The sequence below is a fragment of the Hydra vulgaris genome, chromosome 04 (assembly GCF_038396675.1).
Source record: "Hydra vulgaris chromosome 04, alternate assembly HydraT2T_AEP".
Classification (NCBI taxonomy): domain Eukaryota; kingdom Metazoa; phylum Cnidaria; class Hydrozoa; order Anthoathecata; family Hydridae; genus Hydra; species Hydra vulgaris.
In genome coordinates this window covers 30256624-30400802 of record NC_088923.1, presented here as the reverse complement: position 1 = coordinate 30400802, position 144179 = coordinate 30256624, and the positions used below count along the sequence as shown (strand labels likewise).

At 27.6% G+C, this 144179-nt stretch overlaps 7 protein-coding genes and 1 long non-coding RNA gene across 11 annotated transcripts; 6 read left to right on the top strand and 2 right to left on the bottom strand.

Moving 5' to 3' along the window:
- Positions 1-3386: 3386 nt before the first annotated feature.
- On the bottom strand, positions 3387-33800 carry LOC100210725 (uncharacterized). Of its 2 annotated transcripts, XM_065796041.1 has the most exons (12): positions 33647-33729; positions 33512-33557; positions 33267-33435; positions 23002-23492; positions 22022-22378; positions 19659-19806; positions 19069-19231; positions 18623-18799; positions 14489-14631; positions 6961-7149; positions 4202-4340; positions 3387-3798 (listed from the first exon to the last, which is right to left on the bottom strand). In XM_065796041.1, the coding sequence occupies exons 3-12, from the start codon at positions 33396-33398 to the stop codon at positions 3470-3472; spliced, it is 2268 nt and encodes a 755-aa protein (XP_065652113.1). In that variant the 5' UTR covers positions 33399-33435; positions 33512-33557; positions 33647-33729; the 3' UTR covers positions 3387-3469. The 2 variants fall into 2 exon arrangements, with proteins under 2 accessions (XP_065652113.1, XP_065652112.1); XM_065796040.1 differs by having other exon boundaries at positions 33512-33800.
- Positions 33801-43402: 9602 nt separating this feature from the next.
- Positions 43403-47131, top strand: LOC136079747 (uncharacterized). Of its 3 annotated transcripts, XM_065796038.1 has the most exons (8): positions 43403-43638; positions 43980-44136; positions 44218-44376; positions 44584-44650; positions 44730-44795; positions 45486-45545; positions 46392-46433; positions 46768-47131. In XM_065796038.1, the coding sequence occupies exons 2-8, from the start codon at positions 43993-43995 to the stop codon at positions 46818-46820; spliced, it is 591 nt and encodes a 196-aa protein (XP_065652110.1). In that variant the 5' UTR covers positions 43403-43638; positions 43980-43992; the 3' UTR covers positions 46821-47131. The 3 variants fall into 3 exon arrangements, with proteins under 3 accessions (XP_065652110.1, XP_065652111.1, XP_065652109.1); XM_065796039.1 differs by lacking the exon at positions 46392-46433; XM_065796037.1 differs by lacking the exon at positions 46768-47131 and having other exon boundaries at positions 46392-46637.
- Positions 47132-51574: 4443 nt separating this feature from the next.
- LOC136079339 (zinc finger MYM-type protein 1-like) lies at positions 51575-52883 on the top strand. The gene is made up of 2 exons (XM_065795072.1): positions 51575-51620; positions 51709-52883. The coding sequence occupies exons 1-2, from the start codon at positions 51575-51577 to the stop codon at positions 52881-52883; spliced, it is 1221 nt and encodes a 406-aa protein (XP_065651144.1).
- Positions 52884-58292: 5409 nt separating this feature from the next.
- Positions 58293-60682, top strand: LOC136079058 (uncharacterized). Its single transcript, XR_010637908.1, has 3 exons — positions 58293-58507; positions 58622-60332; positions 60457-60682. It is a non-coding gene; the product is annotated as an uncharacterized LOC136079058 (long non-coding RNA).
- Positions 60683-60734: 52 nt separating this feature from the next.
- Positions 60735-62775, top strand: LOC136079746 (uncharacterized). Its single transcript, XM_065796036.1, has 4 exons — positions 60735-61035; positions 61138-61847; positions 62083-62549; positions 62647-62775. Exons 2-4 carry the CDS (start codon positions 61655-61657, stop codon positions 62743-62745), a joined length of 759 nt encoding a protein of 252 aa, XP_065652108.1. The 5' UTR covers positions 60735-61035; positions 61138-61654; the 3' UTR covers positions 62746-62775.
- A 5183-nt stretch (positions 62776-67958) lies between these two features.
- Positions 67959-115496, top strand: LOC105848289 (uncharacterized). The gene is made up of 11 exons (XM_065796035.1): positions 67959-69047; positions 69214-69292; positions 70015-70060; positions 73309-73347; positions 76669-76691; positions 77320-77419; positions 86717-86755; positions 86838-86885; positions 88303-88394; positions 105693-105763; positions 115069-115496. The coding sequence occupies exons 2-11, from the start codon at positions 69222-69224 to the stop codon at positions 115368-115370; spliced, it is 831 nt and encodes a 276-aa protein (XP_065652107.1). The 5' UTR covers positions 67959-69047; positions 69214-69221; the 3' UTR covers positions 115371-115496.
- A 2163-nt stretch (positions 115497-117659) lies between these two features.
- LOC100203125 (splicing factor 1) lies at positions 117660-136631 on the bottom strand. Its single transcript, XM_065796034.1, has 14 exons — positions 136370-136631; positions 134759-134960; positions 133758-133880; positions 123188-123263; positions 122526-122678; positions 122332-122421; positions 121977-122007; positions 120021-120292; positions 119784-119912; positions 119654-119711; positions 119504-119572; positions 119156-119411; positions 118392-118591; positions 117660-118312 (listed from the first exon to the last, which is right to left on the bottom strand). The coding sequence occupies exons 1-14, from the start codon at positions 136529-136531 to the stop codon at positions 118265-118267; spliced, it is 1869 nt and encodes a 622-aa protein (XP_065652106.1). The 5' UTR covers positions 136532-136631; the 3' UTR covers positions 117660-118264.
- On the top strand, positions 125911-130826 carry LOC136079745 (uncharacterized). Its single transcript, XM_065796033.1, has 5 exons — positions 125911-126977; positions 127096-127210; positions 127330-130089; positions 130198-130334; positions 130516-130826. The coding sequence occupies exons 1-5, from the start codon at positions 126780-126782 to the stop codon at positions 130732-130734; spliced, it is 3429 nt and encodes a 1142-aa protein (XP_065652105.1). The 5' UTR covers positions 125911-126779; the 3' UTR covers positions 130735-130826.
- Positions 136632-144179: the final 7548 nt, after the last annotated feature.

Sequence of the window (144179 nt, the reverse complement as noted above, 5' to 3'; positions counted from 1 at the left end):
TAAAAAACCAACCGACTCTTATTTGTTCCATTTTTAATCCAATTATTAATTATTTCAATTATTTTGCTAATAGATACTCAAAATAGATTGAAAGAATGTTTATGCTATATATGCTATTATTTTTAAAAGTAATTGCACGTATATGCTATATGGGGCTATTCAAATAATACGAAACACTTTTTTGCTAGGCTCTCTTCTTTGTATATGTCACATTTTAAACAATCTCTCCCCGCCCTATTTGTGACGTGACATTGTTTTTAAACAAATATATCTTTGAGTTTGTACTTTTATGCTAAAGGTTTACTATTCCGCTGTGATTAGAATTTAGTCTTTGCCTAAGTTTTTGCCCAAGTTTTGCGTAACTCATGCGCAACCTTAACTTTACCTTACGCAAAAAATATTTTGTGTAAGTTTTTTGTAACTTTTGCTCAGCTACGCAAGAGTTACGCAAAAATTGTGAATCTGCATCAAGGGCCGTCCCGAAGTGGTCTCTCATGGGGAGGGGGGGGGGGAATTGTATGTATTTTTTGCCAACTAAAGACACACACACAAAAAAAGGTCCTTAATATTTGCAATTATCCAACTATAGTTCAAAACTTGCTAAATGTGTCAACATAAATGCTTATATGACAGCTTTGGGAGTGGTGGGACACCCCTACACTCCCCGTTCGGGACGGCCCTACTGCTAGATGATTATTAATAATTTTTTCAAATATTTAATTTAAATGAAACAACCTTTTTTCAAAATAAATTAATAATCAAAACATTAAATTTTTCTAACATTAAAAAGTAATTATTAGGGTGGCCACATAAAATTTTCATAAGAAAAATAGGATTTTAGAGGAGATTTTGCACCTAATATAGAGGATTTTTTTTGTTTTAATTTAGGTTTAACGTCCATGTTTTTACACTTATAGGGCTTGGACAGAGGTCAATAATGTTATTTTTCATGTTAAATAGCATGCATTTGCTACAGCAATTTTTAATAATCCCTTGCACTTTCAGGGAAAAATATATATATAAAAAATCTTTTTACTTGCAACTAGGTACCTATTTATGAGTTCTTGAGATCCGCCATACACCCGGGCATATGGGGAGGGGATATAAACATTTGAACATGTTTAAAGGTGTATTGTGGTATAAGCATATAAACATCAGGGTGTGGTGAGTTTTCATTTTTTGTAGAATTCATTTTGCCTGGATTTGCAGAGGTTGTCCATTTACATCAGAATTATTTTTAAAAAATATCAATGCTCTAGCAAACTATCTAAAAAAAAAGTTTTTCAAAATTATGTTATGTTGGTTCTCAAATGCCAAATTATAAAAAGTTTCAAAAATAAAAGTCATTTTATAAAAAACAAATAAAAAAAGTATTTAATAAAAATAAAAACAATATTTAATAAAAATAAAACATAAAAAACAAATAAAAAAAAATATTTAATAAAAATAAGCACATTTTTTCATTTTTAGTTAAAAGATCTCATTTTTAATGTAGTAAATCAAAAGTAATAGTTTTTATTTTTAATAAGTCTTTTTTGCACGCCCAGGCTAAATGACTTTTTTAAAAAATTAAGATTCACCGCACCCTAATAAACATTTCAACACGTTTAAATGTATATTGTGATATAAAATAATATTTTATAGTATATATAAAGTATAAGAAAAAAAAAAAATTCAATAAAAAATTGATTTTTTTTTTTTAAATGACGTATATTTTGAATATATTAAAGGGTGTTATAGACGCCCTTCTAACGCCCTGCATACCTCTTTTATGTATCCTTATTCTCCTTTTTAAGACCTTTCTTTTGATACCAAGTTTTTATTAGTTTTTTCTATTTTAATAGTTTTTTCACCTTTAAAATAGTGTAATGAAGCTCTTTCCAATGATATATAACAATCTAGCATTTGACTAATTTAAAAATTTCATGTCACTTACCTATATATATATTATATATATATATATATATATATATATATATATATATATATATATATATATATATATATATATATATATATATATATATATATATATATATATATATATATACTCACATATATTCAAATTTATTTATTTAGTCAAGATAATAAGATAATAAAGATGTTATAGTCAAAAGTTTTCAAATGAATATGTCAGATTTCAAAAAAGGATTGTATTAAGGTTCTCACTGCTTTGCAACACTAACTATGAGAAGTATTGTTACTAACGAATTACCACAAGAAGTAAAGAAGCGCCATGTTTTACTAATGGCTTGTGAGCACTAGTCCATTATAGATACTTTAAATTCAGATCAAATGCATGTAATTGTGGATTACATAGACCATAACGCAAGTTTTATGGATTACATAGACCATAAAGCAAGTTTTTTTTAAAAAAATTACAGTAATTAATAGCCATGTGATAACCTTTATCTTATTAGCCAAATTGGCAAATAAGATAAACTCTAATTAAGCTAAACTTTTAAAAATAAGGTTAGCTTTAGCAAATATAAAATGTAGCTGTTTTAAAATGCACTTCTTGTGTTTGATATCGAATCTCCTTGAGCTGTTTTAAAATGCACTTCTTACTGTTTGATATCGAATCTCCTAAGTATTTATATTTGTGTCATCATTTAAAATGTATATATATTTTATATGACGACATCTCATATGAGAGTTGAATTGACTTGTTATACAAACATCAATAAATACGAGTTCTCTCAATACTAATTTTGTTATTAAATCTAAGAAATTTTCGCCAGATTTTTGATACTAGCATCTTCAGCGTTAGTTAAAACTTTATTTTATAACTAAAGCTGACTTTAGTTTGTAACTAAATGGCAGGATCATTTATTTCACTCTGTTTTAAAACCGGCCGTTTAGAGTTTTTTTCTTAAAAGACAAATTCTCCGTTTTAACGTAGAGAAGTGAATACGGCTGCAGGCTGGTCATTTTTTACAGTACGATTTCAATAACAAAACAAAAAAAGAATAAAAAATTAAAACCATGATTACTATTATTATTTTTTATTTTTTGTAAATTAAAATTTAAAAATTAAAAAACTTTTGTAAATTAAAACTTTTTGACCAAAAACATCGTGAAAAAGGTTTACCAAAAAAGTAACAATACAAAAAATTTGTAGATGAAAAATTTTTTTACACAATTATTTTTTTGTTTGTTTGCTTTAATTTGAGTTAATTTTTATTTCAATTATTAAATTATTTGTTATTTCATTAAATAAATATTAAAAATTTTTTGTTAAAATTTATCCTTTCCACGTTGTCTGCTCAGTTTTCTAAAAAAAATATATGATATAGGATTAAAAAACAATGGAGCTCAGTGGAAATTTCCTCTAACATCTGAGTCTAGTCCAGTAGCCCGTAATTTTCCACAAGGAAGAAAATTAGTTTTAATTAAATAAGATTATTCATAAAAAATCAATTTAGCTAATAAATTTAAAATTTCAAAAATCCAATAATTCTAAATATTGTTAATGATGTTTCTTTTTCTTGAATAAACGAAATAGTGCTTTAATATCTTTTAATTTTTTTTTACGTTTAATATCAACAAATTGGAATGAAGGTTTTGGTGGATTTAAGATAACATTGCAATCTGATAGGCTAGATTTGTCTAATTTGCATTTTACGTAAGAAGCCATGTAGCTTAAAATGAAATGAAAGGGAGATTGGCCTTGTTTTAGCAATTGGTAATGAAACTCTTTTATATCAAATTTATCGCCAAGCTGTTTCTCAATACTGCTTCGTAGGTCAATTATTGTTTGCTGACCAATCATATAAGAAGTTGCTTGACCTGGTGTACCTAGAAAAATAAACATAAAATTAATTTTTTTAAGAAGAGTTAAGTAAGTTTATAAAGTGGAAAAATTTTAACGAAGGTAATGTTTTTAAATGAAGGACTTAGAAAAAGATTTAGAAAAGACACTTAAAAAGAACTTATGGGGTAGAGCGGAACTTTTCCAATCAATTTTTCTTGGTAAAAAAAACTAATTGGAAAACAAATTTATCTGAATCGCAATTCGTTCCCAAAACAAAATAAGTTTCCGAGGTTTCTTCATTTTTGACGTGTTCTAATACTAGTAAAACTTTTTACAAAAATACCTTGTTCTCAGAAAAGCGAAATAATAACGAGAAAATTATTTTAAATATTTCAAAAATTACTTTGTCTTAATTATTATGCCTTTAATTTCTGTAACTATACTAACCTTGGTAACGAGTTATTTCCTTAATAACTGTGTCAGACTCGTCCCATGTATATTTTGAAAACAATTTTGTAACGTCATCTCGTGTTAGGTTTCCTTCATGGAAACCGACATCCGCTATTAAACGTAGAGCTCGCCAAATCTAAGAAAGAAAAAAAATAATACTTTCCTTTTATCAGCAGAAGTAAGTTGACGAAGAGCATTTTTTTTTTTTTGTTTAATGTGGTATTTAAGGTGCTCTAAGAAGTCCCGACAGTCTTATCGCAGAGCACCACAGAAGAGCATTTAACTAGGAAGTTCACGCCTCCATGAAGTACTCTGCACTTGTCCTTGCTTACCTCAACTTAACTTAACATAATCTCATTTTAGAGCCCTACACCGAAATCGCCAGATATTACTTAAACTTGTTAATTAACCATTTAATCCTTAACTAAAGTATTATAAGGGTTCGCGCACGCGCATCGAAGATATTCGGATTTATGGTTTTTTTTGGATAAAAACGTAACTTTTGAAGCACCACTTCTATTTTACTTTACAAAAAAAACAGTAAGTCATATAAGAAAGTTATTGTATAATAATGCCAATTTGTACTTATGCCAATGTTTGCAAGTTTATTTGGTGCACTTATGCCAATTCGCACTTATGCCGATTTGCACCTATGTCAGTTTTTACAACTGCTTCCCAAATATGCCAGTTTGGAATTAAGTCTACAGTTACGTCAATTTTTGCAAATTCTTTTGGGGCACTTATGCAAGTTTGCACTTATGCCAATTTTTACAGCTGCTTCGCACTTTTGCCAGTTCGCACTTATTCCAATGTTTGCCAACTCTTTTGGTACATTTATGCCAGTTAGTTACTAATGCAAGTTTGCACTTATACCAGTTTTTGCAACTGCTTCGCATTTATGCAAGTTCGTACTTATGAAATTCCCACTTATTCAGTCTCTAGTTATCAAGATCTATAGACTGTTTATTGAAAAGGGGTTTGTAGTAAGTTGGCAAATTTTTCACGGGGGTAGTTACCTCATAGAATTTATGGAAAATTTTATATGGAAAATTTTTAGAAAAAATTTTAAGAATATTAAGAAAATTTATATTTTACAAAAAAATTTAAAAAAAAATTTGTTGGGACTTATTTACCTAGAAAAAAGTGGGTTTTGCCTTAGTATACAAACTTATCAAATCTAAAAGTATACAAATCTTAAAATAATATAAAATTTTTGGCTCAGAATTATTACCAAAACCAATTAGTAAAACAATTTATATATATTTTGCACATAATAATACATTAATAATCATTTTTATAATTTTGCGTTAACTTACTCTGTGGTGGGGTTGGCACGTTGAGTTTGAGGCAACTAGCTCCGGTCTCCCCTATTAACTTTTTGTGAATAAAATAGTATTACGGTGAGATAAAATATACCAAGGTGGGTTTCTGCCCATCGTGATATATTTTAGAATAATTACATATTTTACAAGTATGACAAAATTTTTACATTTTTCAGATTTTTTTTATGACAAACATTCTGGCAATAAGAAATGGATAGAAATTTACTACATCTATATATTTAATACATATAGTATATATAATATACGAGAATATGCTTTTAATAAAATTAATTTATATCATGCTGTAGTAACATATGGTATACCATAATTGATTTGACGTTCCAATGAACAAGCCAGTCAGACTCGAGAGTACCAACATGATAATTTACACAATAGTTTGTGTGTATGTGTGTGTGAAAATGAAGCCCAAATTTTAGTTTTAACAAATTACCCATTATCAAGATTACTTCCGCAGTTTGAAGGGAAAGATTAATGTCTCTATATTTCAAGGCCCATTTAATTGAATTTCTATGTCTACATTAAAATTTTCAACCTTCCCCCTTCCTCCATTTCATTTTTTTCGTGCAAAGTTTAAAACGTGTGACTATGGAAAACTGATAGTGTTTCCTTCGTTTAAGATTTTTAGATGTTGTTGAGTTCAGGTTTTAATTTGTACTTTGTTTCTCCAACGTGTTGCCTACGTTGCTTAAAAAGCAGCGTAGGCAAAACGTTGGCGAAATGAAGTACATATATATATGCTTATAGTTAAATAAGTCCCAGGTTGCACCTGGATTTTATACACAATAGCCAACCGGTTGGCTATTGTGTTGCAATTTGTTTTTAGATTTTATTAATTTTCTTAAACTAGAATTTGATTTGAAAACGACTTAATATATTTTCTTGTTTTTTTCTTAATTTGGGAGATAATGTTGGTGTCCACGGATGTAATACTGTATGGAGAAGTAAGAATCGAATTGAATTTTATTGAACTTCATGAACCGTTTTATTCTGATTCGCTTTGCAATACTTTGCAATACTAAGTATTGCAATGCTTTGCAATACTTAGTATTGCAAAGCATTGCAATACTTAGTAAGCGAATCAGAATAATAATTAAGGAATTTAATTTCATTTTGAAACAATGAGTTACTGCATATAGAGCGCTTTAAACGTTGTCTTTAAATATTTAAAAGTTTGGTGATTTGAGCAAGGTTTATTAAACCAATAAAGTTCAGAGTTTTGTAAACTGGGAAAAGGTTAAAATTCTTAAAGTGGAAATTAAAGAATTCCATTGAAAGTGAAGATAAATAAGTTCTATTGAAAGGTCCATGACGCTTTTAAAACACAAAAGCACCAATATTTCCTTTCAATTGGCTTAATACATATACAAGAGAAAACATAAACTTAACTTTTTTTTTTTGTAAAATAAGCGTTACCTGCCACTTCAGAGTACCGTATCGAGCAAGAGGATTATCTTTGATTATCTTTGTATCATGCAGAAGTAAAGGATTTTCTGCATATAAGCCCCAACCTTCAGAAAAAGATGGATAGTAATCTACCACGTCGTTAATCCAACCTGAAATTCCACCACAAGCATCTTGAAAATTCTCAAGAAATCCTTGAATCTATTGTTATAAAAATTAAAAATTAACTAAATAATTACTCCAAATAACATATTTTATTATAGTAACGTATAAGGCTTTGAAAAGTTGAAAGCTCTAAATAACATTTAAGATTTTTAATTCACAAGTTGTCAACAACATTTTATAATTATATTTTATAACATTTTATAATTGTATAACTTTTTATAATTTATAATTTTATAATTATAATACAAACTTTTTATAATTTGATAAATTTTATAAATTATAATATAAGTTATAATTTATAATTACTGGATCATTTATGTATTATTTCATACGGTTTGTGCAAACTGTTTTATTTTGTACTTGAGCTTCATCTCCGATTCCGTCTTCGGTTCCCACTCCGACTCAGGTAAATTAAGTTTAAAAACTCCGGCTCCAATTGTCACAAGTTGACGCGTTAGCTCGTAGTAATAAAAATATAACCTAATATTTAAAATAGTAGGAAATAGACTAGCGATGTTTGTAACAATATAAACAGCAAAATTGTGACTCAGACCAAAATTTGTCTAAGAACAAAGCTGAAAATTTTTTTTTTACTTCTTGATCATATTTAAATTATGAAAAGATATCGTCTAACGTATCTTATAAAGAGATATCAAAGATAATAAAAGATATCGGAGTCTAACGTATATTTAAACATAATTAAAAGAAGATTGTAAACATTTTATTAAGAATACTCTTTTCAATTAGAAGGTTTGTATAAGCAAAGCGATCTTTAAATTTGATTAGACGTACAAAATGCTTCTGTTACCGATAGAGAGGTTCTAACTTGCTTTTTTTTTTAACATTACACAAACAATGTTTGCATAGTTTATACCTTAGACCATTAAAAATGATAGACGCAGCTTTTTCATTACTTCATCATTTTTTAGGAAAATTCCTTTTATTAAAAATATATAGAATATATTTTTTTTGGATAAATTCTAATAAATTCTAAGTATAGTAATTATTATATTATTTCTTTAAAACTATTTATTTATTACTATTGTAATATTATATTGTAAAAGTATAAACTTGTATCCGTGAAATGACATATCTGTACCAGTTTTATATCTTTTGTGCAATTGTATGCTCCATGATTAAAATTAATCAAAAATAAATGCAAAAAAATAAATGCAAGAGCCAGCTGGACGTAAAAAAGTTCTTTTGCCACAATCTGAGGTCACTGCGCAAAATTTTTTTTGGCTTCATTTTTAGATTAGCGTTATATAGTTAAGGCCGCGTCTTTAGCTTTTAATGGTCTAAAGTTTATACCAGTGCTGTGGGTGACTTTTTGGCGCTGGAAACATGCATACTTGCATATTGTCTTTATATAGAGTGAGAATTAAGGCCATCAAAATCCTTCAAATATATTTGGATACATCAAAACAAAAATACTGACCTCTTTAACAATAATTGCTTGTTAATCCGATTGTTACTTTCTTTTTACTCTTTATTGGTTTTAAGTCAGTTATTTTAGTAAGGAAAGTATTTTCCTTACTAGGGTTTACGAACATATAATGAGTTAAAATGTTTTTCTTATATTTTTTTATATTGTTTTTATATTCTACACCTTTTCAAGATGTAATTGAGGACTTGAAAGTTGTAAATAAGAAAAGTAAAATGTAATTGAGAAATACAGCATGTAATTTAGAAGTCGCAATATGTAATTAAGAAACACAACATGTAATTAAGAAATTTTAAAATTTAATTGAGAAACCCAACATGTAAATAAGAAACTGCAACATGTAATTAGAAAAACAAAAGTTGTAATTAAGAAATTGAAATATTTAAATGAGAATATATTATTTGTATTTGTGAATTTACAATGTAAACTTAAAGGTCATTATAAAAGATCTTCTTGGTCATGCATTTTAATAAGTTGATAATATCAAATTTTGCATTTGTATGCACCAGAAATATAGTAATTCAGTAATGGAATTGAAAGATTGTTGTGTTATTTGTTAATACACTATGAACAGAAAGTCTGTTATTAAATTCAAACCGTGCTAACGTTAATTTCATCAAATTTGCTTAGGGTAACCTGGGGCAAAACAAGATACTTTTTGGGAGAATGTTCATAACTTGAGAGGAATCACGTTTCACAATAAGAAATTTTTCTAGCCACTAGAACATTATGTGTCAAATGATCTCTTAAATATTTGTGGTGATAGGTTGTTGGATTGGTACAAAATTAAATTTAAAATGACAACAACTACCCTGTCTTACTTTCCCCAAAACCTGGGGCAAAATGAGCCAGATATCATTTGAAAAAAAAATATAATTTTCAATAAAATTAAAGCAGACTTTTGATCAGTTTGATCTGATCATATATAAGAATGCAAATAAAAACACAAAGGTATCATTTTATAATATTAAAACAAAAAAGCAATTTTCCTTTTAAATCAAAAAACATGATACGAATTAAAAAATTAATATCAATAAAAAAAATGCATGTGCAAAGTTTCATGTTAGTCAAAAAATTTGAATAAAATCTATTCACATAAAAAGCAAACATTATTTAATGTGCAGTTTTCATGTACCCAAACAGTACGTACAAAACAAGCTATCCAGTCAATTTTGGTACCATTGCACCATTTCCCTTAACAAACTGGATAAAACCATTCCTCCTCATTGTTTACATCTTTTTCAATAAAGCATTTCTTCAATTTTCTTTTCTTTTTGTTTTTTTTTATATTTTTTTGTTTAATTTATTGTAATTGTTCTTTTCCAGTAAAAAAAATTTGCCTATAAAAAAAATATATGGTGAACTAGTTGTAATCTGAGATTTTTCAGCTAATTTTTTTTTGGAGGATAAAGTTTTGGAACTTGAAGTATATCTTCAAAAAAATTTGATGAAGTAACAGTGGTCTCTTAAAAGCTTACAATTAACTTAAATTTATCATGACTCGTTAATTCTAATGTAGTCAACTATGGCTGCTATAAAATTTTACTTTCTTTTTTGTTATCGCGTTCAAAGTGAATTTCATGAGGTATGGATAACCTGATTCTATTATTATTATCACTCAAAGATGTTCTTGGATATTCATTTTCTAACAAATACCGATTAAATGGGACAATTCCAGTTGCTCTAAAACTTGAAATAGCATTTTCCTTATTAGCAGCTCTTAAATATGCTTCATTAAATGTTTCTCCAAGATTTTCAGTTTGTATTCGTTTTCCTGAATGATTTCGCATCCATCTCATACATGCTTAATTAAAAAAGGTTTTCAAAGACTTAAAAAATCCACGGTCCAATGGTTGAAGTTTATGAGTTGTGTGTAGTGGTAGTGATAGCAAAAAACAATCCATTGTTACGAGGATAGTCTATAAGTTTTAAGCTTTTGGTATGAGAACGATGACCGTTAAATATAAGTAAAACTTTGTTGATCAAGGTGCATCGTGCATGTTTAACAAAATATTGTATATATTCAAGAAATAAATCAGTATTAACCCAATCATTTTCTGAGCATTAATGTTAAAATTGGAACTATTCAAGGAATAGTTCCTTGAAATTATTACTCACAAATAAAGCTGGAGCATTATTTGTGAGTAATAATTTCTTTTTTTTGCGCTTAAATATCATCATGGGTGGCACATAACGACTAACAGAATTACATGCACATAAAATTGTTGTTGTGACTCTTTTTTCCCCACTTGTCACTGATGAAACACACCGTTTTCCTGAAGATGAGATAACTTTTAATGGCTCAGAATAGCGTTTTAAAAAGCCTTGCGCAAAGTCTTCTCCTGCTAATTTACTATATTTGTTAAAAGGATTTGGAATTTGATTTTTTTGCAGAACTCAAATACTATCAATCTAATATCCATCATTGAGAGACCATAAAATGAATTGTCCATATCTTTAATATACTTATTTAGATCTTATTCTTGGTTATTAGGAAGCACTTTTCTAAATCTCCTTAGTAAATTAGTATGTAAACTACTTTCAACTTGAAATTCAAGTGAAGCCTTTATAACACGCCGATGTTAGTGAATCTTTTGAGACACAAAATTTTTTACAAGCTTTTCTTAAAGACGTCTGCATCAACTTTACTGCTATTATAGCATTATCATGTCATCTTCGTTCCAGTTAGCTTGATTAGTTTTTCTCTTGTAGTTTTTCGTTTAAAAATTTTTGGTTACTAAATGACAACAAAGTTATGTTATATTCTTTTAAAGTTTCTAATAAAATTATGTTTTACTTTTACATAAAATTCATTCATAAAATGCTGATATCAAGTTTATAAACTTGCTATCGTAAACGTTTACTTTGACGACTTTTTCAGTAACTAGCGCTGTCGCACTTTCCCCGTAAATGTGAAGTTATGTATTTCTTAAACATCTTTGAAACAAAATAATCTGACATAAAAAGAAAAATGGCAGCTGAAAGATAACAAATAAATGATTACAAACTCAATACTATGTTTGTTCTGTTGTAAAAAATGGCAGCATACGTGGATTTTTTCCACAAAAAAAAAATAATAATAATTTTGATTTTTTAATCAAATTGACGCATCTCGTAAGCTTTAAACCAACTTTTAAATGTCATATTGTAGCAAAAAACTGATGGAAACTACTTTAAAACATAAAAAAAAATATGAAACTTTTATTATAATAGAAAAAAGTTACTGTATCATTTCAAAAAAATTCTGTACAAAGCTAGAAAACCTAAATGTCTCACTTTGTCCCGTGTCTCGCTTTGCCCCAGGATACCCTACATCCACTTCTGGAACAACCAGAATCACCTTGTCCAATTTTTAGACATGAAATACATACAACTGAACAAATTGAAAGAAAACATTATGTTTTATCTTCATTGAATGATAGAAGAAGAGTAATTGAATGTGCTGAACAAAACGACAATTGGGTGACTCTGACGCAAACTTTAGGTGTTAAATATAAGACAGCATGCAATTGGGTCCGCAGCGGAAATTTAAATTTTATTGGAAGAGTTGGTTTTAAACCTAAAAAATTAACCGATAATCAAATCGAAGAAACACTAACATGGATTGAAAGTGATTATCAGTTTACATTGTGGCCATTAAAACAAGGATATTAAGACAATTTAATATTAGCGTCAGCACAACCACAATTGCCAATTACCTCAAAGGCAGACTATTTTCATTTTAAAAAATTGCACAAGGAGCCTACTACAATGAGTAGTAATGAGAACAAATAAAAAAGAGCTTAATATGTTAGGAACGTTAACGGACACAACACAAATGGTCATCAAATAACTTGGTTGGACGAAACAAATTTTAACCTTTTTTTGTAGAAAAACGCAAGACTTGCCAAACAGGGGAAAAGAGAAATTATGGAAATACCTTTTTCAAAAGGTGCAAACATACATTTTATTACAGCTGTATCAACAACAATTATCGTCGTGATGGAAACTTGCAGAGGATCATTTAAAGCAGATTCTTGTAGCGAGTGGATGTTGTAACAGACAATGTTGGTCGTTGTAACAGACAATGCTCCATGTTACGCTCGTTTGGAAAGGGCGTTTGAAAATTCACCGGCTTAGTTGTTACGAAACTACAGTCCAATGTCCAATTACGAAAATACAGTCCAAGACATTCTTAGGGATGTCTGGCATAAAGTTTACTTTGATAACTGGTTCACCACCATTCCTTTGCAAGTAACTTTGCACAAACAAGGAATCTTCTATACTCTGTGAGAAATGCAATGTGCAATTATGTCTGTCAAAAGCATCAAACTGTTTTAAAAACTTTCATGCCCCATAATTTTGTAACTATTTTTTTGTTTGATGTTGAATAAAAATATCTTAGTATAAAACTATTTAATATATTTTAAACTTCTTGTTTTTCTTTGTGAGTGTTCTTTTTTTCTACACGACAATATTTGGTTTGTAAATACTTAGTGCATTTTTGGCCATTAAAAAATCTAATACATATATATATATATATATATATATATATATATATATATATATATATATATATATATATATATATATATATATATATATATATATATATATATATATATATATATATATATATATATATATAATATATATACCTTGTTTTTCAAAAACTTTGTTTCAATAAAATCAAAAACAAAAGTCTTCAAAATGTTTTTATTATTGTTATTCAATGTAACTGTTGTCATTGTTTTTGTAAGCTTGTGTAATTATTACATTAATATATATATTTAGCATTATGTTCATTTTATAAAAAACTATTGCTTGGTTGTGCATAGTTGCAAAAATGCAACGACCAACATCAAGACTGAATTATTAGTTTTATAAATTGCAATATTTTCAAAATTATTTCTATATCAAATTGAAGTAGAAGTTATACTCAAAACCTAAATTCATTCAATATAGGGTTAAATATATATAAAATATATAGAATATATTAAATATATACAAATATATTAAGTGTATATAAAATATATCAGTTATCTATAAAATACCTAAATTAGTAAAGTTTAATTTTGTACCAAGGACAACTTTATTAATCTTCCCCCTAAAAAAAGGACGTATGAAGTAAAGAAAGGAAAAAAAAAGAGTAAAAAAAAATTATGAAAATAAAGAATTTTTTTTTTTAGTATATTGGTTTCGTTTTGAGGAACTTATTTCTTAACAACTTTTTTATAGAATTTGTTCATGAAATCCGAAAACTGGTTTTGAAATTTTACTTTTATAAAAGTATTAAAAGTTTCAAATGATCATTTGAACATTTAAATTAAGTCAAGTTATAGTTTATTATTTATTTCGTTCAGTCGTATAAACAGGTTTCTTTAAAATGTTCCTTTAAAATGTTATACAACTTTATGAACTTTGTTATAATTTGAATGAATTTTATGCTCTAAAAGTACCAAGAAGCACAATTTAGTTAGTCCAATATTGGATCAACGCATTTGCTATTTGTTAAGTAACAACAATGTGTTATGCATATGATCAACTTATAACACATTGTTCTCATGTTTTTCAAGGGTGGTGGTTACTTTAGTCTGCTCTTTAGTCTTTGCTAACTAGGTATTGCAGTTAATACTCCACAAACCTTACAGTGTTTTTTGCTCACCCATCAAAAAAATCATATGCATATTAAAATTGTTTCACAAACTAATGCACTATGTGCACCTAACTTCAAATTGAAAGTAGTTTTACTTTCTACCGTCTAATTTTGATTGACCCAACTGATAATTCAATACAGATAAATTTTATGTAAATAAGAAACGAAATAAACTTTTTATTCTGAGTTTATCTGTAATTTCTGCCTCTCAGTTTTTTTACTTTGAAAAATTAGAACAGTATTTGTTGTCAGAATAATTCTTAAGCTATATTTTAGACGTTTTTATAATAAATAACCTGCAAGTGATGTCCTGGCCGTGACTCGTGAAAGTTTGTATTGTAATCTTCGTAAGAAGGTCCCATCTCAGCTTTAAAAAACGGTACAAAATAGTTAGCTGGTTCTATGCAATCTGGATCACTTTCCAGATAACTTGGGACACCTAAAATAAATTGTTTTTGTTTTTTAAAATACAAAAATATTATTAAAGTTAAAAGAACAACCAGCCCAATTATAAATAATAAAACTGATAATAAAGGTCCATAAGTAAACTATAATATTAAATCGTATAAAAAAAATTGTAATAAAAATAATAAAAAAATGTTTTCAAACTTAAAATTATTTCAAAAATTTATTAGTCTATTTAAAATAAAAAGTAAAATTATATAGTTATAGGAAACTATATAAAAAATTTTATGTTTTTATTATTTTTTATGTTTTTATTATTTTTTATTATTATTTTCTTTTAAACACCCAGTAATACAATTAAATACAGGTAAAGTAACTTATATTATTACAGTTTATAGTAAAATTACGTCAAGAGAGCACGGCTCTCTCAATCATTAGCCTTTAATGCTAATAACTAGACGGTTAGTTCTATTTTAGGAATATTCACCACAATCAAAGTTTTAAATGTTTCTCTTTTTTCTTTTTAATTCGATAACTGGAACGATTCTTTTAATATTACTATAATCTCAGCTTGCTTCTTGAGGTAGTGTAAAATTATTTTTTTCCCTTCTATCATGTATTGAAGGAAGTTTAAACCAAGAGTTTTACATATAGAAATCACTTCATTTGTAAATGATTTTTTATTTTGTGTTGACTGTAATTGATTAATTATCAGTGAGTAATAAGTTTGATTTTTCATCAGCCTGATAAACAGATTAGCTTTATTTCGAATTAGAATAGTTGAAATATCCTCTATTTTAAAAAAAGAATGCAGGTAATTTTTACTATATTTTGAAATACCAAAAAATGATTTTAAAACTGCTCTTCCAACGGCGTCTATGTTTCGAAGGAAACTGATATCAAAGTTGCATAGTTCAAGGCCATATGCTTTGGCACTGCTAAAGTGTTGTATAAATAAACTATTGTTGACGGCTGGCAGTAACAAATTCCACTGTCAATTAGAGCTATTGAAACTGAGTTATACGTTCATTTAGATTTGTTTTTTGAAGTGTTGCAATTTTCATGTTGTTTTTACCATTATCCCATTGGAAACCCAGATGTTTTAATTTATTTTAGAGACATATATAGCTTCCGTTAATTTGAACAACGTTGTTCGGAATCGAACTTTTACCAGAAATCAGAAATTCCGTTTTTTCAGTGTTTACTTTAACAAAGTTTGATATTCCATATGTTTGAAACCTGTCAATCAGTTCTTGCAGACCAGAGATTGTTGGACATAGCAAAATTACATCATCTGCGTATGCAATTACACCAGTATAGATACCATTTATTATTGAACCTACTTGACATTCTGAGACGATTTCATTTAGGATATTTTCAGTATAAATGCTATTTAAATGTGGCGATAGAATAGACCCTTGACGCACCATTTGTGACAGACTGAAAAGATTTGAGGTAATTCCATGATAGGATACGTTAGCAGTACCAGAGAGATATGGCGATTAGATTGTGTGTACTACAGATAGAGGTAATTTTTTTTGGAAGTAGAGCTTCTCAAATAGCAAATCCCAGTTGCAAGTATCAAACGCTTTATTTGTTTCTAAACTGCACATATATAATGGCGTACTATTATTACTATAGTGCTTAATGGTTTCGCTCAATAAAAATTCTGCGTGGAGTGTAGAACTGTTTTTTTTTAAAACATATCTGATGGGAGTGGCTAACTATTAAATTAGGACATAAATGCAAGATTAAATATTCTAGAAGTTTGGTAAGATAGGTAAAATGCTAACTTCACGGTAATTATCCGGATTATTAAGAGATTTTTTATATGACTTAACAAGTGGAATAATTGTTGAAGTTGATAAATATTTTGGAACCTTAACATACGTTAAAATGCCATTATAAAAATTAGCGAGCCACGAAAAAAAGATTGTTATTATGAGAGTGTTTAAGGTGTTCAGCACTTACCCCACAGCTATCTGTGGACTCCTTACTATTTAGTTGTGATTTGTGAGTTGTGACTTATTACTATTTTTTATGCTTTTATTATTTGTTATGTTTTTTATTGTTTTTTATGTTTTTATTATTTTTTATGTTTTTATGTTTTTATTATTTTTTATGTTTTTATTATTTTTTATGTTTTATTATTTTTTATGTTATTACTATTTTTTATGTTATTATTATTTTTATATTTATTACTATTTAGTTTATGTTATAAACTAAATAGTAATTACTATTTAGTTTATGTTAATAACTATTTATTATTATTACTATTTAGTTTATGTTATTATTATTTTCATGTTTTTATTATTTTTATGTTTTTATTATTTTTTATGTTTTTATTATTTTTTATGTTATTATTATTTTTTATGTTATTATTAATTTTTATGTTATTATTAATTTTTATATTATTATTATTTGTTATGCTATTATTATTTTTTATATTACTTTTATTTTTTTATGTTATTATTATTTTTTTTGTAATTATTACATTTTATGTTTTTATTATTTTTTGTGTTATTATTGTTTTTTATATTATTATTATTTGTTATGCTATTATTATTTTTTATGTTATTATTGTTTTTTATGCTATTAAGTTGACAAAGTCTAAATATAAAGCGACTAAAGATTTTGATTCGAATTTGTTGAAATCAGATATAATAATATATAATATAAAAAAAAAAAAGAATTAAATATATACTTAATAAATAAAAGCATTTCTTAAATATGTGTATTTAAGAGATGTTTGAAGCCCCAAACATCATGGTTTTCCAAAAATATTTTAGGCGTGCACAGTTAAATTTTTGGTTCACGTTTTACAAAGTATTAGAATACTCAGCGTTTCATTGGCATATGAGTGATCTTCAAATCAACGTTTACATTGTACGTGCTTTACTAAGTTAGTAAATATGCAGTTCTGTCAACAACTGTCAAAATAATTTCAATGTTGGTTGATCATTGGTCTGGCATTTTAATTTATACATGACAATCATAGGGAGCTTTTTACTTTAACAGCAAAAATGAAATTGTTATTAAAAATGCTTTCATTCTAATATTTAAAGAATAGTAGTAGTCAAGAGTACTAAAATGTTTTGGCTACTTTGACTACTTGGCTACTTTGACTACTTGGCTAATTATTTTGTTTAACTCTTTGTCAAACTTTCATATATTTATATTTAAACCATATAGCGTTTTCAGTATTATAACTAGGTTGCTAAACACACTCAAGGTTACTTGTACAATATTTTAAGAACAATAGGTTGACCATAATATCATACCATAAGTTTGTCACTTATATGCCAACGTAAAGCCAGCCGTATCACTTCATTAGACCAATTTTGCACAAAAATGTGATTGACAAAACTGCATACTTAATGCTGCTGAGCCAGTAACGTAAAATGTGATTAATCCAAATACAGTTCTGGTGTAATTGCACCAGCCAACTAAAAAACGCAGTTGGCCTAACTGCAAATACAAAGCATTTGTACCATTTTTTCAAATATTTATCCAGTATTGACATAACCTCCTAATTGATTAAGAAGACTTCTTTAAACATTGTAGTAACCAATATAAAGATTGGATTATTAAAATGCAAAGATATTTGGTGTAAAATTTGTTCGGTGAAAATGCTATCATCAAAAAGTAGATAAGTTTGACACAATTTAGGAAATAAATAGCCATATTACATATAACAACATATATGTAATATGGCTATTTATTATAAAAAAGCAACACATACTGATAAAAATAATATTTCGTAAAAAACGGATATAATTCTAATTGCAGAGCTGACCTTTCAACTGACAAATTAATACAATGGTTGTTCTGCCACGATATGATTTTTATAATTATTTTGCCAATCCAAGATAACCCACCCCAAAAAAGTACAGCCCTATAAGTCCCAAAACGTTTTCAAAACCTTTTTTAAAACTTTTAAAAAAAAAAAGATAATGTTAAATTCAATTTTTTAATATCAATAATAGAAAAAAACTCTTAAAACAATAAAGTATCTAAAATCTTACCATTGGAAGGATTATATTCTGCAGTTAACTTGACCAAACAATCAGGTGTTGTTTTATTTTCACCATTTGTGTAAAACAGTTCTTGAATGCATGATTTTGCAGATTGCATGATGTTTACGTTGTGCTCGAACCAACTCTTAATTGCCTTCCATCGAGTTGGGCAAAGTTCTGCAGCATCTTAAAAAACAAGATAAGATTCGTATATAATTTGAACAAAAATAAAGTATATAATAACTAATTTGAAAAAAAATAAAGTATATAATAACTAATTAAAAAAAATAATAAAGTATATAATAACTAACTTAAACAAAGATTAGAGAAAAAAGATTTTAAATTTAGAATTAAATTTCAAAAGAATTGAAAATAAAATTGTAGATAAAATATTTTACACAATCATTTATATTTATACAATTTTTTTTTTTTTAATTGTTTTTTTTTATTGTTACCTTTATCGTTTACACACTTTTCGTGTGCAATATCATCTGATTCGTTATCTGGAAATTTAAATGCGTTAAAATATAAAGATTTTTTATTCAACTTCTTCTTGAACTCTTCAATTATTTCTTCTTCGTTTTCTTTACCAGTCACATTTTTGCCTAGCGCTAATACCTAAATAAAAATATTAAATGCAATAACAACATACTAAATACAATAATGTTAATTTAAAACATTTATCAATTATTTAAAAATTATCTTCTTTTTATGAAGAACATTCAATACTGATTTTATTTATTTTTATGTGTGATATTTCAGGAATATATGCGCAGTCCCATTATTATGACTATATCGACAGTCCCATTATCAGGGCTATATAGAGAGTCCCATCACCAGATAATTACAATAAAATATTTTTACTAAATCTCTATAAAAAGAAGATAATTACTAAAATACATTTACTCATTCATACAATATGTTTTTTAAACATTGCTCAATTATACTTTAACAATGTTAATTTTATAAAAAAATAATTTCAATACAACTTTGCGAAACAATATAAAATAAAAAAATATTTTTATATTTACGTTCAAAAAATCACCTCGTTGTAAAACTGGTGTAATCTTTTGTAACCTAACTCTGTCGCCATTTTCCCGGTAATATTAGAGGTTGTATAGTATTTCATTAACTTTTGATAACCTTCCTTAACATTAATCGTTTCTCCTGTAGGAAGTTTGTGAGTTGTAACTCTGAAAGTTAACAATAGTTAAAGCTTTTTAAGTACACTTGAAAAATAAAAAACAATTAAAACTCTTGCTTATAAGATTTAAATCGATTACGTTTGATTTTTCCAAATCGATTACGTTTGATTTTTTTCAATTTTGTTTAGTAGAAAACTAACATGATCTAGAAAAAACTTACTCAAAAGTGTTTCCAGGTCGAAAAATGAAAGACAAGTGTCTGAAGATAAATAAATAGCCTTAGGCATGCCAATGCTATATGCAGTGGCAGTCATAGCTTTCTTGATGAACAAAATTTTTCCGGCCGTTCCTGACAATTTTATGTTTTTTAAGTTTGCGACGCATTGAAATAATCAAATAACAAAGCCAAAAATAATACATTTCAATCAAATGATTATAAATAAAACATAAAAAAGTTTAATTTAATTCTTTTTTTTTCATTATTATTAAACATTTAGCTACAATAAGTTTGCAATGTTTTTTTATTTTTTTATTTTAGGTGTCCCAAGAAGTCTAAATTTTATCACAGCGCATCGCGGAAGAGCATTTATAAGAAAGCTCGCGCCTTCTTACTGTTGTTATAAAACTTGCCAACCTTACCGATGATACAAATCTTGCCCAGAGGTGGAGTTGAACCAAGGATCTTTAGCTTCTGAGGCAAGCGCGCTGACCAATGCGCTTCGGCTGTTCTAATGTTAGGCGTATGTTTGCAATATGTTTGTAATATTTGCAATTATAACATTACAATAGTTTCAATAATATAAAATGTTTTAAATCATTATTATTTTAATACTAAAAAGATATTTAAAAATTATCCAAAGTCGCCAAAACTAAAATAATTACCCATAGTTGCTAAAACTAAAAATAAATGGCCCTAATGACTAAAATTAAACAAAAAAAATAACCCATAGTCGCTCAAACTAAACATAAAATAAATGATCCATGGTTGCTAAAACTAAAGTAAAAAAAAATGACCCATAGTCGTTAAAACTAAGCTAAAAATAAATGACCAATAAGGAAGAATAGAGTAATGGCGAACGCGGGGTAACTACAAACACGATCAAAACGACTTAATAGAAAAAGATATTTGACAATTTATTTTTACCTGCTGAGAAGGGGTCCCATGCTTAGTTCCAGACGAGCAGTAGTGTAATGAAGTTGCAATTGTTGTTTGCCATAAATTGATCCTAACCTTTTCTGATTATTTCATGCGACTTTTTCTTGAGAAGCATTCCTATTGTACTATTCTGCCAATATAACACCACTACTTTCGTTGTTATTGTTGCATACTATCATAACAAAGGAGTTTTTAACACGTATTATATTTAGGTGTGTTGATATAACCTTAATAGATTAATTGCTTTTGAATTTCGAAATTACCCCACTAAGATTGTTTGTTATTTCCCCAAGAACACAAACAATGTTTTTTTTTGTTTTTTTAATTTTATTTAGGTGCCCCAAGAAGTTCTTACGGTCTTATCACAGAGCACCGCGGATGAGCATTTAATTTGAAGTTCACGCCTCCTTTCTATCCGATAAAATTAAAAAAAAAACAAAAAAAACATTGTTTGTGTTTTTGGGGAAATAATAAACCATCTTAGTGGGGTAATTTCGAACGTCTAAAGTGTCAACACATCGACATCAAGGCGGCCAGAACACATGGATGTCAGGTGGCCAGAACATTAATGTTTCTAACTTTTTCACATTTCATTTTAACAGATAAATTGTTAAAATATTATCTCTGTATCTAATTTACCCAAATAAGAAAAACTGAGAGTGTTTAAGAAAGGAAAACGTCACCGTTATTATTAGTTCGCCAATTAGAAATATTTTATAGCAAAAGAAATAGGAAGAAGTAAAAAATACTTCTTCTAAGATTTTATAGCAAAAGAGATAGGAAAAAGTAAAAAATACTTTTTCTAAGATTTTATCTATGATTTTTGCACTTAATTATTACAATTAGCATTTTATTTGTTATTATACATCACTTTTTGTGATTGGATGTGTTTGGAATTACCCCATGTAAGTAACACTAATAGTTTTATTATAAACTATAAAAAAATGACTAAAAAAACTATTTAAATTAAACTATAAAAAAATGACCCATAGTCACTAAAAAAAGTATTTTTAAAGTATTGTTTAATCCATATATACATATTTATAATATTGTTACAAAGGTATTTTAATATGAACAGAAAAAAAATCAAAAATAAATACTACTTACTGTGTTTGTTTCTCGGCATCTTTGAATTTATATTTTAAAGGTAATCCTCCTAAACCACTAGATACATTACTTGGTGAGCAATACTTGAAGTGCTCATTTTTAAAGTAATCAATCATATCTTTGAGCGGTTTGCCAAAATCATCAATGATTGCTTGTTTCACAAGTTCTACGTACTCTTTCCCGTTATTTTTGTTTCTAAATGCTACAAGATGAGAATTTGTAATAAATTCATAATATGGTAACTTTAAGATATTTCCATCTCCAAGCAAAAGAGTAGCAAAATCGAAATTGAGAGCGTCTTCTGGTCCGCCATTATGAACTTGTCTGTAAAGTGTTGAAAGTGTCCGAGATGCCGATCTAAAAATATATTTAATTTTATAAACTATTATGTTCATATATATATATATATATATATATATATTCAAAGAAACCATAATAATTTTTTAAAAACAATTATTAATAGTTTATAAAAATCTGAATAAAAAAAGTTTAACAGAAGCATTTAATAAAACAAACAAACAAATCTATTATTTGATATTGATTATCATATAAAAAATTATAATAATGGAAAAATAATAATAATAGAAAAAAAAAATAATAATAGAAAAAATAATAATGGAAAAATAATAATAATAGAAAAAAAAATAATAATAGAAAAATAATAATAACGTACTAAGAAATAATACATTAAGTATTAACATAAAAAATTAAAAAAAAAAAAAGAAAACAGCCAATGGAAATAATTAAATGAAATATAAAGTGGTTTCCAGTTATTTCCAGTTTGAAACGTAATAGCTTCTCGGTGATACCGCTCAATTTATATAATTTGTGAAGCAGCTGATCATAGTACAAATTTTAAAGTGAAATGTGACATATTTATTTTTATACATTCTTTACCGTAGTGTTTCCACCTTCCTTAAGGAAGAAATTTTTAACAAATATAATTTAAAAAATTGCGAAAAATAAAATTTTCAACATACTTGCAAACTTCAACGGGTTGAACCATTCCTAATTCAATGCCCTGTTTTGCGTTTTCAGTGTATTGCGTAAATGTCTTTCTATGTTCTCGAATCCAATAAATAATTAGTTCCAAATCTTTTACGCTTCTAACAGTTATTCTCTTAAGGGCAGCATACAAGTGATTACTAATAACGCAAATTGGCTGCTCACAAAAGTAATCCGGTCCTAGCATCCAGACTCCATCGTAATAACTGCCATAAATATTATCAAAGCTTGATTCAAGAAAGTATTGAAACTGACTTAAAAGTCTTTCTTCTCTTGGCTTTAAAAGTGTTTTGTTTATTGGTAAATGATGTAATATACTTAATTGATGTCTTGCAGCATCAGCATTTTTTTTAATATTGTCGTATGTTGGAATATATGGATGAAACTGCTTTTTGACTTCAAAGCACGTTATGTCATCATTTGTGGATGCCATGTGTCTATTGTTTTTGTAGTATTCCTCTTTTATCTTAACAAAGGATTTATATTGACAATTGCTTTCAGCAAGCATGCTAAAGTTTTCTACCAGAATGCATTATTTTAGCAAGCGTGCTATATTTTCCTAGGATGCATGAAATTAACAAGCATGCTAAAATTTTTTAAATATGCAATTTTAGCATGCACGAGGATGTACATTTTTAACAAACATGAATTACTTTAACAAGCATGTTGAAACTTTACCAAGGGTACATGGTTTTTCAGGCATGGTAAAAATGTGTTTGCATTTAAATGTTATGGTTTACATTTTTTTACGTTCAAAGATAAAATCTGAAGTTTTGTTTTAAACTTTAAAAACAATTATTCAACAATTTAAAAAGTTATATTAACCACCCCCTCCCCAATTCCGCCCTCCCCCTCCCTTTCCCTACGTCACGATACGAATAACATATTTGTGTTTAACATACAAGTATTGCACATATCAGATACATAAACTCATAAAATAGCTTATAAAATATAAACATATGTTAAAAAATAGAAAAGACCGATAAAATACTTCATTAGTACAAAATGTTACGTACGATTCTAGAAATTAAAAAAAAAATTTATTAATTATTTAGGTGCTCCAAGAAGTCCTCACCAGTGAGATGAATCCAAGGATTTTGGGAGGGAAGAGGGGGTCGGATGTTGAAATTTTGTATCATATTTGCGTCTCCTAAAAAAAAAAAAAAAAAACGGTCCTCCATTTCTAAGATATTTTAGGACTTTCAGATTCTGGTGGGGGGATTCATACCCCCAAACCCCCTGGATTCGTCACTGGTTCTAACGGTCTTATCATAGGGCACCGTGGAATAGCATTTAAACATGAAGTTCACGCCTCTATACAAATGATGCATATATGGTCAAAGCCGGCATCGAACCACAGAACTTTAGCTCTTAGACCACAACTCTAACCACGGTTGCATCAGACCTTAAGACTTTTATGTATTTTATTTACTAAAACCAGACCTTAAGACTTTTAAGTATGAGTGTAAATTGTATGTTGTGGAGAATTTTACTCCTTCATGAAAGCCTTTAATAAAAAAGTAAAATCTTGTGTAATGGAGTGAAGTAAAAAAAAATTAAAGATGACTCATACAATGTGTTTTGCTGCTAGAATCTTCTTAAAAAGAAAATTTTTTTGTATTATTTGATGGGTTTTTTAAAACTTTTTTTAGTTATTTAGGTGCTCCAAGAAAACCTGATCACAGAGCACTGTGGAAGAGCATTTAACCAGTAAGTTCACGCTTCTTTTTTTACCTGGGTTGCTTATCTGGCAAGAGTCGGCATCAAACCTCTTGATTCTGAGCCAGAACTTTAACCACTGAACCACAGTTACCTAAATTTCAAATCGCTTGATTCAAACTGTCTTGATCTCAAAATTGTTAGTTTTGTCCTCTGAAAATGTTTATTTGTATATTTATCATCTGAAAATATTTACTTACATATTTTTAACAATACAAGAAAAAACGCAAACATTTTACCACATTGTAAAATGTTCATAATTTCGTAAAAAATAATGGATTTCTTTTGTGTGTATTTTTTTTCCTAAATTTAATTATCAAGAGCGTTAAAACAGAGAGATTGGTTAAACAATGCTTTATTTAAGATTAGAAAAAAAAAAATTTCCTCGCGAAAAGTAAAAAAAAATCTTAAATAAAAAAAATTTCAACTGACAAAGCAACAATTTTTTTGTCAATCTTTATCAAATTAACACCTGACTAGACAACGTTATTAAAACATTTATCAAATAAACACGTTTTCTAGTTTTTATATCTTAGAGAAGTTTTAAAACTTAGAAAAGAGAGATAAATGCTAAGAGATAAAAACTTTATTTTTTGCAGGGTAATAATCCAAAGTTATATAAATGGACCAATTTTCAATTTTCAAAAATCAATTTTTAAAAATTTTCATGCCTGTTCGTAGTATGAATATCTCCGAAGAAAAATAATACCAAATAACAACTTTTCTTTTCTTTTTTTTTTTTTTTGTTTGTTTGTTAAATTTTAAATATGCGCCAAGAGTTATTACCAAGAGTAATTTTATTTTTTAAATTTGTATTTGCGTAAAACTATATTTCTTTTAACATTGAAAAAAAGTGGCTTTACGTATTAGTTTTCTTAATAAAATTTTATACATTGAGGTAAACCTGTTTCATAGAGGTAAACCTGTTTCATAGAGGTAAACCTGTTTTGACGTATTCAAGTGCTAACTTTACATATTTTTAAAATACAATTTGTGTTGACGAATTTAAATTTAGTTTAAGCTTGTTTTTATTTCATTTGTACTTTAATTTATCCTTTTAATTTATACTTAGACCTCCATAGTCAGTTGAAGGTTAGAAAACTTTAAATTTAATCAATTTTAATCAAAGTTGTTTGCGCTTTGTATTTAGTGGAAGTTTTTAAACATTTAAACCACGTAATCTGTTTTTATTAAGCTACGTATACATCTGATTTTATATTGATTCGTTATGAAAGGAGAGCTTTAAAAATTACTAAAAATAACCTACCATACTAAATAGCAAGCAAATTATATAACTCGAATGTATCTAAATTTGTTAGATGTTTTAAAACACTTCAACTTTCAAGAAATCAATACTATTATCAGTATTGATTTCTTTTAAAATTTTAAAAAGGCTGAAATTTTATCGGTTAGTTGTTGGAAAGATCAGTAATAATGAAATGTAAAAAGAAAGCCTTTGAAACATTAAGAGTAATCATGTTATGAGAGATTTTACCAAACAGTATCAAACGCACAATAAAACAATTAAACTCAAGATAAGAAATTAAGAGAAATAAACAAAAGGGAAGCGTTAAATGGTTTTTTTTTTGTGCAAAAATAATTTCTTGCGATCACTTAAAATTTTACTTGGTTAAAATTCTATAATTATAAATTTACATTTACATAATAGTCATTAATATCATAGACCAATAAAAAAATATTTCTGTTACATGAGATACTTAAACAATTTTTTTAATGTTGAATTTAAATCTAAGCTCAGTTTTTAAGCTCTAGTTTTTTTTGCAAAAAGTAAATTATTAATTTATATGTTTTTTTTAGAAGAATTTTCATCCTACGATTATGAAAAAAATTATTCGTATATATATATTTTTTTTAAATCAAATATATGATAATTATAATTTCTTCAGATCGTGTGCAAACAATCTTAACTCTGTTATTTTTATGCAATACTTCCGACAAAAAACGAAAGAAATACATCCGACAATAAACGAAAGAAATACATCCGACAAAAAACGAAAGAAATACATCCAACAAAAAACGAAACATTACTAATTTTGCAAAATTAGCATATTTTAAAATTCAACTTGATGACCAAAAATGTGTAAATTTTATTGCAATCATTTTTAACATCTTGTTCTCGAATGGTATATTCCTAGAAAATCTGAAAAAAGCTAAAGTTGTATCTATATTTAAAACTTTTAGTGAAAAATAACAAACCAGATAAATCCCTACTCTCAAATTGTGATAAAATACTTAAAAGACTTTGAAAAAAGTTGTTTATATGACTTCTTTAACATTATACATAACTTCGTTAACATAAATACACTTCTTTTTTTGACATAAATACACTTCTTTTTTTGAAATACACCTCTTTAACATAAATTTGGATTTTGAACTAACTGCTCAACATCACTTGTATTATTATTTGTATTATTACATTTGACTGAAAATATTAGGAAAGCTCTAGATGGATGAATTTTTTGGATGTTGGTATCTTTATCGACCTTCAATATGTTTTTGACACAGTTGATACTGAAATCTGATTTTAAAAATATATTACTGTCGCATCAGAGTTGTGTCAAATTGATGGTTTAGATCATTTCTTAGGGGTAGGAAATAATTTGAATCTGTTAATTGGTAAAAATTTAAACCTAAATAATATACTAGTAGGTGTTCCTCTGGGATCTATTTTTAGCCCGCTACTGTTTCTTTTTTGTATCAATAATTTTTCTAAAGCTTTAAAATTCTGCAGAGTACAACACTTTGCTGACAATACTTCTTCACTTGAGCAATTCTGTCAAAAAAACGACCTTAAAAAACTTTGCAACTAGTTAAACGCCAACAACATTTCTCTTAATACAAAAAGACTTAATATTATTTAGAAGCAAGAACAAAAAGACATAAAATGAAAAAATAAAAAGGCATAAAAATAAATTAAATGGAAAAAAGCTTATAATCATTTTTTAAATTATTTAGGTGTAAGAATGAATTAGAATTTAACTTTGGATTAACATTTTTTTCAATTAAGTTAAACTGTAGTGTTTTATCTAAAGTTAATAAACTTAATAAATGCATTTATTAAAATCTATTTACTTTGCCTCATTTTATTCTCATCAAACAAAGGCTTTAAAATTTATCAATAGTAAAACATCTATAGATTCTTTACAAAAAGTCCATTAGAATAATTAAAATTCTGCTATATAAATCTTATACAGCTACATGCTTTAAACAACTCCAAGTTAATTCCATCTTTGATATATTAAAAATTGAAAAGTGTCTTTTTATGCACATATGCCTAAATAAAAAAACTTCCGAAAATATTTAATGATTATTTTACTCTGCATAGTGGTGTAAGCAACCGCTAAACATGAAACTCTAATATTTGCCAGTTAAACATCCAAATATATAATACAATATTTTATGGGAAATGTTTCTTCATAAACGTAGCAATTAAAGACTGAAACTATCTGCAAAACCCATTTAAATACTACTCCTTCTTGTGATCTCCGAACACATATGTTTAAACTCAAACTAAAATGTTATTTAATATTATTTACTAAACTCTGGAGGATGTAAACAATAACTAAGTTATGAAAAATGTATGAAAGATATATGATATAGATATATATGGGTTTTATCAAAAACTGTTTTGTTTTTTTCTATATCTTTTTTTACTCTGTTTGTTCGTCTATGGTCATATAGTTTCCGTATAGTGTGAGAGTGAACCAAACAAAACCAATTTACACAAACGAAACCAATGTATTATATCTATACTTTTGTTAAATATATTGTTGCTGTTGTTGTTATTTTTGTTGTTGTTGTTGTTGCAAAAAATATCCCCACATTATTAGATTAATATCCCCAAGAATGTGAGAAAAAATATCCCAACATTGTTTATTCTTTTGTTATTAGACCTATTTAACATTTGGTTCCTGTTGCATTTTTTAAAGGTTTATTTTTCCTACAAGACAAACTTTTTGATACAGAAATTGAAGAACTAGTTATCAGATTTTGAAAACTTTTTCTCAGAAAATTTAAAATTGTCTCTGTATTTAAGTCAGGTAGAACGGAATAACTTTGGACTTAATTATAATTACTTTAGGATTATCTAAGCAAGCAGCAGATTTATATCTCAAATAAAGGATGATATTGATAACAAAACAAAAATACTCTTGCATTAGGGCATTATTATTGTACAAGTGCATTTTTTTAAAAAAAGTTTTTTTCAACGCTCTCAATCTTAAACTTGGTTTAATAAAATTTTGTAAAGTACTTTAAACTGGTAGTGTTTGCTTACAGTCCATAGCTACAGCATTTCCCGATCATTAGAGACACTCACTATCTTATAAGTAATAAAAGATTTGATTAAAAAATGGGTAGCAAGAAGAAAACAGTTTTGTTGTTGTTTGTGGCTGTAATAAATAACTTTTTTGGGCACAAAAAAGCAAAGAAAGTTATGCAGATCTATTTGTTAAAATATAAGGAGTCTTTGTATTCTTGAATGCAAAATTCATGTAAAACTTCATTTTGTAAATAATAATCTCTTCGGTTTCCTGAAAATCTTGAAGATGAAGGGGAAAAGCAAGGAGAGCGTTTTTACCAAGTTCTTAAGAAAATTGTAGATTGTTACTGAGGACGTTGAGATAAGCACAGGATGACAAACACTGTTAAAGCATAAATTAAGATTTAAGAGTTTACAAACGAAGTGATATAAAAAAAGGTTTCTTCTCGTTTTTTGTATTTATGAGTAAACAATATTGCTTGCAATTCTTTTCAAAACTCAAGTTTACACTATTTTTAATCTATATTTAAATCTATAAAAAGTTTGAGGCCTAAGAAAGATGATATTTATGCTATAAAATGTTCGTTGTAAACATTAAATTAATGACCCTCAAGATAGGATTGAACACAAGAAGTGCAGTTGAGATGTGCATCAAGCCCATTGTAGTTTAAAAACCCATAATAAAAAAGTTCAAAGAATTTTTGTGCAAACAGTTATATAGTAATTCAATTTTTATTGGATATGAGTTATTTGCAAGCAAATATTTTTTATTTCCTAATAAGAAAATCTGTGTTTAAAAAACTTATAAATAACTCTAATTTTCTCACTTTGTATTAGAACTATATATATATATATATATATATATATATATATATATATATATATATATATATATATATATATATATATATATATATATATATATATATATATATATATATATATATATATATATATATATATATATATATATATAATTTAAGCGACATCTTTACGGTTTTATTAGTTTCATAATGGCTCTCACTATATGAGCCGAAATATTACTTAAAAAAGAAATAAATAGTATGATACCGTAGACGATGTTTTAATGCTTATAATATATATATATATATATATATATATATATATATATATATATATATATATATATATATATATATATATATATATTTATATCTCAAATAAAGGATGATATTGATAACAAAACAAAAATACTCTTGCATTAGGGCATTATTATTGTACAAGTGCATTTTTTAAAAAAAAGTTTTTTTCAACGCTCTCAATCTTAAACTTGGTTTAATAAAATTTTGTAAAGTACTTTAAACTGGTTTCATAATGGCTCTCACTATATGAGCCGAAATATTACTTAAAAAAGAAATAAATAGTATGATACCGTAGACGATGTTTTAATGCTTATAATATATATATATATATATATATATATATATATATATATATATATATATATATATATATATATATATATATATATATCTTTATATATATATATATATATATATATATATATATATATATATATATATATATATATAAATGATTTTTTGACAAGATTAGATAAAAATAACTATGTAATTTATGTAAATAAGTTACTTTTATTTAATCTCGTCAAAAAATCAATTATATAGCTCTGATATCATTCATCAAGCACTCTTGCTAAATATATGCACACAGCAAAATTAAATATATATATATATATATATATATATATATATATATATATATATATATATATATATATATATATGTATATATATATATATATATATATAAATATATACATATATATATATATATACATATATATATATATATATATATATATATATATATATATATATATATATATATATATATATATATATATATATATATATATATATATATATATATATATATATATATATATATATATAAGGGGCGGTTCCACAATTTTTTGGTGTTTTGAGCTAACTTTCCGACATAGACCGAACATCAAACATTTATATCAAATAAAGATACTTTGCAAAAAAAAGGACGTCAAATAAAGATGCTTTTCATAAAAAAAAATGATTGGAGCCTGGGAATCAAAAAGGTTCTTAAATTTTGGCTACAACTGCCCCAAACGTGAGAGCAACAAGTTGACAAAATATTTTCTTTTTACTATTCTTAATTTAAGTTATATTAATTGATAAACTTTAAATTTCATACAAAAATCTTTTATCATTCAAAAGTTGCGACCATATAAAATTTGTAACCCCTCAAATTGAGAAAGACCTAAATTTTATATGGTCATAATTTTTGAACACTAAGAGAGTATACTATGTATATGATATATATATATATATATATATATATATATATATATATATATATATATATATATATATATATATATATATATATATATATATATACATATAAACGCAAAAATAGTCCTAACAATGAAACAAATAGAAAATCCAGTAAATCTTTTTTCTCAAAATGTTTTTATTAAAAAAAATATAATTATAACAAAAAAAAATTACTTATACAAAATATTTTTTCATATATTAAAACTATTACCACTAGAGGCCTTTCAAATAATCATCAGTAGTGCTGTTTTTGGTATTATTGGAAGATATTTGTATTAAAAACAAAAATAATTTAATTTTCATATTGTTGCAATGGGTAACTATCGATTGTGAAGGTTGAATTGTAATTATAGACAGGAAATATCAATTAAATGTATCATGTTTTTGTTTGTGCAAATGCTTTTCATATGATAACAAAAAACTTTCATTGTTAAGCTCAAAAAAGACGAAAAGTTCAATTACACTTTTATGGGTACGTTGACAAGTGCAAACATGATTGTCAACTCGATCAGTTGATAAGCGAGTTCTGCAACTTTTTAAAAATGTTTTTTCTAATATTCACCCGGTATTACCTTTTAAACAACCTCCTAACTTACTAAGAAGACTTGCTTCTTCAAATATTAAGTAACTTGTAAGAAGATTGGCATATTCAAATGCGAAGATGTTCGACGAAAAATTTGCATACTATACCCTCAAGAAGTAGATAAGTTTAAAACATCTAACGGTACTATTTGGAAAGTGAAAAGTCACATCACATGCAACAGCAAAAATGTAATCTATTACCTAAATTGTTTAACATGCAAAAAATAAACATATACTGGTAAAACTAATAATTTAAGATTACGTATAAACGGACAATTTCCAGTTGCATTTCCTGTCTATAATTACAATTTAATCCTTCACAATCAATAGTTACCCATAACAAAAATATGAAAATTAAATTATTTTTGTTTTTAATACAAATATCTTGCAATAATACCAAAAACAGCACTACTGATAATTATTTTTAAGGCCTCTAGTGCTAATAGTTTTAATATATGAAAAAATATTTTGTATTAGTAATTTTTTTTTTGGTAATTATATTGTTTTTAATAAAAAACATTTTGAGAAAAAAGATTTACTGGATTTTCTATTTGTTTTGGTGTTCTGACTATTTTTGAATTTTTATATATATATATATATATATATATATATATATATATATATATATATATATATATCTATATATATATATATATATATATATATATATATATATATATATATATATATATATATATATATATATATATATATATATATATATATATATAAGTATATTAGGAATTTTGTCGAAGGTGTAATGGAAGTTTATAGTTTACGGTATCGCAGTAGAATCATATTATAGCAAAATTCATATGTAACAAAGATGTTACGGAGCTTCGAATGCTGCTCCGAAGGGTCGTATCGTAAAGTTTCAATTGATTTTTTCCGGCTCCAATATTTATAACAAAAATCTTGATTTAAAACCCAGCGCATTCTAACGAACCTGAGAGTGATGGTTAAAGATAATTTTGTTTTAGTATTATAAAATTAAATTTAAACATTCATTAAAACTTGCGTTTTGAAAATCTTAACAACTTAGTTTAAACCTCCTAATCTTAGTTTAAACTTCAGACTTCGATAAATCTCCGTTACACCTACATTTAAATCTAATATATATGTATATATATATATATATATATATATATATATATATATATATATATATATATATATATATATATATATATATATATATATATATATATATATATATATATATATATGTAAATATATATATATATATATATATATATATATATATACATTTTTAAATTTAAATTGTTAAAAGTTAAAACGTTCATACATTTTTAAAAATTTGAAACAAATCATTTTGCGTGGCTTCCTTTGACAGCGTACACTCATCTTCTTCAAATCCGTTGATATTTATAAATAATCCAAAGTTGAATATCAGAAAGCATAAATTATGTTGGATCATTTTTTTTTTTAAATGATAAGCGAAGATTTATTTTTAACTAAACAAACAAAATGTTAAAATGTATTAGAGTTTGTCAAATATGTTATTACAATAGGTTGTTGCAGATATCCTACCTCAGTAAAACGTTACCAGCTCTATACTTTCGTCTTAGCAGATGTGCTGGAAAATCGATTAAGAATTCAAAAATGCCATTTTTATTATTTAAAAACATTTGAAAAACTTCAAATGAAAACCATCTAAAAATTTACCAGTTAAGTTTGTTTATAAAAGGTCATTGTTCAATACCCCTTTAGCATTTTTAGACGTAATCGTTTATTTTTTTTTAAAATCATCTACACCTTAGTATTTTATGCACGCTCGATTGAACAAATGAGCTCTAATACAGAAGTTAACAGTAGTTTCTATTTTCAGAAGAAAAAAAAAATTATTCCAACTTAAAATTGAAAACAATGTTCTTAGTATTTTTTTAGTTTAGTATTTTTTTAAGTTACTAGTTTAGTATTTTTTTTAAGTTTTCCTGTACAGACACGTTACAAATAAAGCGGAGAAAAGAAAAGTTTAAATCAACCTAATAAAATAAAAATAGCATCTCTCTACTCTCTAAGTAGAATTTTTATCTTCGATTTCCCCAGCTACTTAGTCTGTTTGATGAAAACAATAAAGAATCTTTCTTTTTAAAAAACAAAACAAACAAACTGCATGTTCGGTACATTTACGTCATTCAATTATATGTATGACGTAAAGATTCTTCAAAAAAGAATATTACTGTGATAGGAGAATGGGAACAAGACACCCTAAAATCTTAGCCCCCCCTTGCCCCAAACGTGAGAGCAACAAGTTGATAAAATATTTTTGTACTATCTTCAACTAGACTTGTATTCATCGATAAATTTTAAATTTCATAGTAAAATATTTCAGTGTTCAAAAATTATGATCATATAAAGTTTAAACCCCCCTCAATTTGAGGGGGTTACAAGTTTATATGGCCAGTTTTTGAACACTAAAACATCTTACTATGAAATTTAAAATTTATCGATGAATATAAGTCTAGTTGAAAATAGTACATAAAAATTTTTATCAACTTGTTGCTCTCACGTTTGGGGCAAGGGGGGCTAAGATTTTAGGGTGTTTGGAATATTGTTTTTGTTTTTAAGTTCGTTATTTCAAACATTTAAAAACCTTCCTACGCCACTGCCTACGTACATCAATGACACAAAAACGATTGATGTTGCTTACAATATTCTCTCATTGAAAACAAATTGGAAAAAAAAATAAACCTTGGAAAATTATTAAACAATTTTCCGAAGGAAAATCTCGAAGAATGCCTTCATAAATTTACCTATTTGTTAGTTATTTAAATTTTCATTTAGAATCGCATTGTTTAAACTATTTGATTTCTTTAACTTATTAAAATTCTTGAATCGAATGTGTATATACTTATCTTTATTTAACTCTTATTAATAGTTAAAATAGAGCTACATAATAAAATCATCATAAATTTAAATTAAAAACTCTAACAAATGTCAAAATTTATATCTGAATGTGTAACTAATGGATAAAAGTAAAATATTTGTACTTATCAGCAAAACGGTTATATTAAAAGGTGAAGGAAAGATTGAGTTTAAATGTTTAATTTAAAGGTAAAAAATCGTTTGAGAATAAAAAAATTATAAATTGCGTCATATTATACTAATGCGACTAAACATTTACATGAAATATAATTATAAATACTTAGATAAGACTTACGGGAAACTTTTACGATTCAAAAACACGCGGTATACAGTCGGTTAATGGTAGCACGGAATGCCAACAGTTAGCCAACTATAGCCCATACTGGCCCGTCAGTTGGACCAACTAAAGCGTGTTTACGGGGAAAATTTAGATCTTATTACCGACCTTATCCATTTTATCTTGTTTTTCAAAATTAGGTGAGCGGATAATGTATAACAGATTGTACAATCACTTAAATGAAAACAATATGTTTTACAGCAAACAATTTAGTTGAAAAAATAAAGTTTAATTTAAAAAATCATTCAACCGACCATGCCGTAGTTGACTTAGTAATACATTTTACTAATGAATGCAATGATGATTGTTTTACATCATATATATATATATATATATATATATATATATATATATATATATATATATATATATATATATATATATATATATATATATAAATATATATATATATATATATGTATATATATATATATATATATATATATATATATATATATATATTTACATATGTATATATATATATATATATATATATATATTATATATATATATATATATATATATATATATATTATATATATATATATATATATAAAATATATATATATATATAAATATATATATATATATATATATATATACAACATGCATACATAAAGCCTTTATGTATGCATGTTTATATGCATGCATAAAGGCTTTATGCATACATAATAACCTTTATCAAAGGTTATTATATTCTAATATATAAATATATATATGTTAAAATATAGGTATGTTACATGAAATTTTTAAATTCATCAAATTCTGGGCTGTTATATATCATTAAAAAGAGCTTCATTTCAATACTCCAAAAGTGAAAAAATTTTCAAAATCGAACCACTCTACAAAAAGTTATGACGTTTTAAGTACCGATTTTTTGATATTAGAATTTGTTGAAGAAACTGTGGTCAAAATAAAGTTTTTATAAACTAAAACTATTATAACTTAATCAATTCTTATCCAAAAGTTTATATCTTGGTATCAAAAGATAGATACAAGAGTTATCTACAAATTTATAAAGGTTTCTAGATTACAGGCCCATCCGGGGGCAAGAGGGGGCACAAAACCACCATTCATACCGGCAATAAAGACTACCTATATTATATATAAAAGTGTTTTGTAATTAGCTATCAGACCACAGTCAAATATAGAAGTTTCATCATTGTCTTTGGGTGGATGTAAGGGTGATGGTTTCAAACACCCTATTATCAAAAATGACTCTTTTTTTTTTAAAAATTTATCTTTATAATTAAAAAGAAATCTAGTATCAAATCAAAAATTATATTTTACTGCTTTACAACATCACTAGCAGCGCACCCTTTGTTTCAAGTGGTATAGATGGGAAAGGGGGCGTGTCATCACCCCCCCCCCCTCCTCTTTTACAACCTAAAAAAATTTTTTTTAATGAGATTCGAAAAAATATTTAAATGTAATTAAAATAATAAACTTTAATATAAAAACATCTTTTACCAAAATTCAAAATACATCACATAATGCTTAGTTTTAGTTATAGATGGTTCCCCCTCTGACCTGAAAAAAAATTTTAAAAATAAAAAATGTTTTATAATATTATTTTAATTAGTTTACATCTTGGCTTTTAGTTAATGATTAAGATATTAAATTTCTTTAATGAAACTATTTATTATTCGTTGTTAACAATAGACACAACATGAAAAAAATATTGCAAGTTCCACTACTCGCTTTATATTTTTGCAAGTTCCACTACTCGCTGTACATATTTTTTGCAAGTTCCACTACTCGCAGTAATTTTTTTTTGCAAGTTCCACAACTCGCTGTAAATTTTTTTTGCAATTTCCACTACTCGCTGTACATATTTTTTGCAAGTTCCATAACTCGCTGTAAATTTTGTTTGCAAGTTCCACAACTCGCTATACATTTTTTTGCAAGTTCCACTACTCTCTGTACATTTTTTTTGCAAGTTCCACTACTCTCTGTACATTTTTTTTGCAAGTTCCACTACTTGCTGCACATTATATAATATATATATATATATATATATATATATATATATATATATATATATATACATATACATATATATATATATATATATATATATATATATATATATATATATATTTACATATATATATATATATATATATATATATATATATATATATATATATATATATATATAGTCAAAAAATAGTAAAATCATGTAGTATGATAATAAAATGCATGTCCAATTATCAAAAAATAATTGGCAACATTCACGTCGTGTCTATTGTTAACAATGATTAATATATAGTTTCATTAATGGAATTTAGATGTAAACTAATTAAAATAATATTATAAAACATTTTTTGTTTTTAAAACTTTTTTTCACGTCAGAGGGGGAACCATCTATAACTAAACTAAGCATTATGTGATGTATTTTGAGTTTTGGTAAAAGATGTTTTTATATTAAAGTTTATTATTTTAATTACATTTAAATATTCACATTAGGAAAACATCAGCTCACAGGATTCAATGTCAGCAACTAGCTGGAACTTTTTCATATAATAATCAACAGCTTCAGAATCTTTTCTAGTCCAGTAAGAAATAGTAATAGCCTTTCTGTGTTTTTTTTAAGTTTTTCTACTCTGCTATTGTGCAAGACTGTCATTGCTGTATCGGAATCATATCATTCATAATTATTATTGATATAGTATGTATTAAGTATATATTATATTATAGTATATATTTAATATATACTATAATATATTATATGTTATAGTATATATTAAATATATAATATACTATAAATATAATATACTATAAATTGTATATTAAATTTAATATACTATAAATATATTATATATGTCTATATATTTTTAGACAAATATTAGTATATTACTAATATATGATATACTCTAAATACATAAAAAAACAGTATATTATATTATTATATGATATAAAGCTTTTTAAAAATGTAATATGATTGGACTGAGCAAAAAACATGTATTATTGAATTTATAATATAAAACCAATTTTAATCTTATTAACTGCATATTAAAAAAAATTTAAACAAAAATTGGTTAAAGAACTATTTAAAATTGCAAATTAACTGTTTTAATTGAAAAATTATTAATTAAAAGCAAATTATAAAAGAAATGAAAACATATAATGAAAAAAATTTTTTTTTTAACTGCAATCATAAAGAAATGAATCAAATAAACTTTTCAAGTTTAAATAAATGAAACCAAAGTCATAACTGAATAATAGATAAGCATTGTAACTTTTTTTAATCATTTTAACAGTGCCTTCTGTCATATTTCTGTAGTAATATTAACTTTTATTAAGTTAAAAAAACTTTGTGCTAATAATAAAGTTAATTATACTTCTTTGTTAATTTTAAGAGCTTTATCTACAGTTGAACTGTAATTAAAAATATTAGAGTATTATAATTGAACTGTCTTAATACTAAATAAAAAAAAAAAAAAAATTTATTATGCTAAATAAAAACTTATAAAAATTGAAACTAGCTCAATCATTTATTTGAATCATGCTTAATATGATTCAAATAATTTACCATTCATTGAATGGTAATTTATTTGAATCATATTAAGTATGATTCAAATAAATGATTTGGAATTTAGAATGATTCAACAAAAAGTAGTGGTAATATCATTTATTAAAATGATTTTACCACTACTTTGATTGCCATAAGAGGATTATTGAGGAGAACGTTTGATTAACACAAAAATTTTTATTTTTTTGTTTCTATTCATTTTTCTTTTTAGTTAAATCTGAACTAATTATTATGATTTTAAAAGCAGATTGAAGTTCCTCTTCATCCGCCCCTCCCCCTCCCCATGTCTCAAAATAAAAGCGGAAAATAAAAATTTAAGTACCAAAAGTGCTGCACAAAATAGAGTATGTGCTGCATGAAATAAATCAATGAAATTTGGCAGGTGCAAAGAAACTGTATAAACTTAACATCGAGAATAATATTGCAAAAAAAACAAGCATTTCTTCAACATTTACTGAATGCACAAAGTATAACTAAGTTTTTGTCATTTAAAAATTTACTTTAAAAAGTTTTTATTGTAATCAAAAGGTACAAATTTATAAAGTTTAATTACTCTAGTTTTTAAAAAATATCTATACTAATATATAACTCTAAATAAAAATTCTCAAAATACATTTCTCCCTCGATAGCGAAAAGCAAACTTCAAAAAACGTGGCACAGAATTTTAGCCCAAATATCGGTTCCGTAAAACGCGTAATTCTACGTACCTATATAATATAATAGGTTGGCCCTAGAGAAGATGCATCAAAAGTAGGTTTAGATTTTTTGAAAAAACGCCGACCTAGAAAGCGCGTCACAAGTTTAGCGCATGCGTTGTTGCTTAAATGTTCCGTCGTAAAAACCTCGTGGATTACATAATTTAAAGTAACTTTTTTTTGTATTTAAAGCAAGTTTACTTTTTATTTTGGAGATCAAAATGATTGAAAATAATGTTCACCAAGATTTGGAGGATTTAACGAGTAAGATTTTTTATTATTACTTTATTATTTATCTATTTTCAGTTTCTATTCAAGTATTGAGTAAAATTTTCATTTATTTCAAAAATAAATGTAAGTGTAAACACATACATATATGTTACAAATGATTAGCCCTAGAGAAGATGCATCAAAAGTAGGTTTAGATTTTTTGAAAAAACGCAGACTTAGAATGCGCGTCACAAGTTTAGCGCATGCGTTATTGCTTAAATGTTCCGTCGTAAAAACCTCGTGGATACATTATTTTCAATCATTTTGATCTCCAAAATAAAAAGTAAACTTGCTTTAAATACAAAAAAAAGTTACTTTAAATTATGTAATCCACAAGGTTTTTACGACGGAACATTTAAGCAAAAACGCATGCGCTAAACTTGTGACGCGCTTTCTAGGTCGGCGTTTTTTCAAAAAATCTAAACCTACTTTTGATGCATCTTCTCTAGGGCCAACCCAAATTTATATTTAAAAGAGAAATTAAGAATCGTGCTTTTTTAACAATTTTGTTGTAAAAATTTCATTTTCATTTGTTATAACAAGGTATATCCTGTTTAATCTATAAAAACATTTTCATTTTGTTTGTTTTAGCTTTTCTGTTTGATAGTCGTTTTGTTTTAAAAAGCTTATGATCGTTTTTATTAGGCTTATATTTTTGTTTTGTTTTTATGAGGCTTATATTTCATTGTTTAAAATAAGGCAATACATTATCTATCAAGTATCTTACAGAGTATGGCATCTGCACGCAGATCAATAAAGCGCTCTTATAGACATATCGATGAATATAACGAGACTGATAATGAAAGTGATGAAGAATGCAGAATTTTGGATGAAGAAGTAGACCAATCCCGAAATCTTTGGAAACCAGTGTCTGCGTTGGGGATGACAATGCAGAAAAAGATGTCAGTAATGATTTAAATAACATTTGTGCCTCTCAAAAGTTAGAAATAACAAGCATGACAAGAGCTCTTTTTATTGCCTCAATTGCACTTCATGCAGTTCAGTCTGGCATTAGCAACAGTTCAATTGAAGGAGTGATTAAATTGTTTCAGGTTTACAAACCCTGTTGATTATTTAAATAGTATGTTTTATATTTTTATAAATTGTAGTGCTGGTAGTCTACCAGCACTACGATTACCAGGTAGACCAGTTAGTGGTTGTTTTTGAAGTTCCAATATATAATAACAAAATATATACAAAATGTATAGGTAACAATGTAAGGATGTAACAATGAGAATTGTAAGAATATAATAATTATGTAAACATAATTATTATATTCTTACAATTCTCTTCTGCTTTGTTGACTCAAGAATTTAGTGTACAAATAACATTTGTTTATTTACATGTTATGATAACATTTAAATAAATAAATGTTATTTTTCACTGAGTTCTTGAGTCTACAAAGCAGAAGAGCATTATTATGGCTATCAGACTAAAAACCACAGCCTGTGTTGATGGTTTTAATTCAAACGATAGAAACAATGACCATATTTGTACCCTTTAAATTTAGATGTAATGTAATAAATCAATAACACATGTCAATTGATTCCATAAATAATTCAAATTGCTAAATGTTTACATTTAATATAAATTCATTAGTGTAAGAATTTTTAAAAGCGTACTGTAAGAGAAGGTGTAGCTATATGGTAGGGAGGAAAATTATTTATCTATCTAAACATGTTGACAATTTCTTATAGGTATTATAAAAAATGCTACAAAGTGCACATTTATGAATTATTGAAATATATGATGGTGTTTATAGTTACAAAATTAAAGAAGATTCTCATATAAAATATATTTGAAATTAACTTCTATGCTATTTTCAATCAAGAAAAGTATTGATCAACTTGTAGTGTGCTTGATCAACTTGTAGTATGCATTTAAATATTTGATCAACATATAGCATATATTTTATATTCCTTTTTTTAGATTGCATTCTTTATTGAGAATATTCCTACGTCATGGAAGTCTATTACAAGTTTTATTCAAAAAAATGTGTATGATTATTCTTCAATGTTTGATCTACCAATGCCTACAGAACCTAACAGTACAGATGAGTTTGTGGTGTTTAATCTACATATACAGTTAGATTTAATTTTAAGCCTATGATTACTCAATACCGACAAGAACTAGTTAGTGCTGGAGATGTTATAAGTTTGGCTCCAACATTAACATCTGATATTTTAAATTTACATTTACTTATATCTGCAGATGGAGCAAACCCTTATTTTAAAAAGAAATCGTCATTTTGGCCATTGCAGGCAACTCTACTAGACTTGCCAAACAATGTTAGGTCCCGTATAGAAAATTTTTTGTTTTTAGTCATTTGCAGATGCACTGGTAAACCTAATTGGGATTCTTTGATGCCCTCTATTTTTAAAAAGTTCAGATTTAGACAAGAAGTTAATCTTCCTGGGTTGACTGTGATCATCCATCCCTATGCTGCTGTATTTGATTTACCTGCTCAAGCACATTTTTTGAATGTTATGCAGTTCAATGGAGAGTTTGGATGCCTGTTTTGTAAACATCCTGGAAGGCGCATCGAATCTGGTAGAGGCAAAGCACAGGTGTACCCGTATGAGCCTGCAGTTCTTATTACATCAATTGAATTTAGTAGTATTGCATTATTAGCTAGTAAATCAAACTCTATTAGACAGGTTAAGAAACCTATTTTTGGAATTAAAGGTCAGTGCTCACTGACAGATTATATTTCAGTGCCAGATAATATTTTAATAGATGGCATGCATTTGTTGTATGAAAATATAACTTCAACTTTATTATTTTTCGACCCTAAATACCGTGCTAAACCCTTTTTTTTAGGTCGCAGACTTAATACACACATTTTTAAAACATGCTTGCAAACTGTATCATTACCACATGATTTTTCAAGGTCTCCACCTTTAACTGATTTGAAAATGTGGAAAGCACATGACTTCAAAAATATGCTTGCTTATTATTCTGTTCCCTTACTTTTATTTCCTTTGCCTCAAGGTCATTGCATTCATTTTATGTCTCTAATTATGTTGTGTCATTTTGCTAACAATGTAAATTCACGAAATTTGATCGATAAGTTGGAAATCTGTGTTCAGTATTTTTATTCACATATGAGTTTTTTTTATCCTTCTAATTTTGCGACAATAAATGTACATTTATTATCGCATATTCCTAGGCAAGTTTCAAAGTTTGGTGCTCTTTCTTATTCTTCCATGTTTAGTTTTGAGTCAAAAAATCATTTAATGAAAACTTATATGAAAGGTACTAAAGGTCACTTATTACAAATTTGTTCAAAGATTGCATTAGTAAAATCAATATCATCCTACATAAATAATGCAAATCTTTCTCCAACTCTTTTAACTAAGTTAAAGAATGTAATAAACTTGACTTCTGTGTCATACAATCAAACTCAGATTTTAGATCCACATTCATTACAGTATAACAAAAGATGCTCGTCAGTTTTTTGTTTTTTTTTGTTTTTTTTTTGTTTTTTTGTTTTGTTATTCACCTCCTCAAGGCCGAGAAGGCCACTACAGATGAGGAGGCTACTTAATAGTGGTTATAACCCTCTCTCAACTCTATAACTCCAAAACACGAACCTTGAGGAACATGGCCGCTGCGCGGAGAAACAAGTTGAGCGCGGTACTACCAGGGACGTGGTGGGGATCGAACTCGGTTAGTTAGCTATATTATGCAGTATTGTGAACATAGTTATTTTAAGTATGGCAAAATTTTGTCATTTTTACATGGTGAAGTAAGTATTGCTAATGTTTCTGTCTTGAAACCCATAAATACTGTAATTGATTTTTTCAATTTTGTTGATCTATCACCTGCAGAAACGATAATTTGTTCTTATATTTCTGAGTCTTTTATTAGTGTAATGGAAACAGAGGAGGTTCATTCAATTCCTATTGCATCATTTATCACTAGATGCCTGTTATTCTCTGTACCTAATAAGGTTAATTTACATATTGTTGTTCCTATTATATCTTTATTTGAACACGATTAATTTGTACCTTATTTGAATATATAAATTTTAATTTGGAACTTGTAACGCCTATTTGTACACGATTAATTTAGCATTTGAACACAATTAATTTGTACTTTAATTAAATATATACATTTTAATATTGTTTTATAATTCGAGTTTGTTTGTCATCGTAATAAATATTTGTTTAAATGTTTACTAATGACAATTTAGACTGGTTGGTTTTTGTAAGGTTATAACATAAATATATGTTCATGTAAGTATCTGTGACAAGATCATTTGTTAAACAATTTTTTTATTGTAATTTTTAGCAAAAAAACAATTATGAATGTGTACCTAGGTCAAGAAGGGTCAACCGACTTTTTCCTTTTTTGGTTCTTAGGGCTGAAAGAGTTCCTAGAGCCTGTTTACTTTAGCTCTACAGTTATGAGATCAATATCTCTTCATAAGAGAATATGGCTGAAGAAAGTATGCTTGTTTTTCTACTTTTTCTTATTTTTTGTTGCACAAAAGCAATCATAATAACTTTGTTCTATTTCTTCATTTAAGGGCGATGTTGTAACTTTAAAAACCAATAACATCAACTATGAAGTCAAGCTTTATGCTAGGGGATCTGAAAAGGATTTAAAAACCAAAATGAAAGATTTGGAGAAGTATGCTAGTGATGGTATTTCTACTGACACCATATTTAAAGATGACAGTGCTAAGGTATTTTTTTCATGACAATTTTTAGTCTTATGGATATTGTTTATTTGAGTTCTTTCTAAAAGTTTTGGTTTTTATATTTTCAGTTAGAACTACTTTTTATAAATAAACTTACATTATAAACTACCAATTTTTAATATTGGTATTTGTTTTCTATAATATTCCTATTAAATGAACAATAATTTCATAAAAGGAGACATTTAATTATAGCTTATTACTGAGCAATCATCTGCTGATTCTGATGAATATCAAGATTGGGGCTTATCTGCAGACTCCTGTATGTTACTTTAAACTATCTAGTTTCATATTTTTTTTAAATAAATCTATGGTTACATTAATAGCTCATTTCATTTTAGTTGCTAGAGTCAATAAAGAAAATGCACTTCTTGCAGATTTGGAAATGCAATTTGGTTTAGCCACAGGTATGTTATTAATTGCTAAAGTATATTTTATATAACTTTTAGTAATCTTAATTCTATTATCTTATCAAATGTTTTCTTTTTGTACAATCAACACCAAGAAAAGAAATCTTGATGCTGAAGATGTCATTCCAAAAAGTTAGTTTATGCTTTTAAGCATATATTATGCAAATATGCATTAGTAGATTAAAATCACTATTTAATTTTGGAACAGCATAATTTAACTTAAGACATTTTTTAATTGTATTTTCTTTGATAGTTATTGTTAATAATTTATTGTGTTAATTTATTTAAATTAAATGATATAGAAGATATACGGGTCAAATAAAAGTGTGAAGAATCAGAGATGGTGACCCAAAGATCATTGGTTGAACTATAATGATTTGACCCATGTACAAAGTTGCTAATTATGCATTAATTGATTTATAGTTATTGAAAACATACTATATTTCACTTAACTTGGTAAAATACATTGCATAGTTTAATTCTAAGTTTGCTTATGCAAAGTATGTTGAAATAGATTAAGTTGACCAATTAATCTAGGTATAAGATATTTTCCATGTTTAAGTCCTTAATTCAAGTTTCCACCTGGCTAATTTTGTATTGGCAGATAAATCTGTTCAATAATTGATGGTTAAATTTTTTCGTAAATTTTGTTCTACTTTAACCTTTTTAATTTTGTTTCTATTTCAGAAAAGCTTAAACATACTAGTGCTCCACTTCAATCACTTCATTGCTTATGCAAAAAAACAGGTTAGTGTTTATAAAAACTAACCTACAGGTATATATACACATACACACACACACACATATATATATATATATATATATATATATATATATATATATATATATATATATATATATATATATATATATATATATGTATATATATATATATATATATATATATATATATATATATATATATATATATATTTATATATATTTATATATATGTATATATGTATATATATATATATATATATATATATATATTATATATATATATATATATATATATATTAAAGCCACAAGTAATAAAATAGTTGTATATATACATCTATTTTATTACTTGTGGCTTGTGCTAGTACATCATTTAGCTTCTCACCCATCACATACAAAAGATATGTTTTAAGATCCTTGTATGTGCTGGGTGAAAAGTTAAATGATCTACTTGCACAATCTATAGATGACAGCAGGTGAAGTAATCAGGTTACTTTTTGCTATTTAAGTGGAAACCCCCAAACGAGCTGGTTCTCAAATTAACACAATGATTTTTTAAATACTACAAATTTAAATAGTAAATTTTAAATACATTGATAATCCAAAAATTTGGAATACTTTTAATGGGATGCCCAATTTTGAACTACCATACAAATAAATTAATTTATAAAGGAGTTCCTGTGTGTGCATGCACAAATGATTTGGATATATTATTATATGATTTAATTTAGTAGATTGTTTTGATATTTCATGGTTTCATCATTTTAAATAATAATGTGCCAGCCTAATCTTACGCATGTATGTGATTTTAACAAACAATATCTTACAATAAAATTAGATTTATTATCAATGCATGTTTTTTTATTATTACAGAACATGTTGTGCCTCTATCAGCTTCGTCATCTTCAGATATTAGTACGTTATTAGCCTTAATAATTAGCATTGTTATTTTTGTTTACATTTACTGTATGGTTTAAATAAAGTTACAATCTACCATGTTAACACCATGTTACTATTGTTAATCAACCTTAAGGTTGATTAACAATAGTATTTTTACCCATGAATGAGCTGGCATTAATTAACCTTGTCTTAATTAATCATGTGCAACGCACCCTAAGATTAATGCTATGTTATGCTCTAGCTTCATAGGTAATATCATATTCTTACAATTGATCAATTTCAACTTTTTTGTTTTTGTTGTCTATTTAATTCATAAGTATTTGCATACGTTTTTCTGCATTTGTTTCAGTTGCAGCTATAAATAACCAAACAACGGTGTTGCAAGAGTCTAACAGTATGTAATTTTTGTGATTTTATTGAATAATTGTGATGATAATGCTGATAGTTTTTACCAGCATGATCATCACATTTATTTAAATTGTAACTTACAAGAGCAACTTACAAGAGTTTTCGCCAATTACTCATGGGCGTGTGTCAGACGAAGTCTGAATCAGAGCGGCCTAGATATGAAGAAAAAACGAAAGTCGTCAGTCATGCCATTGTAATTGTATGCAATGTAATTGTACTTAAAAAAAACAATATCTGCTATACTTAGTTTTTAATATGTACAAAATTTATTTTATATAGAATGAAATTCTATTTTAATAAGAAAATGTTAATTCCAACTTAAACTTACCTGTTACCTATACGAATCTGAAATTAGCCTACAGCATCCTATAAGAATCCTATTGTGATCCTTCAAGATCTTTTAAAATATTATTTTAGATCTTACCTTATCCTGTAAGAATTCCTTAAAATCCTACAAGATCCTTCATAAAGATTCTTATAGGTCTTGCAGGGACTTGTGCAACTCTGCCTATAGGATTCTTGTAGGATCTGTAAGATCAGTCGTCTAGGGGAAGTTACTACAAGTTTATTCTAAACTACAAGTTTATTCTAAAGCACTATTTTAATTGAATAAGATTTTATTTTTATCATCATCCTTGTGCTTGTCGCACACCAACGCAACAAAAAGGAGGTTGTTAGGGTGCCCACAACCTGTAGTGGAAGATTAAACAGCTTTCCTTACCATCTTTTTTCAAATAGATTGTTTATGATAAAACGCAATAAAAGATCATATCTGATAAACACTCCTTTAATCATATAAATTATATCAGATAGTTTAAATGACTTATAGTTTTTTGAAAACTGTTTTAGCAGTCGATGTCCTTGCGGATATCAAAAATATTATATTGCGTCATACTATTATAACAAAATACTTGATTGAAAAGGCAAATACAAAGAAAAAAACTGGAGAAAAAGCGCGCTCTAACGAACAGTGACTATGTCAAGGTTTACACATGCATGAATTACCCATAGCTTTGAAATTAAGCCCCCCCCCCCCCCCCCCCCCATTCCTTTCTCCGTCAAAGTTTCATTATGGTCACTAACCTATTTCTGTTCAACAAAAAAAAAAAAGAAATAAAAAATCAATGATTATTTAGCAGCCCCTATTGGCACTCATAGCACAGAATAGCATATTTGTAATTTTGACCAGGAAATCAATTGCATTTCAATATTAGGTTTTATCTTGTTTAATTACCTGACATGTTAAAAATGCCCCAATGTCTATAGGAAAACAGCTATCATCTTTTGTCGTGGGTATTGAATCTTTTTTATTAATTTCTGCGTTAGTTTTACTTGTAAAATTAGCAGCTTTCATACCTAATCCAGGTCCTGGAGAAAAAGGACTAAGTTTCATTGTAATTTGATTATTTTCAATCCCGCCAATAAATGTACAATTAAATTGTTAAGATAATGACACCAAACATAAAGGCAAAACGATGGGACCAGTATGGTCCTGTATTGATAGAATTTTAAATCTTTTGACAAAATATTCATCTAAAGAGCTTCTCCTCTTTACCCTGTTGATCATTGTAGCTAATAAAAATATTTCATTAAAAATAGTAAAAATCATTTGTCATTTATTTAATTAAAATAGTATTAAACACACTTTTGTTTTCTAAATAAGAAACTAATTTATAAGAAATTCATTCAGTTACTATTTAAAAAAAAATTCTTCGCATCTCACTTATATACAAATAGAAGTATACATAAGTGTAATATAAATTGAAGTGTTACAACTTCAATTGTTGAAAAATAAATACTTTTTTGTTGAAATTTTAACTATTAAAAACGGCATCGCGTATATAAACTATACTACAAATTAAATTAATAAAAAAAAAATGTACCATTAAAACCAAATCTATATATATTTTTTCGTAAGTTTTAAAAAACAGCTTTGAAAATTTTTAAAAATAGAACAACGGTAATTTTACTGTTTTTTACTGTTATCTAATTATATAATAGAATGAATTAAGGTGATAACATTAAAATGTTTCGAAACTTTCATCGTTTTTCTTCGATATCGTAAAAGTGTTAAAAATGCAACAATTTTTTTGTAATGTTATGAAATGGTTTTAGTTTTGCTTTAGTTTTAGTTTTTGTCTTAATTTAAAAAAAGTAATTTGTTAGCTACAGAAAAATTTTTCGTATTTTTTTTTCTTTTACAAATTTTTCAATAATATTTTGAAGTTTGACATTTCTAAGGGGATGGGGGGGGATGTAGTTACCCTAACCCCCTCCTTTGTACCCGCCACTGACAAACACTGCCCACATACATCAGAGTATTACCTGAAGTGTTACCCAGAAGTGCCTTCAAACAGGCAATGGATTTGAATACGCTACCTATCTCAAAATTTATGTTAAATCAACATGAAATGACTGTTCTTTGGGAAAGTAAATAATATAACTTACATTTTACTTAGGGGCTGTCCATTAATTACGTCAACAAAATAGGGGGAAGGGGGGTCTGAACTTTTTTGACATTTGTTGACAAGGGAAGGTCAAGTAAAGTTAACGTCAATAATTTTTTATTTTTTTAATTCTATTACTCCCAAAGCAAAAAATTAGGCTGCGTTTGTAACGTAGTTTCTTCACATAATGTGAAAGAAGATTTTGAAGATCTTGTAAAAAATTCCAATAGTTACGATTTGTTTATCATAATAAGAATTTCTGAAAACATCGAACATAACGTTCTGAAAGTTTTGAAACCCACTTATTATTCTTTACGTTAAACTACAATGTTTTCCTTTGCATAAATCAGAACTCTTCCGACTCGTTTATAAGCTAGTCTCTTGAACAATTTCTCTTAAAACCTGGAAGATGGAAAACATAATTATCTGAAAGGTCATTCAAAGAAATCCAATTTTCAGTTTATGCAAATTATATATCAAAGGTTTAAAATTCTTCTTAAAAAGGTATTTTATTTTTCGAAAAAAAAAAACATTTTCATTAACATTACCAGTGGACATGTTAGTTTTTCTCAACCGTATTGGGACTTGTGAATAAGAAAACTTAAAACAAAATAAAGTGTTGATATAAGTAAAGAAGAACAACTTTAAACCAATAACATCATTAAAATCTATGTCCCGATTACGGTTAAGAAAAACTAACATGTCGACTGTTAATGTTAATGAAAATTTGGGGGAAAATAAATTTTATATAGAAGTTGTATCCAGCGGCGGTTTTAAGCACAGGCAAAGCAGGCATTTGCCGGTGGCCTCGCATTTTTTTTTCTTAGTACAAGTAATATAAAAAAATTTTCTTAGTACAATAAATATAAACAACGAAACTCATTTATTAAAATTCAATATAATGTATGCGTACAGTATTTTTATAAACAGTATTTTTATAAAATATTCAACTTTACATATACATCTATTATTATGTATGTAGCAATTTTTTTTTGCGTTATACATAATGCCTGGCAACCATATGAAAGAGTTTGCGGTTTTTAGTCTCATATACATTGACAATGACTGTGACAAATATATCTTTGCCCATATACACCTACACGTCTCAAAGGCTTTTCTCTGTTTTTCCATCCTCCTAACTGAATGACTTTTTGTTTGTTTGTTTATTTATTTTATATAATATTGTCTTTACATTTTTACTGTTGCACAAGACATAATCTGAGCAGTGATGGGATGTTATGCTGGTTCCGGGTATTTGTTGTAGCGGTTTCTCTTTGAGCCATAGATCAGTATTTATTCCATGTATAGGTGTTTTATCCATTGTGGATTCGATGAAGTATGGCTACATTTGCTAACAGTTATTGACAATAGTCCCATAAGCGGGGCTGCCCCCTCCCTGGGACTATCCTTGGTGAGTTGGTGAAGTCTGAAGTTGGAGACTCTTCTTGCATTGCTGTTAAAGCCATCTTGGGTTCTTTGATTTACGACTGGCACTTCCCTTATTATTGTTGTGGCTTTTATATTCACTCCTTACGCTGGCTTTTGATTAGACTCGACGTTACAGAACTTACAACAAAGACTGATTTTTCTTTTACTAATTTATCACATTTACATACTATTTTTATTATTTTACATTATTGTTTTCATGAGGACGTTTGTTCCTTCCTTCTGACTTTGAGTCTTTATGCATTTTATGAGTTGAGTTCTTTATGTACATTTTAATATACAAAATCCTGGTACGTTTTTGGTTTTATATTGAAAAGATTTGTGGTTTCTGTAGTATTATATTTGTTTGACGTCGCTATGCCGTTTTTGTTTTTGTGAGCACTTTAATGTCTTCATTAACGATCTTTTTATTTTTCCTGACAACAATTTTTTTTTAGTTTCTCGTTTGTTATAGTTTGTTATATTGCTATAGCTATAGTATGATTGTTGTTGGTATAAAAAATGTTGTGTTATGCTTGTGTGCGAATTACAATTTTTTGGTATAATGTAAGTAATGAATGATGTAAAAATAGAGATTATTTGTTTTCCATTTCACTTTTAAATTATAATTCTTATAGTTCAGACGTTCTTTTTTGGTGTTCTTAGTAATTTATGCGATTTTAATATTGACGATTTTTGCTTTTCTCCTGGTTATTCTTCTGATTATACATTTTATATTGACGACTTCTGCTCTTTCCTTGGCTATTCTTCTGATTATTCGCTTTTATATTAATATTATATAAATTATATTATATATTTATAAATAAATATCAAACTTTAGAAAAAGTTTAAATTTATATTCATCGTTATTTAACTATGAATCCTCATCGTGATCGAGACACTGGAAGAAAATGGGCTTCGGGTGCCAAAAAAAAAAGAAATAAGAAAAAACATACAGATATGTTAAAAAAAAATTAAACCAGTGACAAGTTTTTTGAATATATCATCAGGTACTAACACAACTTTTGATGCAGGTGCTAGTACTTCGCAAGATGTTTCAGAAAAATTGGTAGATATTTTATCAGACCAGTCTGAAACATCTTTAGCGTCTTTATCTTTTGATGTTTCAAATTCTGAAGTTTCTGCTGTCCTATTACCGGACACCCATGAAAAAGATTTTAAAATGAACTTGTCTCAAGAGTCTTCGTTAGCTTCTAATGATTTTGTTTTAGCTTCGAATCCTCAATTGCATGAAGCACAACAAGACATAACTGATGCGGTTATTGTTTCCGACGACCCGTCGTTATGGCCTATTTCGTTTAATGAACGAAAAAGAGTCGATATTGTTAAAAAAGGACCGACTCAGGTTAAACAAACAAATTTTAAAGCCAATAAATCGGGTCGCAGATTTAGTACTAGTTTCTACACGAGAGTTCTTGCTAATGGTGAAGAAGTTTCTAGAAGCTGGCTAGTGTATTCTATACAAAATAATTCGGTATTTTGCTTTTGTTGCAAAGTTTTTCCTACCCGAAAAACATGTTTATCGTCGACTGAAGGTTATTCAGATTGGAAAAATATAGGTTCTAGCTTAAAACAACATGATAAATCTCAGGATTACATTAGCTGTATGCAAAAATGGATGAATATGTCAGTTAATTTAAAATCAAATGCAACAATTGATCAAAATTTGCAGAGAATGATAGAAAATGAGAAGAAACATTGGCGCTTGGTACTTGAACGTCTTTTTGCTATAGTGCTAATGTTAGCTGAAAGATCATTACCTTTTCGTGGACACCGTGAGCAACTTTATCAGCCTAATAATGGAAACTTCTTGGCACAAGTAGAACTTATTGCAAAATTTGATCCAGTTATGTTAGAGCATCTCAAACGAATAAAATATAAAGAATGCTTTGACACTTATCTTGGAAAAGATGTGCAGAATGAAATAATTGGACTTATATCGAGAAGAATACTGAAAACTATCGTATCTTCTGTACAGTCATCAAAATATTTTTCTGTTATTATGGATTGCACTCCTGATGTAAGTCATAAGGAACAGCTTTCAATTCTTTTGAGATGCGTTAAAATTAATCAGGAAGAAGTACAAATTGAAGAATTTTTTTGTGGTTTTTTTCACATAACTGATAGCACTGGTTCAGGTTTAGTTGAAACTGTTAAATCATAATCAGATATGCGTTGGGAAAGCCGTATAAATAGTATAATAGTTGTAAAAGATAATTTGGTTCAAATTATAGAAGCTTTATACAAAGTTGCAGATTCAAGTTCAACTGGAGTTGCTGTTTCTGAAGCTAATGGTCTTGCAAATGAGATATCCTCATATCAGTTTATACTTTCACTTACAATTTGGCATGATTTATTGTTTAAAATTAACAAAGTAATTAAAGTTATGCAGAATCCTTCGGCAGATATTTCTATTATGATAAAATTGGTGGAAACTACGAAAATTTTTTTAGAATCATTCAGAAGTGATGAATCATTTGAAGCGATTATTAAAAAATCTGAAGAAATAGCTATAAAATTAGGTACTGAGCCAGTATTCCCTCAAGTGCGGCTTAGCCGAAAACGACGTTTTTTTTGAATATGAAGGAACTAATACACCTCTAAATGGAAAGTCTAAATATAAAGTAGATTTTTTTAATGCAATAATTGATGTTGCATTAGTAAGCTTAAATGAAAGATTCAAAATGCTTGATTCATACAACAAAATATTAGGTTTTTTAACCCGTACCGAAAAAATGCGAAGTTTAGATCAAATGAATTGTTGAATGATTGTAAGAATTTAGAAATATTACTGATAAATCCTAGTACAGAAGAATCGGACGTGAACCGTGAAGAGTTATACTCGGAAATAAATACATTTTTAAGAATGGAAGCTTCGGCGGAATTGAAAGATGCACTGGAAATTTTGAAGTATATTACGGCAAATTCTTTAATCGAAATTTTTCCAAATTTATTTATTGCCCTACGAATTTTACTAACTTCTCCTATTTCAGTGGCAAGCGCAGAGAGGTCATTTTCCAAATTAAAACTCATAAAAAACTATTTACGTTCCATTATGGGTCAAGACCGCTTATCTGCATTAGCTTTTATATAAAGTTTATTTTCGCCGGTAACCGCCCATTCGTTTGACGGGTACTTGGGCAAGCATTTTTACGATTTTCGACAGTCTTATCTAGGACTTATTTAATATCTTATTAATACATTACATGTCTATAATGTTCAGAACTATTGAATAATTGTTGAACAGGCCTAGTTCTATATGTTTTTTTGTGTTAAATAACAAGTATATTATCAATTGATTAAGGTAAAAATTAAATCAAATCTAAAATAAAATCAATTTTTGAATTATTATATTTTTTTTAGATTTACAATGGACAAACCAAACTTTCACAAGCCGATGTATGAAGCATATATAAAGGCATTTTCCAACAAGCGTAAACAAGACTGTCAAAGAGAGGTTACTGAAATTTGAAATAAATTGAAAAAAGAGGACGATTTGCCAAAAGATTGCCAAAAAAAAATAGATTTGTTGTTGAATCGTTATTCCACCTTAGCACAAAAAAATAAGGCAACATTGTTGACCTTTTGGGTTGGCCATTCAATGAAGACTGGACGTGTCCGTCGTAAAAAAGTTGCAACAAATGTAAAAATGTTACAAGTTGTGAAACAAACACAAAGCATTCAACAAGACCACATTGAAATTGATTTTGAAGCTGGTCCATCTAGTACTACTTGTAATGAAAAATCTTTAAAATACAAAGCAAAAGCACAAGAAGAATTACAGAGTCAGATAAGCATCTTCAAGAGCGATTTGATTGGCTTATATAAACGAAAAGAATGTGGTGTTATAAGTTCAGATCAAAAAAAGGAACTAAAAGAAAAGAAATCTAAAGTTGGTGAGCTTGAAAAAAAAACTCAAAAGAAAAAAATATGAGTAAGAAAAGCAAAAGATATTTCGAAAAAAGAAAAAAGAAACTTTAGCGGAAATTTGTGCTAAAAATCCTGACATCAGCAGTAAATTAAAGATCCGACAGACAGCTGGGTGACCAACAATTAAAGAAGATCAGCCGCTACTTTTAAAAACCATCGTTGACATTACATTGTATGGGTTTGCTGCTCATGGAAAAAGACAAAGTGATGTGTATCGTAGTGTTAGAAATCTTGATGAATTGACAGAATAATTAAATATTAACGGTTTTCAAACAAGTAGAAGTGCTGTTTATACTCGGCTCATGCCAAAACGAAGTTTATCATCGGAAGGCAAACGCCATATAACAACTGTACCAGTGAAATTAATTCGAGCACAAAATGATTTACACTCAAAACACATTGATGGTCGATTTTGTACAGCTACTTTGAATCACCAAGAGGAAGTGGCTTCTTTGTTGGGACCTAAAGAAGTATGCTTCATCAGTCAAGATGACAAAGCCAGAGTCCCCATAGGACTGATAGCAGCTAACGAGCAAGCTCTACTTTTAATGCACGTCGAATACCGCGTTACATTGCCTGATCACAACTGGGTTGTAGCATCTAGACACAAACTCATACCAACTGTTTATGCTGGCATTGAAATCCAAAAGCTGAAAAATCCAGAAGCTGTATCATATTCAGGCCCAACTTACATAGCCATCAGATCAAGCAAGCATTGCTCATCATCAGCTTATAGTCATGAACTAGATTATGAAAGGCTTCTTGAATTGGAAGAGTTTGACATTGTTACAAAAGATCCAAGTAACAAGTTGATCAAACCGATTCTTATTATATATGTGGATGGTGGACCTGATGAAAATCTAAGGTATCAAAAAGTTATTGATGTTGCTGTCCATCATTTTGTAAAGCAAAACATTGATGAATTGTTTGTAGCTACAAATGCGCCTGGTTGAAGTGCGTTTAATCGAGTAGAAAGACGAATGGCTCCTTTTAGTCGAGAACCGTTCGGACTAATTTTGTCGCATGAACATTTTGGAAGCCACCTTGACACACAAAGTAGAACAGTCGAAGAAAAATTGGAAAAATTTAACTTCAAATATTCTAGCAAACATTGTCAGTAGTATGGAAGAAGCAAGTGAGTATAGATAATTTTCCAACAGTGGCAGAGTATATTGTGCCTGAAAAGTCTGAGCTTGAAGTTGAAAATTTAATAATCAAAAATCAAGACTGGTTCCAAAACCGCGTAAGAACAAGTCACTATTTTCTACAAATTATCAAATGCTGTAATTTAACTTGTTGCCAATCGATTAGAAGCTCGTACTTTGAAATTATTGCTAATAGATTTATCCCCCCACCAATTCCAGTTTGTCAAACTAATGAGGGTCTTAAAGCACCAGATATATCTGATATAAACTTACATAAATTTCCATCTCTTTTCTGTAGTCAATCTATCAAAGTTGAAAATATACTACCTCGATATATACTAAAATATACTACCTCGAAAATATAGTACCTCGAAAATATACTACCTCGAAAATATACTACCTCGAAAATATACTACCTCAGCAAAAGCTTTCAAAATTCTTCCATATATATTGTTCATCTATTCAGTTGTCATTGTTTGAACGGATCTGTAATATCTGCCACGTTTATATTGCTTCGCAAGCCATATTAAAGAAACACATTCAACAACACCAAAAATGTATGTCTGGGTCCTTTGACTAAATACTACATGCACCACAACAACAAAGAATTCGTTCGATGCGAGTGGCTGCTAAAAGACAGAGAGAGCTCATGGCAGTTATTGCTTATGAAGAGATGCTAAGTGTAGAATGGCTAGATGAAGAAAATGTTGACTTGTCTGGTGTTTTGGTTCCCCAAGAAAGTATTCAATCAGACCCTATGTCAATAATAACAATTGAGGAGCATTGGCATCTCCATGGGAAGATATAGAGGCTACGATTTAAGATTTGCATTTATTTGTAAAAATATGTTAGAAAATTAAAGAAATTTTTCTTCAAGTTGTAAACTACTAATGTAACTACTACTTAAAATAATTTTTTCTGTTGTTGAGGGGGAGGTAAAAATCGTCAAAAATTTGTTGACGAAATTAATGGACAGCCCCTTACTTACAAAGAAAAGTATAAAATTTTAAAGAAAAAATTTACTTTTATGTGTAAGAGTAGATAACAATTTTTTTCAAATTAATAAAAGTAATTTGCTGTAAGCTGTTATTGCTAATTAGTTACTTTTACACGTAAAAGTAATTTGTTGTTATGATGTAGTTATATTTTACTTTGTAAAGTGAGTGTTATGTTTTTAAATATTATATTTACGTAAGTTTACTTATAAATAACTTTTTTTACATTTAAAAAGTAAATTACATTTTGATGTAAATTTTTTACATAATTATAACCAAAATTACTTTTCAAAGTACGACTTACCATTAAAAGTAAGTTACATTTACAAGTAAAAGTAAAAATGCAAATAACTTTTACTTGTAAAAGTAAATTACTTTTTCAAGTAACAGTTACTCGTTTAAAAAACTTAACTTAAGTAATTAAGTTTTACACATTTATGTAAAAAAAAAACGATATCCTTTTAAATGTTTTAAAATTAAATTTATATATTTTTATATGAGTTATGTAAAGTAATTAACGTCTAAAAGTAATACGCGTTTTTACATAAAAATAAGTTAAAGTGCCATCCCTATACGCAAATATGGTTGAAAATCACGTAGAAAATGCAGAAATATTACCACTCACAAATATTACCTCCCCGTCATCAAAAATTCCTGGATCTGTCACTGCTCTCAAGTATTTGATTTTTAAAAATATAATAGTCTGGTCGCTACATGTAAAAAAAAAAGGAAAACTAAACATTTTGAGTGGACATTTTAATTTTTATATATACTTGTTCCTTGTAACTTAAGAAGTTTAAAAATTTTTACGTGCCACTTGGAAACTGCTTATAATTTTAGTTAGAGACAAAAATAAATGCAACTTATTGAAAGGATTTCAAGTATAAATTATCCGCCATGTTGTTTACAAATCGAATACCGCAAAGCATTGATTTAGTTTTTACAAATTATTGACAGGGGGTTGATAATATGTAAAATTAAATGTTTTAAATATAATTATTCAAATATATTTAAGCAAAATTTTATAAACCTTTTTCAAAAACAAATTTTTTATAATAGTTTTTTAATATTGTATTAAAATAATAAAATAGTTGTAATTTAATGAATTTAAAAAAGAAAATTTGTTCCCGTTATTTGTTTACAGTAAAAAATGTTTACTTTTCAAAAACTGTTTACTAAATAAACGTGTTTTATTTATTTTTATTTGTTTACTAATATTAAAGTAAATAATGGCGAGTAGCAAAAAACACAGCATCTTAATCTAGTTCCTAGAAAAGAATTTAAAAATGCTTGCATACTTCATCAAGAAGAAGTTGCCCATAATAATAACAAACTGCGGGGTTTTACTGAAAATGCGCTTGCAAAAGTTAAGAATGCTTGGTAAGTCACAAACTAAATGTCCAACTCAATTTGTTTATTTATATACTGATTAAAACAATGGTACGGAAAAAACAATAAATAGCATGGATTTGATAATAATATTTTTTTTTACTATAGTCGACTTCGAAATGACTTTAAAATCATAAACATTCTACCTGATGCGTGCCCAGCAACTCTCTTGTTCCATCAAAGATGTTACGATAAGTATGTAAATATAAAAACATTAAACATTCTACAACATCGGAAAAGTAGAGCAGAGAAAGGCAACGAGAATGTAGGCGTGAATAATATATCCTCATCTAAGCGCAGAATCTCAGCTCGGAAAAGAGATAGATCAGGTAAATTAAAAACCTTTGGGTGGGAATTGCAAAGCAAATAATATTACCCTCAGTTTTCACGTTTTTCATTGTTTTATGTACTACTTCAAAATTAAAATAATTCCCTTGTTTTAGGAAAAATTATTGCGGATGAAGAATGTTGCATTTGCTATTGCAAAAAGACTAATAAAAATAGGAACGGATATGAAACGCTTACAAAATGCGTAACGGAAAGTGCAGCAAACGTGTTAAAAGAAAACGCTTTAAGTAAAGCTGACAACCCACGACTCATGGATAGTATATCAGGCACAGAATGGCAAACCATAATTTCCTTAGATTTATATTATCATTGGTCTTGTTACCTTAATATACAAGACCCAAAAAAACTTCTTTTATTACAACAGAAGATGCAATTATGCGTTTGCTTTTCGACTATGTGTAGGAACACGTATTAGACAACTTAGAGATTATTCACAAAAGTAAGCTATTTGAATTTTACAAAGAAAACTGCACAGATAGAACAAAGGTTCAAGATAGAAGGACTATACAGGATGCTGTAGTTGCAGAATTCGGCGGGTTTGTTCAGTTGTGGTCACCAAAATACGGCTATTCTTTCTTATATAACGATAGTATTGAGAAGGGAAAAATCATTGAAGTTTTTTTAAAAACAATTGAGAATCTAGAAAAAAAGAATAATTCAAAACCGATTGAACAGCTTATCGATCATGTCGCAAAAGAGATTCGCAGCGAGGTTTTGTCTATGAAAAAAACATACTTTAAATGGCCTCCTAATGAAGATGAATTACTAAGAGTTAAAACTGAAATTCCACCTCTTCTGCATCAACTTTTTGCAAAAATTTTATTTTGTGCTAGAGTTAGTAAAAGAGTAATTGTCAAAATAAACTCTCTTTGTGAAGAAGTTATTTATAACGTAACAAACGGTCATCATCGATGCTCTAAACACGTGTTATTAGGGTTAAGTACCAAACGAAAAACTGGATCAAAAGAGTTAGTGAAATGGCTAAGTAAATTAGGACATGGAATTTCCTATGATGAAGTAAATTATTTAGAAACATTTCTTGCACAAAATCAATTTGATTTTGCAATGCAAAATCAAATTTTTAAAAGCTTTTGTCCTTCTGTTCTCCAGCCCTCAAAATTTGTGACCTTTGTTTGGGACAACACGACATAAATCCTGAAACTTTAAAAGGAACTTCTATGCACGTCACAAATGGTATTGTCATTCAGTTACAAAATATTGGTCAAGTACACAAAAACGAGGTTAACGAAATAATTTCAAGAAAAAGAGAAAGATCTTTTAAAGCAATTGAGAAAGAGTTGCCTCTGTACATAAAGCATAATCGAGAAGAACCAGATTACCTACGTAAAACAAACGCGTTATCAAAAGACAGTTAGTTACAGGTAGTTTCAGAGAAGCTGGATTTCTTTTGGACCTTACTATATCATTTTTCTAGTGATATCCCAAGCTGGACTGGGTTTAACTATCTAATTACACCTAAAAAGATATCAGAAGACATCCACACTATTAGCTATCTTCCTGCTATTAACTCATCGCCAACAAACTTGAGCACAGTGCTTGAAGTTCTGCCCCAGTCCAAAGCTAAAGCCGAGAACCTTGGTCTCTCCGAAACTGACGTTGTAATGGATCAAGCGATATATGCAAAAACGGTGGAAATCCTGATGAACCCTAGTCATATTGATCTTAAAAGATTTATTGTTCTCCGAATGGGTGCATTTCACACATCTTGTATTTTTCTAGCTGTTATTGGCAAAAGATTTAATGATGCCGGATTACAAGACTGGATAATTGAAGCTGATATAGCCGGTGAGTGGTTTCTTTATCTTTTTAAATTTTATTGACATTATATTACGTAGCAAATATTGCAGCAAATATTTTTTTGACCAAAGAAGGTTGAAGTAATAAAGATATTTTTTTATATATTTTTAAGGTAAAAGTTCATTGGAGCGTATTTTGAAGGGAAAGCAATATAACCGTGCCGTTCGAATTTATCAATATCTGTATAATGCACTAACCCAGCTGAGGATAAAACATTTTGAAAGTTGGTTAGTTGAAAACAATTTTTCCTCGTTGAATAACTTCTCTTCCTCACCTGAGTTCATTACTTGTTTAAAGGAGGTAAATAAATTTGCCTAAGTATACTTCATGTCTGTGAATTTAATGACGATATTAAAATTGTACTTTGATTATTTGTAGACGAATTATGACAATTTGAAATCGTTGTTTGATGATGATTTCTTCAAAACTTTAGATGATCACTCAAATGTGTTAAAAGATATTGAAACTTCCGGACCAACTTCCGCTTTTTGGTTTTCTTTTATTGAAATGTTAAATATTTTTTTTGCTTTGCTCCGTTCAGCGAAGGTTGGTAACATTTGGAGGCAACACGCCGAATGCTACCGTGGTTTTTTGCATATGATTGTCCGAATTATTCTCGCTTTTTAACTTTCTATTGGACCGAAATGATGCAACTTCCTAAAACTCATCCAAGTATTTATCAACAGTTTATGTAAGCTTGTACTCTAAAATATTTCGTTTGGATTTCAACAAATTTAGTTTTAAAAATAGTTTCAAATTAAATCTTTATAACTCATTATCTTTTTAAAAACAGGGATGGAAACTTCTCCGTAAGAAGAACGAGCGGTACGTTTAACAAAGTTCCATCTGATCAATGCATTGAACAAACTATTAATCGTGATCAGAAATGCCAAGGGGGAATAAAAGGTTATAGTACGTTCGAAGGAACCATTCAACGCTGGGTACTTACAAGTCATACTGTTGCAAAATGTATTTCAATTTTGAAAAATGACATGGGAATCAAAACCAAAAAACAAACACCAAAAGATCTAAAACCATCAAGAAAAGATTTCAACAACGGATGTGTAGAGCGAGCTTTGATACTAATGACAAATTGGGGTCCTTTTGAGCAAAGAGATTCTTTGGTAAATATTTGTTCTGGAATTGAAGCACCTTATAAGTTAAAAGATAATTTATTGAATGCACAATCCATCGGGGAAGCAGAGTTTTAAAGGTTCTTTAGAGAGCGCATTCAATCTTCAACAGTTTCCTTTTACGCTCCAATCAAAAAGTGTCGTCTGCAAACATTTAACAATTTAAATTTGAAAAAAATGTATTGCCTTAAAGAGAAATCATTCACTATATCAGCCGAACGAAGCATGTTTGGGAGATTGCTAGTTATTGCAAGAGGTAGAGAAGGTCTAACTCTGAAACAAATACTATGTTATTCTTTGAGTCCTATCCCATGGGCGTTGGGATTACCTGATGGTAGCCTCGTCAAAACAAACAAGATGAACCTTCTTCGTAAGTTAATTTACTACTGTTATTATAGGTATTGATAAATCCTCTTATTCAATTAGAAGTTTAACTTGAAATAGTTGCTGAAAGCCGAAATCATTTGTTTGTTAAGAACATATTAGTCGTTCAAAAATAATTAATAAATACTACCTAAACACTACATTTTAGTATTTAGGTAACATTTTCAATTTAGTAAGTTTATTAAATTAATATTAAGTTTAGTAATTTTAGTAACTTTTAGGAACAATAGAATCTTCGGTGGATCGAGAACACTTTGAGGAATTTGTTTTACAGGTTCCTCTAAGTGCTGCACATGTTTTCGATGGAATGGCAATTCTGCAACAGCTTGCTAACATTAAACTCAAAACTTTTGGAGATATTTCAGAATTTATTTTAAATCTAATTCTTAAAGGATCCACAATATATTTTGTGACAGACCAATACCAACATGGCTTGATAAAATCATTCGAACGTGCTCGAAGAAGTCAATCAGCATCTCTAAATTTTAAGGTTCAGCGGAGAGAACAAGCAAAACCTAAACAATGGCAAAAATATTTGCAAGATGCTACCAATAAGACCGAGCTCATTTCATTCCTACTAAAAGATTGGTCACATACGGAAAGGTTTGCATTACAACTTACCGGAAATGTGCTCTTTGTAAACTTGCAGTCACGGTTTTATAAGTTGACATGCGAGGTTGGCGGTCAGGTTAGCTAATAAATTATTACTTTGTTTTATTTATTTACGTGGTAAAAGTTATGTCTGTTTTTGTAGCATATCTTATAAAATTATATTATACATAAAGGTTTCAAACGAAGAAGTTGTGTCACTGCATACAACTCAAGAACAGGCTGATACAAAAGCATTCTTGTGCTCTAAACAAAGCTGCATCTATTGGTTTTGAAATCGTTTGCATTCACACAGTTGACACAGATATTGCTATTTACGCTTTGTACTTCCAAAACCAACTTAAAATACACTTATTTGTGGATATTGGCGTTTCTACTGAAAGGCGGACTCTTGATATAAATCTGATTGCCTCACAGTTAGGTACTGATTGTTACAAAGCTCTTCCTGCTCTTCATGCATTTAGCGGGAGCGATTATACAAGTGCATTTTACGGGATTGGCAAGTCAAAATTCCTCAAACTAATGAGACAATCTGAAGAGTACAAGTCAATTTTTTCCAAGGTTGGGGACTCTTTTATCTTTGATGCAACCCATTTCAACCAAATAGAAAAGTTTATATGCCAATTATATGGATTGAAATGTAGTGATACAAACGAAGGAAGATACCTCAAGTTTATTGCCAAGAAAGAAGCTCCGGAACCTCAAAAGCTTCCACCTACTAGGGATGCTCTAATGTGTCATTGCAAGAGAGTTTCGTATGTAACAGCAATTGTCAAACAATCACTAGAGGCAAATCCCGATATTCCAAAACCCAATGGATATGGATGGCGAGAAATTGGCGATCACCTTGAGGTTGAATGGATGCTCATTCCACCTGCTCCAGAAGACGTTTTGCAGTTAATTTCCTGTGCGTGTAAAAAGTCAAAATGTGAAACACTGGTTTGTCTTTGTCGATCGCATGGATTGACTTGTACGGATTTGTGCAACTGTTCGTCTTGTGAAAACACAAATGATTGGGACGACACTTTAACAGAATATTATTCGACTGATTCCGATACAAGTTCAGGATTTTCTGAAACTGGTTGAATATCTATATGATATATATATATATATATATATATATATATATATATATATATATATATATATATATATATATATATATATATATATATATATATATATATATATATATACGCACGCACACACACACACACACACACACACACACACACACACACACACACACACACACACACACACACACACACACACATGCAAAAAACCGAAAATGTGTTTATCCTTGATGTAAATGAAGTCATCAATCAAAAACTTCGACCCTTGTAATATTTTCCCTTTTAAAAATCTGTTCACGAAAATCTTTTTGGTTATTTTTTTTTTCTTTCACGAAATTTCGAAAAATTATTAGCGTGACGTCATCAGCACCAAGTAAGGGCTCCAATTTGACCCTTTAAGCACTTTTAGAATTGCTCGTAAGTTTTTCTCAAGATTTTATTATTTATTATAAGGTTTTCTCAAGAGGTTATCTAACGTTTGACGTAAATATGTATTTTTTAGTTTGATTTAAAAAAAATATATCAGCATGACGTCATCAGTACCAAATTTGACCCTTTAAGCACTTTCAGAAAAGCACGTAAAGTTTTTCTCATTCAAGATATCAACCTTAAACTATTTAAGTAGTTTTTGTAATGTCCACTTCATTTTCAAGAAAAAGTTACACGTAGCGTCCAGACTATAAACGTAGATGCTTTTAAAAAAACTCTTTAAAACTTTTGAAAACTGCTTTTATCCCAATATGTTTTGAGTTTATTTTTTAGTGTGCCAGTGAGGATTGTTATTTTTTGTCTATTTTGCTATTTTTTGTCCAAAAATTAACCCGTTGATATTCGCCGATTTTAAGTTGGTAAAAAACCCTACGTGGTCATGAGAAATTAATTAAGATTTAAAACTAGTATAAAAAATATAGTACATAATAAGAAATAATTTCTCAAAACTAAGGTTTTACTTTCTTCTTTCAACCAACAGACTATAAAGGGGAATAACCAATTATTACAAAATGTTTTAAAAACTTAATGCGTTAATACAAACCTGCATAAGTTTACTTAAAACTAAATTGGAAAAGTGTAATGTTTTTAATTTAAAAGGATGTTAAAAGGTATGTTGTTATATGGCATGCAGAAAATACTGATAGCTTATTATTCTATAAAATAACAGTTATACATACATACATACATACATACATACATACATACATACATACATACATACATACATACATACATACATACATACATACATACATACATACATACATACATACATACATACATACATACATACATACATACATACATACATACATACATACATACATACATACATACATACATACATACATACATACATACATACATACATACATACATACATACATACATACATACATACATACATACATACATACATACATACATACATACATACATACATACATACATACATACATACATACATACATACATACATACATACATACATACATACATACATACATACATACATACATACATACATACATACATACATACATACATACATACATACATACATACATACATACATACATACATACATACATACATACATACATACATACATACAAAAAAATACTGATTTATAGTGTTTATTTATTAAAAGAAAGTTTTTATTGGCAAATAAGCAAAAAAGAAACAAAATAAAAAACTATTAAGTTTTCTGATGCTTTTACAATAAAAGTAAATCCTCTATCACTTTAACTGCATGTTCAGTACAGTTATTAGAATTGGTGTTGGCTTAACAGATTAAAAATTCTTTAAAGTCTTTAATGCTTTTGAGTGACTTTTTTAAGTTTTGGCTTGGTTGTTATAGTTGTGTTATTTATAAAACTTGCCAAAAAGTTTTTTGAGTATCAAGAAACAGTTACAGTAAAAGGATGACATTTAGCTGAATGGCATTAAAATTAGTCAGGCAAGATTGAATTTAACTGATGAAACAAGCAGTGTTACAAATCTGTCACAGTCTTACAAAAGTGTTCTCCAGAACTCGTTTCATTACTTTCTAAACTATTACAATTGTGGAACCAAAAATTGTTTTCTTTTCAGCTGGAAAATGGCATCTGTGGTTCCAACTTTTTTTAAATCTAAAGATAGTACAAACCACTCTAACTATTATCCAATCAGTATTTTTACTACTATTAAGTATTACTCTTTGAATCCTTAATGAACAAACTTTTAATATCTCATCTTGGGTTTAACTCTCTAAAAATCAAAATGTATTTCAATCCTTTTGTTCTACTGCTGACATGTTAACTTGTTAGCAAGAAAGTTCTAATGTGTGTTAGATTGAAGCAGTAAGTCCTTAATTGAAAAAATTATCATTTATTTCCAGCAACATCTGGTGTGTTACAAGGCTCCATCCTTGGTCTGTATTTTTCTTATCTATATTAATGATTTTCCAAATAATCTTAATTCTAAAGTGGCTTTATTTGCTAATGACTATCATTCACTACTGGCGTCCCAGGAATTAGAATCTGCTAAGGTTGCTTCTCTTTATCATATTTGCCATTATCTTAGTCCTGATTCTATCCTCTACTTCTACAAATCTCTCATTTGTCCCTGTATATAAAACTGTTGTCATATTTAAGCTGGTTTTTTTAATAATACTCTTTCTCTTCTAGGTCCAAAAGTGTAATGTAAACATAGTTGGACCTGCTTTATCCATGGCTGACAACACTGGTATTGAAGTGGAGGGGCACAGTTGTCAATTTCTAAAAAAAGTCCTCTATATCTTGTATTTTCTAAAAAAAAAAAAAAGATCCTTAAGAAAAAATGAAGGAGGGGGAGGCCACCCCTCACCCTCGGTGTCATTGACCCTGTTATCTGCCAAACTTGAGCTTTTCTACCATTGTCTTAAACTTGCATCTCTTTCTCTTTTCTACAAATGCTGTCATGGTTGCTGCTTAAAGGAGCTACTATCTCTAGTTCCATCAACCAAAACTCACGCTCTCTTGACTTGCCATTCAACAAAGTCATATCCTTTTACTGTATCTGTTTATTATTGCTAGAAAAAGTTGTAAAAAGATTTTATCTAGCGCCAAATTCGCTATTCTCAGGTCACAAAATCTTGTACTTCATCTGTTATTCAAATCTGTTATTCCACCTCTCTTGCATGGTTGCAGATTTTGTTGCCTCACCTTATAAACCCAATAAAAATCACAATCTCCCAATCGCAATCATCCAATAAAAATTGCATCTTTCAGCATCATAAGCAAAGTTTTTGAGTCTTCAATTAACAAATACTTAATCTCTCATCTTGAATCTAATAACTTACTGATCATCAATATGGATTTCTTCTTCTTCTACTCCTGATTTTTTTTAATGTTAATAACTGATAGGTTTTACTGTTCATTAGATAAATGTGTAGAGGTTAGAGCTATTGCTCTCGACATTTCTAAACCTTTGATAAAGTTTGGCAGGTTGGTCTTTTTTTACGGTATATTAGGTAACATTTTTAAGTCCTTCCTTGCCAATTGTTGTACAAGAGTTGTCCTTGATGGACAGCATTCCTTATTTCTTGTAACTTGAGGGGTTCTTTAAGGTTCTATCCTTGGCCCTACACTTTTTTAAATTTACATTAATTATCTCCCAGAAATTCTCACATCTAAGTTAACATCTTTCTTGGAAATCATATATCAAATCCATTGCAAAATTTGCATATGCTAAAGTTACATATCTTTATAGTGCTCGTCACTTTCTTACTGCGGGTTCTATTCTTTATCTTTATAAATCTCAAATCTGTCTTTGTATGGAATATATATATATATATATATATATATATATATATATATATATATATATATATATATATATATATATATATATATATATATATATATCGCTGTGTCTAGCGCTTCAGTACCATCGCTTTAATTTTTTTCCTAAAGTCACGGTAGTGATTTCTGATTGGTCAATTTTTTCTTTTATTTAAAGAATGCATGACCAAACCAAAACCCTTAATCGATGTATGTGCCCTCCACTGCACCTATCCCTAAATCAATCGATGTATGTACACTCACTGCGCCTATCCCTATATCAGTCAATGTTTGTAAATAATAAAAATCAATTTTACTTTCAATATACAATAATAATAATAACTTTCAATAAAAAATAGTTAAAAAACATTTTTAAAAACTTTTTTAAGTGAAGAACATGATCCCAATCAAGCTTTACTACCGTGACTTTAAGATAAAAAATTAAAGCAAGGGTACCGTTGCGCTAGATACAACGTATATATATATATATATATATATATATATATATATATATATATATATATATATATATATATATATATATATATATATATATATATATATATATATATTAATTGTAAAAACTTTTAATAATTAATTTCTATAATAAATTTTTAGAATAAATTGTCTATCAAACACATGTCTTGATGTTTGTCCAACCACTGCAGTAGATTCCTCAGTTACAAGTTTTATAGAGCATTCAATCCATTATGTATGACACTGGTATTTTGTAAATTTCTTAGCTGGCACACTTTTACTAGTAATACTGGGTCAATAACATTTTATAATTTTTTTTCTTGAAGTTTTTTTAATTTTATTTTTATGTTTATTCACCTCCCCAAGGCCAAGAAGGCCACTACAAATGAGGAGGCTGCTTAATTGTGGTTATAACCCTCTCTCAACTCTATAACTCTAAAATACGAACCTTAACGAACAAGGCCGCTGTGTGGAAAAACTAGTTGAGCACTGTAGTACCAAGGATGTGGTGGGGATCAAACTCAAAACCTCTCGCTTATGAAGTTATGTGCCAAAAATGAGAATAACCATAATGTCTTTATTTGGATATAAAACTACATTGTAGTATAAACTCTAATACTGTATGTTAACAACATTTTGAGATTGTTTGTTTGACATTTAGTTATAACATACATATAAAAGATGCTATTTGCTGTATTAGGATCATGCCAATAATGTTGATCAATGCTAAAATTATTTGCCATGACTCCAGAAAAGTCTGCATCAATTTTCTCATACAAAATAACTGGCTTTTGTTCACAGTAGCCTCTAAATGCCAATGGATCTGCAGTGACACCTATTCAAATGCTCTAATAAAGGCTCAGTGGCTATTCCTTGACATGGAACTGGCACACAAACCACTGCAAAAATCAGCAAATTTCTTCTAACAATCTGATGAGTGTTAGTATTGTGCCATTATCATCTACATGAATCACCCTTTATAAACACATAGGTCATTGTTATGCATAAAGTTTGAAAAATTATTCTGAGAAGAAATAAAACAATCAGTAATTACAGATTAAATAATCTTAAATGGTTCTAAATTTAAGAGACTAAAACAAAATATGTGAATACTATATCTAATTATAATGAAAATTCTGATATTTCTTTTACAGAGCTATTAACAATTAAATTTCAGCATTGGTTTATTGTTTTTCACAAAACTAAAAATGCATGGTTTGCAACTTCAAGGTGTTTTTTATATTTTACGTAATTACAAGTATTATTTGATTATTTTTCGTTTGTGTAGTTACAAATATAAAATCTAGTTATAATAAATATCTTTTTATTTTAATTTAATTTTTTTCAGAATTTTATAGACTTTTCAATATAGTTTGAGTACATTCTTTTTTTTTAGTTTAAAGAATGTGTTCAGAAAGAAAATGTTGTGGATGTTGGACTATCATTCAAAGTTTTTTACGAAAAGGTCAATCGCGGTAAGTTTTTCCGTATAAAATTATAAAATTGCTTTTAAATAAGAGTTTTAAATATAACCTGTTAATTAAAAATTTATATTTAAGGTATAAGTATAAATATAAATTTGTATATATAAATTGTATATAAGTATAAATTTATATATATAAATTGTATATAAGTATAAATTTATATATAAGTTATAAGTAGAGATTTGTGTTGTGGAATAAAAGGTCACAATTTAAATTTTCGATGAACATTTTTGTGAATTATTTATTAGAATCACAAGCGCTATGCAATAATAATAATAAAAGATATGCAATAATGATAATAAAAGATATGCAATAATGATAATAAAAATCACGCAATCATCGCAATATTAATAAGAAAATATAAATATTAAAATATAAAAAACAAATAAAATAAGCCAAAAATCATATCAATCATAATAATCAAATCTTATCAGCTTATTTCAGTCATGTTTGATGAAGCACATTTTTATAATTTAATATATGTTTTTGTTCACTTTAAATTTACTATATTGACTTCTGGTATTAAATAATTATAAATAGCAATGTTGGATTTGTATATAATAAAAACAATTATGGGATTTTGAAAATTTTTTTTTTTTGCTTAGATATATGGTTTTACTTCAAATTTACTGTCTGTTTATTTTAAAAATCTGTTTTTGTTTTAATTAGTTTTACTATATTACAATCTAACAAAATGTTGTTCTATGTTTTAGATCTTATATAAGAAATAAATACAATGAAAAAGAATACAATGTTGAGGTATAATTGGTAATATTTAAATAAGTGTAAAAATTATATACAAAAAATCTTCTTTTTTTTTTTTAACAAGTTTAAAACTATTTTTAATATAGTTTGTTAGGACTATTAAAAATCGTGGTTAAAGAGACTACCAGTTTTTATGTTTTGTCACTCAAGTGAAACTTTTTTTATTCAAGAGTATTTTTCTTGTAACAATAGAAAAGAGTTTTTTTTGAATTCCAAACAAAGTGCTGAGAGTTGTAATTAAAAGGAGATATAGCCCATTTAAGGATTTTAGATGCATGTTACAATAGTTTTTTTTTCATTCAATAATATTTGTTCCATTAAAATGGAAAAGAGTGTTTATAAAATCGGAAAAAATTGATAATTGGTTATAAATCTTTTAATACACCTTATACCTAAAAATATAAACTTTTACTCAGAGTTCTCGAAACCAAAGTCTTGGTCTCGAGATGCCTTGAGACTTATATTTAACTGTCTTTGTCTTGGTATTGGTCTTGAAGCCTAAAGTCTTGGTCTTAGTCTTGGTCTTGAAAGCCTAGAGTATTGGTCTTAGTCTTGGTCTTGGACCTCTACTGTCTTTTACTTTCTTGATTCTTACGAAAAATATCAACTCAATGAATGAATTAGTTATTAATAACAAACTGTAGATCACCCCATCTTTCTGTTCTCAATAAGAGTCTTGATCCCGGTCTTGTAAAAACTTTCAAAGTCTTGGTCTTGGTTTTGGGTTGATTTTTTATGTCTTGGTCTTGAAGCATTCAGTCTTGGTCTTGGCCTTTAGCCCAAATGTCTTGGTCTTAGTCTTAGTCTTGGGCTTTACTGCCTTGACTACATTTCTGCCTTTACCTAATAATACACCTAAAAAGGTCTTTTAATATACCTTTACATAATAGTTTCCTCAATATATGATAATATTAATATTTTTCTAGACTATTTTATAGCCCGTAGCCCTAGCAACATTTTATAGCCTGTAGCAAAGCATCATTTTATAGCATGTAGTCCTAGCAAAATTTTATAGCCTCTAGATCTAGCTACATTTTTTTAGTTGCTTGTAAAGATGCTATCTTCAATTTGCAAACTAAAAACTATTTAACTAGAGGTTCTTAGTATGTTATATGAACACCATTATGATTTTGACGATGACACACTGGGTTGTGACATCATTTCATCCAATGGTTTTATTTGGAATTTTAAAAATAAAGCTAATAACTTTGAAAAAAGTTATTTTTGACATACATAAACAACAACATATTTATGCATTTGTAATAATGAAAATATGACACATTAAGCTTTTATTCACAAAATATAACGGGTAGGGTCAGTTATTGAAAAATGAACCATAACAAAAAGGATTCTATTTCTTATTGGATTTTAAATTTCTGCAAACAATTTATTTTTAAAGTATATATTACAGGTAGATAAAGAACTTTTTTTTAGTGAGGAGCAAACCAAGTAGGGTATTAAAAAATCAAAATTTGTTGTATTTAAGAATCAGAAGGAACTCTTTTCTACATTTGCAAACTTCTAAATTTTTCTAGAGTTTAAGCAGCAGACAAAGAAAAACTGAAAGCCCTCAAAACAATAATTTTAAAATTCTAAATTTGTTTGTTTTTGATTTATAATTATATTCATTTTAATTTATGTTTGACTTCTAAAGTTCTAACAAAATATTACATACATAATGTTCAAACAAAATATTACATACATAAAGTTCTAACAAAATATTACAAACATAGAGTTCTAACAAAATAATACATACATAACTTACATGGCAAACTAAAAAGTTGGTCTTTGCCCGCACCTGCAATTAAAATTTAATTACAATTCTTTACTTATAGTTACTTGCTTTCTTGCTTGGAGTTATTTCAGTGCAATTTTTAAACTTTTCAAATTAGAAAAAAAATGTTTCACAAAGAAGAAAAGTAACAAAGAGATATTATAAATGTAAATATAAGAAGAAATGCAACACAAAATTATATTTATAAGATAATAAATCCTTTCAATATAAAAGGGATCTAAAATTTTCAAATAAATTTTTTAAACTCTAGTAAAAAAAATTATTTAAACAATTTGGTCAAATGCAACGTATTTTTAACAATTTTTCAAGAAAACATTAAGATGCTTGAATAAATAAATATCAGAAAAACAACAGTTGCCGATGAATGTATTTATGATATGATACAAAAAGTTACAATGTAAAACTTAAAGAACTATTAACTAAAACGTAATCAATTTTATTTTATTTGTGAGCTTTTTTATCTAAATATCAAAGAAGCTTGTGAAAATGCTTATTACTCACATCGCCCACCAATCCAATTTTAGACAGAGGATTCACCACTCGTGCACTCATTTACCCCTGCCGAGGCCTAAATTTATATGTGTGTGTGTATATATACATTTGGTTGCAATTGGTTAAGATCTTATCAGCATACCATCATTAAACTTATATACTACAAAACGAAAAAGTTTTTCACCAAAATATTATTCGCATATGCATAATTTTAATTTTTTAAATGTAAAATGCTTGCTGCATTAATACTGTGTTAAAGACTAAAGACTACTTCTAATGGAAGGAAAGGGTTATTATCAAGTATGTAAACATGAATATCATCTGCATTTTTTGTGTGTATTACCTTTCTGGAGGTAGTTACATATGTCTAGTACATAAATTAAAAATATGACCAAGAATGCTTCCTTGTGTCACTCCTAAAAATGCATCTTTCTAGTCAGTAGACTTATTGTTGAGTATGCTGTTTATGATGTGTTTACTTACTTTGCAATCCAAGATGATACTTAAGGTGGCAGGGTAATTTCAGGTTTGTGCATAAGAATAGTGTGGTTGACGAGGTCAAATGCTTTACCAAAATTAAAGAGCTGTAAGAAATCTGTTGCAGGCAATAGCATAATTGCAGTCAGCTATTATTTATATGATGGCGTCATTTTTATTATTAAAGTATTGCAATGTATTTATTGTGTTATATGCATATGTATTATGTATATATATATATTACGTACATATGTATTATGTATATATGTATTATTTATATATGTATTATGTATATATGTATTATGTACATATATAATTGCATAACATAATCAGTTACACAATCCATAATATGGTCTACAATTCATAATATGAATATATTTGACAAAAAATTTTTTTTTTTTCAAAAAAATGTACAATAAATATTAGCACATCAGCTTCATAATTAGTACATTAGCTCATTAAGTTTTTTTTTTTTTAGTTTGAAAGTCTGATGGATGAAGATCATAAATTAGAAGAGGTAAGTTTATTCAGTTTAAAGATGTTTTAATTTATGCTGGTTTATGCAGGTGGGTCTACAGAAATTTTATCATCAAAAAAGGTGTTTTAAGGTATACTACACTAAGTGAAAAATGATTTATACAGTTTAGTTATTTGATACAGTTAAATTTCTTCAAGTACAATATGAATAGAAAAGATTTTTTTTTTCTTAACTTTAATATTGATTGCACACACTTTTATTTGTTGACTTGATGAAAAAGTACCCTGTTGAAGTTTTAATTAAATATAATGAGGGGAAGTCATCTCCAAAACTTCAAAACTTATATTTAACTACTTTATTACAAATAAATTGTTTAACATAAAGTAATGCTGTAACATGTTTTTAAAACATTTCCATCTCGTTATTCTTAAATGCCTATTTTGATTTTATTATTAATGATTATTTTACTTGCAATAATTTATCATTTAATTAATCATTTTTAATAAGTTTAATAATATTAATGACAAGGATGGTTATAGAAGGGGAGAGGGTTTCTGAAAGAAATGAGTAACATCAGAAGACTTGAAATATAAGCAGTTAGTTACCCCATTTGTTTTTTGTAGAATTTTTATTTTTTATTTTCAATTTTTTCAGGTAATAGTACTTATTATTCAGTTTTGTTTTGATTAAATTTTTGAATTATGAATGATGATTTTGAATTTGATTTGAAATGATGATTTTGAATTATGAATGATGATTATGAATGAACCTGAACCTGACCTGACCCAGGTCTGGTCATGTTTAGGATCATCACAAGGGCAAAGGCAAAGGCTTTAGGGGTAAGCAGAATAATTCTTCTAACCAGCTTCGAACCCCTTCTTTATCTTTTAGGCTGGCTTAGATGTAAACCTGTTACATTGTTTCCTGCCTAAGATGATGGATCATCTTGACTCTTCTCATATGTTTTTGCTTGTGCCTCTTTGATAGTGGCTATGCAACTCTTCTGTTAATTCCTAATGAAAGTACAGCTCTAAAACTCAGTTTAATGATTCTGAGGCTGACTGCTAATAAGGTTCCCGAAATCTGGTGTAGTTCTCAGAGAGGCTGATTTCATTAACACCTGCAAAATATCAGAGTATTAGCAATGCCATGTTGCGCATGGATGGTATCCTTGTTAGTGCTTTTATTGTGTATTGTCGAGGCCGCATAAGGAGCCCTATGTTATGACTTTGGGTTAACTAATAGGACTGAGAAAATTGCATAGCTTATTGCTTAGGAGGCTGTGCTCTATTTTTTGATTGAGTCAAATTCTCTTTAAACTTAAATCATGCCAAAAGTAACCCAAAATATTAAACATAAAAAACCATCCCCATCACCTAACTGTTTTAATATATCTATTACTAATATTCGTGGTCTGCGAAGTAAACTTTCATCAGTGAATCTTACCTCTTGCAAAAATTCACCAGACTTGCTTGCTCTTAGTGAGACTAATTTAAATTCTGCTATTCCTTCTTCTAATCTCAATGTTGATAGGCACTATCTTTTGATTCTCAAAGACTCTAATAGTCACATGCTTGGCGGGTATACATACACATCAATTCACCTATTTGTCATGTAATCAGGTTTGAATCCTTTGACCATTCTTTTATGTGCTTCTGCTTAGCACCTCTTCATTTTATCACCTTTTTCTTTGTTCTTTCTTACAAGAATGGAAGCTTTCATATCTTCTGGTCAGTTCCAAGTCAAGCCTCATTCTACTCTATGATTTTTGCCCTCTTGCCAAACTGCTATTTATTATTGTAAGATACTGGTGTAAAAAGGTGCTCTCAGATGTTAAGCTTTATTATTCTCAGTTCACTAAATCTCAATAAATGTATGTATTGTATGCATGTATGTATGTATGTATGTATGTATGTATGTATGTATGTATGTATGTATGTATGTATGTATGTATGTATGTATGTATGTTTGTATGTACACATGCATTCATGTATGCATGTATGTATGTATTTATCTTAAAACATGACACATCATCACATTTTAACAGTCCAAGTCTTGTGTTCTTTGCAAAATTTGAGGCAAACATTGATATTTCTTTGAGAAAAGCATGTACAATCCAATCAGAGATTCAAGTCTGTGGCAAACTTTATTTGAACTGTGTGGATACTAACATTCGCACCAGGAGACAGTTGAGTAAGAATTTTTGAGCTTGAAATCTTTGCAGCCGAACAGTTGTTGGATTTTTGGTTGGTAATTCCTGGTCTTCCACATTTTCCTAGATTTTTTTGGATTGATTTCATCTATTGACTTAATGTGTTGATTGAAAAAAGGATATCCTGAACAGTTGTCTGTTAATGATATTATTTTTTAGGCATCTTCAAACACGCAACAATCTTTTGTTCAGACTATCAATCCCAAGTTCAACAGTCAATGTTACCCCTTATATGTTGGGGTATAGGGGGTAACATCGACAGTTTTACTCCAGCAAAATTAGTAATCTATCAATATTATTAAAAAATCAACCAAAATTATTATCTATTAATATTATTTGATAACTAATAGATTTCACTAACAGTTGATGGCTGCAATGCCATTGGTAAACACATAGAAATCCTACATACTAAATATCTCTTAGTTATAAAAAATTTGTTTACTAAAGCTGTCTCAATGTTACCCCACTTTATATTGTGGTTGTAACTTTGTGGATTTTTTATTTGTTTGAAACAACTAACGTTGAAAGCCACAAATAATTTGTATAACAAATAGGTAAAGTTCTTACAGTTAAACAATCTTAAAAGTTAATTAATTTGTGAACAATTTTTCAGTAAGTAGTTGGTAAATTTTTATTTCAGTTTTTCTTTCCCCACAATATAATATATAATATATATTTAGCAATATTGCTCCCAACTTGCTTCATAAGGTTTTTGATCAGTTTCAGTTAAGTTTAGAGTTTTTTGTTATTTATATCATTTTTTTAAATGTTATTTCCAAATTTCTTTGTAACAGCTTTGCAACTTGTTTGTAGTTTTATTGGTAGATATTTGTATGTAACAGATTACACTCCTTAAATGATTTATAAAGATTTAAAAAAATACTTTTTTTAAATTTAAAAATGTTACTTGTTTGTTACATACTAGTATATTACATATACTATTATTTAAGCATACTATAAATTATATATACTATAAATTATACATACTATAAATAATATACTATAAATTAAATATATTATAAGTTATATATATTATAAGTTATATATATATATATATATATATATATATATATATATATATATATATATATATATATATATATATATATATATATATTTTCTACAAAACAAATTCAATTATTTTATAGAAAGAGTTCAACACTCCATCTCAGTAAGTTAAAGTATTTTATTGGAGTATTTCAATATCTTAGTAAATATTTTAAGAAATGTTAATTCATTGTCAATATGCTTGGTTTTAGTTAATTGTTAAAAAAAAATAGGAGTAAATAAAGTTAAAAGAAATTAAAGGAACAAGTAAAAAATAAAAAAAAAAGGAACAGTAAAAAAGCAGGTAAGGCCTCTTACCCCTCCCAGGAAGACCTATTACCTCTTTTTTAAATTTACTTTGGAATGATAAATTTTCTTCAAATTTAATGAGTAGGTATGAATGTTAAAAAGCAAACTAATAAAAACAATAAGTAAAAAAGAATTTTGAATAGAAATTTAAAAATAGAAAATAAATTTTTTTTTTTCAATTTTTTTTTTTAATTTAATGTTGAGTTTATTATTTCATTTGCCACATAACTGGTATTCAACTTGCTTAGGAACCTAATGTATCTCATGTATTTAAAAAAAAAAAAAAAAGAAAATAACAAAATATTTGTTTATTTTATGTTTGTTAAACAATCTTTAAAATTTCATTTTTTATAATTATAAATAATCAAGTTATTAATGCATTTTCTTATGTAATGAGTTATTGCATTTTATCATTCATTTCATTGCTTAAAATTATTTAATAGAAATATAATAACAGATGTTGAAAAAGATTTGCTGTTAAAAAGAAAGTTCAATGAATTACTCAATCATCAAAATGAATTAAATGTTCAGCAAGAAGAACGAGTAAGTGTTTAACAAGAATTTTAGAGAATTTTATAAAAAAGAAAAATTTCTAAGTTTTTTTAAATTTTCAGCTTACTGCAGCTGTTTTTAAATAACAATAAACCTGTATATATATATATATATATATATATATATATATATATATATATATATATATATATATATATATATATATATATATATATATATGTATATATATATATATATATATATATATATATATATATATATATATATATATATATATATATATTAAAACAACAAATGATTTTAGTTTTAATTCTTATTTAATTTTATGAAATAAAGGTTGTTGTTAAATATATTGTTAAAGATAAGTTATTGTTATAAATAAAATAAAAATTGTTGTTAACCTTTAACAACCTATGTAACTCTAGTAACCCTTAACAACATTTGTAACCCTAGTAACCCTTAACAACCTATGGTTCCATTTACAGAACAAAATTTTAAGATGCTACAATTTTTTTATTTTTATTATTATTTCATAAAAAGATATAGAAATACAACGTTATTTCAAATATGTATGTATAAAAATTTAAATGTGTATCTTTTTTTTAACATGTAAAATTTGCAATTGATTTTGAAATTTTTCAGAAGATTTGACTCATGATTTAATGGCTTATAGTTTTTGAATAAGTTCCTCGTTAAAAGTGAATTATTTTATTACAGCTTGTTGTTGTATTTTATGATTTTAATGAATACAATATTCTATATTCAATTTTTCACGCTTAGAGTATATTCTTGTGTATTATCCAGATCTTACACATCAAGGACTTACACATCATACCAATCTATCCATTTACATTGTACACATGGCAGATGTCTTGTTTATCTTCCAGGCTACTTCTATTGTTGCTGTTGCCCTTCATTAAGTTTTAAATTTTTGAGTTTTTAAATTTCCAAAGAGACTCTTGTCTTACAGTCCAGGTTGCTATGACTATCTGTTCTGATGGGATTTTTTTCACTCAATATTGCTTAGATCTGTATTTTGTTTTTGTTTATTACTATTATTTTTTTACTGTTAATTTTGTATACCATATACATTAGTACTATCCACTATTATATTATTTGTCTACTAGCAAAACATCAAGGAATACCGGTTTACTGCATCAACAAGGAACATATATTCAACCCTTTCAGAATGAAAGATATTTTCTCAGTTAATGGACATGAGCATCTCAAAAAGAGTGAGCATAGTATGCCTATCAAAGAAAAGCTATCTTTAGCAACTTCTGCTCTTAATAATAAAATTATCACAAATCTTTTCAACCATTTACTAATGGAACTTGAAACACAAGTTAATAGGATAAAACCTATTCAGACACCATCAAAAGTTTGAAAGAAAAATGAAGTTAAAGTTCTTTTTTAATGATGGCAATCCTTTTTTAATGATGATGAATACTGCACCACAAAAATGTAAACACCAATAAAAATAGAACTCACCAAACCATAACAATCCAACACTGATCCATTTTTTTTATATACTGTCTATAAAAATGCATCCATACTACTTGACAGCAGAAAAACTAAGTTTCATAACCTTACTAAACCACAGAAAGAAGCCTTAAAAAACTTGGAATTAAATAAACTTATCACCATAACAAATCTGATAAAGGAGGCAGTATTATTATTCTTTACACAAATGATTATAAAAACAAAATAATAGATATGCTATTGGATGATAAAATCTACAAACCACTATCATACAAACTAACTTTGCATACAACGAACAACATCATATTACTTATCAACTTTTTGCTGAGTAAAAACATCATTGACAAGAAAACAGCCACATGTAAACAACCCAGTTTACCTTGCCATACAACATTTTTTTATGGTCTACTGAAAATACACCAACCAAACCAAATGTTACATTGCGCATAATTATTTCAGCTTGTGACGGTTTATCAGACTTTTTATCATATTTTATCACCAAACTTATTCAACCCTTTGTTAAATCACTTCCGGCTTTTTTAAAGACACCAACCAATTCCTTTCTATTCTTGAACGATACAAATTCACCAAACAAGTTCATTGTACTTTATACTATTATTCCACATAACAAAGGCATTGAAGTGGTAAAATTTTACATTGACAGGACACCCAAAGGCAAACTACCTCATAAATGCTCATCTTCTAATGTCATATCTATTATACTTGATAGCATACTTACCAACACTATTTTCAAGTTCAATGACCAACATTATCGACAAACTCATGGTAACAGCATGGGAGCATGCATGCCCCATCTTACGCTAACCTTTTTAGGGCCATCTTGATATTGTTATTTTCAAACAGTTCCCACGCATAATTCACTTTACAAATGTTTTATTGATAACATTTTTTTTATTTTTACAAGCTCCAGACATTCATGAACAGCCTTCACCTTACTATCAAATTTATCTTTAAATTATACTTAAATTATTTAGGTAATTAATCAATCTCTTAATTTATAGATTTATTTATTCAAAATGCAAAGTTGTTCTATGTTTGAAACTATTAATTCCTTTTATCAATACTATCATGATGATTAAAGTTAAAAAATTTTGGAATATTTAGTTTAAAAGATTTTATTTTAAAATTACTTTACAATAATGATACTTAATTATTTCAAAAGTATTGATAATTAATAAAAAAAAACATATTGTTATATGCTAAAAAAAATTATTTAAAAACTTTGGCATATAAAATTCGCTGAATGGTCACACATGAGCAGTGAATGCCCTAGGGAAGAAATGAAGAACACTAGAATAAAGGAGAATTTATTTTTATTTTTTGAGCAAAGCATATTTTGACAGTTGTCAAGACCAAAATAAAGATTAATAGAGGAATATTTAAAAATAAATAAGACAAATAATGCACCTAAACAGTACTAACAATATTAAACAATAAATTGTTTTACAATTTGTTGTTTAATACAAAAAATATATTACCAAACAAAAAATAAATAAAACAAAAAATTGATTACAAAAATAAAAGGTATGCACACAGCAATGAAAGGTCTCAGAATGGAAAAAAAACACTAATGCTAATATGTAAACATAATTTGTGTAGTGATTAAGTAATAAACATCTCCTCAGAGTCGCGTCTATTATTACTGGCGTTTTGATGAGGATCAGCACTAGTAACTAGTTTATCCTGTCAGACAAATGTCATCGCCACTTATGCTTTACCCCGTGACTTACATCTATTCCATACTGCCGTAAAAAAGGACTCACTACAAATAGCCAAAACCCAACCATACCCAAATTTGTAAAACACTAATATTTTTTTGATGATGTGGTATAAAAAGTGTAGATCTACTGCACAATATAAATAAAAATAATTAAATAAATCACTTACCATACCACCGCTAGAAAAAACTGAGCACAATAAATTAAAATTCTATAAAAAACACTAGAAACAAAACTAAAAGAGCTAAAGTATGCAAACACAAATAAATTTCCCCTAAAACTATTTAAAAAAATAGGTACTTCCAGCATAAATAAACCAAAAACAATCAAATGGCAATATACCCTATAAAAAACCCTTTTAAAATAAAATAAAACACAATAGAGTCTTCAAAAAAACTCTAACGCTATCATAGATATTTCATTCGAATTTTGTTAACCAATCTAAAGTGTAAAAAAATGAACAACCCGCGCAATTTAAAGTCATCACCAAAAATCAAGTTATATATGATAGTAGAAAAAAAAAAAAAATTGCCTTCAAAAATGTAAAGATTTAAACCTGTAATAAAGGATATAAGAAACTTTCTGAATAATAATAAAAGACAAAAACCGTGCATATGAAAATTAAAAAAAGCTGAGCAAAAAATATAAAATAATATAGCTCAAAAATTCCTTGATAATAATAGTAATATGCAAACCAGCAGATAGATAATATATTAAAAATACTGTAATAAGACTAGATAAATTTTAGCAAAATGGGTGGTTATTAAAAATTTTTTCGGGTAAAATTACAATGATATAAGGCATGATATAAAAATGATTTAAAAAGCGGGTAAAATATTGTTTAGAGGTAAAGTTTTCTCTATGGTCTGAATCAAAGTAACTTTGAGACCATAACAAAATCGAAATTTCAAAAAGTAGAATTTTCTCTATGGTCCAAATTAAACGTATTTTTTGAGACCATAACAAAAGTGATACAAAAAACTACATCAACAAATAAGTAAGAACATAACTAAATCGAACTTTCAAAGAGTAAAACTTATATGAAATAATATTTTAATGAAAAATACAATAAAAGAAAATCAGACAATTTTCGGTAAAATGGGTATTTATTAAATAGAATAACATAAGAAATATACCAAAATACAAAAATAATCTAAAAAGTGGGAAAACATATTTTATAATGAGGTTTTCTTTAGGGTCCGAATTAACGTATATTTGAGACCATAACAAATGCACAATAAAAAGTTTAATTCTAACTAATTAGATATAAATAAAACTAGAAAATTGATGCAAGGTAAACCAATAATATTATAACACCTAAATAGTAACACCTACGAATTGTAACTTAGTAAAAAAAAAATAGATTTTTCATTTATGTTTTTTTATGTGCCGTTTGGATTAAAAATTTCTTGATCGATTTAATGTTTTTGTAACTCGCAATAGGTGGAGTTGGCCATATACTTTTAAGATTGGTATCCTGTTCCACAATATTCCAGCGCTTTTTTTATTATTTTATTGATTCCAATAACTATTGATAAAATTTTTTCTCTTTCTTCTTTATATTTGTTGTTAACTTTTTCTGTTTCTTCTTTATATTTGTTGTAGACAAGTTCATGTTGTGTATGTCGTAGTGCTTTTTTTAAAATCTTTGTTAATAGATTGAATAGGGTAGCCTCGTATAACTAAAATTTTTGCTAGTTGTTGTAGCTCTTTTATTAGGTTGTAATTGTTCGATATTATCTTATTGTATCTTAACGCTTGGCTATATATTAAGTTGCTTTTTTGATGAGGGGGATGGAATGAATTATAATGTAATAGTGCTGTTGTATCTATAAAGCAATAGGTGGGCGTTTTATGGGTCCGTTATATGGCGGTGCTCTATTTAAATAAAATAAAATTGTTCAATATAGTCTTATAAAAAATTTTATAACTTTAAAATTACTTTACAATAATGATACTTAATTATTTCAAAAATATTGATAATGAATTAAAAAAGCATATTGTTATATGCTAAAAAATATTAGAATAGTTAATCCTCAAAAGCATTTAACAACTTATAAAGAGCTACAAGATAAAACTCTTGAAAATTTAAAATGATTTGTTAAAGCGAAATGATAAGTCTTCAAAAGCGTATTGCTGAGTTCGAAGATGGAAAATCAAGTATTCAAATTTCTAAAGTTTTGTATAGTAGTTTTTTTACTACAAATAAGCTAGGAATTAACGATGTGTCAAAATGATATTCGAGTCCGAACTGATATATTCAAGTCCGAACTGTTAAGTTTTGATTACTCAAAATGGCAATAGTGTTGACATTATTTGCGTTGACATATCCTTTAAACCCCAAAAACTTTGTTTAATTACATGGCACTGTCCACCTTCTTATCTCGTCTCTATGGTATCAGTTATTATTTATTTGTGCTTTTTAATTCCTCAATTTGTTATTGTTAGTGATTTTAACGTAACCAAAAATTGACTGGCTAAATTACATTTCACCAAATGAAAAATGTCATAGCTTATTTTTAACTCTTATGAATAGTTTTGATATGCATCAATTTGTCTATGAACAAACACGTGAATCTAATATTCTGGACCTTGTTTTTTCTAATAACATTTCTCTTTTAAGCAAAATTTCTGTTGAGAACCCTTTTAGCACCAGCTACTATAACTCAGTCCATTTTTCATTAAATAATAATGATAAATATCAGTACAATAAGAATTTTGAATCTTTCTATGATTTCATCAATGCTGATGTAGATAACCTTCTATTTTACTTTTCAAATATTTTCTCTTATAATTTTCTTATGTTATGTTAAGTTGTAAATGTTAAGTTGCAAATAATTTTTATGGAAAAGATATCCAGTTACTAAAACCAGTGCACATAAAATAGCTTATGTCACATACATCATTAAATGCTTGCTTACCTTAAAAAATCAAACTCATATTAGTTGATGACAATAACCTTATTAAGTTCCTTAACTATGTTAGTAATAAACTAAATAATCATAAAAAGAACTACCCTATTGACCGGCAAAAACAGCAATTCTTAATTTTTAACTTCTAGTGAAGAAACTGCTGGCGTTTTTAATAAACACTTTGGTAGTATATTTACAGACAATAACAAGTACTCTTCAAATATTATTAGCTTTCTTGATGATTATAAACATTGAAAGCGTTGACTTTGCTGTTGAGATGGTTTATTCATTTTTAATCAGTCTCAAACCCAATACATCTTATGGTTCTGACAGAATACCAAACATTCTTCTGAAAAAGTTAGCTCTTGTTTTATGTATTCCGCTTTTGTTTATACTTGATGCCTGCTTTAAGTTAATAGTCTACCACAACAGTGGCGTCACCACAATGATGGCTACAAGCTTTTGTTTCTCCAATTTTTTAAAAAGGAGTGACATCAGACCCTAATAATTATAAACCAATTTCACTCATATGCACTTGCTGTCATTTAATGGAAAGAATTATTAACTTAAATATATTTTTAAGTACTTACCATTAATAGCCAATACTCAACATGATTTCCTTCAGAAATGTTCTACTTGTACAAATCTTTTTGCACTAAACAAGCATCTACTAACAGGTGTTGTTTATATTGACTTACAAAAGGCATTTGATTCTGTATCTTATCCTAAATTATTAATTAGCTAATTATTAATTAGCTAATCTTGCTCTGTTTAACATAAGAGGTAATTTATTAAATTGGATTGCCGCATTTCTTACCAATAGGTGTCAACAAGTTAAGGTTGGAAGTTCATTATCAAAACTCAACTCCAATTGTTAGCGAAGTTCCTCAGGGTAGCGTGTTAGGTTCAACATTATACTTACTATATATCAACAATTTAACCGCTACAGTTAACAATTTTGATTGCTCTTTAAAGCTTTATGTCAATAACATCAAGTGATATAGTTCCTTTTGCAACATGGATCATAACCACCACTTAGTTAATGCTCTTGATAAGATTGTACTTCTTACAGCTAGTTTTTTGTTCATAGAATTGCACCTGCCTCATTGAGAAAATATATCAACTTTAACTATAACTTAAGAGATCATATTTTAGCTTGGTCTTCTAATCTGAAAGATCTTGGTGTTACTCTGGGTTCTCACCTAAACTACAAAAAATATATTTCAAACTACAAAAAGTATATTTCAAAAAAATGTTATCCATGCAGCTAATACCAGAGTATACCTTTTTTTAAATTGCTTTAATTCTTGCAATCTTAGTAAGTATCTTAGTAAGAGGCTTCACTACATATATCAGGCCTATATTAAAGTATTCCTTCCCAGTTTGGTTGGCACATAATATTGACTAATAAAGGAAGTTGAGAACATGCAAAAATGCTTCCCAAAAAAAATAATGCACTTAAGCAATTTATCCTTCTATAGACAACTTCAGTTGCTTGATTTGCTTCAGGTAAGGCAATTAAAACATGATTTATCCACTTGCTTCAAAATTCTGCATAACTTGGTCTTTATAAATCTATGTTTCTTTTTATTGACAACAAAAACAACACATGAGGATATAAATGTAAATCGCAAACAACAACGTTGACTAGATATTCATAAATATAGTTTCTCTAACCTAATTGTTAATATTTGGAATCAGTTGTTCGATGTTGTCAATGTCAATAATATCAACTTCTTTAATAGCAAAATTAACTCACTCAATTTTGAAAAGGTATGTTGGAGTTGACTGCATATCTTATTGTTTATTATTATATAAATTATTTGTTCAATGTTGTACACTGTTACATAAATTGTTTTGGGGCACGCTGTTGTTGTCCAACAATATGGACCTGCGTGTCCTTTAAAACATGTATTATTTAGATTAGATTGTGTTTTTTAAAATCTAATCTAAAATAAAAATTCATTAATGCCAGATGTTCTATATACAGAACAAATTCAAATATTCCTTGTGCGACTGGAAAAACCAGGTGTTCCCTATATGGAATATTCTAGATTTACCCTAAAACATTAAAAAAAAAATTTTATTCAAATTTAAATATAATGCTTCAATAACCATTGAGTTTATACAAAAAAAATTCTAAAAATAAAAATGTTGGTAAAGATCAAAATAACTAAAAGTTGATAAAATTCTATTCTAAATTTTTTATGTTTTATAAAATTTTTATTAAAATAATTTTTACCAGACATAACAATGTTAATTAAATATTCTGAACCCAAAATCCAATCTTAAATCATTTTTTTGCTTATGAATATCAAAAAATCAACTCTTATGAATATTTGTGACTGTTACAGATATGACTTATTCATATCTAACTTATATCAAGTTAGATATAAAAAAAGTCATATCTGATACTCTTCTAGTTTTAAATTTTGAATAATTATAGAATGTAATTATAGAATAAGTTAAATAAATCATGCATACATTTTTCTAAGTTCTAATGTTTATTAAACATTGTTTTTTAAAAATTAAAACAGCATCAAAAGAAAAAATGGATAATGCGTGATATGTATGACATGTAATGCTTTTATTAAAAATGGCAAGAATTATCTATAAGACCTGAAATGCTGTAGTAGACTATTGGTAGGTCTTTCAGCTCACAATCAAGAGATTAAAGGTTTAAATCCATCCTATGCCTCTGGAAGTACCCTGCTCAACCTGTTTCTTTGTGCAGCCTTGTTTAACAAGGTTTGTGTTTCAGAGTTTATAGTTGAGAGTTTCAAATAAAATTTGAAAAAAAGTAGCTAATTTTAATAGTAACAGTAGCAATATAAAATTAAAGCAATTTAGTTGAACAATTTAAAAAGTAAGATGATTGATGATGGTGGTGGCGGTGGTGGTGGTGATGATGATGTTGGTGGTGGTGGTGGTGGTGGTGGTGGTATTGGTAGTGGTGGTGGTGGTGGTGGTGGTGGTGGTGGTGGTGGTGGTGGTGGTGGTGATGATGATGATGATGATGATGATGATGATGATGATGATGATGATGATGATGATGATGATGATGATGATGATGATGATGATGATGATGATGATTGATAAAGTAATTCAAACCATCAAAAAAATGGCAATTTTTTACAATTAAGTTTTTTTATTTTATAACTTACTTATTACATATTTTCTTTTTTTAATTTTAGCTAAAACAGGAAGAAGAAAATGCACGATTAGAAGACGAGGTTTAATTAAAATATGTTATTTATTTTTATCAGTTATTTCAATTTAGTATTTTTGTTTAAGTTAACTTATGATTATTTTAAGGCTTTTATTCAAGCAAAAATGGAAGCTTCTAGACGAAGTAAAGAAAAGGTAAATATATAAGTTATTGAAAAGTTCAATAATATTCAATCTATTATACTGAAAACTTGAGTAATACTTTGCACATTTTTTGCATCAGGCAACCAAAAAAGTTTGTGCGGTTTATCCTAATTGCCTATTTCTAAGAAATGTATTAAGAAAACTGGTTGTGGTGGGGGGATGATTTTGCATATAAATTAAAGCATGTTTTAAAGAGAAGTATTAGTTATTAGAATTATTAGTGCGTTTTAAATTTAAAAGTCTTAAGTGGAGTATGGCCGTGTCAGATGCGATAATTCGCGCCTGTTTACTTTATGAGTTCAAACTTGGAACCAAAGCTGCAGATGCTTGTCGTAAGATATGCGCTGCTTTTGGGGAAGGTACCATAGCAGAACGGATGGGTCAAACATGGTTTAAAAAATTTTCTTCTGGAAATGAAAACCTTGAAGAGGAACCAAGATCTGGAAGACCATCCATCGTAAAAAACGAGGATATCAAGCCGGCAATCGAGCAGGACTCCAGTCATACATGTCACGACCTTTCCTTAAGATTTAATGTGAGTGATGAAACTATTCGTTTACATTTGCACCAACTTGGAAAACGTTGGAAGTTGAGCAAATGGGTACCTTATGAGTTAAGTGAAACAAACAAGCTACAGCACTTAACCATTTGTTCTTCATTGCTTTCCCACCACAATTTAGTGCCATTTTTTGATCGGATGTTGACGTGCGACGAAAAATGAATTATGTACTGCAACAAAAAACTAACATTATTAGCTAGCCAGTAACGATCCAGTACCGATGACTCCTAAACCAAGCATTCATCAACAAAAGGTTTTACTGTGTGTATGGTGGACTACAGCAGGTATCGTTCACTATGAGTTGCTACCAAGTGGACAAACCATTACTGCTGAGATATACTCAGCCCAATTGGACAGAGTTTCGGTTGCTCTTCACCAAAAACAAGCAGCTTTGGCAAACAGAAAAGGTGTTGTATTCCACCAGGACAACGCCAGACCGCACACAGCAAAAATCACGCGGGAAACTCTAGCACGTTTACAATGGAAGATTCTACCTCACCCTCTGTATTCACCAGACCTTGCGCCAAGCGATTATCAGCTATTTTTGGCCCTGGATAATCATATGAGGAATCAACAGTTTTGAAATAGAGAAGATCTCGAAAATGAGTTAATTCAATTTTTTAGCTACCAAACTCAAGACTTTTATAAAAATGGAATATACCAGCTTGTTTCACGATGGGAGAAAGTTATTCTTGCTGAAGGAGACTATTTTTCAGAATAAACTTTATTAAAACTGTTTTTATGTGTATTTATTTATGCATCTGCAAAACCGCACGAACTTTTTTGGTTGCCTGATAAATAGATATATTTGACCAAACCTTTTTACTTAAATGTAAAATTTTTTTTTAGCCGTTTGATAAATCTCGCTTACCAAATATGAAGAGTTTAAACAGTGTACAGTTTGCAAAATGGCTTTCTGAAGAAAATATAGATGTAACAAGGTATATATTTTGTAGTATTTTTGTATTAATATAAAGAACAAATATGAAGAAACTAAATATTCAATACACTTATATACTATAATTATTATAAAGTATTTTTTAATAAAAAAAAAAAAGCACATTGATTGCAGAGCATTAACTTTACCACATGTTCTGTGAACAACTTTATAACACATTCTTATTTTTATTTCGTTCACATATTTATTCTTGTCACAGTTTTTCAATTTTTTTTTGAGGATATATGACATTAGTTTACTAATCAAGCCATGTGATCTAGGAAAATTTCATTTGTTCAGCAATTTTTTAAACTCCATTTAAAATACTCCATCCATTTAAAATATTCCTATGATTATTTGATAAATCTAGAACACCACAAAGCACACTGGAAAAGACACTGAAATAGTTGATCATAAAAATTTCTAGGATAATGATACAAGATTATAATCCATGTTTTATTTTTTAAGTATAATCCATTACAAAGACTAATCCACTACTAAGATTATATTATACAGAACAAAGACTATATTAAGAATATATGATGCTCTAGAAAACCAAAATCTGTATCAAACTAGTGGGCACTAAAAAGGGCATCAATGTTTTCTCACTAAAATTAGGAAAACAACGAATGTTAATAATCTTCTTTTGTATAATCTACACACACACACACACACACACACACACACACACACACACACACACACACACACACACACACACACACACACACACACACACACACACACACACATATATATATATATATATATATACATATACGTATATATATATACATATACATATATATATATATATATATATACATATATGTATATATATATATATATATATATATATATATATATATATATATATATATATATATATATATATATATATATATATATATATATATATATATTATCAATAGTAAGGATATAACAAGTTTAATTATGACTAGCTGAAAGCAACCTGTAATACAGGTTATGATTGGTCTGCTACATAATTAATTGTTAATTTATAGTGGGTATGCCAACTTTGTATATGATTTTTCTGACCTTTTCCACAATCCTCGAGCTGTTATCCACAACTTAATTTAAAGTTGCAAAATCTCAACTTCGGAAATAATTGACTTAAACCCTTTTAGCAAACCGCCTTTAAATTGAAAGTATTAAACCATCATTAAAATTAACATTAAAAGTATGAAGAGGTTGTAAAATAATTTATCCGTTAATATCTAACATTATTTGAATAATTTACAACTGACTTGGGTCATATCAGTTTAAGGCAGAACTATTTTCCTTGACATTCCCAAAGTTCAACACAATAAGTTTTTAGTTACTGACTCAAAATAATAACACTTTATCATGCTTAAAATTGACAAAAATATCAAGTAACTTCTTGTAATATTTTTGACATGAACTTTAAATAATTAGAAAGATTAATATGAAGTTAACTTATGTTTTACAGAAGTTATTAATTTTTTGGTATTCTCGTGATTAATTTTTCTTTAAAAAAGAACATTATCTTAAAAACATTAAATGCACACAACAAAATAAATTTATTATAAATAACTAACTAATTAATCGCAAATACGTTTTGAACAAAATTTCAATTTACAATCAAACATGCGTATAACAAATCAAGAAAAATATGTAAACTTTGTTCTTTTATATTGCATTAATGTGTCATTTGACAAACTTAAAATATAAATTGTAACAGATAAGTAGATATAAAAGAAAAGAAAAAAATAATAACTGGAAATCAATTTACCTGCTTTTAGTAACCTGGTGTGATACTGCAGTTGTCGTTGCGATGCAGCAGTTCTTGTCAGTGTTGTTCAATGATGTTATTTCATGTTATCTTTTAGTAAACTTTAAAAGAAATCACAATGGATTTTAAGTATTATTAATTAAAAAGGAATTAAAATGCTTCAAGGAGCTAAACTATAAATAATAAAGATAAAAAACCAAATTGAGATATAAATAAATATAATTTATTTAGCTAAATATATTGTCTTGTACTCTCACATTTTGTTAATGCAAACTTCTGCACCCATTGCCACTGTAAAGAACATTTTATACACAATTCTACAATTTCAGTTGGTTGCCCTCTTTTCACAACAGGCAGTATTTGCCTAAAGTCACCACCAAAAGAACGACTTTTCCTCCGAGTGGAAAGTTTCTTGTTGCAAACATCTTTTAACAACCTATCAATTGCATTTAAAGCATGTTTAGGTATCATGGATGAGGGTTGAGCTTTTACCGACTTTTAAATTTACCGGTAAAATGGTAAAAAAATCAAAATTTACCGGTAAAATCGGTAAAAAGTAAAAAGGCATAAACAGAAGACCATAAAATGCAGTAATAAGTAAATAAAACACATTAATGTTAGTTTTGAGATTTATTTTTGAATAAAAAATGAGCTTTGAGAAAACAAAGTGTATCAAGTAAGTCGTCACTCATTCTGGATCGAATTTTTTTCACAAATAATCCAGCAGCAGAAAAGGCTCGCTCAGATTCGACACTTGTTGGTGGGATGGTTTCTAGTGCATTGAACAAAAGTTCAAGGTTTGCAGTTCTCTTTCCGGTCACTTCATAGACCAACATTTCTTTTGAAATGGCCTTGAATTCGTCGTTTGAATTGTGTCGCTGTTTTTTGGCCGAATGCTGAATTGCTTCCTCGAGTTCCTCTTCAAGAGATTCTGGATTGGAAAGATATCTGTACAAGCTTACAAGATTGCTCTGCCTTCTCTCTTCAAAACGTCTTAAAATTGCACTCTTCATTGCAATACAAAGAGGTGAATCTTGTTGTTTCAGCCTGTTCACAAGAAACCTGAAAATTCCTTCAGCAGTAAGAAGAGTTGCATTTTGTCGGCAAAGTGCTTCTGCTGCTAATTTGACTGGTTCAAGAGCAGCAACAATGTCGGATAAAATGTCTTCTTCATCATCACTGCAAATCAAATGTGAGAAATGTCCTTCAATACTTTTCTGATTGAATGTTTGACTTTGAGGAACTGTTGAATCATTGACAGCAGACTGTTCCATCTTGTTCTGCAGTCAAGGATAAGTATAACCTCTTTTCCGTGCTCTTTCTTAATTTCTTCTTGAAGGACGTCATTTTTGACGGGCGATTTTCGAAATAACTTGACAATTTTTCTGACTTTTGTGATGACAGATTGCAAGTGAACTTTCACTTTCGGAATGGGAATGTTTTCATCCATGGCGGCACCAAGAAAACTGACTTCGGTGTCAGATTCAGATTTGTCACTGCTGACTTCGTCGTTGTCGCTTGTTTCTTCAAATGAGTTTTGTTGGATTTGTTGAGAAGGCTTCTCGTACAGCACTTCTTGAACGGCCAAGTTCAAGAAGTGCTGTATATTCCGTGGGTATAACAAGTTTGATGCTCGGTTGGTACCAGTTTTCCGAACTTAACCATCATGGAAGCTCCGTCAGTAACTGAGCAGACAATGCTGTCGCCTAGTTTCAACCCAAATTTTGCCACTTTTTCAGTGACAACAGCTGCATCTTTTTCAGCCGGCAGAGATCTGGAGATTCGAGTCAAGCCCAGATTCCAGTGATTGTTTTTTTGATGAATATTAATATTCATGTACCTTCGATTTTTCAAAGAAGTGTTATCATACAGTGTAATTGAAAAGCGTTTTCCCATTGTCACTAAAGAATTGAAAGTGTTTTTAAGGTCATTCCTTACGCCAATTGCAAACTTTTTAACTGACTGGATTGGTTGTTTGTGATTTTTTGGGAAATCATAACCTTTTTCAGACATTGCAGATCGAATGAAAAAGCTGTTAACAATGGCATTGAAACTAAATCCATCCAGTGCTGTAAGTCTTGAAATCACTTCTTCAATTGATTGCTTTTGAAAAAAAGTTGAAATCTTAGGCCTTTTTGAATGTGATGCAGCTTTTGGTGTCACTTTTTCCTGTGTTTCCTTTTTGACTTCATGTTTCTTGTCTAAAATTTGTGGAAATACAAGTCAATACACAAGTTCCACTTGTGTATTGACTTGTATTTCCACAAATTTTGCAAGTAACTGTTTTCCCTTTGTTTAAGGTGTAGTGTTTCTAAGCGTCCAACATTTTGCCAAAACGGAAATCAAATTTAGTGATAAAGACCACAATAAATATGAATGATGAAGACTTTGCAATGACATTGCAAATGGCGGTCGCTTTTTTGTAACGGTGAAAAAGAAAGAAAAAAGAATCATCTAGAAAAATACAAAAGCTATTAAAAGTAAAAAAGAAAAATATATATATATTAAAGAATAAATGAAAGCATTAACAAAATTAAGCCAAAAGAAAAAAAAATGTCAATCAAATACAACAAAAAGATATCTTTAAATTAAAATGTATGAAAAAAAAAAGAAGTTAAACGCTAAACAAAGTTAAGAAAAATATGGAATGTTTTTATAAATTCGAAAAATCGAAGATGTAACAAAAATATATACTTTTTAAAATTTATTTCTATGTTTAAATGTTGTGTAATTTTATTTTTTCTGTGATTTTGTCCCTATTTTTATGTTTTTTAATATTATGATATATGTTTTGTTTTGTGTGTGTGTGTTTGTATTGTGTTTTAATGTTCCTGATTTTCTCGTTTGTTGACTTTTCCTATACAATTTTACCCACCTAATCTATTTTTATCTGTTAGTTGGAGATTTTAATTATTTTATATTAGAGTGTGATGTGTTTATTTTAAGTTTCTTGGATTATTATTGTAACGGTTGTATTCTAGTAGTATTGATTATAGTTGTTAGTATTATTATTATTTTTACTTTTTATATTCAGTCTAGTTTTTCTTTATTTTTTTTTGTTTGTTTTTTTTGTTGTTGTTTATTATAATTTTTTGTGTTTAAAAAATCTCCTCGGATGTACTTATTCTTTATTTTACTTTTTATATATGTTAAGTATTTAAAACTATTTAATTCTTTCTGTTTATTTTAGTTAATTGGTTTTATTTAGTGTAAATTTATAAATATTAAACTCAATATATTATTTTGTATGATTATAGTGTTATCATTATTATTAATTCATTGTTCATCATTTTTATTATTATTTGTGTTAAAAAATATTTTTTTATATCAACTTATAGGTATTTACTTAATATTATTGATAAATAAGTCACAAGAAAGTAAAAACGTTTTTCTTAAAGAGTTTAGACAAAGCTAAACCAACAAAATCACTTTTCAAGCATAACAAACAACAGCTTTGTTGACAGGAAAATGAAAATTTATTTTTAATTTATTGGTTGAGCTATTTCAAGCATTCTAAAACATTTTCAAGCATCCTTCAACGTTATTAAAAAAACAATATTTGCCGAAATTTACAGACATCATTTTATCGGTAAATCTGTAAAATTGTTTTACTGATTTACCGGTAAATTTTCGGTAAAAGCTCAACCCTATCATGGATGTTTCATCAAGCAAAAACAAAGTAACTTGTCTTAAAAAATGTCAGTGTATAGAGTGTATAGAGTTAGGAGGGTTATTATATAGTTACATGTGCTATTATCCAATATTGGGACAGGAAGTTTAAATAAGCCATGCAATGTAGATCCATTTGTAAGTAGAGTTGCTACTATGCCAGTCTTTGCAGCTGTAGCAGATTTGAAATCCCTACTTATGGTTTCAGCAATCAAATAATTGTATGTAAAAGTTTTTCCACTACTAGTTTCCATCCATAAAAAACAATTTAGAATATTAATTTTCTATACTTGGTTGTTCATTCAGTTGAGCAAGGATAGCATTACATACATTTAATTGATTGACATTAAGCAACGGTCTTATTCTACCGGAAGCACCATTTTCACCAACAAATACAACTGCAACTTCATTATGTGAAGGGAGATTATAGCAGCGTCTATCTTGTCCTTCAAGGAAAGGCATTTTTACAACTGAGACTGAGCAACTTTCTATAGCTGTTTGACGAATTCTCCATCTTCTACTTCAGCCATGTTTTTAAATGCAAATGCAAATGGGTTCTCTTCACTTACTATAGTTTGCAAATGAAACATTAATTCATGTAAGCAAAGATCATTACCACATTGTTATATTCTGAAATTTACTGCTGGAAATGGGTCATAGATATGCAGTTGACAATATGTTGGAGAAACATCTTGATCTGGCCTTTATTACCTATACGATGAACTTGACCACATATTCTAAAACATGGTGGCCCACGATTCATAGGTTGAACCACATTAGCTGTAAAAGAAGCAAAAGAAAGACAGGCATTATAATTTCTAATATATTTTAGAAAATTCATGTTGGAATTATGATCTATAAAATTCACTGTAATTAAATCTTGCAAAAGCTTGCGGAAATGATGAAAGTGGAGAAAAAACTACCTTTCCATTATGGTAACATAGAAAATGACTTTCATCAGGAAATTTTTTAGCACCGCAATGTTGACAAATCTGGTTCATTTCTTCAAAAAAATTATTATCTGGAGTAATATTACTTCTTGCTTACAATGCATTCTTCCTTGTTTTGCAGCATTTTGTACATTATTCTCATTAGGGTTCTTGCAGCATTTTGGACATTATTCTCATTAGGGTTATTTTGACGATGATTAATTCCATCTCGCCTAGCTCTATTTCTTTCATTTTGACGACAATTAATTTTATCTCGCCTAGCTCTATTTCTTTCATTTTGATGACGATTACTTTCAAGCTGCCTATTAGCATTTACACTAATAACTTCTGCAAGCCCAATATCATCCATTTTGATTTCACTATTTTTATGAAACATATTACCAGCAGTATTACTAATGTAGTCACAAATGAATGTAAAAGAAACTTAGGAATTTAATCTTTTCTTTAAAGTTACTACTTTTCTAAAGTGAACAAAAAGAAAAATCAAGTAACTTTTATAAATCACTGATATTTAAAAAGAAATTAAAAAAAGAAAACTAAATCAAATAATTAATCAAAAGTTTAAATTAAATAAAACATACCATTTTAAAATTATAAAAAAAATATTTCTAAGAACTGTAAAGAGATTTAAAATGATAATATCTAAATAAAATTAAAAACGAGTTTTTAAAACCCTTTTATATGTTGTTAAAGCAAAAAATTTTATTTTATTAGCATTCAGCTGTATACGTGTGTAAAAACACAAACTTTGCAATAAATTTTTTATGATACTACTATTTTATTTTATTAGCATTCAGCTGTATACGTGTGTAAAAAAACAAAAAAAATTCAGGAAGAGACGGGTCTCGAATCTTAGACATTCCGTTTACGAAGTCAATGCCTTATTCAAATAAGTTAAATGCGCGTATAAGTGGAAAACAATTAATATACTTATTTTAAAAGTTATTATTCTTTTTTCCATATAAAAATTAAACTTAACTAAAAATTAAAATTAACTAAATTAATTGACTTATTACAAAACTAATTATTGAATATTGTATTATCATCAAGCGTATGTATGCAAAGTTTGAAGAAAATCTATCATAAGGAAGTGATTCAAAAATTGGTTGCAAGACTTGATGCTCACAGACAAGCAGACAGAGATGACAAGTTAAAATTAAACTATTTAAAAGAGCTATAAAATCAATGTAAAGCATTATATTTATGAAAAAATTTAAAGCAATAAATTAAAAAAAAAATCATTCAAATACAATTACTTATTACGAGTGAATAATAAAATTTGAGATTTTTTTAATGGTTTTTATTTTTGAATTTTTTTTTTTTGTGCACTGATTAATTTATTGTTTCTATTTTAGAGCCCACTCTCTGTAGCTGCTGCTGGCAAAGTTTTATGAAAATATTCTTACTATTTTGTAGTCTACATCAAATTGAAGTGTGAAAGTTTGATTGATTGTGTGTACAGGTATTGTGATTCGCATTTCAAGGAAGGTAGAAAAGTTGTCGTGGATTATTTTTTGAAAGAAAATCACCCAAGAGCAAGCATTTACAGATACATTTCAATGTGGGAAAAAGGCAAATCAAAACTTCGTGTTGTTGGTTCTGGTCGAAAAGCTAAAATAATGACTAAAACCAATATTATCAAGTTGAAAAGCATGATTGATGGTCATTCTGGCATTTCCACCCGACAAGTTGCTCAAAAGCTCAAGTGCAGCCAATCTCACATTGTGTATACAATTCAGCAACACAGAAATTTTGTTTACCAAAAAAAACAGACCATTCCAGCCCGTACTCCTGAGCAAGTGTCTAAGTTACAAACATGTTGTGGCAGATTGTGTAGAAAATTTTATGGGTGTGATTTCATAATTGATGATGAATCATACTTCACATTTTCTCACTCTGATAAGAACTCAAACGTTGAGTATTGGTCAAGCAATCCAAAAGCAGTTTCTTGTGGTGTGAAATACAAGTCCAAGGAAAAGTTTGAAAAGAAAATACTTGTATGGTTAGCAATTTCACCTCGAGGCATCTCAACACCCTATTTTGTTCCTTCAGGCCTTGCTGTCAAACAAAATGTGTATTTGAAAGAGTGCATTATCAAAAGACTGATGCCTTTTATTAAAAAACATCATCCTGAGGGTAATTTTGTGTTTTGGCCTGACTTGGCTTCGGCCCATTATGCTAAATCAGTGACAAGTTACTTGATCTCAAAAAACATCACTTTTGTGCAAAAAGTCGATAATCCTCCTGCAGTGCCCGAACTTCGTCCAGATGAGAACTTTTGGTCAATTTTTAAGAGAATGGTTTATAAGAACAATTGGCAGGCTACTTCAGTTGATGAATTAAAACAACGGATCTAGTATTGTTTGAAGAAAGTAGATGTAAATGCTGTGCAGAATATGTATGGAGGGGTGTATTGAAAGCTTAATTTTGTATGACATAACAGTGAAACAAGTCTATTGCAACTTCAAAAATAAATTATTTGATTATAAATCTACGAGCTATTTATTATTTTATCAAAAAATATTGATCCACTGCAAAGTTAGAGCGTTTCAAAAAAAATCTCAAATTTATAATACATAACCTAATTGTTATAATATATAAATCTCTGAAATTTAACATATTAGTTTAACAACTTATCATTAATGTCAAAAACTAGTATATAAAAGTTCAACAACTTATCATTAAGGTCAAAAACTAATATATAAAAGTTCAACTTGTTTTATTAAAACTTTCAATAACAATTTTCAAAATAAAAAACAATTTTTATCATAAAAGATTTATTAAAATCCAAAAATATGACCAAAAAGTAAAAAATATAAAATAATCTTGAATTTTATACTTTAGATTTTTTTTTATCTTAAGATATTTATCAAAAATATAAAACAATATTTAATAACATCTAATAATAATTATAATCATAATTTAAATCAAATACTTATTGACTAAAGAACAAAAAAAAAAAAAAAAATAACTGCAATTAACAAAATTTAACCTTTACAGTCAATAAAATGTCTTAATTAAATCTTGGCTCAATTTTTAAATTATTTTACTAAGTTTTCTAAAAAAGAAAAAAAACAAGGTAATAGCATCACAGAAATGTCAATAAAATAATCAACATAATAAGCAAGGTAAAACGTGAGGATTCAATGTATATTAATTTAAAAATTCTTAAAACTTTTTTTTTTTCAATAAATAAATTTAAAAGTAGCGATAAACAATTTTATGATAAAGTATTAGTTTAACTCTTTTAGTGCAAAAAAGTGCATGAAAAAGAGTCTCATCAATTACAAAACAAAACTGCTAAAAAAAACCATTAAAAAAAAAATAAAGCTAAAAGAAAAGCGAAAACAAAATATAAATGATTTAAAAAATTAGAAGATCCTTTTTACTTTTTATCTAATAAATATGTAATATATAATTTGCTAAACTATTTTCTATATTTAATTCTTTTATAATAGTATCTTAATATTGCTATTATAATTTATCTAATATTTCTAAACTAATAAATAATAACTAAATTCTAAAAAGTATAAAGATTTAACTTTCTTGGTAGATCTTTCTCGAATGACCGCGTACATTTTGAGAACGTACTCTTTCAAGTTCAGAAAAGCCTAGTATCTTATTAAAACAACTTTATAAACAAAAGTGAAATGACACTATTAAATTAGAGTGTTAATATTAGGATGGTAGTGGTGTACACAAAAATTAGAATCAACTGCAACAAAGTTTTTTCTGCTTATGATTCTTAAACATGAAAGTATCAATAATACTCAAATAACATCAATACCCAAAAATTGAGGTCAATCTTATAATTTCTGATTTTTTTTTACTTTTTATAATTCAATATATTTTACAAGAAGTCACTCACAATAATTTACTCCACATAATAAATACACTAATGATACAAGAAGATTTTTTACAGCAAAAGAATCATCAAAGTATGGAACACACTTCCTGGTCATATAGTGAATTCATCTTCAATCCAATTTTAAAAAAGTTTAATGAGTATATCAGTTTTTGTCTATTTTTAATAATTACAGTTTAAATTTTACAAATTACAATTAATCTAAAAAAAATAAGTTCTTAATAAGTATAGTGACAATTAAAATAATTTTAAAGTAATCACGGTTAGCCATAGTTTAAAATAACTTTGAAGTAAACATGATTAGCCATATTTTAAAACAATTTTAAAATAAACACGGTTTGCCATAGTTTAAAATTTTTTAATCTAAACATAGTATGGCCATAGTTTTTGCAAAAAGGCTTCAAAAGGATTGATAAAAGTAAAACGTAAAAGTAAAAAAAGGCTTCTAATAGTAAAACTCTATTAGAGAGAAAAAAAGTAAAACTTTTTTTTCTTCTAATTAATAAAAGTAAAACGATTCTGTTTAGTAAGGTCTAGGAGATTTTAACCTATCAAAAAAACAATTATTAAAAATTCAAAATAGTTTCATGATAAACAGGAATATTAAATCTATGCAGAAAATATTTTTTAGCTTGGTTAAAATGGATGGTCAAACCGCAAGTCAAATTGGATACTCAAATGTATGGTCCATTCCAGTACTACATGGTCTGCTCAGAGCTCTGATTATTTTACAAATGCAGTTGTCTACAGTGTGACAGATGTTTTAACAGAATCTTAAAAAAGCAGTAAAATCTTTGTAGCTGGAAAACTACACTCAGTATAAACAACAATTTTTTGAATTTACCAGAAAGAAGTAAAAATACCTGGAAATGTTGCCAGTAAGCTTCTTCATAATAATTTAAGATGTAAAAAAATCATAGATAATGCATCAAGACATATTTCTAGTTAAAAGTATTTAATGGAATGCTTGTAATGTAAAACTATGGCAATGTTTTCTGGCAAAAAAGAAGTCTTGGAGTTTAGAAGGAACAAAAATGTCTTTTATTTGGCTTTTCAACTTTAAGGGGACAAAAAAAAATCAAGAATAAAAATACAAACAAAAATACTGGAAACAGCAAGCAAACTGTTTTAGTTTTAACTGTTGTTAATCAGTTAGACGCTTTGCACCCCTTCTTCATCTTTTAGGCTGGCATAGATGTATTTATAATACATTGTTTCCAGTTTAAAGTATTGAATGCTGAATCTTCTTGACTCAGTGTATAAGTTTTGCTTGTGTCTCTGTTTTTATGACTAAACAACTCATTCTATTATCTCCTAATGAGGATACAGCTCTAAAACTCATTTTGATGGTTTTGAGGCCGGCTTGTAATCAGTTTTTCTGAGCTCCATGGTAGTACTTAAAGAGGCTGATTCCATTGACAGCTGTAAAGTATCTGAGTACTAAGAGTGCTCTTTTGCGCATGGATGGTGTCCCTGTTTGTACTTTTTGTATGCATTGTCGAGGACACATTTGGAGCCCTTTGTTATGGCTTAGAGTTTATTAATAGTTATGAGGCAATTGCTTGGACTATCTTTAACAAATTCAAAAATAAGTAAAAAAGTATCAACACAAAAAACCATCGTCCTCACCAAGTTCTCTGAATTTGTCATTCACTAGTATTTGTGGTCTTTAAAGTAACTTTTGAGTTAAATTTGAGTTTCATCTTGTGATCTTAGTGTTTTAGTTATCTTTCTTTAGTTCGTAAAGACTCCAATAGTCACATGATTGGCCTGGGCATTTACATTCATAAGAATTCATCCATTTGTTGGGAAACTAGGTTTGAATCTACAGATTATTATTTTATGTGCTTTAGCACCACTTCACTCTATTACCTTTTCCTTTGTTCTATATTGGTCTCTTTCATCTCAAGACTGTATTCTTTATGATTTTGTTACTGATCAAATTGACAAAGTCCTTTCTCTTTATCCTTCAGCCAATATCATTGTTATTGGTGACTTAAATGCTCATCACAATGAATGGCTTGGCTGGAGTGTTAGTGAATCTGCAGGCGTTAATCATAACCATTGTAATAGAAAATTCTATAGAAACCATTGTAAAAAGGTTTTGTCTAACACCAAAGCCTGCTATTCCCAGGTTGTATTTTATCTCAAAAATTAGGCTCCAGAGACTTCTGGAGAGTTTTTAACAGTGTCTATATTAAGGGCAAATCTGTTGTTTTATCTCTCTTGCATGGTTCAGATTTTGATACCTCACTTAAAGACTAAGCTTAATTGTTTGCTAAGAACTTTTTATCAATCTTGATTTCACTAATCACATCCAACTTGATATAGCCGACAAACAGGTTGATTCATTGCTTGACATTCATATCACTTCAGCTTTTGTATCTAAAGTGATTTCCTGATTAGACTCTTCTAAAGCTTGTGGTTCGGACAACATATCTGTTATAGTCTTGCAGAAGAATTCGCTGAAGTTGTTGTCTATACTTTTAAAACTATTTAAAATGAATATCAGAGTCTTGTTTTCCAGCCTGCTGGAAAGTGGCATCTGTTATCCTTATTTTCAAAAATTCTGGAGTGTGATCTGACTTGTCTAACTACCTCTCTATTAGTCTTCTTACTATCATAAGCTTTTTGAGTCTTTAATTAATAAAAACTTAGTCTCTCATCTTGAATCTAATAACTTTCTAATCATCAATATGGATTTCAAGTTTCTCATTCTACTGCTGATTTGTAATAATCTATAGCTTTTATTGTGCATTAGATAGATGTGGAGAGATTAAAGCTATCGCTCTCGACATTTCTAAAGCCTTTAATAAAACTTAGCATGCTGGTCCATAAGCTCTCTTCTTATGGTGTATCAAGGGATTTAAGATTATTGAATCGTTCCTAAACAATGTTGTCCTCAATGGACAGTACTCTTCTACATTTCCTGTAACTTCAGGAGTTCCTCAAGGCTCTATCCTTGGCCCTATACTTTTTTTAATTTACATTAATGATTTTCCAGAAATTCTCTCATATAAGGTGGCATTGTTCACTGATGATATTACCATTTATTCTTGTCTAGATTAGAAGCCAACTCTCTCAATTAAGCTTGAAAAGAATCTCACTTCTGCTCGAACTTTTGTATTTTAGGATTAACTCTTACTTCCGATTTTTCTCGGAAACCATATATCAAATCAATTGCAAAATTAGCATCTGCTAAAATTGCATCTCTTTCTAGTGCTTGTCGCTTTCTTACTCTGGATTTTATTCTTTATCTCTATAAATCTCTTATCTGTCTTTTTATGGAATACTGTTGCCATATCTGGAGCGGATCTTTGAACGAAGCCCTTTCTCTTTTAGGCTAGGTGTAAAAAGGCATTGTAAACATAGGTGGACCGGCTCTTGCAGTTAATCTCCAACTACTATCACATCGTTGTAAGGTTGCTTCTATTTCTCTTTTTTATAAATATAATGGGTGCTACTCTAAAGAGCTAGCGTTTCTTGTGCCATCTACTAAAATTCATTCTCCTGCTATTCCTCATTCAATTAAGTCTCATCCTTTTACTGGTACTGTTTCTAAGTGCTCCAAAAATTCTTATTCATCTGGTTTTTTTCCTTGAACATCAGTTCTTTTCAATTCGCTTCTTGTTTTCCTAATTCATATAATTTTCAATCTTTTAATTCATCTGTTGATCGTTATCTTGCTTCTTGAACTTCATCTTTTCTCTTTCAGTAACTTCCGACTTTTATAGTGGTTGCTTGCAGCCTTGTTGAAAGTGAATATGTTTTAAAAAAAACTCAAGCTCATTGAGTTTGATACTATAGTTGATACTATATAATCAAGCTTGTTAACTATATAGGTCATAAGAATAAATAAACTTTGGTTGCTTTTTTTATTTAATTGAATAATTAAATAATCTACACATTTAAAATGTATACTACAGCCCGAAAGTAAAATATAAAAATAAAAAAAGAAGAATGATAAGATAAGCCATGAGATATTAAAAATTAAAAATAAGTAAAAACTTAAAAAAAAAAATTACCTTTGACACGCTGTTTGCCACACCAAGTGTAAACTATATATTCTCGAAATTATATTAACGAAATATATTAACGAAAATATATTAACGAAATTCGAATGAAGTATCTATGACAGTGTTAGTGTTTTTTGAAGACTCTATTGTGTTTTATTTAATTTTAAAAGGGTTTTTAATAGGGTATATTGCCATTTGATTGTTTTTGGTTTATTTATGCTGGAAATACCTATTTGATTTAAATGGTGAAATTTATTAGTATCTTTAGCATTCTTTAGCTGCTTTAGTTTTGTTCTGGCATTTATATATAATTATATTTTAAATTTTTGCCCCTTGCTCCCTAACTTGCACCAAAAAAAAAAAAACAATAAATATATCAGCTACTAAGATGAATAAATTTATTGGCACAGGAAAACAATCTTTACCTTCTGAGCTCCCAACTGCATGAGATAGTTTGCGATATGGAATTTTTTTTGAGAGAGACAAGTAATCAAAATACAAGAAACTATACTGCTGATAAACTATACTGCTGATAAACTATACTGCTGATAAACTAGTTACTGATCAGTGGCGGGTTTAAGGTAGGGAGCAAGGGGGAAGTAGATCCCTCCTTGGGACTATGTTATATATTTTTTAAGGTGAGTAAGAAAATATATCAATAATCTTCTATGTTGTATATTTTTTTTAAGCAGTTAGAAAATACAAAATACATAATAATAATATATCATAAACATAATACTTTTTCTAAATCAAAAGTTATAACTGCTGTGGTTTTGTATTCTCCATTTGCAACTTTAGCTAGGTCACATTTTCTTTCTTGTCTAGTTAATAGCTTACTCTCTCTATGCTGCAGTATTTTTTGATCATCTTCTTTGTTTTTATACTTTTGACATAAATCACACAAATCTTTCTTTGGTTTATGAAATTTGGTTTATTTCTTTGGTTTATGAAATTGAATAATAAACATCTTTTTTTACATTGAACTCTGGGTAAGCAGTCGTCATCGTTGTCATGATTTGGGTAAGAAAAAAAACTGTTATAATTATTTTATTGTAAGTTATTATTTAAATCATTAAAGAAGTTTAGTAAGTTCAACCTCACACAAATAAATATCAATTATGTTAAGTAATTTAAAAAATTAGTAAATACTACGATAAACACTTAAATTTTTTGTTAACCAAAGTTGCTCATTTTAAACTTATTTAATTTTAGAATGCAATTATCAGAAACCGCAACTATGTAAGCTACATGTATTAACAAAAAAAGTTACAAATAATAACAAATCATTTAAAATAAAGAGAACTTTTTAAGATAGAGGATAGAAAATAAAAATCGACTAAAAGATGTGAAAAGTGGAAATTAATCAAATAATCATAAGTTTTTTTAAGAAAATTCAACTAGTTAAAATTCAAAATAAATCAAAAAATCTAAAGTGGATTTAAGACTGGATTTCCTAATAATTGACTAAAAATCAATTTAGTCAAGTAATTATTCTAACAGTTTTATCTTTCTACTTGGTATAACATTTTTAATTTTTGTTATTGATTTTGCTATGATTATGATTGACTAATTTTATTTTTTATTTTTGATACTATATAATCAAGCTCATTGAGTTTGATACTATAGTTGTTTAAGAAAAATATTTATAATTTGAATTTATTTATCTTTTTTTATTCTATCTTCTTTATGAGAATCTCCTGTTTTCACAAATATTCTTTAAAGTTTATGTTAACTCTTTATGTTACTAAATTAATAATAATCAAATAAATTAGTTTAATTGTCATCAAGATCAGGTTTTTTTTATTCTTCAAAGTTTAGTATCTACTGTTCCTTGGTTTGGTATAGTTTAGATTATTGTTACCTTGGTGGTAGTTTAGATGAGTTTCCATTTGCCATTTTATTTAAATATGATATTATGGAAACTTGTTTATATTATTAATTATTTTGATATACCATTTGCACAGGCAGAGTCTTTTGTGTTAATATTTTTGTCAATAAATTAAATCAAAAAATCTAGATATAAAAATTAAAACAGTAAATCATGGCATAATCATTATGTAATATCATCTGCTTCTATGCATTACCTACTTAATTGAGTATCAAAAAAATATAATATTATGTATAAATTATTATTCAATTAAACAATTATGTGCTCTGCAATAAAAAAGTGCAGTGCAATTAAACAATTAATTTGCAATTAAACAATTAAGTTGTCATTAGCATATTAAGACCTTTTGATAAGTTGTAGGATATTGCAATTTTTTATTTATTTATTAAATAGGTTCGTTTAATGGAAAAAGAAACTTTCTCATAAAAATATATCTATATGAAATCATGTTAGACCTGTATATTTGTTTTTCAGGTCTGAATTTAGTAATGGCCAACCTATTAACAGCTCAATATTATGTTTATAAATTTTGATATATTGATTTATCTTTTTCCCTTAATTTAAATGTTGCATGTAATCAGTTTTTCTTGTATATTTGGTAATTATTGTAACTTAAATAAAAAAAAGTTTTAGAACCAAGCTCTCTGCTACTTACTCAGCCACAAACTCAGCAAGTTTTATCAAAACTGTTCTCTCTTACCCCATTACACACCCAGCAAAATTTATTCAAACAAAGCTCTCTTTTACCACATCAAGCACCCAGCTAAAGTGTTATATATCAATCATACAAAGTGTTATATATCAATAACACAAAGGATTACATGTCAATAATACAAAGTGCTGTATATTGATAAAACAAATTGTTATATAACAACAACATGAAGTGTTGTATATATCAATAACACAAAATGTTACATATCAATAACATAAAGTGTTGTATATCAATCACACAAAGTGTTATATTTCAATAACACAAATTGTTAAATATTAATAACAAAAAGTGACAAAAATGACAGTGATTGATAACAATGCACAGTGTCTTTGTGCTAACTTGCTATTTTTGTGGCTGTTTTTATTGATTTAGATTCTTTTGTATTTTACTTCATTAATCTTCATAATTTTTTGATTCTTTTGATTTAGTCCTGATTTTGATCTTGAAGATTTTGATGATTTCCTTGAAAAAGCAAATATGAAATCTGCACAAAATAATGGTAGCTCTTTGTTATATTTTTATCTGTTTAATTTTTTTTTAAACTGTTTATTTATTTTTTTAATTCTTTAATTTTGTACCATATACAATTTATTAAACTGTATATGGTACAATATGTATTTATCAATATGGCTTTTATACAGTTGTGACCACTCATAATTATTATAAATAGTTATAAATGCAAATTATGCATGATGGTAGCAAATTATGATGGTAACACTAAATAATTATACATTATGCATGATGGTAGCAAATTATGATGGTAACACTAAATAATTACTTATAATATAGCAAATTATGATGGTAACACTAAATAATTACATTACTTGATTAAGTAGTAACCAATAGGAAAATATCTTATGTATTCTATATACATTAAAATCATGTATAGATCAATTGTTACAACATCTTGGAGTATTGTTACAACATCACTTGTTAAATTTGCACAAGTATAACTTTTACTAGAAGACAACAATTCTGAATGTTTGCTGCACGTTTGAAGTTATCTAAGACAACTGTTTATTATATCATTTGCTGCACGTTTGAAGTTATCTAAGACAGCTGTTTATTATATCATTTGCTGCACGTTTGAAGTTATCTAAGACAACTGTTTATTATATCATTTGCTGCACGTTTGAAGTTATCTAAGACAACTGTTTATTATATTATTTGTCAATAAGTGTATCAACTCAACAGCATCAATACAGAAAAGTTTTGTGGAAATACTGTGCTGCATTATAGTCATCTCTTTCTCAAAAAGGTATTCATGGTCGCTCTAAATTTTTCAAAGAGCACAAGGATTAGACAAGTTTGATGATGTGTCAAAATGTGTTGATGATTCATGTTGTTAGACGAAGCACAAGTTATGCAGTTTGCAGCACACAAAGGAATTAGAAAAAAAGAGGTCTACAATAATATGCCAAAACTTAAACTGTTAAAGGTCGGCAAATAAAATTTGACACAAAGGGTTTACCATAAAACATAGAAGCAAGGTCAGCTATTTTTTTGCAGACTTTAAGCCCTTTTAGATCAGCATTGCTAAATGCCGACCCTAATTCTGAGGGCTGCAAAGTCAATGTTGTCAGCCACCAAATTTATGTTATGATCCCTGATACATTGTACCTTTTGTGAAGAAGTGTCTAGCAATTATGATTTAGGGTGCAATCACTCCTAACATTTGTGCTGGTTTGTACCTTTTACAAGTTTTTTTTCAAATTAGAAAGTTTGATATTTTTATGCATAAAATGATATTTCCATTCCAAGCAGAAGTTTTTTAAGAGAACCTAACCTCACCAGGTTTTTTTTGAAAATTTTACCTCCCACCCCAAGCTTGTTAAGACCTCCCAACTACCCCACTCCTGATCTCTATTATTTTTTACTTGTTATCAACAAAAAAAACTTCATCTTAAAAAGAAAACAACTTTCAGTGTAAACGAGTCTTTAAAATTGGAAAATATAAACTCGCTGATAAAAATAAAAACTTTCAGTGTAATCAGGCTTTAAAAATTATTAACTTATATAAAAATCTTGTAAACCTTGATTTGGTCAAACAGAGCTTTTGGTTCCATTACCAAGTGCATAAATTTTCTCACCATAGTATAAAACTTATACAAGCATATTAAATCCTATTGAAATTATGATAAAATAGTTGTTATAAAATATGAGTTTTGGCCACAAGCTATAACTAAAAGTGTTCTGTATAAAAGCCAAAAACTGGAATTATAAAATTTTGATTTTATCAGGATCGCTTTTGAGGATCAATTTCAATAAATGAATCATGTTTATATTTAGTTTATAAAGTTGATAAAGAAACCTGTTTTAAAGTTGTTCATTTCATTCTGGAAATTCCTGTTTGTTTGAGGAATTCATTTCTCCTTCCAATTATCAGAACTCAAGAGACAAGTTTGATCCCCTTCTATCAATACAATCTCCTGTTTATACAATTTGGAAAAAAAATGTCATCCATCCTATTATTAAAACCCCTTCCACCCAATCCACCCTGTATATCGGATCTGGACAACAATTCCCATCCCAACTTGATTAGGCACCTAAGAGTTATGTGACTTATTTGTACTGTTGTGTTCATTTATGTTTTTGTTTTTTTTAATTAAAACTTTTTTTTGTAATATATGTGTACACTACTGCACAAAAACGATTTTTCCCTACAAATGTTGGTTGGTCAGATCTTTTTGGCCATAACTGTATAATATAATTAGTATAGTCAGTTGTAAGTATTAAATGAAAAAATGTTTTTTTAAAAACATTGTCACAACTAAACAAAAAAAGTTTTCACAAAAATTTTTTTGAAAACATCGAGGTAAACAGCTAAAAAAGCTATATTAATGACATTTAAGAGTTAAGAACTTTAGTTTAAGAAGTTTTGCATTAAAAAAATATTTGTTGTGTTCTAAGTTTGTTTTATGTTGAAATTTTGTTTGATCAGTTTTATTCTCAAATTAATCAATATTGAAATTTTCCCACCCACCCTAAGCTTATTAAGACCAACCTGCATCCCCTCCTTTATTTCCCACCCACCCTCCATCCCCTCCATTATTTCCCACTCACCCTAGGCTTATTAAGACCAACCTCCCCCATCCCCTCCTTTATTAATTTTTACTTGTTATCAACAAAAACTTTTTATCACAAAACTAAAAAAAAATTCAGTGAAAATCAACCTTTCGATCTTAAAAGTTAGAAAATTATCATTTCAGTAACTGATAAAAACAAATGTTTTCAGTGTAAACAGGCTTTAAAAGTCATTGATATAGTAAATCTCAATTTGTCAAAAATGAGCTTTTGGTTTATTTCTCACCAAATTATAAAACTTATACCAGCATATTAAATCCTATTGAAATGATGATAAAACAATTGTTAGAAAATGCACCTTTGTTTATTAGATCTGGACTAAAATTACTTTAAAAGATGAAGTTTGTATTTTTATTTATTTTTGACTTACATAATCAGTTTGTAGTATAATATAATGATAATATAAAGTAATTTAATAATTTTTTGATACATATATACACATATCTATTTACTTACCCACATACTCACTTTTTTTTTATAAAGCATCAAAGGTCAAAACTTACAAAAACTAAAGTTTCTAAAGATCCGGTCGATCTGTTGGAGTTTTAAAAGAGTTTTTAAAAGAAAAGATAAAAAAAACACATTTGCTCATAAAAAACAATAAAATAACTTTTGTTCTTGAAAAGAACAAAAATTATTTTTAATTTTTTTTTAGTATATATGTTTTTATTTAAGACATTTTTAAAGTCCCTATTTTATTTGCCATCATTTTAGTTTTCAAAGACTTTATAACTCAATTAAAGACTTTATAACTCAATTAAAGACTTTATGTTACTCAATTAAAGATTTTATGTTACTCAATTAAAGATTTTATGTTACTCCATTAAAGATTTTATGTTACTCAATTAAAGATTTTATGTTACTCAATTACAGACTTTTTCTTAATTAAAGTTTAATTTAATGTAGCAAAAAGAAAAAAATTTCAATTTTTTGCTTTGTTTTTTCAACAATAGGAAAGTTATCATCGCATATAAGTTAAAATGTATTGAAAAATGTTTCAAATGTAGGATATTTTTCAGCAACTTTTTGCAAATTGCAAGGATGATTTAAGGACTTGATTTATGGGTATATATAAGCAATTATATATGGTTAAGACATGTTTTATGGGTATATACAATAAGCGATGGGTTAACTCAAATCATTATTTACTTAAAAGTCACAGATTTACTTAATGGTGTCAAGTAAAGAACAATCTGAGTTAACCCATTATTTCAATAAATTATTTATTGAACTATAAAAGGTCTCCAGAGATCATTGATTGAAATAAATAATGATTTAAATATTCAGTTTGTTGCAAAATGTTATTTCAGCTATGCTAAACATTTACAGCAAGTAAATCTAACATTAACAGTGAGGTTGCCATTTTACTGGGTGACTTGCAGAAAATTACATCTTTGTGATTTGCGAAAATTACATCTTTGTGACTTTGCGATTGGATAAGAAATAAATTTGGCAATTGGATATTTAAAATCAGATTAATATAGTAAAAATTTGAGCGATAGTTTTTGTTTATTGATGTTTTTTAACTTTAATGATGTTTTAAATTATAACTTGTTTCTGTAATGAAAAATTAAAACTTAATAACAATGAAAAAAAGTTTTTGAAAATTACTAAAAGTAAACTAAAAGTTTAAAAAAGTTTTTAATTACTTTCTACTAGCATTTCTTAAAATGTAAACTACAGCAGTGTAATTTTTGGAATGCAGCACCTACACGTTTGCAGTGTAGCACCTACATGTTTGTCATGTAGCACCAGCTAAATCTGCTTTAAACAAATGGTTAAATAAACTTATTTTAAAATTTTTTTGTCTCAACCAAGCAGTGCAAAACTGTTTTCAAAATTTAATGGAAAATTATTTTTCATTAAAAATTGGAAATTTCAGAAAAAAAGCCTTACATCTTGTAGTTTTCAAAATTTATACCATTAAAAGTATTAGGTACAACATGAAACAAAATATTAAAATTAAAAATTATTATTACAATACTAAATATATATTCAAAAAAAACATGTTTACAAGTAATTATACAATTTTCAATTGCTTTTTTAACAGTTTCTAAAGAAATATGACTTATATGACCATCAAAGATAAGCAATTAGCCAAATTAGGTGCATTTGTTTGGAGGTTTACCTACTGAGAATTAGATATGTGATGCCAAATTAGGTGCATATGTTTTCCTTTCATATTTTTTTTTCTTAATGCAATTTCTTGGCATTATTTCAATATATTATATTTCTGAAATAAATTTCAAAAAAATTTCTACAACAAACATTTAATTTACTAGTAAACAATTTGGTTAAGTAATTACGATGTATATATACAGTTCTACAAAAGTATTTGATAAAAAAAATTTCCAAAAGACTAGTTCACTTTACCCCCATTAGATAGAAAATGAGGGGTAAAGTGACCTAAATTGATTTACAAACTAAAAACTAGCTGTTTTATATCATGTTAAACTACAATTTTGCTAAAGCAGCATTATATTATCTTCAAAATGTATATTAATAATATAACTGATATTCACATTAACAACAACAAATCTTAAATTTAGTAAAACTAAAGTCTTAAGCAAAAATGATGCTAAATTACTAAACAAAAAGTTTTTTAAGCGTAGTAATTTTTTAATATAAAAAAATAGTTCACTTTACACCTAGTTCACTTTACCCCAGTTTACCCTAGTTATCAGTCATTTTTGTAAGTTAAAACTTTGACTCAACTAATGTGTATGTGTATTCACTGAGTTCTTAACATTATTTAGTGTATATATATATATATATATATATATATATATATATATATATATATATATATATATATATATATATATATACATATATCCATTTATTTAACCATGAAATTGAAAAAAATTAAGTATTTATTTATAATTTTACAAAATTAGGTTCGGTGTTACTCATATAGTTGAAAACTAGTCATTGGAGTGACACCTTAATAAAATAAACAAATAAAGCAAAAAAAAGTAATATAGACCAAAAAATGCACAAAAATACACAACATAAAAAACAATACACAGTCAGGGTTCCCACTCCTCCTTAAAAAACTTTATTATCGTTAAAAAACAAAAACCTTAAATGTTCTTAAATAACTTTAAAAAAAGTTAAAATTTGACTGCTCTTCTTAATTTCTCCTTATCTTTTTTTTTTTTTAGTCTAGGAAATTTTATTAAAGTGAATGGATTATACATATTAATAAAGAATAAAATATATAGTTCTTTGATAGTTTGCTAACCTATATCTTTATTAAATATATATTTATATATATATATAAAGTAATATATTAGTTTATAATAATTTCTGTTTTAAATTTAAAATTTATTGAAAAAAAAAAAATTATATTTTTAATGTGATCGTTTTCTCCTTATTTTCTCTGTCAAGAAATTGTCGTTCGCGACCAAATCTCCTTAAATATTCGGAAAATATCTCCTTAAATCTCCTTAAAACCTTTACATTTAGCCTCAATTTTAATAGCGGGAACCCTGGCAGTATAAACAATCTAAACAACATAAATTAATAAAATTTAAAACATGCTATTTTTGTTTATTTTTAATAACTTATTAAAGTTTTTTATTTTCGAACTTATCATGAACTTTTTTACTCATTTAACTTTGCGTTTAGTTCTTCTGTTTATTTAATGTTTTTCTTAAATTTTTATTCTTTAATATTTTCATTGTTTTCACTTTATTTTTTTATTTTTCAAATCTTCTATTTTAAACAATTTTTGTTTTTCTTTTCCTCTTTTATCTATTTTACACCTTTTCACCATTAAAAAAAATACTCCATTTGCAATGTCATTGCAAAATCAATATACGAGGGTCGTTCATTAATTAACAAGATTATTTAATATTGTAATTTATATATATATATATATATATATATATATATATATATATATATATATATATATATATATATATATATATCAAACTATGAAATAGTTTGACCAAATGAAAGATCTAACGAAATATAACAAAACTGCATACTTTTACTTACATTTTTTTTTTTTACACTTACCTTATTATGACCACTTGTGCACTTATCATAAATTGACCAATATATATTTGATATATAAGTTAGATGGATAATCAATTGATTTAATATTGTAAATTGTTTTAAATTCAATTTTAATCAGATTTCAGTTAAAAGAAATCACTAAAAACTAAAAAGTATGTTTTTATAACTTGATAAATTGAAAATTGCCATTGGAGCATATCAATTGCTCAGCACAGCCTTATGAAAAATAAGTTTATGATGAAGTTTATGTAAAAGTTTTCATGCCGCTTCTATGTGAAACTTGTCATGCTTATACGTTTTATATGTTTCATATAAAAGTACATATTATTTACAATATAAACAGTTTATACAATAGTATGAAATAATATAAATAGTATATACAATAGTATGATGCAATATAAACAGTATATGCAATAGTTTGATACAATATAAACAGTTTATACAATTGTTAAAACATGTTTATGTTGTTTATAGCAATAGTTATAACATAGTTATAACACGTCAGACATCTCGTATATATTAGACACGTCGTATATATTAAGAAAAAAGACCAAATAATAGATAATTTAAGTAATCTGTCAAATAATCAACTGTCTTTATCCATTCCAGAAAATAGTTTCCAGGCGGTGAATATCTGGGTCATTATTGCATATATACTCCTCATCCCTGCATATTACTGTGGTAATGACTCTAAAGTGTTAGAAAGTTTGTAAAATTACGAAACCTATAACCAAAATGCATTTTTACAATAGAAATGTTTCACACACCAGTCAGCAAAAATTACTCTTAGGCAATTGTTTTTTTAAGATCATCAATAGTTTGAATATAGTTATATTTTTTATTCATTCGGTGCAGTGAATGATAAAGAAGTGCTAGGTTTATTTTTTTCTATTTTATACAAGTATCTTCGTACATTAATTGTATTGTGTTTAAGAGTCGTTTTTTATAAGAATGTGGCAGTTTGAAATAGTTTAGTTCTTGGATTTTCTTGAAATTTTCATGATAATCCAAGAACTCAACTGTAGCTTCAAATTATTTTAAAAAAAGACCTGGAAATTTAAGACCATAACTCAAATATTACTGCAGTTAGCAATTTCATAAAATTTTGACTGATGTTTTTCAAAGTATTCTGTATTTGGGTGTAGTTCTCCCATGCAGTTATAAATGTTGATTAAAATCAGAGGAAGTGCTGAATTTTTATGACCAAATGTAACTTCGGTTTGTATACATGTAAAAAAAAATCGTGTCGCATTTAAATCCAGATCAAACATGATCTAAAATACTTCTCACGTGAACCTTCTGCAAATAGACAACATTTTGTATAATCAACATTATTATCTTCAGTCACGTCAAATATCAAATGATTTGTTTATTTTATTTCAACTCTGAAACAAACTCTCATACCAGTTCAAATTAAACTCACAAATTTCATGTAAATTTATGTTAACAATTTAGAGATTACATAAAATTTAGAGATTACATAAAATCTATTATTAAAAAACATGTTTAAAAATTATTTATGAGCTGTTTTGTTCGCTCTTGATTATATTGAAAACTTATTTTTTAAGAGCTTAATTATCTCAATTATATAAGTATTATATACTAATAATACTTACAAAGTTATATAAAACATAAACTGAGTAAATATCAAAAAATATTCTTCCATTTTCCACAATTTACACGTGGAGTAAGCGCTATAAAACAATTGTGTCAAAAAATAGAAGATTATTATATTATATATGTATAATGTTCTTTTGTATATGTATGATGTTATATTACATATGTATAGTTTTAAACTATACACAATATTAAAAACATGTTATAGAAACTTTATTAAATAAAAATTAAGAAAAAAAACATGTTATGGAATTTTTACAGGATGAAAAAATAAGTTAATTTCATATATTATACAACTACCAGAGACCATTTTGTACTAAAGGTCATTTTAAATGATCGGAACCTGCCATTTTAAATGATTGGTATCTGCAATTAGACACAACTATTCATTGAACTTCTTATTTATTGAGAGTATTTAGGTAGATAAACCATTTTTTAAAAACTATACTTCATCAGCTCGTTGATGCATTTGACCATCATTCTAGTAAATAAATATGATGTTCTTTCTAAAAAATCTATAGCAATCTAATCTAATCTTAAATTAATCAGAGACTTACTCCTTAAAAGTACAAAATTTGTGTTATTGAACGCCCTTAGAGTTGTTTTTGGTAACGGAAAAAAGTGTGTTATTATACAAGCTCAAATTTTTTTATTACATGTATACAAATTGATGTTACATTTGCTCATAAAAATTCAGTACTTCTTCTCATTTCAATTTTTTTTTTAACTGCATAAAAATGCTTTCTAAACATGGAAACCATTTTATGAAATTTCCAACCGCAGTAATATTTGAACCGCTTTGAATTATGGTCTCAATTTTCTAGTGTTTTTTTTTTTTTTTTTTTTTCATGAAATGATTTGAAGCTATCCCTGAAAATCTCATTAAAATTCTTGAACTTAACTATTTCAAGTTGCTGATTTTACATCATACTTATAAAAAACGGCTCTTAAATGATTGTTTCACATTTTTTGCTATACTTTTTTGCTATATTTTACATAGTTTTGCTATACAATCCGAAGTTCCACATTACTAAATTGATTTAAGTATTTTACAATAGTGTATTTATCTTTCTAAAGGATACGGAGATACTTTGCATCAAGCATTTAATGTTAATGACGAAGAAATAAAAGTAACAAATGGAGTAATAAATTCGTTGCAGCCAGTCGAACTTTACGCAGTTCAAAAGAAATCTGAATGTACACAACAACAACAAGTTGCGCATCAATCGGACAATGTTAGTTTTAATACATTTATATATAATAACATGATTTCTGACGAAAATGGCTTAAATGATACGCGTCATTTAAATGAATGCGCTTTTATTGGAGAGGAATTTGTAATAACGTCTTCCAATGATTATGATGAACTTATAAATTAAATTATTTTTATTTAAATTTCCTCATCACAATTGACCCTTATTTAGAAATTTTAAAGTAATTAATTCTGATTGTAATTTGTTTTTATTTTTGTAAATGTATAAATTTTTAGTAACTTAAAAAATTTGCATATTTGTTTTGATTAATTTAAATAAATGGAAACTTAAGTTATCACTCAAGAAAAAAGACAACTGATTTTCTATTTGGATTAAAAATATTTATTTTACTTGGTCATTACGTGACAAATTTTTGCTTGTTTTGTTCGATTTATTTGAAATTTGGTTTACATCGTTTTTAGTTCTTTTACACTTAGTTTTAAAATTTTAATAATTTCAAATCTTTAAAACAAAAGTATTAATTCAAAAGAGAAATAAAAAATAAACGTTTTCCAATAATCCCAAGTTTTTATATTATAAATATATATTATAAAATTTTTTCTCTTTTTGTCATTTTCTTTTGTCTTATCGTCTCTTAGTTATGTTTTTGAAAAAAAAAATTTAAGTTGGTACTTAATTGAGAAACTATATTTGATAGTGTTAAACAAGCTGAATATAAAAAACATTTTTTTAAATTTTTATAATAAAAATCAGCTAAGTAAAGCAAGAAACATGCACGTACAAGAACATAAATAACATGAGCAAATGTTGAGATTAAACTTAAAATTTTATAGGGGAAAGGCGCCTATGATGGCATACCGGTCACTTCATAAATATTGGTTATGGCGAAAAAGTGATTAGACCAACATGTCTATACTGACTTTACATTAGTTTTAGTAAAAATACGTCCCTTATGCACAAATATTGCTTTTATAATCAACAAAAATCGATTTTGGGATGTGCTGTTGTATTTTTAATCCCTTTATATACTTAAGATTGTGATTTTATTAACTGTTCAGAAATGTACTACATGTAACAAAGAATGTATCCATATCAAAACTTTTGTTCTTGATCTTCAGGATACTGAATAATGAAGCTTCAAAGTTAAGTATGATATCATAAACGCCTTTCCCCTAATTTTATTTTATAAAATTTAAAATCGCAGTTATATACCTGTATCGGGCTTAAAAAATGCTCCATGAGGTAAGTAAAATTTTTAACTCTGGCCAAAATAAAAAATATTTTTTATTTATTCTAATACCAGCTCTTTCAACAATATCAATAAGTAAACTGTGAAAATTTTAAATAAAGAGTTCATAGCTTCTGAGATGTTTATGTTCTAGTAAAATGTTCACAAAATGCGAAACTGAGAAATTATAAACTCTTATTAAAATAACTTTTTTACAATAATATTAAAGTTTTTTGACTTTTTTTAAACTCTTTTACCTACTTGATTTTAACTCGATATTTTCTTGGCATTTTTTGTTGCACTGTAGAATGAGCACGCGACTGCAGAGTGCACTAAGATTAAAACAGTATCATATCAATTCAAAAACATTAGCAAGTTCTAATATTATTAAATGCAATAACAGCCCACTTTTATTTCCACAGATTTTCATTACATAATTTTTGAGCCATGATTCCTATTTAATACAAATACATACGGCGGTTCGATACGATATACGATAGTTATGTCCCACCTCCCCTACACAAGTTGAATAATCCATAAGTTATAATAACATAAGATATACTGAAGTTTATTACCATGAACATGGCTGTGAAGCAAACATAAACACGTTTGTTTGCAAAGTTAACATAAAACCTAAGGCACAATAAATGTTGTTTAAGTGTATGAGTTAATATTATTTTATAAATTTTTATTCGTTATTAGAACAAAAAAAAAGTTCAATATGGATTTTTCCGGGAATCGATTTCCAACATATTAACTTCTGGGCCAAGCACACACCTTAATAGTATGTAATTCAACTTTATTAAAATTAATATTTGTATATATATTCAAAGACGTTTATAAAATATCAATATATACTTCTCTTTTGAATGTGAATATTCCGTTTTTTCCCATATGCTTTGGGGACTATTAAATACTTTCGAATTAAGGTAGTTTTAACGGTCCTTCAATATTATCAAACTTATAAGTCCAACTTCACAATTGAAAAAACTTATTTATATATAAATATTCATCAAATATTTTAAATAATCATCGGCATAATATTTACCACTATAATAAGAGTTTCACGAAAAAAAAACTTCCCATTCAAAAAAGTTTGGTTCTAAACATATTCTTCATAAAAAACGAGTTATTGCATTTCAAACAGAACTCTTAAATACTTAAATTAACTTTAAAATAATCTTTAAAAAACGTACTCAAAATGGATAGAAAGTATATGCAATATATATTACTAAGATTTTTGAATCATTAAAAAAATAGTTGCTTCTCTATCGAAATAAATACATACAATCCATTCTCTACAAGGTTGAAAAAGAAAAAAGGAGGAAACAAGGACAGATGAATTTTCATTTCTTGCAACGTCATATAAGAACGCCATTATACCAAGTTTCTCGTTACCACGAAATTTTTTGCAATATATACCACCTAATATTGGTTTCAAATTATAAATTTTTTGTTTCAAAGTAATAAAGTTTGTGTAAAAACATTTAAAGAGCTACAAATTAAAAATTTGAAATTTTTTAGTTTTTTTTTTTTAATTGTTTAGCTCACATTCGTCCGCAAAAAACAAGAAAGCAGTTTTTTCTTAATTATTGTAATCTTAACTATGAGGGATCTACGAGGGTATGTTACTAAGCTATGCAGGCTTCTTAAATGTGATATATTTCGACGGTTTCGTTTTTGTGAGGACACTAGAAACAAGATATTCAAACAAACTCAAACTTGCGAAGCGTAACGGTTACTGATCGTCTACAGAACATGAATAACTTAAAACTAAGTTAACTTGTTAACGAAATCATTCTTAAAATAAATACGTAGTCACCGTTATCCCTCAACTTGATGGAGGAGGTGGTGGCGGCGGTGGAGGAGGTTGTTGCGTCTAAATATCAATTAAATAATTACAACAACAATCATATTGCATTAAAAGCTTATTTTTAAAAGATGTTCTTAAAGCATACCCAAGGGGGAGGTGGAACAGCATACGGTGCAGGCGGATTAGTAGAAGGAGGTGCAGGCGGTTGTTGATAAGGATTGTAAGTACCATACATTTGCTGCTGCCATCCTATCTGAGGATAACCGGTAATCATACCACCAACAGGGGCAACTGCAGGCAATCCATAGCCAGGCAGTGGAGCGCTAAAACGACTAACTGAAGGACCTAAGAAATAATTTACTCTTGATAATTAAACATAAAACTAATATAACCATAAATATCAAAACTAAAAACAAACAACAAAAGCAGTTAACCCGACCCTAAAGCTTAATACTAATTTTTATTTATGCAAAGCATAAGTTTTCTAGTCTGATAACACGTATATTATTTCGTATAATAGTATAATAGTTCGTTTTTTAAGAAATAAACTTGTTTTTTAAAAAAAAGTTGTACTATTATCATAATTATATTAAAATTTTATTTTTAATTATTTAATTTAAATTAATTCAATATACGGTAAAATAAAGAAAAAAATTGTTGGTCAATCTTTTAATACCTTATTTTACTAAAAAATGTACTTTTTTTAGAAACTCAACCCTATAAATGAGTTAAGGTCCAAAACACATTGCATGTATGTTTCTTATGGCTTATGGTATGTTTCTTTATTGAAGTTAATTAGTAGAATAAATTTGATCAAATATAAGTAAAGTTTACTTAAATAAAAATAACGAATATGTATATATATGTGAGATTAAAACGTAGATAGTTAATTTGAAAACAATAACTAACCACCACGAGGTAAACTTTGTTGCCAAGGTGGAGCTACAGTAAATGGCCTATTTTGCTGAATAGGATATTGTTGACTAACCCAAGGTGGTGGAACAGAAGACTGATTGGCTTGAACACCAGGTTGAGGAACACGAAATTGAGAGTTGATAGCTGTTGTAATTAAATTATTGGTTTGAATGTCTCCGATTGATTTAGGATTATTTCCAGCAGGAGGACCCCATTTACTTCTAGTATCATAGTGTTCTTTGGAAGGATCCTGAAAAAGTAAAAAAAAAAAAATTATTCATAAGCTTCTACAAAAAGAAATAAAAAACAAATTACAAAATCAATGCAAACTATGTAAATTACTGGAAGCTTCGGTGGTTCTTTTTTAGCTGGTGGACCTTCAACGCCTAACTCAGCCATTAAAGACATATACTTAAAAGAAGTAAAGATAACTATTTAAATAACTAATAATTCAAAACAATAAACAAAATACAAATAATTTCAAAAACTCACCTCTGTATCCATCTTAGCTTTTTCTGCAAAAGTTTGCATTGGCCCAGAATTGACATCGCTAAAGACATTTAAAAAAATTTTAACATGGTTAAAATTTTAATAGCTTCCCACATTAAACTTTTTCACTTACTGCTTTATTTTACAATCAGCAGCAACATGACCATATCCACCACAATTATGACAGCTAATTAATGCTGTAACATTTCTTTGTTCTTGACATTCCCAATGTTTATGATCTGTAGCGCCACAATTTTTACACCTAAAACATAAGGATAAAAACAAATCTATACAATTATAGCATTAAACATATAAATACACAATCAGCAATGCAAATTAAAATATCTAAATATCTTGAAACAAAACATACTTAATTAACTCCTCATCAATTAAGGTGCCATTAAGCTCAGCTAATTCTCTCAGCTGGTTTCTCCTAAGTTCATTAGCAGCATCTGGACATTCGACACCTTCCTTAACAATAGCTGCAACAACTTCAACACCTTTTCGAACTTCTTTTTCAGAAGGGCCAGTTATAAGTGCATGTAAAGGTTCATCTTCACCTGGCATTAATTGGCCAGGAATTCTACCAACTTTTCCTTCTTTCACTGATCCTTTGCCACGAATTATAATTTTACATCCAGTCTGAAAAATTGAAGCAAACCTGATAAACTCTGAAATACAAGATCTTTGAAAAAACCTCAATAAAAAATCTTTGTATCTAATGTTATTTATATGCAGCAATTATTACAACATATATTTTCATCCATTGAAAATTGCTTTAGCACTGTTTGTAACATCATATTGATTTATCAAGAAAATGCTATTAGAAAGTGCATTTTAATAACACAAATATTGTACCAAAAATTATATAGTAAATGCAAAAGATAAATACATGTGTCTAATGTTATTTACATGAAGCTATTATAATTCAACATATATTTTCATCCATTGACGATTATCTAGCACTGTTTGTAACATCATATTGATTTAACAATAAAATGGTATTGGAAAGTGCAAAGTAATGTATAATTACAAATCTATACCAATTTATTTTGTTCTTAATGTACAAATTAAGTCAAAAATCAATTACTTAAAATTTGCTATATTGAATGTGCAAGTTGTTTATTAATACAATAGATTTAAATTTAAAGATTTAATTAAAATATAATTAGTTAAAGGATTAAAAACATATTATAAACATTTTACATACATTGCAGATATTACCAAATATTTCATTTAAATTAAGAAAATTACATTGTTTTGTATATCAATTCAAATAAAGTTATAATTCAAGTTTATTTCATTACATTATTGAACTGATTATTTTATATTGCATTTATAGCGACTTCAAAAATCATGGCAAATTAAGAAGTTATTAATAAATGCTGTTAATACTTTTAAACTTCATAACAAAAAATAATATTACAATTATCTTTATTTTCTATTATTATAATATTTTCTTTGGTTTCCATATTACATAATAGAAAATCTTTTTATAAACTAGACTTTGTTCCATTTTATAAGTACTGAAACCTTCACAGATGACTATGTCTGATAAGTATGACATTATAGATCACATTTCACGAGCAGTTAAACTCATATTTATTTTTATATATAAATTTAACACCCCACTCATATAACTTTTAACTTAGAATACTTCAGAAATGTCTGCTATCATCACAGCCAATGCCTGAAAGAGTAGATAAATATCTACACAGTGCTTGTAGTCAAGCGGCAATATTAGACTCGAGATTAGCGCGTCATTTTCATCAGCAGCTTCTACAAAAACATTGTAAAAAAATCAACTTGAACAAAAACAAATATTTGATATATAAAAAAGAACATATCATTGCATAGAGAAGACCAAATTATAATATCTAAATAGATACAATTAATTTACAAAAATTGCAATACCTTTCTAATAATTACTTGACTAGAGTTTGAGATAGATGTTAATTTTTTTTAGGTGATTAAATTACAACAGTATTTTTTTATTTTGCATATTCAAAATTTTATAAGGGCTAATTGGGGGAGGGGGTTGGAGAAAATCAGCATATATGGTACAAAAAATCATTTATTTTTAAAGCTCTCCTCTGAAAAAAAAAAGATGACATAAACTACCTGGTATTTTTGTAATCAATAAGTCTTTTAAATATTTTGCTCCTATGCACCAGAGGCCAGAAAAAAAAAGTGACTGAAAATCCATAAGAGTCCATCATTTTGGGACTCTTAAGGATTTAATTTCAGCAAAGTTTTTTTTTTTTTGACAAAAATGCAAAAATATATAAAATAATTCAAAGGTAAAATGATAAATTTACAGTTTTACCTCTTTCTCTAAACGCCTGAGTGTGTTTCCCCTATAATTAAAAAATAATTATTACTTTTTGAGGTGATAATAATTTAAGACCCAATGAATAATGAGCAAAATGTTTGCTCAGTTCATTTTATAATCACAGAAATGTAAGAGATTTTGATTTAAAGCATCACAGCAAACAATAAAACATACACATATGCATAATAAATATTCCTTAATGTAATTTAAATAAATATAAATTAAAGACTAATGAATAATATAAAATGTTTGCTCAGTTCATTTTATAATCACGGAAATGTAAGAGATTTTGATTTAAGACATCATAGCAAACAACAAAATATACACATGTGCATAATAATAACCATACCTAGGACCAATTAATAATCCAATAAAATTTACAGCAGGATTTCTTTCAGCTGGTATAAAAACTTTATCTTGAATCTTTGAAGTAGGAGCTCTACAACACAATGATGATAAAAATAAATATTTAATAATTAGCTATTACTTTAATTTACTAAACTGCTTGACAAATAAAATTTATAACAAAAGTTGTATAAGTACTTGTAATCTAATGGAGGCTTGTAATTAGGTATTTCTTCAATTGCTTTTTTGATGAGAGTATGACGCTCTTCTTCAAGTTGTTTGCGAACACGATATTCTCTTGTGTTTAGCCTCTTGCCTTCTGAGTTGTATATTGGCTCAGGTGATGGAGACCTTTAAAAAGAAAAGAAAAAATAAGAAAAAGCTAAAAATACTACCACTAAAAAAATTAACACCATATATATTTATCATAACATTTATTAAAAGCTAGATAAAAAAAGATATAGAGGTTAGAGCTATAATAAAATTAGGAATTAACAAAATATTTAAAATAGTAAGTGTACTTCACTTTAGTTCACAATATGCAAAGACAAATATTAGTTCTTAGAAAATACAAAGAACCGCTTTAATTCTTGAACTTGAGTGAAGGCATTAAATAAATACATAAACCTACTTACTTTTTAATCTTGAGAATCTCAAGGTTTACAAAAATTAATAGCAATGACATAAATAAAATATTCTTTTAAAAAGAGTTTCTTTTATTAGAAAATTTAAATAATCATGCTTATTTTATGAAATATCAGAGAACCATAGATCCAGCCATGTTCACTTTGGCTGAATAAAATTAAATACAAATGAAGCATTATGTTGTTGTCAACAGCCTCGTTTTTGTTGAAACCAACCTTGCGCCAGGATCAGCGGGAATACCGAGGTCCCCTGTACGTAGCTTTTGAGATATTTCTTCAATCTTAAATTGGACTAAGGCAAAAAATATACATAATTCAAATACATTTACAACAATATAGTCAACCATTTTTGCTAATGTTTGTCGACCTACATTACCCTGCAACCAGGAAGGGCTTAAACAAGCAAAAATATAAGCATTACAAATTTTACAAATTGTTATAACAATATACTGAAAACAAACAAAATTATATGCATGCTTGTTTGTTTAAGATCGACAAGCATTTAGCTCTCCAGCCAAGTAAATTTTATCATAATACCTAGATACTCATTACTTCGTCCCATCTACCTATCTCAGAATATTTTCTATAAAAAACCACATGAAAACCACTCCAATAAAAATAGAAAAATAGCCATCATTTTAAAAACCTTTATTTTCATACCTGTTTTCTATATACTACTATATTATAAAAACAAACAAAAATTTGGTAGTTTAAAAGTAAATACAAATAGGACAAGTTTAATGTGTATGTTGTGTGTGTGTGTAACTTATAAATAAACAAATTAAAAGTTACTGAAACAAATTGATAAAATAAAAAGAACATAAATTGACTAAATGAATAGAGCTTGCATAGTATGTATAAATACAGCAAAAAAAATGTTTATTTAAAAAATTCTTTAAAATAATGTTTTTTAAAATGCTATATATATATATATATATGTATATATATATGATGTGTATATGTATGTGTGGATATATGTATGTGTGTATATATATATGATGTATATATGTATGTGTGTATATATATATATGATGTATATATGTATGTGTGTATATATATATGATGTATATATGTATGTGTGTATATATATATGATGTATATATGTATGTGTGTATATATATATATATATATATATATATATATATATATATATATATATATATATATATATATATATATATATATATACAACCCGTAGATGTTGTCCGAAAGTTTTTTCCATATTTTGTTGACAAAAAGTAAAAATTAAAATGCAAGACCGGATTTTTTTATTTTATTAATTGATAGACTGCCTGCCCCAACCAAACCCTCAGTCAATGTAGCAGCACTCCCTAGCGAGTCAGGCTATAAGATAGTCAATGTAGCAGCACCCTGTGCATGATTTACAGTAAAAAAAATAAAAACATTCTATTAAAAAAAAACAAAAATAAAAACATTTTAATATAAAAAATAAAAACATTGTTTATATTGTTAAAAACATTCAGAATGTTTTAAAAAACATTCTGGTCAATTAAATTTGCGTTTTTGCGGCTTTTTTAAAAAACAATTAATTTGTAATTAAATAAATGGTTTTTACTTTCTGACAACACGCAAATGTTGGACGAAAGTCAAAAGTGACATATGTGATTATATATACACACTATAAGTGTATATATAATGGGTAATATACTGATAGCAATCTTGCAACTAAAAACAAATGAAAAATTTTTTTTTAAAAAGAATATTAAAGGTTAGGCACTAAATCTTTTTAACTTGTACATAAATCCTTAATAAAGTCTAAAATACAAAATCTTCTATAATCTTAATAAATATTAATATTTTAATCTTAATTTTTAAAAAGAAAAAAAAATTGATTTATTTTGGTTGCAAGTCATTTCTTATTAAATCCTCAATCAATGGATTGACGTAGCCACCAGAGCTCCTTATTTTAGTATAACACTTTCAGTGTGCATCTAATGCTTCACTTATATATATACATACATAAATATACATTATATATCAGGCCTCAGCAGTAGTAGCTGGCAATTGCCTGCACCCGCATACACACCCACGCAACTTAATTTATACCGGCAAAATAAACCCCATGCAAAATAATACTTTTTTTAAACATCAAAAGTTTATTATTGAAAACTTTTGTTGTTGATGTTGTGATATTGATAAGTTTATAAGACCAATATAAGACTTGCATTAAAAACCATATTAAAAAACTGTATAAAGTATAAAATTTAACCTATGTAAACTATTTTTTCTAAAAACGAAAGAACTTTTTAATATGAAATATTTTAATAGTTGCCTTTTTAACTTACCATAAAAGTACAACTTGAAGCAAAAATAATGGATATATGCATATTTTATAACTTAGATAAAATCTTTTTTCACAAACTGTGATAAAAATATGTTCGTTTAAATTTGAATTATGGAACACAAAAAAGATTTTAAAAGTATTGAACTCATCTATAGATTAGAGCTTTTTAATGCGATTTTTAAAACCTTTCAAATTAGATTTAAATTTCTCAAAGAAAAACGAATGAACTTTTATTTATGGAAACAGGGAGAAATGCAAAACATAATAATATTTATAAAATAATTAATAGTTTTAATAAAAAAGCAAGCCAATTACATACTAAAACAAAGTTTAAAAAATTTGGTCAAAATGCAACATTTGTCTAAATAATTTTTTTTAGAAAACTTGACGATGCTTGAATATAAAAAAATACCACAAATACAATTGTTTTGTGGTATTTTTTTATATTCAAGCATCGTCAAGTTTTCTAAAAAAATGTTGAATCATGTTGTAAATACCAGACACAAAACATTAGTGTAACTAACAAAAGTATTACTAAAACGTAATCAATTATTATAATCAATTCATTTTCTTCACTAACTTTTGCTGAATATCAATATATGCTAAATAAATACTAATCACCCAAACATGCACTTTAAGAGCCATTTTCTGAGAAAACCAGGCAATGCTCAAAAGTGATATCTTTCAATCATTCTCAATTTTACATATTGCGTTGTTTGTAATATTAAAAAGAAGCCTGTAAAGTTTTTTTTTTTTTAATATTTCTAGTTCCTGAGTTATGGTCGGTCAAACTTTATCCTTTTAATACTTGGAAAGTCACTTTTGGGGTTTTATGATTTTTAAACTAAGATTAAAAGCAACGAGACCACTGCACCCTAAGTTTCTTTTCATATTATGGAAGTATAGGTAGAACTTTAAAAAAAAAAATCAAAAAAACTGAGGACAATCCTTCCTTTGTCTAAAAATCATAAGCTGAAATCACACATTTTTGAATTTGGGGCCTACTTTAAATACATTTATCTCGGAGCGTAAAAAGTGCCCGCGACTTATCTTATTCTTTTTTGAAAGAGTATCTCATTTTTATTTGAATGGTCTAGAGAAACTGAGAGGATATTGTTTACAAAAAAACTTATGAGTCATCAAAGTGTCAAAAAATGTTTTAATTAGCGTTCAAATATCAGCCATTATGGGAAATGGGAAAGGTCCCAAGATTGAATTTATAAATTTTCTATTACTCCATATTACAATTTAGTTAATGCAAAAAAAAAACTTAGGGGGTAATATTCCATTGTTGAAATAATATTACGTCAAAATGATGCTAAATCTGTTTTTTGTTTTTTTTCATTTATACGATTGTGGACTTGAAAATAAATTTTTTTCAGTAAACATTTTTAACTTGATGTTTATTGAACATAATTAATTACTGTTAGGCATTATTTCTTAATTTACAGTTATTCAGTATGGTTTATTGAGCATTTCCTTCTGAATTATTCAGAACAGAGAATGAGCATTTTATGCTTAAAGTACTTTAAAAAAAAACACTTAGTTGCAAAAAATATGTCAGAGCAAGAGGTTGTTATTGAAAATGTTTGCAAAGTTAATGATGTCAAGTGTGGACCATATCCTCGTTTCAATAAAAAAAGGTTATTCAAGATACAAGATCTGACTTTGGATGTCAAAGCACACTTTGTAAAAATTAAAGTAAGAAATGCTCTTAGCAGTAAAAAAAAAACCTGTTAGCATCATATAGTAGTGTAAAATGATTGTTGTTTAATTCCCTCAGTTTACATTGCATAATATCTAAGTTTTATGTTTTTAGGTTTTAAAGGCGCACCACGAGACAGAATGGACAGAAAAGTCTCTTATAGAAAACCGAGGGTGCATATCACTTTCTGATAACGACTATATTTGTCCTTACCATAGATTTAACTTTGGTAAGAATTTGCTTACAACCGTATTTCAACAATAACAAAATTTAATTACTAAATAATATATAATAAATTTGAAATATTTAAATAAAAATTTCAAATTTTGATTTTTGTTAAAATTCAAGGTATTGGCTGGGTTCCTCCAAGAAGATGCTGTCATCCAATGCATGAACTAAGTGTTGGTAAAAAATCACCATCTGTAAGAAGTGTTTCAATAAATATGTCAATAAATGTTTCAAAATATTACAACAAAAATGTTCCTGTAGGTTCCGTATTTTGTCACAATCACCTTAAGTCGGAGCGCATTCTTATTCAAACTAAAACAAGTACTGCCACTAACAAAGAGTTAGTTGAGGACACAACTGATTTTGATTTTGAGCCTAAAGAAATTTTACTTTCTGGAGAAAAGGTTGAAGGTGCTACATCTACTGGTAACAACCTATCAGAAGCACTCCACATCAGCCCTTTTCAGTTTCAGATAAAGAATAAAATGATAGCTGATCTCAGCAATGGAACCAAAAATAATTTACGAAGAAAATTTGAAAGAGCCAAGGTACAGCTTGCAAAGAGGTTTGCTGAAGCTGTTGCCCCAGATCAGAGTGAAGACTTTATCTCAATTGTTTTAAATAGATCTTCGGAAACTTCAGACAATGATGCAGTACCTGATGATCTAAAAAAATTTGTTAAAATTTATGAAGAAAGTGACTCTATGGGTAAACATATTGTTCTGTGTTTAATTGAACATGAAAAATTTACTAAGAAGTTACTTATGAAAGTTTTTGGGTGCTCCAAATACAAGATAGACCAGGCACGAAAAATGAAGAATGCTAACATAGGTATAACTATTCCTGTCGAAAAAGAAATTACGCGAAATCGACTAGACCAGAAAAAAGCTGAACATTTTCTCGATTTCATATTTAACAGCAACCTTCTTCAAGATGTTGCATATGGAGTCACAAAAATTAAATTTGACTCAAATGATGTATGTAAAATATCTCGTGCAGTTTTGACAGCTAAAATGAGTCATACAATTGCATTTTATAATGAAGTTTGCAGAAGTGAGAACTACTCTCCTTTATCGGAAAGCAGTTTGTGGCGAATACTTCATGCTGTTAAACCATCTCAACAAAAATGTTTAGCGGGACTGGATGATATTACTGCTGCAGCTATGAATGGTTTCTCTATGTTGCAAGATTTATCTTTAAAGTACCAGAATAGAGAGCTGAGTAATTTATTTGAACGCAGCAAACGATATTACAAAACTAATTTCCAGTTTAACTGCAGTGCGACCTACCCTAATTCTATCTCCCACTGCCCAATATTTGCTTTGAGTGATATAACCGACAAGCAATTGCAACAGATTTCAATAGCACCTAATGATAAGATTTGTTATGAGTGTGAAAATTTAAACAAATCCTTAGTTGAGATAAAAAGATTAGCATCAAGTAATTCAGCCGACGAGGATACTATTTATGATATTGAAATTGCTGAAAAAGACATCATTGATTATAAAAAACATTTAATGCGTGATTGTCAACAGAAAAAAGCCAAAGTTTTTGCTTTTGAAAATCTTGATGAAGAAACTGGATTTTGGTTGAAAGACTATTGCCAAAAAGTTCTACCATCCAAATTCAGGGAAGGTCAAAAAGAATATTTTGGAAAAAAGGGGATGTCACTGCATGTAGACATTTTCTTCACTAAGAAAAATAATATTTTACATAAAAAGGTCTATTTTACAGCTCTTTATAGGTGTGAGCAAGGTTTATCGGAAACACTATCAATTGCCCAATTAGTTCTTCCGAAGTTTAAGCATGACCATTCTGGTGTTAATAAACTCTTTGCAAAATCCGACAATGCTTCATCGTACCATGGCAACTTTATAATGGAAGCTCTTTTTATGTTGTGCAAAAATAACCAAATACAGCTTAAGCGCTACGATTACAACGAACCTTGTCGTGGCAAGGATCAGTGCGACAGAGAAGCTGCCGGAGCAAAGTCATTGATTCGTAGCTTTGTTGACGCTGGTAACGATTTGATGTGTGCAGAAGACATTTATACTGCTTTACATTACGGACATGGGCTGAAAAATTCTGCTGTTGGTGTTGCCACTATAAAGGGAAAAAGCAAGTTGAGCGGAACAAAAATAGCTAAAATAAGTCAGTATCATTCGTTTGAGTTCTTTCATAATTATATGACAATGTGGCGATACTATGCAGTTGGCGATGGAGTTAAACAAGAATATTCCAATGTCAATTTTGATCTGCAGATGTTTTTAACACACCCATATAGTGATACTGAAAAGAAAACAAGAGTTTTTAAAAGCAATATGAAAGAAAAGTTTCGCGAAGATAGATTACTAAATTTGTTTCACTTTTGCACTGAGCCATTTTGTAATGGATCATTCCATACATCAGAAGAACTAGAAGAACACATGATGTTGGGAAGACACATTATTAGCACTTTAAAATCAGGAATGGATAACGTGAGACAGAGTTTCATAATGAAGATGCAAGTTCAGTCAAACTTACATAGTTATAAACCAAACTCACAACAGGAGGTAGTTGAAGAAGAATGTTCTGACATTAGCAAATATGTTAAAGGTTGGGCTTTACCTACACGCAGTACCTTCCGGTATAGTATGAGACAAAAAGATGTATTATATAAACTCTTTATGGAAGGTGAAGTATCTGGAAAAAAGTTTAGTCCAGAGCAGGTGCACCTTTTGATAAGAAAAGAGCTTCAAGTCTCAGAATACGTAACAACTCAGCAAATAAGATCACTATTTTCACGTTGGAGCAGGCTAAAAAAAGACAAAAGATTAAATGAACCAATTGATGTTGGTAGTGCTAATGCGGATAACGAAGAAGAAGAGACAGCAGATCAAGGTAATAATTTTTATATCTACTCTCATGAATATATATTTTAATATTATTTTGTAATTATAAATATTTGTACAAGTGTTTGTATAAATATTTATATTTTTCTTTCCTTAGATCTAGAAGAATTAGAAAATGAAGAATTTGAAAAGGAATTTATAAGCATTGCCATTGATTTATCTAGTGCATGGCATGAAAACGATTGGATTGTTGTTATTTATATGGGCAATTGGTATCCTGGGATTGTAAATGAGGTACTTCATTTTCATTCAATGTTTAAAAAAATGTTTTTCATTCAAATAAAAACATTTTTTTTTAACATTATTTGATCATATTAAATGTGTCACTAAATTTAAACGAAGTTTTACTTTTGTCAAATGAGAATCAGATTTTTCAAACTATTTTTCAAATTAGAAAAATCATTACTCATATTAGGTTCTCAGTGATGGTTACAATGTGAGCTGTATGAAGTATGCTTCTGCAGTCAAGAACCTTTTTAAGTGGCCAGCTTTTCCTGATGTTATAAAGTACAAAGACAGTGAAATCATTTGTGGAATTCTACCACCTTTACCGTTAAAACAGTCTGGAGACTATAAGCTTAGGGATGATCAATTTGAAAAAGCCCAAAAAGCATTTCAAGCAACAATGCATTAAAATCAAAGATATAGGATATGTAAAACTGATTTATGACGCAAACAATGGCATAATAAGATAAGGACATCATACAATATATTGATTAATTCCGCTGCTACATTCGGTTGTTTTTTTTAAATATATAAAAAATTTAACTTTTTGTGATGGAGTTATTATAACAATGAAATATTACCCCCTAAGTTTTTTTTTCGCATTAAATAAATTGTAATATGAAGTAATAGAAAATCTGTATCTTCAATCTTGGGACCTTTCCCATTTCCCATAATGGCTGATATTTGAACGCTAATTAAAACATTTTTTGACACTTTGATGACTCATAAGTTTTTTTGTAAACAATATCCTCTCAGTTTCTCTAGACCATTCAAATAAAAATGAGATACTCTTTCAAAAAAGAATGAGATAAGTCGCGGGCACTTTTTACGCTCCGAGATAAATGTATTTAAAGTAGGCCCCAAATTCAAAAATGTGTGATTTCAGCTTATGATTTTTAGACAAAGGAAGGATTGTCCTCAGTTTTTTTGATTTTTTTTTTTAAAGTTCTACCTATACTTCCATAATATGAAAAGAAACTTAGGGTGCAGTGGTCTCGTTGCTTTTAATCTTAGTTTAAAAATCATAAAACCCCAAAAGTGACTTTCCAAGTATTAAAAGGATAAAGTTTGACCGACCATAACTCAGGAACTAGAAATATTTAAAAAAAAAAAATTTACAGGCTTCTTTTTTACCCTATTACCATTACTGTATATAAAATTGAGCGCGATTAAAAGATATCACTTTTGAGCCGACACTACTTTTGCCTGATTTTATCAGAAAATGGCTCTTAAGTACAGACGACTTGGGTCGCCTGCAAAGTTGGTTTAAGACAGGCGTTTCACTACTTGTGCACTTATTTACTCCTGCCAAGGCCTGTATATGAAGAGGTTATTTTTAAAACGCAGTATGAGCAATTTTAATTTTATATACTACTTGAAATTATTTAATTAAAAAATAATTAGCACATGAAAGTGCACTTTAATAGACTTTAGTTTATTAGTAACTTTTTAAAGTTGTCTTTAATGTCTTTAAACAATGTTATTATTAGTTGTGTTATTGTTCAAGTCACTCAAAGTTTTCTATTTAAGTTGACACATAAAAACAAAATTGCTCATGCTACATTTTGGAAATAAGTTCTACATACATACACAATCATCTTTAAAATTAAATACATTCAAGATCGTACAAAATCATTCAAGAAATTGCTATACAAGATTAAAAAAAAATTATTACTTTCAATTTAATTGCCAATGTCTAGTGTAATAAACTAAAAACTTTAAATAATCTTAAATAAGGTTAGCAAAATAATCTTGAGATAAACAATGTTAAAAATTTTAAAATATTTTTCTGTGAATTCTGCAAGCTTTATTAAATAGTAACTCGCTTTGTGTTTTTTACCGTGCACTATTTGAAACTCTAATAAAACAAAATTTTGAAAATTCTTTTATCAAAAATATTCGTTGCTGTTAAGATTATATATTGATTTTTTGAATTCAATTAAAATAATAAAAATTAAGAAGTTTGAAAGGAGAGAAATAATAAAAATTGAGGATGTTAATTCTACTATGCAAATGGCACTACTTTACTAGTATAAAACAAAATCTTAACCCTATATTAAAATATTATTTATGCTTTTTCACCCTTAACATGCACAATTACATTATTTTAAGAGTAATCAACCTAAATTAAATTATTTAAACATCATTTTTGCTAAAATATTTACAAAACAATTATTTCAAATAACAAAAAACTAAAAAAAAAACATTTGAAAAAAAAAATTGTCAAAAACATGTTTTATTAAAAGCTGAGGTTGTTTATACAAAATGAAAAATAAAAAAAAGACATAAATCCAGCCATATCAATGAAATTAAAAATAATCTTAACAGTTTCCCTGCCAACTTCAAAGAAAACTGTGTTTTTAAATGGATTTACTAGTACATGTTGATTATTAAACAATAACAAATCAAGTCTAAATTGACATTTACAAACCACATTATTAATACCCTGAGAATGCTGCTGGTAGTATTTACTACTTTTTATAAGAAATTGTTGCTACAACATTCAACATAAAATGACTTTTTTGGTACATTATAGTACAAAGGTAAGTTTACATATCTTAAGATAATATTTAAAGATTTGTGGTCAATGTATTTCGCACGAGTCAAAATCTTGCATTATTACAGATATTTTACACAAACCACTTGTTTTATACAAAAAATTAGCAGAAATCCGCTGAAAGAAAATCAAAAGTTAGAGCAAAATATAACGACTTTGAAAAAAAATAAGCTAAATAACAATTTTTAAATAAGCCAGGCTTTTAAATAGAATGTTATGATGTAGAAAAAAATTACAGAAACATTAAGTAATACTGTATAAATAACTAAGATTTGTTATACATTTTTTTACTGATACTAGAAATATTATTAGATAAATATGCAAATCTCTGATTATTTGTTTACAATTATTGGTTTGATTAACAAATTCTCCCTTGATCTAGATATTTCTACTAGGTTTTTAATTAATATTGCTTCAAATTGAACGAAAAAATGTCAAAATTAAAAGTAATAACCTAGTACATCAAATTATTAAATAAGATAGTTAACATTTATTTAGATTATTTACAACTATTTACAATAAGATAGTTAACATTTATTTAGATTTACACAAAAAAATCACAGTTGGCAATAAAAAAGAAAGTGATAATAAATTCATCCTGTAAAAAAAGTTTGTTGAAATAAAACAAATATAATAGTTTATCAGACGATGCTTAGGATTGTTGAATTAGATTTTTATCAAAAAATGTTAACAGTGCCGACACCTAATATACTGGATAAAGCTAAAACTATTTCTATATAACATAATCTAAATAAATATATGTAATAAAATCTTGGATTTACTCATTAAATAACTTTATGAATAAAGATCTAACATTATTGTAAAGCAAGCATGAAAAATAAAACACTTGTATTTCCATTTAGAAAAATCCATACCCAAATAATGAACTCTTTGTTCTTCTGTAAGATCAGCTGGTAAAGTAACAAGACCAGTCATATTTGCCTTTTCTTCTTTGGCACCCCATCGACTTGATCGTTTCCTTTTTGAACCATCAGATCCTAAATTAAAAGACAAAACAAACAAAAAAATCATTTTAATATAACTAAATTATATTTATTTGAAATTTAAAGTTTTTCTTCTTTTTTTAAATTGGAATTTTTAAAAAACATTGAAATTTGACCCAAAATACTAATATATAAATATAAAAATCCAATAATATATAAAGTGATGAATAGTTTCTATTAAATAAAATCTAATCATTAATAAGTTTTCAATTTTATGGAAATTCCAAAAAAAAAATTCTTATAGATATCCCAAAAAGTTTGTGGTCACAAATATGTAATGGTATATGTAATTTGTGGTCACAATGGTATTTTGTGGCCACAATGGTATATGTAATTTGTGGTCACAAATATGTAATGGTATATGTAATTTGTGGTCACAATGGTATATGTAATTTGTGGTCACAAATATGTAAATAAGGTAAATTCTAGAATGAAATGTGAAAATGAAGTAATGTGGGTAAATTCTAGAGTTCAAAAAGATTAAAGAAAGTAACTAAAAGTAGTTAATATTTGAGTTTCTTTAAAAAAACCTTTACAATGTTAAACACATTAAACTATTTTTAATATTCTAAATTCAATACATAGAATATATTTAGCATAACAAAGCCTAATGTTAAAAAGCTTTGTGGAAATTGAATTTACATATTATAGATAAAATATTTTTCAGTTATTTTTTAATATCGCTATTTGAGTATAAGTATATAATTACAAAGTGAGTTTCTACACCTTGATTAATATGTTTTGAGTTAGACTTATTTTTAATATTTTAGATATCACACAAATCAATTTTAAAAACATCTCGAAATTTTAGAAGTTAATTTCTAAAAAAAAAAAATGTTAAATAGATATAAAATTTAAAGATTTTAAAATACCTCCATCATTAGTATTGGTAGTATTACCATTGTTCATTGGAGGAGGTTGGTTATAATTTTTAAAATTAAATTGAGATTGAGTCGTTTGCTGAAAATTGTTAGATGAAAACTGATGCTGCCCATAGGGAGGAGCAAAATCATTACGCTGCTGCGAAGGTAGATCATGCTGCTGATTAAACTCTTGATGCCCTGTTGGCCTAAACTTTTAATAATAAACAAGGACAAATCAAAAATTGAATTAACCATATTAAACTTAACAAAACTAAAATTTATAAACGATTACTTGTGTAACATAAAAATAAAAAACAGTCAATTTGAGAGAGTAACTATAAGACTTAACAATTATTTTTTGGAACACTAATTAAAAGATTTAATTATAAATTACAATTTTTTTATGCATTAAACTATATTTATGTAATAGGCAACTGAACTCTGTTAATAAAAAATACTTTATGAATGAAAACTAACTAATTTCATAATAACTATTTCAAATGAAATTTATGTCAAAACAAAATGATTTAAAGCGTGAGTACGTTTTTTAGTATGTCAGTATGTTTTTTATTAATTCAAATGCATTTTAAAATCACATTTCTATTCTTTAAAAAATTTTCTAAACGCATGTTGTTTATTAAATTACCTTCAAAATATTTAACTGATTGAAGATTAAGCAAGAATAATAAAACATTCTTTTCATAAAAAGTTTGATAAAAACTTGCAAAAATGTTATTATTTTACATACAGTTAAGAAAAAAATTAAAATACCAATAATCACAATTTGATAATCCATTAATGATAACTAGAGTGGAAAGTTCAATAAAAGTGGTTTGAAAATTTAAAGAAAGTACTCTAATACTCACACTTTAACAGTTTCTAAATGTTTAGAAATAATTTCTTTTTTAGACAATGCTTTAAATTTGATTGAAGAACATTTTCAATGAATTTTTATTTAAATTAAAATGCTTTGTTAAAGAACATTACCATTTAGAATTTCAATCAATGATGGATAAATGTTAATTAATGCACAAACATAAACAGACATAGAAATAAGGAAAATAAATGTTAACTTTAGTTTTTAAATAGCTGTTAAATATTTTTAAACTTTAACGTCATATTATAGAACTTTGCATAGATTTTTAGAGATGTTGTTATGATTCTAAATTAAATTAGCATAAAATTTTCTGCTGAATCATACTTTGACAGAAAAATTTGCAGAATATAATAACTATTATATTTAAAAGAAAACCATTTTCACTCGTATAAACAGTCAAATAATGTTAAAAAATGACGGGTTTAATGTGAATTTAATTAAAACAAGTGAAAAATGATTGCAGCTATCAATAAAAAAAAAGATGTTTAAAAAATATGATAAAAACAGTTAAACAAAGCTAAAGTTACATTCAACTACTCAAAAAAAAATTTTTTAAACTCTTAGAGAGAAATTATTTCATATGACGAATTATTTTATACTAGTTACCTAGTTGGTCTCACCAGGTAAATATAACAGTTTATGTTAACTTAATTTGTTTTGGTATGACAAAAAAAGACAATGCAACAAAAAATCATCAAATGAATATAACTTTAAAAATGTTAAAAATCATTTTAATAAATTACTTGTTGAGGAGAGGATGGCGAGCTTGCTTGTTGGCGGCGTTCTTGGTGTTGCTGTCGATATTGAGAAAGAAGACTACTACCATTTGAAGAACTTTTTTGCTGACCTAAGAGAATAGGGTGTACTTTGGTCAGAGGCATGCGATTTGCACCAGTTCCAACCATATTTTAAAATTTGATCATACAGTATAAATATATCGTTACTTTTAGTGCTAGAATAAAAGAGATATAAGCGGTCTACCTAAGCACGGTCTATGAAGAAAGAACATCGTTCGTAGATGTTAAAACATGCTTTTAGTATTGCAAGGAAGGAAAAACATTTTTTATAAACAAAAATCTACATTTTTGAAATATTTTTAAAATAAAAACTCAAATTTAAGTTATAATAATAAAAATTATGTTAAAAAATTAATTTTTAATTGTTTATTTATTACTTTAATTTATGAATAAAAATTAAAATAATTATAATTGCAAATAATATATTTCCCCCGTCTATTTTTTTAAACTCTGAAATCGAGGCAACCAACAAAAACTTTAGATGAAGGTAAACCACAGTTTCAGATAACAAAAGTTATTTCGGATATAAATTTGTTTATACTCGGTTAAAAATATGTTAACCGGGTATGAGATACATTCCATAATTCGCAACCTGTTTGTTCGTACCAATTTATTAAACAGTATTAAAGTTTTAGCAAAACAAGGTAAAGCATAAAAAATAATTATATTGAACAGTTATTAAAAACAAGCAATAGAGTAAAAGCGGGTCAAACCGATCGCCGAACAATAAAAATCAAGTAACTTTATTATTTTTTAAAATTTTTAAACTATTTTTTTTTAAATAAGATAAAAAATACCAACAAGCACATTATTTATTAATTTTTTTTTAATTGTATTTGAAAATATGAAAACTAGAAGAAGAAAAAATGATCGCTTTTGGCAGAAAGTCTGTTAAAACCAATCATTATAAAACTCATTTAATAAATTTAACATTTTATATATGTAAATGTATATATTTTTATATATTTTTTATATGGCATACAGAAATATGCTATATATTTTTTATATAGCATACAGAAATAATAAGTGATTTAAGGTTAACATTTTTTACAACAAAAAAAAATCTAAACGCATTACAAAATTTTTGGCAAACATGTTTTGTTGCAGAGCCAAGATTCTGCATTTAATAACTTTTCTTCTTTTGGCTGAAGGTGTTGTAATCGGTTCTATATTTTGAGTTACTTCTTTTTTAGCAGGGTTTGGCAATGGCATTATGAGTTTGCAGATGGTTTTATGCTTTTTATCTTGTTTTCAGCTAATTTGAGTTGCTTAACTTCTTCTCTTTTTTTGAGATGATCTGCAACATCATGTTCTGTAATACATTGGCCAGCAATTTTTGGAATATTAGGTTGCCTCGATTTCTTAACATGAGACTGATTTTTTTCTTGAAAAAACTCTTTAGCTCATTTTCCATTTCAATTTTCATTCTCTCATGTAGTGCTCTGTACTTGTCGAACCTCGAAGCTGCTGCTGCTGGTTCAGAAGATAATGCTAAAGACTTTATTGTTTGCAATGGCGATGAAGACGTCGATTGATTAAACGTTTCGGAGATAGCTAATGCCTGTTGATTGATTTTGTTTTTGTTAAGTGGAAATAACCCAGTATATTCAAAACCAGCAATAGCGTGCAAACGTCTAAAACACTTACCGCTCTCGTACACCTGCTTGAGCAACGTAGAAAAATTTTCTTTATCTAAGTTTTTGCATTATGTGTCTTTGTAATATTTGGTAAGAACTGCCTTCCACACTTGCTTAACATGGCAATAGACACCTCTGTTCAGTGGCTGAAGAATGTGAGATGAGTGGGCTGGTAGACAAATCAAAATTATATTGTTTTCCCGACATAGTAATACAGCTGCTAAACTGACGTGAGACGTATGTCCATCAAGAAGTAAAATATGAGTACCACTAATAGCTTGACATTCTGGTATATACACTTCCTTCAATCATTCAATAAATGTGCCATGCTCCATCCAACCAGATTTAGAAATTGAATATTTGGTGCCAGTCGGACCACCTAAAGCCCACTCAGCTCTAAAGTTTCGTTTTGCTTTGTATACCACGAATGGTGGTATCCATCAGCATTACAGCAATTGTTCACTTTATAATGGATTTTTTCATTGTTACCAGTGAGTTTCAAAACACGCTTTGCACCTTTTCGACATATATGTCGAAAACAACTGTATACAGTTGCTTTGTCTTGATCACCACAGAAACCCGTTTCATCGCAATTCCAAATGTGACAACCAAAAGTTATCCCAGACAATTGATATTGTTTAGTGACAACTTCAAAATAATTATCAATTATTTCTTGCGTACAAGAAGCGGCTCTGGCAGATGCTAAAGTGTGAGTTTTTCTTGTGCAAATTTCTTTAGACCATCGGTTTATAAATGCATAAAACCAGTCTTTGCCAGGCCTGCCGTTTTTAAATAGGCCTGATTGATTTGTACGAAGAAGGTAACCGCATACGAAGTCCATGACATCACTTCCTGTTAAACTATTGCCCTAATCACATAGGAACTTAAACACATGCCCAATAATTGACTCTGTTTGCTGCGAGAGTACGGTTGTTGATCCTGATCCCTTGAAGCTAGCATTGTTGTTGTTCTTGCGACCTATTGGAGTTAAGAATGGAATGCCATATTTGAATGCAGCTTTTCTAATTGAAGCATTTTTTTCTTTTATATCATTTAACGCAGCTTATATATCTTCTTTATTGTATGACTTTTTACTTGTTGTCATCTTGAATATGAATAATTAATAAATATCATTGAGTCATTTTGTAAAATAACTTTATATAGGAAGAACCCGGAACTAACACATGAGAAAATCCAATAACTTAATTCACTTAGGTACCAAATTTAAAAATTCAAATACTACTTAATAAAGGAATTTAAAGTAAATGAATTGATCGGTTTTACCAGAAAAAAATTAATATTAATTTTTCTTACTTTTTTGTCTAATTTTTAACTATAAAACGAAAAAAAATTATGTAATCGGTATTAAAATTAAATCTTCTACAAGATAGAGGTAAAATTATTTTTAATCGAATTATGGTTCCCGAATTATTACGATAGCAAATAAAAGAAAAAAGCAAATTTTTACGACTTTCTTTTATACTTTTATAAAAATAAAATGACTGAAAAATGACTTGGATTTTATTTTGACACATTTGAATAGAGAAGATGATTCTCTTTCTTCTGGTGTTTTTATTTTTCAAATATTCCTATCAGTTCCGGTTTTAGTTAAATTTTTCGATCAGTGATCGAAAAAATAGTATGATTGGTTTGACCCGCTTTTACTCTAAACAATCTAAATAGATTTTTTTTTTCCATTTTCCAAGAAGTATTTTATTTAAGAAGTTTTACATTTATCTTAAGCGCATTATCGTAAAAATGAATTTGCAACAGGGGTTAGGGTGATATGAATGATTGTTGGCACTAAAAGACCCATTTTTAAGCCTTAAAAAATGATTACTAAGTAAAGAAAAAGCATGATATTGATATGGATATGTGCACTGCATATCTTTTTCACGACGTCAACAACAAAAAAATCAACATCAAAAAAATCATTCCTGTAGATCGTAGATGAAGTTGAATATTATTATAGTCGATTTACAAATTAAAATTAGTATAATTGTTGGGCATATTTTCTTAGCTAACTTTAATTGCTAAAGCAATAAATAGTCGCTTTGTGACTATGACTTGCAAAGTCAAATAGTAGTCGCGAAGCGATGCGAAAGAAGAAAATAGTACGTCAATAATTTCAGTTAATTTTTCATCCAAGCCTAATCATTTGACATACGATAAAGCTTAGTTTTAGCTTTTTTAATTTATAAAAAGTTTCTTCAAATAAATTAATAAAGTATTTTTTAGACATGTATTTAACTAAGTTTACAAGTTAAAACTACTTTATCAATAGTAATAAAGAAAAATTGTTACTGCTTAATAAATAGGTTAATAACACCAACAATATTTTGATAATTAAACTGAAAAATTTTGATAGCTAACTAAGACTGTTCTAATTAGAGGAGCTAAACGACAGAAGAAGGTAGGAGCGAACTCAAAAGAGATAATTATTCAACTCCATTTTTACCTTCACGCACGCAATAGCAAAAAAAAAAAAAAGAAGAACATTTAAAAGAAAGTTTACACCGCCTTCCTTACCAATGTATAAAACTTGCCCAGAGGTGGCGTTTCTAGCTTCCGAGGCAAGCGCGCTAACCACTGTGCTACGGCTAATTCAAAGCAGGTTTGGAATGAAAGGGATTACGGGAAAAAATAAGAAACTACAATATCAGTACCAAACGCAATAAAAATTAAAAACAAATTATTTAATGATCCAAATAAAATTGCTTTTGAATGTAATAACTTTTTTTTTTCAATCGGAACAAGCTTATCAAATAAAATTTCCTACCTTAATGATATATATTCTATTTTTTATCTTAATGACAAGTTGATGAATTTAATTAACTAATTCAACTTTAAAATAAACTTTGTTTATAACTCTTTTGAGGCTTCGAAAAAAATCCTCTCTAAAATGTCCATCTATTGTAAAGGATCTCAGGGATCCTTTCCAGACTCTCTAAAAGAAGTAAAAATAACTACTATTATTAAATCAGGTGAGCATATCAACATTACATATTGTTGTCCTATTTCAGCTTTTCCAGTTTTCTTTAAAATCTTAGAAAGAATAATGTATAACATAGTCTAAAATTATTTATGTTCATACTAAACTTTTATGCAATAATCAAATTGGCTTCCGAAGAAACAATTCTACTAAGCACCCCATACTCCAATTAGCACACAGCATTTCTAATTTTTTTCAAAAAATTTCATTTTTTATCAAATTCTCAGGTGCATTCACCAATTTGTCTAAACCTTTTAATACTGCCGATCACTAGATTTTATTAAAAATTTTTATGGCATTAGAGATAAACCTCTAAGCTAGTTCAAAAGCTATAATCATAAGCAGTTCGTTAATATCAAAGATTCTTTTTTGAAGTTATTAATGAATCTAACTTGTTGTGTTCCACAAGGATCCATAGTTAAGTCCCTATTAATTTTGATATGTGTATGTAAATTTATATAAATAATGATCCCAATTTATAAAAATTATCGCACAGACGTATTTAACTATAGACCCATATCGGTACTTTTTGTTTTCTCAAAAATCTTGAAACGTTCAGTTTATAATAGAATCTTTGATAATTTTACAAAAAATAAGTTTTTTAATCCAAAGTAACTCGGATTTCAAAAAAAATATTTAACTGAACATGCCATTATTGAATTCGACCAAATAATTGATGTTTTGAAAATGATAAGTTCACCCTACGAGTTTTCATAGATTTATCCAAGGCATTCGACACCGTTGAAAAACTAAAACGGTAAGGGGTATGCAATAATTATATCACTTGATAAAAAGTTATCTATCTAATAGAAAACAATATGCTCAAAACATAAAATCCGGAATACTGAATATTCCGTGTGGAGTGCCTCAAGGATCGATCCAAGGACCGCTCTTGTTTTTAATTTTCGTTAATGATTTTAATAATGCATCGTTTAAGCTAAATGATATCATGTTTGCAGACGATACAAATCTATTTTTATCTAATAGCAATATTATTCAACTTTATGCTGACATGAACAAGATACTATAAAGTTTTTAGGAGTTATTGTAGATGATCATATTATCAAAAATTAGTAAAACCATTAGAATTATGTATCTAATTTGCTCACACATAAATTCACAAAGTCTAAAGATTATATACTTCTACTTAATTCATTTCTACTTTATGCAAATATTACGTGAGCAAGTTGTCAACCAACAAAACTTAAAAAAATTCTTTGTTTACAAAAACATGCTTGCAGAATTATATACAAAAAAAAAACGAAGGGACCACACTAAACCTTCAATGATGGACATGAAGATGATGAACATATATCAGATAAATATTTATCAACAACTAAACCTTATGTATAAATATACCAATAATCTAACTTCTGAAACCTTTATAAGTAAATTTAATAAAAATCTAAATGAGAAGTATTTCTTAAGAACAAATCAAAGTAACACAAATAAATTACCTAAAAAAAATAAACAAATACAAGAATATAGTATAATTTATAGAGGACCTAAATTATGGAACTTTTTTTTGAAAGGCAGTTTAAAATATGACAAAATCATTTAATTCATTTCAATATCAAACAAAAACTTACGTTTTAAATTTTACAAAATAATATTTACTTATAATTTTTATTTTTGTTTACAAAAATAAAAATTATAAGTAAATATTATTTACTTATAATTTTTTTAAAAAGGTTTTTTTAAATTTATTTAAATTTAAAAAAACCTTTTTTTAGCATTATATCTTCATATTTAATTTATTTTTAAATATTATATATAATCTTTATATATTTTATGTTGTATATGATCAAGAGCAGATCATAAAACTATTTAACAACGTTGCTGTTAAATACGCATATTCAGTCAGGCATATTCGACATATCTCTAAATAATAATCTAGGAGTTAAATAAAATTTAATGAAATAGATAGCAATCATTAAATGAAAGCGATAATTTTTTAATTATAAAGACTAAATTAAATAAATATAAAAATTAATATCTACTGCTTATATATTATTACACTATTTTTCAAAGTATTGAAATATATCTTTTAATTTTTATAATAGATTTAATCATTTTAGTAAGGATTGAAATATTTAAAAGATTTTATTAAACTTACTGTCACATAACGAAAAACTTTTAATCTAAAAAGTGTGGGCATATATTTCATGTTTAATAATGATCAACAAGTTTTCTCAGAGATCTAAATGATAAACAAAGAAAGTTTGTTTTTACATTTTGGCAAGACAGCATTGTGCATGAAAAAAAAACAGAAAACAGGCATAAAGTATCAATATATGTAGAAGACATTTCACAAATTAAACACATGAAGAAATAGTCTAGCTGATTAAAACACTTTTAAGAGAAAAACTTTTGTTACAAACTTGTTATGTACTTAAAATTTGTTACAGAATTATTTGAAATAGAATTTAGAAATTTAAGAAAAGTATCTGTAGACATATTTTTGAAGTCTTCTTTGAAACCAAAGATGATCTCCAACTTGACTAAAGATAAAGATTGTTTGACTTCCATATTCAATACTTTTATGCTTTACTGCATTACTTTATTGAAATTGAGTGTTATCAAAGTATACTTTCTTATAGTATTTTATCAAAAATCACTGAAAACTTTCTACACCAAAATCAAAAAAGGAACTATGTCGTTTTAAACAAAAAACCATCTATGTTTGTCTTATTAGATTTATTCATTAACACTTTTGTTTTTATTATTTGCTGAGATTTGTTAATTGTAAAATCCCTGAAGTTTGCTGTTTTAGGATTTTAAAAGCATTTCTTATTTATTTAAAGCAATATATTTTTATTTAAAAAGTTTAGTAACTTTAGTTCTATTTTTTATTTGATTTGAAACCTGGTTCTTTTTTTTATTATTTGACAAAAAAGTTTATTGTAATGACATATATATATATATATATATATATATATATATATATATATATATATATATATATATATATATATATATATACATGGACGCCGGCTTTTTTTTGATGTTTCAGATAGAAAACTTTCACACATTGTGTAAAGTCTAAACTTAAGTATGTTCATACCTATGTCAAATATGGAGGCCTTGTAAAAATTTGGGATAGCGTTGGCCTGGGAACAAAAAGCCC

Excerpts from the sequence above, each read along its gene's own strand:
- LOC100210725 (XM_065796040.1), bottom strand. The coding sequence starts at position 33,398 with ATGATCCAACATAATTTATGCTTTCTGATATTCAACTTTGGATTATTT. Across the intron at positions 14,632-18,622 it reads AGAATATAATCCTTCCAATG|GTGTCCCAAGTTATCTGGAA; the intron begins GTAAGATTTTAG and ends AATTTATTTTAG. Across the intron at positions 4,341-6,960 it reads ACGGTACTCTGAAGTGGCAG|ATTTGGCGAGCTCTACGTTT; the intron begins GTAACGCTTATT and ends TTTCTTTCTTAG.
- LOC136079339 (XM_065795072.1), top strand. The coding sequence starts at position 51,575 with ATGAATCCTCATCGTGATCGAGACACTGGAAGAAAATGGGCTTCGG. Across the intron at positions 51,621-51,708 it reads TGGAAGAAAATGGGCTTCGG|GTACTAACACAACTTTTGAT; the intron begins GTGCCAAAAAAA and ends ATATATCATCAG.
- LOC136079746 (XM_065796036.1), top strand. The coding sequence starts at position 61,655 with ATGTATTGCCTTAAAGAGAAATCATTCACTATATCAGCCGAACGAAGC. Across the intron at positions 61,848-62,082 it reads AAACAAGATGAACCTTCTTC|GAACAATAGAATCTTCGGTG; the intron begins GTAAGTTAATTT and ends AGTAACTTTTAG. Across the intron at positions 62,550-62,646 it reads CATGCGAGGTTGGCGGTCAG|GTTTCAAACGAAGAAGTTGT; the intron begins GTTAGCTAATAA and ends TTATACATAAAG.
- LOC136079747 (XM_065796037.1), top strand. The coding sequence starts at position 43,993 with ATGAATGTGTACCTAGGTCAAGAAGGGTCAACCGACTTTTTCCTTTTT. Across the intron at positions 44,377-44,583 it reads TTAAAGATGACAGTGCTAAG|CTTATTACTGAGCAATCATC; the intron begins GTATTTTTTTCA and ends ATTTAATTATAG. Across the intron at positions 45,546-46,391 it reads TTGCTTATGCAAAAAAACAG|AACATGTTGTGCCTCTATCA; the intron begins GTTAGTGTTTAT and ends TTATTATTACAG.
- LOC105848289 (XM_065796035.1), top strand. The coding sequence starts at position 69,222 with ATGTGTTCAGAAAGAAAATGTTGTGGATGTTGGACTATCATTCAAAGT. Across the intron at positions 88,395-105,692 it reads GAAAATATAGATGTAACAAG|TCCTGATTTTGATCTTGAAG; the intron begins GTATATATTTTG and ends CTTTTGATTTAG. Across the intron at positions 105,764-115,068 it reads GAAATCTGCACAAAATAATG|GATACGGAGATACTTTGCAT; the intron begins GTAGCTCTTTGT and ends ATCTTTCTAAAG.
- LOC100203125 (XM_065796034.1), bottom strand. The coding sequence starts at position 136,531 with ATGGTTGGAACTGGTGCAAATCGCATGCCTCTGACCAAAGTACACCCT. Across the intron at positions 122,008-122,331 it reads GGATTATTAATTGGTCCTAG|GGGAAACACACTCAGGCGTT; the intron begins GTATGGTTATTA and ends TTTTAATTATAG. Across the intron at positions 119,573-119,653 it reads AAGCTAAGATGGATACAGAG|TATATGTCTTTAATGGCTGA; the intron begins GTGAGTTTTTGA and ends ACTTCTTTTAAG.
- LOC136079745 (XM_065796033.1), top strand. The coding sequence starts at position 126,780 with ATGAGCATTTTATGCTTAAAGTACTTTAAAAAAAAACACTTAGTTGCA. Across the intron at positions 127,211-127,329 it reads TTACCATAGATTTAACTTTG|GTATTGGCTGGGTTCCTCCA; the intron begins GTAAGAATTTGC and ends TTAAAATTCAAG. Across the intron at positions 130,335-130,515 it reads ATCCTGGGATTGTAAATGAG|GTTCTCAGTGATGGTTACAA; the intron begins GTACTTCATTTT and ends TACTCATATTAG.